This window comes from Macrosteles quadrilineatus, unplaced genomic scaffold (genome assembly GCF_028750875.1).
Source record: "Macrosteles quadrilineatus isolate MER2022 unplaced genomic scaffold, UCM_ALF_1.0 Scaffold_2__2_contigs__length_208266976, whole genome shotgun sequence".
In the NCBI taxonomy this organism is placed as follows: domain Eukaryota; kingdom Metazoa; phylum Arthropoda; class Insecta; order Hemiptera; family Cicadellidae; genus Macrosteles; species Macrosteles quadrilineatus.
In genome coordinates this window covers 205,750,661-205,894,839 of record NW_026542595.1, presented here as the reverse complement: position 1 = coordinate 205,894,839, position 144,179 = coordinate 205,750,661, and the positions used below count along the sequence as shown (strand labels likewise).

General features: G+C 34.4%; 7 protein-coding genes across 8 annotated transcripts; 4 read left to right on the top strand and 3 right to left on the bottom strand.

Moving 5' to 3' along the window:
- The first annotated feature begins 50,030 nt into the window (after positions 1-50,030).
- On the top strand, positions 50,031-59,089 carry LOC128987457 (facilitated trehalose transporter Tret1-like). The gene is made up of 2 exons (XM_054408306.1): positions 50,031-50,209; positions 55,595-59,089. The coding sequence occupies exons 1-2, from the start codon at positions 50,134-50,136 to the stop codon at positions 56,998-57,000; spliced, it is 1,482 nt and encodes a 493-aa protein (XP_054264281.1). The 5' UTR covers positions 50,031-50,133; the 3' UTR covers positions 57,001-59,089.
- Positions 59,090-64,795: 5,706 nt separating this feature from the next.
- Positions 64,796-68,545, top strand: LOC128985670 (facilitated trehalose transporter Tret1-like). The gene is made up of 2 exons (XM_054405438.1): positions 64,796-64,915; positions 66,883-68,545. The coding sequence occupies exons 1-2, from the start codon at positions 64,837-64,839 to the stop codon at positions 68,268-68,270; spliced, it is 1,467 nt and encodes a 488-aa protein (XP_054261413.1). The 5' UTR covers positions 64,796-64,836; the 3' UTR covers positions 68,271-68,545.
- Positions 68,546-69,185: 640 nt separating this feature from the next.
- On the bottom strand, positions 69,186-80,745 carry LOC128985671 (TATA-box-binding protein-like). Its single transcript, XM_054405439.1, has 6 exons — positions 80,195-80,745; positions 79,239-79,372; positions 78,360-78,603; positions 71,203-71,306; positions 70,062-70,156; positions 69,186-69,505 (listed from the first exon to the last, which is right to left on the bottom strand). Exons 1-6 carry the CDS (start codon positions 80,432-80,434, stop codon positions 69,429-69,431), a joined length of 894 nt encoding a protein of 297 aa, XP_054261414.1. The 5' UTR covers positions 80,435-80,745; the 3' UTR covers positions 69,186-69,428.
- Positions 80,746-82,607: 1,862 nt separating this feature from the next.
- On the top strand, positions 82,608-94,477 carry LOC128986401 (zinc finger CCHC domain-containing protein 17-like). Its single transcript, XM_054406757.1, has 6 exons — positions 82,608-82,715; positions 84,994-85,152; positions 85,533-85,615; positions 86,327-86,456; positions 93,226-93,411; positions 94,344-94,477. The coding sequence occupies exons 1-6, from the start codon at positions 82,668-82,670 to the stop codon at positions 94,434-94,436; spliced, it is 699 nt and encodes a 232-aa protein (XP_054262732.1). The 5' UTR covers positions 82,608-82,667; the 3' UTR covers positions 94,437-94,477.
- A 1,899-nt stretch (positions 94,478-96,376) lies between these two features.
- Positions 96,377-115,070, bottom strand: LOC128987846 (E3 ubiquitin-protein ligase rnf8-like). 2 transcript variants are annotated; one of them, XM_054408888.1, is made up of 11 exons: positions 114,508-115,070; positions 107,478-107,591; positions 106,712-106,842; positions 105,156-105,560; positions 104,286-104,478; positions 103,073-103,192; positions 101,015-101,099; positions 100,193-100,251; positions 99,530-99,737; positions 97,709-97,964; positions 96,377-97,351 (listed from the first exon to the last, which is right to left on the bottom strand). In XM_054408888.1, the coding sequence occupies exons 1-11, from the start codon at positions 114,601-114,603 to the stop codon at positions 97,153-97,155; spliced, it is 1,866 nt and encodes a 621-aa protein (XP_054264863.1). In that variant the 5' UTR covers positions 114,604-115,070; the 3' UTR covers positions 96,377-97,152. The 2 variants fall into 2 exon arrangements, with proteins under 2 accessions (XP_054264863.1, XP_054264864.1); XM_054408889.1 differs by lacking the exon at positions 103,073-103,192.
- Positions 115,071-116,587: 1,517 nt separating this feature from the next.
- On the top strand, positions 116,588-128,745 carry LOC128987812 (39S ribosomal protein L4, mitochondrial-like). Its single transcript, XM_054408839.1, has 6 exons — positions 116,588-116,883; positions 120,498-120,748; positions 123,751-123,975; positions 125,455-125,564; positions 125,961-126,034; positions 128,564-128,745. The coding sequence occupies exons 1-6, from the start codon at positions 116,775-116,777 to the stop codon at positions 128,707-128,709; spliced, it is 915 nt and encodes a 304-aa protein (XP_054264814.1). The 5' UTR covers positions 116,588-116,774; the 3' UTR covers positions 128,710-128,745.
- Positions 128,746-128,810: 65 nt separating this feature from the next.
- Positions 128,811-137,127, bottom strand: LOC128987813 (tetratricopeptide repeat protein 8-like). The gene is made up of 9 exons (XM_054408840.1): positions 136,943-137,127; positions 135,557-135,755; positions 135,348-135,443; positions 135,083-135,237; positions 134,629-134,748; positions 134,288-134,437; positions 132,207-132,378; positions 130,436-130,642; positions 128,811-129,268 (listed from the first exon to the last, which is right to left on the bottom strand). Exons 1-9 carry the CDS (start codon positions 137,101-137,103, stop codon positions 129,152-129,154), a joined length of 1,377 nt encoding a protein of 458 aa, XP_054264815.1. The 5' UTR covers positions 137,104-137,127; the 3' UTR covers positions 128,811-129,151.
- Positions 137,128-144,179: the final 7,052 nt, after the last annotated feature.

The window sequence follows — 144,179 nt, the reverse complement described above, 5'->3', positions numbered from 1 at the left end:
AACTTTCGAACGCCTCAACCCATCAGTATGGGAATAAGTATACAATGTATATGATTTAAATCTCTACAATATCTGACCAAAAAAACAGTATGTCATCATGACTCATATCATGGTTGTATGTTGTATGTATAGTGCCCTATGGTCTGGCAGAGGCCTGACGTCACATGGAACTGTCACTGTAGGTGGTCTTTAGCTCTTTCCTGCTTTAAAACTCTCAATTCTTGGGTAAACTATAGGTTTTTTTTCTTATTACCTTGCTCCAACTAGTACTCTTTTGATGGTATGAGGTTTTAAACAGTTTATAGTTATTAATTAGAATATTATTCACGCCTGAATATTTATTATTTTCTGTTCAGTTGTGGCTCAGTAGTTGCGATGCTAACACCATGGCAAAAGAAGGTTTTAGCCATGTACCTAGTATGGAGGCGAAGAAAAAGAAATAATAATAGCTGATTTGGGTTCACACAATACTTAATAATCGGCACGAGTTTGGGGCATCCAGGGTGTTATTACTCCCATAGCCCTACGCCGGAAACTAGCTATTACAGCATGGCAGTTCATGAGATATTATTTAATTGTAATAAAAAAAAATATTACTCTTTCAGTTCTGGGTAAAATGCAGAGCAATGCTAAAGTGGTACGTCAACTTCGTATTACGTTGTCATGAAATAACAACTTAAAATTTAATGATTGACAAACCCTTTCCTAAAATTGACCAACGTTAAAATGTAATTACAATGCATAAGTAACAATATCGAATACATAATACTGGGGTTATTAAAGTGTACAGCTGGCTAATCATTCAAATAGACTTAATTTTAGTTGTAAAAGGTGTTAAAAAATTCGATTTCCCTTGTTAATTATAATGAATTGTTAATGTTGATTTATTATAAGTGAACAAGGAACACAAAAGGATATATAAGACAAAAGACCCTAATATATGGCATAAAAACACAAACAAGACATTGCAGTAGTGTACAGTGTGTGATAGTGGTACACCTACAATAACAATTGTTTTTATTAAAGTAAGATTTTTTTATGATTTTCTAAATATTAAACATTGTTAATTACTAACATTGGCATAAATATCAAACAAACTTTAAAACACTCATTTAAACTTTATGTTGACTTACAGGGTCGGCTACTCAAACATCTTTATTTTTTACAGTTGTTACAAACTGCATATTAGCGTCAAAACAATTATCTTATTAGAATATTTAATCACTAGGACCTCAAGTGCATCTTTTTCGTGTCGTAACACTTCGGCCCAAGTAACACTTCGGCCCAGTAACATTTCGGCCCAAAACCCTCAGATGTGGCCTACGGTTCAACTCTCTACCTGCCCACTAGTAACACTTCGTCCCAACAAAATATTTGGGGACATCGAAACTGCCACGACGTTTTACGATCATGCTCCATACTGAAACTGCCACGGTAATTAGTGAGGATTATAAGGGTGTTTTTGAGAGGGCTAGAAACACTGAAACTGCCACGGCGGATTCCTCAGATAGACAGGGAGAAACGGGAGACTTAAAATTCCCATTTCTGTCTTAACCTTTTAATTTCTTTCACAATAATACGTTAATTGGAAAAATAAGTGATTGATTTGCCCTTTCGTATTTATATTTTATGAGTTATTTTTATGTTAATTTAAGTTTTTAGTGTTGCGACTGTTAGAGTATTTCCTTTATAAGTATTTATTCCGTCTCTTCTTGAGAATATATTTACTTTAATGAATAATTATTTACCACTAAGAAACAAGTTTTATGTTCATTTACCACTTATATAACACTGCATTTTATATGATCTGTTCGACGCTTTTAATTACACTAGAGTTGATCAAATACTAATATAATACTGTAAAACTGTAATATTCAAAAATAGTTTTATTCGCCCAAGACGCTAGGTTGCAGAACTACAAATACTGTACCAACCTCCATGCCCTGCAGAGGGGTGGTCACGCGGAATCTCAGTGGAATGCCCTCCTATTAGCTTGACTCATGTAATATTTTTCAAGTTCGGTATTTCTCAACAGTTGTGTGCCATCCTTCAGAAAGTTAGTAGTAAGGGTGTTGGCGTGTTAGTTATACTTAGTTGATAGTCTTTCGATGGAGGATAAGATATTTGAAACGAAGAAAAGGGGTGCGGCGTTGTTAGTAGACGGCTACCGTTTGTTATACAAAGTGTGGTGTTAGTAAGTGGTTTTGCTAGAGAAAAAATCTGTGAGGATATCAAGCAAAATGCTTCACAGATTAAATATAACAACGAGTAACGGTAACTGAAACGAATTTAACGCGTATATAAAAAGGTACAGTTTTTATCATGCCGCAACTCATAAAATTGTCAACAAGGGATTTTGATGTATATTTTTACTTGGGGTCTCTCAGGGTGAAAAATATAAATGGCAACAATTCTTCAGTCACTGTAGTGGGTTGAGTTTAGATAGAGACCTCTAGCTTTTGTCGATATATTTTTTCTTCGATATATATTTCTTCGTCTAATGGCCTATTATTATGAGGTGTCACTCGATGGGGTCACCAAAATAACCCATTTTGGGTTTAAGAACAAAATTTGAATACAACAAAAAGTTCACTTGCGTGCCATAGAGACGTGTACAAAATTTTGTTTTCTTGGCGTAACCCATTAAAAAGTTAACTGGTGATGTCCATACTTTTGCCCAGCCCTGTATATGTGAATAAACAAAATTTATAATTGAGGTATATTACTAAATAAATATATTCAAAAACATACATCGAGTCTCATTTCATTCTAATTAAACATGAGAAAATGGGAAGCAAATTCGTGATGATTTCCCACCAGGCGTAACATCCGTGACAAGTTTCTGTGATCATAGAAACGACCGAGATTATTACTTGCGATCACGGAAACGCCTAAAAATGGAGAATCGTCGTAAGAAACTTTAACGAACATCCGTGATCGTATGCTACGATCGTGGCAAAATCCGTGATAATTTCTCGCGATAAAACGCAGATAACTGTGATGGTAAACTACGACCGCAATGATGATGACCGGTGATGATTTCACAATTGCGGCAACATTCGTATTCATCTCCAGCGATTATTTTAACACATGTAACTATTTTTCGCGATTGACGAAAAAATTAATGATCATCTTGCACTTGCGGCTAAGTGAGTGATGATTTATCGATATTTCGGCAATATCCGTGGTAATTTCTACAGTAGTTCCTCGCAATGACGTTTTTCGATTACGCAAAACGTGTAAGCTCTGTGTTTTCGGGTGGATTTTACGGCAAATATTTGACCATTTTTATTTCCCGGTTTCTTACTAAATTCAATTACAACTCATGGACTTTTTCCTGATAGTTAAAATTCACGTGCTCTTGTAATAATAATAGAGATCGATGGCTATTCCCGGTTTCTAGGTTGGCAGAATTAGGTGACCCTGAATTATCACTACAAGTAGCCTAGGCTAATTAAGATTTATTTTTTATCAAACGTGTCAAAAATGTATACTTATCAATTATGAAGTTTTTATCTGGTATTATTAATGTAAACCTGCACATTATTCGTCTTATGTATACAAGTATAATTGTATCTGTATATTTCTTGGCCTAGTCTTGTATTTTATTTGTATTTCGTACTAAACAAAATCTGGCCACACTCGAACTAAATTCTGTGTATTCTAGTCATCACAAAGGATCTCATACTCCGACGCCAATTCCTAAGACAATTGGAACGCAGTGCGCGCAGTATTTCCAACTCATTGCTGAAAAGCATGTTTTCATGCTATTCCCGGCTCATTTCTAAATACATTACTCCACCGCAGCCCGCAGCAAACCTGCACACTAAGTGAATTTCAATTTGTTTGATTGGATTCTTACTAAAATTGTCCATAAACAAGACATATACTTGTATTCCCCATTTAAATAACATTTGATTTAACAAATACCTAGGGTTTACTGCTACGGCGAGGTTAAAAAGTGTTTTTTTTTGCAAAATATTAATAGTATAGGATGAAATCAATAAATTCGCCAACAATTGTGTTTTATTTATACTTCAGGACACGTATCCTGTTGTGCTATTATTTGCATTAGATTATGTTTCTTCTTGTGCAATTTTGACGATGCCTACCTACACCTTGGTATATTTATAAACTTAAAACTTCAAATCTAATGATAAAATATGTGTTAATCGAGTTATTTAACGCCAGTAATTCACCATAACGGGTTAAGAGCATTCATATAATACATTTAGTAAGAAATATTTTACATTCCATTGCAATCTTAATCCTTTAGAACATATTATTCAATTATTTCTGACTTCATCGGTGGTTTAATGACTTTTTCTATTGATACTTGATTTAAATAAGTCCAATGTCAGTATGGCCTCTTTTAAGTAGCGACATGAAAAGCATTTAATTATGAGCAAAGTAAAGTGTTGTGTTTCAAAATCGTCACTGTGATGAGTGAGGGATATTCTCATTCCCGTTTCTCCCTGCACGTTGCCAAACCAACCTCACCTACCTGAGGAATCCGCCGTGGCAGTTTCAGTGTTTCTAGCATTCTCAAAAACACCCTTATAATCCTCACTAATTGGCGTGGCAGTTTCGGTATGGATTATGATCATAAAACGTCGTGGCAGTTTCGGTACAGCCAAATATTTGACAGGTTAGGTTAGGTTAGGTTAGGTTAAGTAATATTCCACCGATTCTCCGTCATGTGAGGTCAGAGGATGCAAGGGGTGACGGTTGGGCGACATTCCACCAGAGGGTGGTTGCAAAGTATACAGGTCATGTACCTCTTACTACCTGAACTGCGTTCCTCAACCCTTGTCAATTTTTCGTCGGGCCGAAATGTTACTCCATTAGCTTATTTAATCATCTGTAAAAGCGAGTGGGACGAAGTGTTACTGTTTTTCTAAGAAATTTGAGTTTGGCCGAAATGTTACTGGGCCGAAGTGTTACTACATCCTCTTTTTGACCCGAGGTCAAGTTTTACGACCTAGGCAAAGCCGAGGTCGGTAAATGAGCGAGAGTTGAAAATTGCCCGTGTGGTGAACTATATTTTTCGTCATATGCATCATTAATTAACAAACTAAACTAGAAAACGAATAAGGTTTTGTGTATAGATAACCTATCAAAATGAGCTTTTTTTCAATTCTGCTATAGCAAATAAGCAGCTGTTTAGCAATGGATTCAATCATTTCATCTATTACGATTGGTACATTATACCATACAAGTAAACTCCTCATATCTATATATTAATTACGTTATTACGTAAGCCGCGGTCTTTACCTCAAAATTGTGGGTGACTGGGAAGTCGTAGAAGGACGGGAGAGGGCTCAAATTAAAGGACTCGATCCCGTGATGGCGGGAAAAATAGTTAATTTCCCCAAATTTCAACACAAAATTATATATAACGTAACATTGTCTCCATAAGAATAGCATTAGAAACCACACACAGCTGAGTTTTGTTTACTTTAATGTACGGTAGTTGATCACAAATAAAATTAGAGTTTTGTCTGTACACTGTTCAGAATTATTTATTTTCGGTTATTTTTGCGTTTATACATTAAAAAGCTTTTAGTGTTTTATCTCAATTTCTGTCTGTCTGTCACGGCCCAGAAGGTATTTTACGTAGTGTTTGCATGTAAAGATGAACGAGAGGTCTTCTCCTGAAATACGAATACGAAATACGATAGACATTAAAATAGTCTTTTTGTATTGACTGAATTGGCGAGAGTGTATTTAGCCAAATATGCATCGCTACTTATGAAATAACCTGACACCTCGAGCAAGCTTGGTCTCCTGATACTTGTGTTTTAATCAAACATTGTCACATTTTACATTACTAAACAGAAACAAATGACCTTGTCAGATAATGAACATCAACATCAAGTGAAGACAACTCAAAATCACTATTTACAACTTAATTATCGTTGTTGTCCCATCTTATTTTTTACAGTCATGTTACATTTAATTTATAATTTATGTCATACCGTACTGTATAAGTTTTGCGTTATCTGTCTGGATTCCGAAACGTTAGTTCATGCTACCAAAATTTTAACACATTTAAATTAAAATTTTTTTAGCAAACCGTCATAAAATACTTACGCTTGACATTGTTTACGTTGCGATGCTTATTTTACCTGTACTCTAATTAAAATTTAATTAGAGATTAGATTTTAATCATATTAAATGTCATAATTAAATTCTGTACTTTAAAATCTATTGATTGGGCCCAATGTTTTTAAAAGCCATCTGTTTCGAATATGGGTAAGTTTAGTAGTGTTGTGTGTTGCCTTTGTGGATATTATGATTTAGTGTCCCGAAAAGGGCGGCAACAATGTGATCAAACTAAACAGCCGCACATTGGGGCTGTAAACTAGAAAGTGCCTCTTCCTAGAAATGCCTAACAAACAAGGAAACTCCTAGTCTTCAGAACCAGTCCCATCCCCTAATGGAAATCAAACGGCATAGGCGGGGTTTTTAGTTTTTTTTTTTTTTTTTTTTTTTTGTAGTTGTTTTATGGACGATTTTATCATTCTAGTATTCTTATGACCTTACCTTCTTGTCGCATTATAGTTTTGTTTTAGTTTATTTCGTAGAAAACCCCAAGTAAAATAAAGTTGTATATACAGTACAGTATAACAATTTGTAAACCAGTTTTACACAAATTCTGGAACTGTTCCAGTGTTATAGTGTGATTAGTCTCTATTCGTTATATTGTTTTATGTTAACTTTTTGGAGGGAGTTTTTTTAGAATAATCATAGAAAAACCAATCCAAAAATATATATATAAATATGTATATGTATATTTATGTATAAATATATATATATCTATATATATATACATTTGAACGGATGGTGTTTTTGGTCTCTAGGGACCTCAAAACGAAAAAGTAAATCGGTCCTGGGTCCAGGTCTTACCATGAGTACTACGGTAATAGCTTATTCCCTATAGGGGAAATTCGCTAAAATGATATTAATTGCGTTAGTTGCCAAATATAGTTGATCATTCAATGAATAAAATATTTCCCATACTGTACGTAATCGGAGTTTTTATTAATATGTTAATCTGGTATATCTTCCTTTGAAAGAACCTTTAAATAGTATTAAAATAGTATTGGTGGGAGAAATTAATTGGTTGTGGGGTTACTGTTAAAACTGGAATTCCTTGACATGGGGGATGTCAGTTAATTGTCTCAGCCTTATCAATTTCATAAAGATGTCAATATAATCTCTCTACGGAATGTTAGGTGTAGTGGAATATACTTGAAGTGAAGTTAGCTTTTATTCTTGAACTGTTAGGGATCTCCTCATTTATATGGGTGTGTGGCTTCATTGGCAACAAATAATGGAAATTACATAGAAATTTGGCATTTCCAAAAAGCAAAAAATAAATTGGCTGTTACGTAATTTTTTGACGTTTACATGCATTGTTAATCAACGTATCTTATAAAGGATGATGTGATCTAGTTTAAAAGGAATATGACCTTTCTGTTATGACAGTAGCTGCTTAAATAGTATTTACTAATTGGGCCATTTTTACAGCCAAAATGTCGTGTTATTTTCAATAATGTTACCAACCAGTGAGCCACGGTCCGTAATATAGGCCACTGCAAATAATTTGTTAAGACAGGTACCATTTTTAGGCAAGGTTTTTTTCTTTGGATGTTATTAGACACGGTAAGAGTACAATAAAATTCTTCTCTGTAGATGAATTATCTGTTGGAGAAATATTAGCCGAATTATAATGTCACAATGCGAGTTTGAGTATTTTGTAACTATATAGGTAAGTTACATAGATTTTTTAGGCTGCTGCTCAGTGCACTTTAATAATATACATTTTAGAGATAAATTAAATGGTTTTTGTTGCTGAGTAGCGCTAGTAAACATGCACAACCCTTTTCGTCTAATAACATTCAATGGCTCTCAAAGAGTTCAAGTTCTTATTTGTATACGTATCTATATTATGTTTTCACTAAGCTGAATGAATACGTAACCTCTCTGAAAAGTCTGTAGTATATTGCAGTTTTCCAGCTTAATGACTTTCTAAATCATGCACATATTTCTACATAAATATTGTAAAATGTTTATCCAGTTGCTGTAAACTACTATTAATTTAACAAAATATGGACACGGCTCGAATGGGTACCGTGCCCTTCTGCACTTGTAGTATTTAGAACCTAGTGTCCCTTAATTGTTAGTCCCTAGTATTAACCACAATTATGGTTCAATTCGATTCGTTACAAATCATTCAAATAAAATGCAATTAAAAACTACTTTCGGCCAGAAATTTGGTTGGAATGTGGAATATTTTAGCTATTGTATAAAATTATAGGTTAACTAGTGTACATGTTGCTCGAAATCGAGCAATTGCAAAGAAGTACAGGAGTTACAAACAGTATAAACAAATGACTTGTTAAAAAACTAATAACAGTCATAATTTCCGATGATTTTAAAAGAGTCAACTAAAAGATTATTAACTAATGGAAATACTCACAATTTACATAACAGTCCTATTCCAGTTTAAAGGGTTATTTTTTAACTATCAAACTGCCCATGGACGGGAAATGGTAAGCTTACAATTTAAGTCAACATAAAAAGTCTGTCAGCTTTTATAATGTACTGTACCTAAGTTATTTAGCCAATTTGTAGACAATAAGGTGTAGGCTACTTTAAACTCTACAGAACTCTCATGCTTCCATGGGGAGCAATTAATTATTAATATTTAATTCCTGACAACAGCTGGAGTTTCAAAACAATGTTTGTTTCCCATGTTAATCTTATGGAGAAATACGAAACTTTAAAGGGTCCCAGGGCCTCACTCTCTAATTATTTACCTAAAAAGAAAGTTTCCTGCACAACTTCACGTTACGCTCTTTCCAATGACACCAAAAACATGTCAATCGGTTCAGTAGTTTCGGATGAGTAATTGTCACAAAAATCCTGCTTGCGTATTAAATAAGTATAGATATAGATAGATGTGACTGTGGACCCAATTTTGTACTAAACACACGCTGTTGTTTGATCTCGAGTAGCCGACCCAGTGTTAGCATCAAGAGGCCAAAAACTAGGAACGTAGCGCCAGCCACGTCCCTTTCACTTTCAGCAATTTTACAACCCTCGCCAACCCTACACATCCAAAGACAGAGAGAGAGAGAGAGAAAGAGGGAGAGAGAGACAGTAAAACAGCTGTCGAAGTCGATCGGGTCGACCTAGCCTCGGTCGTCAACTCGCTTTCTTTTTCTTCGCCTACAAGCGTTTGAATAGGGGCGCGGGAAAACTACTTGTGTGATGCGGCACGCGTAATACCGGAAAAGGCCTTCGGGTAGTTCTAGAGCGCCGCCAGAATTGGGTCGCTGGAGTCGCGTTTTAGTTGCCACTTTACTATTGAAGACTCTTAAGTGGAAAAAGAGTTTATGACGAAATATACCCCCACCGCAACAAACCTGCAGACTAAGCAAATTTCTATTTGCCTGATTGGATTTACACTAAAATGACTTCTTGAAAATATCACAGTTATTCCATATTTAAATAGAATAAGTTTAACAAGTACTTAGGTTTGCTGCAACAGGGAGGGTAAAAGTGTGTTTTTTGTGTAAAATAATAACATTTTATAAATAAATAAATGATTTTTTTCTAATTTGATGCAAATATTTTCATAAACACGAAAACTACTACAGTTTACTTATTCCCTGGTGTGAGTGAGGGTATACATTCAACTCTAGAAAATACGCTGGTCAACGAACGACAAAGAGCCGCCGATGTCTAGAGTTTCCTTGGATGGGTGGCTGACCGACCGGTGGTCATAGGGTGACGACACAAAGGGGGTGGTAGGCGGGTATCCGTGTCGGCCAGTGAGTCAGTGTTACCGGTGTTACTTCAAAGATGAATTATTGCCCTCGGGGAATCCCGAGGTAGGCGCGGCGCCGCCAGCTCGACACTTGTTTCGGTCACTGGTCTTGGTTGATTGTTTCGTTTTCGTTTTACTATCTTTTGATACTTTTACATAAACGATATAGCCATGATATATTACTAATGAAAATTCAATAAGTACATTGCACACTAGGATAGTTCATGTAAACAGTTGTTACTTAAATAGTTTGGAACTCTGGCCACGTCTATATTCTTCATTAGAGTGAACTTAACTGCAGGCTATTCAATAGACTGTGAAAAAAAAACTGTGAATGATTTTATGTACTTGGGGTTTGATATTTTTTTTTATTATTATAGCAAAAGCTACCAATCTTTGTCATCCGCGTCATAATTCTTGAGCTGACTACTTCTGCAATGATATACCTTACGTCACAAAACTGCATTAACCCTAGATCCAGTACCTCTGCTCCAACTAGTATTATAACATTGCCGTCCAGGAATCTTTGAACATATAGTTTGACAATAAGTGCATGGATAGTACAGCCGTTTCAACAAGGATTTATTTACTATATGTTCTTAAAACTGAAATTAATTAGAAAACTATTAAAATAAATTAAATTAATTAATTTGATGTGAATTTAGCTTTAGTTAACAACACTCATACCAGTTCATAAACATAAACCAAATATTTTTTTTTTACTAGAAACGATTTGCAGGGTCGTCCAGATGAACTTGGAAATAGTACCATAGATAAAAGGAGTAGACATACTCTGTCATACATACATGTCTATACTCCTTTTATCCTTATATTAGTTCATTAGAAAATCTGAATATACAGTAGTGCCGTGCATTTGAAGTACTTACTCAGAACACAGACTTACTTGAGGACAGTTACACAATAAAACGCAAAGATCTACGGAAGTAAAGACTACATTATTTAGTAAAAAAAAGAACAAGGATGCGTCAGTTAGGGCCAGTTAGACAATTGAAGTACACAGAATTGAATCACCATAGTATTGTCCATGCAACAACGTGAGAGGATAAAACATGTACTTCTTCAATTATAATTACATGTTTCTGTGTAAAACCGAAGACGTCTACAGACATACTAAGAAAAACTTCTCCCCGGTAACACAGGCAATGGGAATTCCTTCTAGACAAGGTTTTCAATAGGCCTACAACAAAATCATAAAACAAAAGATGTTTCTCAGGCTAAGTAGCACACTGTGCACTTCAGCAAATAAATAGTTTACCGAGATAACTATTGCTTACCAAGACAGCAGTGTCATTTAAGGAGAAATAGTACAAACTAATGTCACCAAAAGTCTAAATTCATTCTTTATTTTATTTTTTTAAGAGAGGGAAAAATAGACAACAAAGCTTTAAATAACCGGTATTATCAATTTGTATTTATCTCTCAATTGAATAAATGTAACGGTAGTTACCTCACCACTGTTCACAATATTTGACCCTCCTATTACATAAATATGTTAGTTAATTTAATATACAAACTCGTGTACATGTTGCTCAAATTCGAGCAATTTCAAAGTATTACAGAATTTATTTCAAAACGAAAAAAAGTAATATTCAATGAGTTTAAAAGAGTCAACTCAAAGATCACCAGTGTGTAACTGCTGGAGATACTCACGATGTATATACAGTAATCAACATTTCCTGTAAATATTTTATCATATTTCATAAATTGGTATTGCATTTTAATGTTTCTACAAATGTTTCCTGACTTATAGCTGCATAAGGTTGTCCATGTTTATCTTATTTATTGATAAACCTATGCATGGCACCACCCTTGTCCAGCAGTAAGTTTACAAATTTCAGTAATTTTTTAATAAAGATAAACACTTTTTTGATCATATTAAGGACTTCCTGTTGTCTGTAACAATTTTATTTGTTCAATCGGCGTATTTTTATTTATTTAGTTAAATAAAACATTTATTTCATTGAAGTAAACTAATATAGGCCTATTTATATTCACTGTACTGTGTATAACAAAATATCGATTGAGAAACAAACAATTACACGTAATAAAAACCTCACTAGTCCGCTGCATTGTGATAGCTGAAAATCGTCGGAATGAAAACCGCCGCTACAAGATACAGAAGTTGGTACGCCTGCAGGGCCCTCCACAGCTGCGCGCGCCGCTGGCACTGCCGCTCAACACATCCCCACCTAAAAGACGAGCAAGTGGTAAGTCGGTCAGGAGGATTGACGACAAGTTGGTTTCTCGTGTATAATAATTTAGATTTACAGGCCGGTCAACTGGACTGACGATGAAATAACTTGTCGACGTACTGGTTTTCAGTAATTATCTATTTAATTAAAAAAGACGGTCTAGTGGCAAGACGACCAAGTATCTTGTCGGTCAACTGGTGGCCCCCCGATCTCCGAAAGAATGCAATGATAATAAAGTTTTACTATTTTTATTCCTTAAGTCCCAACCATTCTTATTAAGAATTTCTATACGAATTCGTTTTTCCCTTTAGGAAATCCAAAAACTTGGAGTCAATTCCACCTACCTGCATCAACGAAATACAATTGCTATCTAGTATTTAGCATGTATTTTGTGTAAAGACTAAGTATTAAATAACTGTCTTAGTAGCAGAGCTATTGTAGTAAAACTAGTTTGAAGGCCTCAGTGTTTTCTAGATGACATTTGTTCAATATACTAATAGCCAAAGACGCTATACACATTAATTGGTGCCGTTAGAAAGTAACAACGGTAGAATCTGCACCATTCTCTTAAAACAAACTTAAATTTGCCAATGACGAAATGGAAAAGCATAAAAAAAGTCTATGGCAACAATAGTTTCGTCAATGGTAAATTTCAAATTCATCCGTTGTAATACAAGATTTATACACACAGATTTTTTTTCATGAACCACCTCCAAAACCCTTTCTCAAATTCAAGTACTCTTCTGAATAACACGAGATATCGGGCGCTGTTAAGGTGCGATATTTCAACCCCAAACGTCCGCCTCAGCTCCCTTAAATCATCAGTTGACTGATAAATGCGAACCTGGAGGATAAGTGTCTGGAGAGTATCCAGCTCTGGACGTCCCTCTGGAGAGTATCCAGACACTTGGATACATCGCAGGTCGTACAGCGGAGTACCTCTATAAGGGATGGTAGTGTTCACATATAGCTGGCAATTTATCATTTAGCAGTTTATTTTATCTTGTGTTCATCTAGGTCATAGGCATTTCTTTATCTTTTCTACAAGAAACCGGTCAAATTCTGAATTTTTGACAATATAACAAACTTTTGTTATATTAGCAAAGACAAAAAAAGAAAATGGAGCAGAATATATCTCGCTTGGAATCGAACCGGCGAGCTTCATATTTGAGGGCGAGCAATATAACCCAGAGAATAACATTCAGTTAAAAATTGTGTTTAAATAAGAGCAATAGAATCGTGCATTTAGAACGAAATCGGGTCAAACATGTAATTACAGTCGATACCGCTCCATTTTCGTCGGTGGTGAAATTGTTTGCATTCATAATTTGAAACGTTTTTGGAAAGGAATTTTAGTTGGTAAATCACGGAGGCTTTATGACTCCTACTGTAATTAAAGTTTCAGATTAAAAGTATGCTTTTTCACTAATTTAAACCACTTTCAACTAAGTAACCATGATTAAAGGTTCACTATCCCTCGCAAAATCTGGGAAATATAGTGATTTTGTAGTCATTCTCTCTTCAGACCGTTAATCAAAATAAATTTGTCCTTAAAGGTAAAAATAGTAAATAAATGTATGTAGCCGTGATATACTACATACATATTTCATTCGAAATAAACGGTTGTAGATTTGTGTACGATTGACTTCTTTACTTCTCTCCTATTTAGTTTTCTCTATGGCTATTTATCTTTTTCCCCTCCGACTCCTAAGCCAACTACAAATTTAACAACAAAACTTACGGTACAACTATTTGGCATTTCTAAGCAAACAAATTGTATAAAATCAACAAACAAACTCCAATTTGTTAGACACACTATGCCTTCAAATCCCACCAAGGTCAACTAAATTTTGAAGGAGTCGTTACCAATAAGGCAACAACAATCTTGAGACGGTATTTTCAAAACCGGTCAAAAAACGTCTTGTGTTGTACTGTGTCCGGTATGCAGATCCACTAATTGTCCCAATTTGCTCCCACAATGCATTTAAATCGCCTGTTTTTCCTAGCAGATTCCGGATGCTGTACGCAGGCCAAATATTATCAGCCTGTTTTCTCATGATTACTCAATTTAATTCACAAATTTCTGACGATATTATTGAAAACCTCTATGGTAATGAAGGTTTTCAGTGTTTTAGTTTCCTCTGTTTCTAAATTGGCCTCAGTCACAAAGGAAACGCGTTATGGTAACCTATGTTGGTTATTAAAATAAATAGAAACTGACATCAGTGTTTTGGCTTAAATTATTATTTTAGTTATCAAAATGATCAACTCAAAGTATTGTTTATAAAGGGGTTTTATGAAGTAGTTGATGAGTTCCTACCTTAAAAATATATACAGTCGTTGGTGTTCAGCCCCATGCAACTTTCAAAACTTATTCTAATTTACGTAAGGCTTGATATGACGTGCTATCCTACAAATACACTTGTCTAGTTCCAAAAACAATGTACCTTACCAACAACATTCAACAAGATTTAATGCATTTCCATATCGATTAGTATTGAACTATTTTCAATAGAGTGCAGAAGCTTGAGATGAAATAAAAAACTATTTTTAAAATCTTGTAGGCTTGGTAAAAATATCGCCAGTAAATTCAATGTGATAATATTGCAACCCAATCGTATGAAGCCCATTAATTAGGCATGCGCATCTAGTAAACCAGCAAGATAAGACTTTTATGTGAACATTATTCCTAATAAGGAGACCCTTAAAAAAAGAACAAACATAACTAAGTGGAATGGCGCATATATTTATTTCCTTTCAAACTCACTCCGTAATAAAAAAAAACTCTACAACCAAAACAAGAAACTATGTTCCAAACTATACATCGCATTACGTATATGCTCTACGGTTTATACTCCCACTACTTAAAGTTGGCAGCCCTGCCGCAGCTTTTATCAGCGTCATCGACGGATGATTGAGTACGACTGAGGATTCAATTGCAGCTGAGGAGGCTATATTTCACCCGCGATAAGCGGCTACCAGTGTTTTTTTGGCGGGAAAGTGATTCCATTTCCCGCGGGAGTCGTCGAGATAGCCCACCCGGACACCGATAGATAGAGTGCCTCGCCTTCGACATCATCATTCTTGTTGCGTTTCCAGTGTTCCCCAGCTTTCGGCTCACCCTAAAACACTGTTGCTCAACACAATAAAAACTCTCACGATAATTTTTGTTCTACCAATACGTGTGGTAGTTGGAATAAATGTTTTATTTTATAATTTTCGCTCGTAGTTACCAAGTGTTTGTGCTTTTGACCATTGACAATCTTTACAACAACCACCATAGAGATGTTTTCCTAGCCTCGTGTTTAGCTAACCCTTCGGCGCCAGTGGGTCGGGTTCGCCATATTTCATATCCACACATATTTAAGGGGGTTTTACCTGCGTTTCCTTAAACGCGTATATGACTCCTTCATCACAGATGGCACTGACGTAAACACAAAAACCTCGAAAAGGGTGGATTTTCGGTTGATATTGTGTGACGAAAATCCTTTTCATTATAAGCAACACATTAGATGTAAAGATACATCCATCCCAGGCGCTGTGTCAGTTTTTGTACCAAGACCATCTGTCAAGTGCACAAGAACTCCCCCCCCCCAATCTCCTACTTTCACCCCCCAACAAACCCTTCAACACCAACCACTCTACATACCCGGATCTGCCTTGTTCACACTTTTTCCTTCGTTTCTTCTGGCGATATTCAAATCTCCAGTAATATATTTGGAGTTGAGAGAAGATCACGTTGTCATGTATATTTTTGTTTCGTAATTGTATTTTGTATAATGAAATTTGGTTCAGTAAGAGTTTTTCTAATATAAAAAATCTTAATCGGTTTGATAACCGTGAGTTACTAGCAATAGATGTACTGTATTTAATAATTTTACTTTGCACAAATTACAAATCTTTGGGCTTTCATTATACTGTTAACATCGGCAACACATATATATGCATGTTATGTTGTTTTGAGCCAGTGAGCTATTATTTAAGTCATACATTAATCAATCCGAGCCTAACATAACCACAAAGAGGGACATTATTGTTTTGTTCTTAATTTGTCCACGAATATACAATTCTTTAATGATTTTCACAAACTTCTATAACCACTCTCTACCCCAGCAGCACTCTTCCATACTCTACTAAGATAGGCCTACTTTATCCTTTATCGATTGAATCAGTAGATTAAATAGTTTTATGAAATCAATTTAACTTTAAGAGCGAAAATCTACAACTTAAGAAAAAAAATCATGCTATGTTAGACATGTTGATTTATTCATACTTTTCTATTATGATAGAATGTGTACTGTTACTGAATACTTGGATATTCATAGCTATCTTCAGGGTTGTTCATGCCGTCAGAGGATTTACAATTTGGGATATGAACAGCAAAATTACATAAAAAGTATAACGTCATCTCTTAGAATTTTAATATTGAAATGATTACGCTCGATACTAATCAAATAAATGTTTATTGGTGATATGTAAAAACAGGCCAAGACAGCTTCTTATTTTTTTAACTATAGCTTCAAGCTCTTAAAAAGACACAAATTTGCACATCCGCATAATCTTTTATTGTGTACTGCAGAATATACAATTACTACAAGGCTTTCCTTCATGTATTGTAACTAACTTGGTTAAAACATTAAGGTTCAAAATGAGCGTTTTTGTTTCAAAACGTATTTTGGAGAAAAATTCCGCTTTGGTGGAAAACACTATGATTTCATCCATTACATTCTTTAAACCCTGTTTCATGGCTAGTCGGCTCAGTTGGTGTTGCAGACTGAACTCGTTCTCATGTCTGTACTGTGATACAAAGTCAGCGATGTCGTGGGTTCGTGTCCTGGTGATGACTCGATTCCTTTAAATTCATCAGTTTGGTTGATTGTTGTACTAAACGGTCTCGTCCTTTTATTTCCTTGGTTCTTTCCAACCTGGTGCCAATGTAGATAGTCAAATACAATGTTCAAACCAAAGAGTCCAAAACGTGATTATCAGTCTTAACTGATTCACTCATAGCCACAATCACTACAAACTTATGCACCCATAACTCCATATCCACCCTTATCACCCCGTAACTCTCTTATCATTCGCAATGACAGAGTAAGACGTCAAGTCACCCCGATTACAACATTACTGTGTCTACCACATTGTGTGAAATGATTGATCGTACATTTTCACCAAATGATTGATTCGGGCTTAATTGCGTTGCGAACCCCTAAAAAAGCTCCCGCCAAAACGTCGAGTCACTGCGCGCCAATATGGTCGTGTCACCCCTGCCGCTACCGACATTGTTTCATCCATTAAACACTTCTTTACAAACTCGCTTTCCATTTTAATTCGAAATATCACCTCGGTCCGAGCGCAGTGGACATTGATACATGAGCTTTAAGATAAATCGAGCCCCCTCTCCTCTTGTTCACACCCCCCATCCCCCCAGCACTGGAGATGGTGCGTTTTGAACATAGAATACGCGTGTTCAATTTTCTAGATGACGTTTCAAGATTGGCGTTTTTTAATTGATGTAGTCGTCTTTGTTTAGTTGGTTTTCCACCACGGGTGATTGAGTATGGTTGTTGGACGTGGAATATTTGAGGAAATTTTGATTATTTTAAGGGGGTTACATTCAAATTTTAAAGCAACGCGTTAAGAGCTTTTATAGGGGTGAATACTGCCGTTTGACAATTGCGTTTTCTACTTAATGTCATTACAAATACAACTCAGGATATTACTGTAGATAGGTTTGGATGAGCACCCGGGTTTTCAGGACCTGAAGAAAGTATTATTTAAAAACAAAATATGTAATGTTATATTTATGACCACAAGGGTTTAACGATCCTCAGAGAAATTTACAGGTTTATATACAAAACCCGTTTCATGAATAATGTACAAAAGTATTATAATTATTATATCTTATTTTGAGCACGGGGAAAAGAATTTTTTGTTGTCCAATTAATGGACTAATTAATTGAAATAATAAAACAAATTATTGTTTTAACTTCCATCTTTAAAAACATAAAGATCAGAAAAAATTTGAAGATCCTTGTTATAATTAATTACTTTTTCAAGATCAACTTCTAAGTAATTTTCAACCAAAAATAACTATTGTTCAGTTAAGCAGGTAAATATTATTTTTACAGGGTAACAAATTATTTTTTCTACAGTCACCTGACAAAGTGGCCTTCCTTGCACTGATTATAGGACAGAAAGCTGCTAATTGCTGCATTTACTGCAGTTTTTTTGTTTGTCGCATTTTTTTTGCCGCACTCCAGTATCCCAACCAAACTACACAAAACTATGTGCTTTTATCAGACACGTAATACCTGTACTCTTGAAATATTGCAGCACTTAAAGATATTACGACTATGATCAGCTGGTGCAATGTTTCCAATTTCGTTCAATGTTTGGATTTAACCGGTTGTACAGTGTTTTAAAGACTAATTATTTATATGCTTTATATTAATGTAGGAAAAATATAATGTGTAACACGAGTACAAACTGCTTTTGCTGCACTCAAGAAACTTTCCACACTCGCCTACGGCTCGTGCGTTAACATATATTTCTCTCATGTTCAGCAAAGTGCCACTTCGCCCACACAAATAATTATTTCACAATTATTCTTAAAAATAATACAAGTTCCTAACAAACTTTATTTTAATTTTAAATATGGTCTCTCTTGAAGATTTAGATTCCAAATTAGTAGAATGACAAACTAAAACGACAATTAATTATTAGTTTTACGCCACATAATCAGCGGCAGTTCCGTAACAAAAATAACTCTAAATAAAATGACTTGGAAATGTTGTGGCACAAACAACCAAAATCAAAATTCGTACTAAGAACTTAGTCGCTAATTCACTGTAGTAAATCTGTGCTCTACATAATCAGTGGCAGTTTACTTCGCAATCAAAGTAAATCTCTAAACACTCCTTTAAACACTGAGGAATCACTTTAGAAACAAAACAAAATCCCTTTGCAGTTTAAACGAGGAAAGTCTGAAGAGAGATTGGGAAAGATTACAACATCGACGTAAGACTTTGACTGCAGTTTGATTGAGGCGGTGAACGATAATGCCGAAATAATGGATCGGTTTTACTGTTTTAAATGTATCTACAATGACAAACCTAAAACTGACTAGGGGAAATAATATTCCCCTTGTCTTGCGCTTAAATACTTGTAGATTGCTATTACAAAGTTAATCTACTTAAGATCTTTTATATACTAAAAAAAATAATTTATTGTGTATGAGTTTAACGCTTCTGTCACCAGATCCAAACAAAATTAAAACAATGAGTTAAAAACAACCTTTATTTTTAACGCATTATTAACAACATCATTGAATCTTAGCTTAAATCACTATTTCACTTTATTAAGCGAATTCTAATGTAAATGTACATGAAATATGAGTATCGATTGAGTGAGATGCTTCATACTTGGTTACTGACTAAACCATCAGATTATGAAAAGACCAGGTAAAGGACAGTTGGGTCTAGTTTCAATTTTCAACCCGTCAGAAGGTTACTTTTACATTTAGATTGAACCAGAGAACTTCTAGTTATAAAGCGAGCTATATAACCACTCAGTTACACAGCGTAACAGCCATTTCAAGGAATTCAGGTAAGTATATACGTTGAAACGCTTCTAAGAAATATATTACTTTTTGAGATTTTTTCTCGAGGAAGGAACATTTTATTCCCAGAACATTTTTGATGTTCATAAGATATGTCTAAGATCTACTTGCACATGCTAAAATCGTCAAAAGAGCTGTTTAAATCTTACACGACTGACTCGTACATTTTCCAAAATAAATGTTGAATTCCCCTCGTTCAACACTTCATTAGATAGTTAGACTTTAAATTTAGAGTAGGCTCCCAAAAACTCGTCTTTAGCGAAAGGCAGCTAAGTTTATTCTATTCTTTTTACTTGAGACTATATTGATTATAATTTTAAATACAAAATCCCTCATTTTATTATTTAATTCAGTAGGTGGAACTCATGGGAATCCATGTGGGGATGGATCTCGGATCACTCATCTGACTATAGGGGTAAAACAGGGTCAACAAGTCACGTTGTAAATGATTTGTCTTAACGTTAATTTTACCAAGTGGATAATCGCAACTTCCCATTCTAGAGCATGGTGGGGTTGTATACTGTATGAAACTGCTTGGAGTCAAAGCTTACTTTCAGAGTGCATCGTTTAAAACGACAAGACCAACATTTCTGTAAATATTTACTTCCTCAAATGTAGAAATGTTCCTCAAAGACCTATTGACAAATCTTCCATCTGCACCGAAAAATACTGCCACGAAACTTACAAAATCACTTTCTGCAACTTTTATTTCCACAGCTACCAAGATTTATGCTGGCCGAAGTCACCCTCAAGCAATTACAGCTAACCTCTATTTGTTCTTGGCCACCATTTGCATAGAGACCGTTCTCTGTTTGTTCTGGTCCTCGCAGGGAAGGGAAGGCATGAAAAATGTCAGTAGCGCGGTCTGGCGGTCCGGCCTTGAGATAACGTTATCATAAGGGTGCAGGGGTGTGACCTTGCATCTGCTTACTACATCTTCACACCTTCACGTCGAGTCGCTCTTCAGTTCAACCCTTGTTGCTCGTTATAGAACTAATAGTGCTCAAAGAGGCAATTGTTTATATAGTCATGAATACAACGCTTGCTTTGTTCTGCTAGGCAATAGTTTTAAAGACAACTCTTCCTTTGTTCTACGAAGTTGTTGTTATTGTTTATTTGTTTACAATTCTTTAAAGACCACGATATTTCCATTCTATTAGGTAATTAATTTTTTTCATACAATAATTTTATTGTTTACAATTGCCTGAAGACTAACAAATGATTTGTTCTACGAGATAATTGACTTGTATATTTCTTTCATTGTAATGTGGTTTTACTTGGTAATGCTTTATACAGTCATCTCTTTGTTTAAAGGTTTTTTAAGACAACAAGTTTCCCAGTTTTGGCCTTAGTAGTCATTAATTTGATAAAATCCCTTTAACACGACTAATCTTCCAATTAATCTACAAGGCAATTATCTTTTATAGTAATTCCTTTGTATTTGATTCTTGTGAGGCAAAAGGATTCCCTATGTTTAACGTGGTAGTGGTTTTCAAAGCCGTTTTAATGTGTATAAGTATTTTATCTGTATATAAGTCTATAAGTGGAAGATGAGTGGAAATTTACGACTGGTCTATTTCTTGAACTAATGCAATGAAGTCATGTAAACAATCCAGTGGTGCTGCAATAACTTAGTAGAGTACAATTGGTCAGTCGCGAACCAGCAATCTGGCTTACTAGTCAATACACTACCGTGTTTTGTAACACTCTGTAATTCTGACTCAACATTTTAATAAATGAATCTGCAGGTATTTAATCGATGTATCTATCCTTCCTTGCTCCATGCACATAAACAAGTTATCTTCTCGAAAAAAGAATATAATTTAATTTCATTACCTCGATATAAACATCTGGGATTCAATTAGTGAGTCTGATAATCTTTAGCATAGACTAACCAACACAAGTACACTTCTCATCCCAATGTACATTTTGAAGCTCGGTTTCCGTTTATAGTTCATGTTGGTGACACTTACCGCTAGTACGGAATTTTGTTTCTATTATTTTAGCTAATTTCATGAATTGTGGTTTAGACCTACTGTTTGGTTATATAACTAGAGGACGAGTTATTGTTTATGATTAGATCGTTTTATTTAGTTAGACGTGGTTTTAAATGACTGAAATATCAAGAAACAAATTTTAAACAAAACACGACCTCTGCAGTGCACCGGAACTTAATAATAAAATTGTCTTCAGCTGTTTCATTAGAATGAACAATGTTTTATCTATGTCTTTAGTGTTGTTTTTATGAAAACCAAATTTTCAATTATCCAAAACAAGTGTTACAGTTAGGTTTTCAGTAATTCTTCATTCAAACACAAAAACTCTCCTCCACAGCGGTACAATCTCCAGACAAATCATAGCTGTATACTGTGAGGATATTATACTGACACGTGGGAAAAGCCAGGCGTATAATACACAAGGCAGAGTTAAATAATGACGAGCGAAGACTGACATTTAAATCAAACCGAGCAGAGAACCATATTGATTCTCTCCAAGAGAGATATGATAAGAAAGGGGGGTGAGATGATATCATAAAACAGCAATCTAGGTGGTAGCACTAGGCCTGCGTGACTCCCTCTCCCCTCCCCAAACCCCCTCTCCTCTCTCTCCTCTCCTTGATCGCACTTCGTATAATGCTCCTGGTTTTATTTACACGGCCTGTACTTGACTTCAATAGGAATTGTATCCGACCACACCGGGGTAAAATTTCGTTTAGCGTTAAATTTAACTTGTAATTTGTGTCATTACTGTAAAGATGGAATTGCACGATCAGAATTGAGTGGATTGAATCCTCAGTTGTTAAATTTTATACAGCAAATATGAAAGTTTATTTTAGTCATACAATCCACAAATCAATATAATTCAATTTGCATAAATACCAATGAATGTTTACTCTTGTCGATTAATCAGGTTTCAACAAATATTAATGTGCCAATAGGTTTTCTGAATACAGATATAAAGAAATGTTTAACTGTGGAGTGATGCCCTTAGTGAAAGCTATACAGAATATTTTTAGTCTTTATTAATAGTTTTAAAAAATGCATGTGTATTCACAATCTTGAACCTAACTAAAAAGCCCATAAACATTTTTCACATATAAGCTTTCTATATCGTTATGATTTAGTTCGATTTGTGGTTATATTTTTATTATTGACTTTTGGATACTGAAGTAGACATATATCTACCAACTGTAGCCTACTTTTTCTTTAAAAGATCAGTGTAATGAGCCACAAACAGTGTTCTACTGTCCAAAATGAAATTTTGCACCTAAGGTTACTGCGATAGTTGGTTGATAAAAAAGAAGCTATATCTTACAACAAGCTGTCTAAGTTATTCTTCAATAGCCTACAACAGAAATTAAAGTCTAGTTAACAGTCGAAGGTTTTTGCAAATTTTAAACATCCACACTCTTTTAACCTCCGCCAAAATATAATTTCCAACAGCCACACGGCCTGGTGGTAGCGGGTGGAACCTTGGAGCATCTTGCCTCCCGTTGAATCAATACCGTTGCCTCAAATACAGTAATACTAAGCCCAGCCTGGCTTTATACTTACTGCCTCCGCACTCTAGCTTGCCATTACACCCAGTCTTGCCCCCCTCCCCCCCCCCCACAGAAGCATTCAAAACCCCCGCGAGGAGACACTTTACTGGCTTTATGTATTCTCCGGACAAAAACTCCCGCAAATACGTTGAAACATTTGAAAAACGTGCGAGAACTTTTGTGGGGTTCGATCGATTTTGTGAGGGAAAATAAGTTTTTTTATTTTGTGTGTACGTTATTCCTGAAAAGAAGGATGAAAAGTATTTTTAGAATAGTTATAGTATATTTAGTTGTATTACTAGAACGAATGTAAACTTTTTTATGTTGAGAGTAAAATTGTGTCATCAACTCTGTACAAGTTGTTTATCCATCCAAACCCTAAGTAGCGTAAACGTGGTCATGTGCACAGCCAAAATATTTATATATGAATTGAGTCAAATTCATACAACAAAATTGAGTCAACAACAAAATTACATGTTTTGTATTTAAATACTGTACAAAATCTCACACATTTTATTACTAAGAATAGTGTGATGCATGAATGTTATTTATTTTTTTATACGCCATGACTATGAAAATGTTTACTGATAGAAGTCCACATAAAAGAAAAATAGCTTTAAACAGGTGATTGTAGTAGAGATAATTTATTGAGCGTTGAACTTATTAATGAAATCCATTGAAATATCGCTTAATAATAGGCTACCTAGTTCTAGAAATATGATAAGTATAGAGTAATTTAATAATTAGACCTAAATTTTAAGTTTGGGATTAGCTAAAATATACGTATATTTTTTTCATTGATTAAATTTGTACGATTTTAGTATCTTATTTCACATAAGTAAAAACACTCTATATAATTAAGAAAAGCAGGAAATTGCTAAAACTATGTTTTTAGGATTTTAAATAGTGACAATTTACAAAATACCTTACCAAGATCCCTGTCAGTTTGTACAAAAAATATATAAAATCGCGTTTCAGTGTTTCGCCGAGTAGGACTGTATATGAAAACGAGGTTAGCGCCTTCACTGCCGCAACGCAATATGGGTACAGACTCCCCGCCGTGCATTGCTTGTGTATTTTCACACTGCATTTAATAGTAAAAGGTGTCTTTTATACAGCCATATAATACAATTTTTTTCATTTCCACGTCCATAAATCCACGTTTACTTCATACGACACTATTTAGTATAAATATTAATGCTATTTAAAATCGAAATAAGCTATACTGAGGTGTGTTATGAGTATTGTTGGGACAACCAATAAGAGAAGGATATTAACCTCCAAATTGCTAGCTCTGTAATTGATATGAATATGTTTGTTTTGTATACTTATTTTATAAATTAATTTATTAAAGTGTTCTAAAGTAAATAAGTAACAATTGTTTGTAGTTCTAATGCCATTGACAGTGTCATGTTCAGTGATCTTTACTGTTTACATAAAAATATGTCTGCTGTTATTTCCTCTAGAAAGCCTATTTCATCGGAAAAAATAAAGACTATCTTCCAAAATATGGGTCCAAAGAGAGATTAATATTTTCTTCATAATTTATTTATTGTCAAATGGTTGCATCACAAGATTAATTGAACACTACAACTATATAAGTTGTAGTAAGCTGTATAATCACCTAGTAAGCTGATAATATCGTTTCAAGTTCTCATTCATACAAAGTGCATTTAAACGGAAAATATTATCGAGGCTCTCGAATAAATAAATATATTCACGTAAATCAATGTTCAAACATGACTCGTTACTTTGTTGATACTTTTTAGTACACCGGTAACACTAAATTGGACAATCCAATGAACATACGTTTCTTTGAAAAACTTCTTGAAGCAAAAGCTATTTATTTATTACGTCAACACAATGAATTGTCCACACAATTGTTTCCATCTACAATCTTTCTCACAATCAAATCCGGATAAATCATACTCTTTTAAATCCGCCCAGCCAACCAGAGTGCAGGAATCCGTCTGGTAACCAATGAAAATGTAGAAACAGACGCAACCGTCAGCAGTGCCAATCCAACAAACAGTCGTACAAAATGGCGGTCGCGTCGACTCCCTTTCCAATTCCGTTACGTTTGCCCCCCTCCCCCCCAGCTCGGCGCCCCCGCAGACGTATTTCGAATGTATTTGCCGGATCTCTTTGTGATTCTCCTCCAATGGCAAGCGACCTTTTATTCGCACCCTAACTTGCCCAAGTCTCCTCGAGCTTAAATCAATACGGATACAGTTTTGCGAACACTGAGAATACATTGCGAAGTAGTATTTATTATGTTTATTGCCTTTTTGGCTGTAAGGTTGGGTCTCTAAGTATGTTAAAAGATATTTTGAGTTTGGTACACTATTAAATAAATAGCCTACATGAATGATCACTTCTAAATTATTTCCGTATTCAATTATAATTCATTAGTCATAAGTCAAAAATTCTTTCATGTCTGTTAAAAGGGGTTCCTTCAATGAACAAATGCAACATTCACGTGTATACAAAACATTGACATACAGTTTAGCAAAGTATTCCAGTTATGTAAGTTACTAGATACAGACAGGCCACATGCTGATACCTGATAGAAGTTTAACAGTCTAACTAATGTAAACTAAGACCCTGTGATCGTCCTGCTCAGTTGTTTTGAACTTTACTTCACTCAACTAGTATGATTCTTTCCTTTGTTTAATAAAAGTCTACGATCAAGTCTATTAACGATTCATGTTGTCGTTTTTACCCTTACACTAAAAAATAAAAGTGAATAGTTAAAAATTGTTATTGAACGATGGATATACATTGCACGCTGTAGACGTTTAATGGAGCAAAATGCAAAAAAATCCACAATGACATGAATAAAATTAGAATACAAATAAACATGATGGAATAACGTTTACTATTTAGGGCTGAAGTTAAGTTAATAAGTTAAAAGTGTTATTTAACGTATTTTCTGTGCTTTCAGTTAGTATAAATATTTAAAATTCAATTTAACCTCACTTTGAAAACTCCACGAAAACAGTCATACAAATAAATTACATACGATAAGAATCTATTCATACACAAGCCCCATATCATATGTACGCTGATTAATCCACAATTAGTGATTTTAAATATATTTTTGACAAAACCCACCTCTCTTTTCCGATCTGCAGGAATTCACAGAACAGTGGCTTACAATTAAAAATTCCCACACTTTAATAAATCCCATGAAAGAAAAGTGACAAACGTAGAGAGTCGTGCCCCCCCCCCCACGGATGGGGTACGAGGCGCTGGATCGATTGAGACCTGGCAGGAGGGGACGGGGGCACAGGGGGGCCAGGGGGGTTTGCTCAGACTTTCGTATGACGGGCATTGATTTTGTGTTGGTTCGAGTTATTGTCCGTAGCTCTGAAATCTACCGCGCGCCTCCTTGTGCCGCGGCTAAAAACAGACGAAAATCTCCAAACGAATGTTTTATAATAAAATGTTCTGTGAATATATTTCAGATTATATATTCAAGTTACAATTATTTGAGAGAGAGTTTACAAAAGCTATATTCTTGTAAACATGTTGAACTGTGTATTTATTTATTTAATTATTTTATTATTATTTAATCATTTATATCATTTAATTCATATAGGTATATATATTTATTAAATTATTTATTTATTTCATTACAACAATTTGATTAATATATTTTTAAATTTTTTTTTAAGACGGTTTTATCAATTTAAAACTTGATTGCAGCTTTTAAATAGTGCATTTTAGGAGGGGTTTCATGTGAATGTTCTTGGAGAAGTATATTGCGTAGACGAATTCATTAATTTTTAGACTTAGTTAATGGATTTGGACAAATTCATTTGGAAACACATATTTTATATCAACCGTCTATGAATATGAAAGTGGTTTTTAATTACTATTGGCTGCAAAGTATTTTGTTTTGGAAGATAGGGCAGTGTTATGTACATTTTTGTATTCTATTTAGATAAATTAGTACAAATTTAATTTTTTTTACTTTTGAGTGAAAAATAGAATAATTTTAGAATTTTTAATTTAGTTTTAATTTTTAGAATAATTACTTTATTTCCAAATTTTAGCATTGTGCACATGAAGTGTGTTGAAGGGATTTTTGTGATTATAATCTAAACCCGTACTCTATGCATATTAAAGTTAAAATTTTAAGTTGAATAGGAAGACTTTAAGGTGGCAAAAAGTTGATCTGTTTGACTGAATCGAACAGTTTATGTGAAATTGTTTACGTCAAAAATGTATATCATATAACGATCAAATTCAATAATATGTTACCAGATACCTGATGAGAATAATAATGAGACATATTTATGTGCCCCTGTAATTCGCGAAAAGCGAGAAAAAGCACAGATAAACCTAACCTAAAAGAAAATATTCTTTCCCTAAAATGTTTACGAGTAACTATTAATTATTTTACCAAACAATTAGTGACACATCCATAAAACCTTTTTTTGTGTTTATTACAAATTGTCTGGTTCATCACTATACGGATGATAAACTATTAATTAATCTTAAAAAATTGTTGAATATCGGAATCGTTTCTGCTACTGTATTGTAAAAAGTTAGAAAATGTAGCTAAGCAAGGACGCATTAAATGCTCATGTTTGACATTACATTTTTTATAAGAGCACATTACTATTGCATTTATTATTGACCTTGTTTGTTAGATCATTAATTTGGACACCCACCCTAATAAGCAAGAAGTTTGTAAATATTAGTTTAAAATAATTTGTAAATCTATATAATTAATACGCTACATGAAACCTTGTCGGTTTAACTCCTCCGCCATGTCTTAACCGATTTTATCCATAATACGTCTCATTGGAAAGAGCGTGTCGCGTAGATTTGCAAACTGGCCTTACATTTTTGAAAAAGTCCCTTCATTTTCATTTATTCATATCAACGGATACACCATTTACTAATATATGTGTTTTAAGCACATGAGCTCTGCCCCAGTGGCTTTGAAAGTTCCCATGTTATCATTATGAAGAACATAATTGTTTACATTTTGATCAGCTGTATAATTTAATTGCTGTTATTTATTTTTCAATTCAAAGTCTTTTAAACTCATCGGAAATTATTTTACTACTTTACTTCTCTGCAACTGCTCGATTTCGAGCAACGTGTTTACTAGTAGTATGTTAATATGCCACTGACGCAGTCTATCCGACATTGTCGGTCAAGGATTAAGGACACAAGTATCAAGTAATAAAAAGAAGTTTCCAGTATAGTTCCAAATAGTTCTAACATTTCCCTCCATATGAATGTTGTTATAGGGGATGTTTTATAGGTAAGGATTGTATCCCCCCCCCAAGTAACTGGCCTATTTAAGGAACGCTAGGTTACCGATGCGTAAGTATTCTCACAAGGGCAAGTCTTTAATGAAAAATCGATACACTTTTACCCAGTTCGGCGCGCACAAACAACTTCCAACAGTGGCGGGAGGAGAGAGTCTGTGCGTAACCGTCCAACTCATCATTTGGCGATACCAATATTTTTATACCCTAAGCTTATGTTTACATCCAAGCTGTAACCTACGTGTCTGACTACCATTTTTAATACAACACGTTTTGAGAAGTCAATTAGTTATTTGGATAAAAATTATAAAGTGAAAAAGGGTTATTTGATCTAGTTACATAGGAAAATATTTTCATCGTAGAGGTGGTAATAGGTGATCAAAATTTTTATTATTTTACCTATTGCAAAAAAAAAAATCTTAAGGGCCGTTTCTGGCTAGTATTACAAAGAAACATTGTTTCCCAACTCTAACGTAAATTAATTTAATGACGGAGTGAATTAACAATATGTTTCAGTGTTGTGTGATTTATCCATAGACTCTTTTCTTAGCTACCTACATAATAATGCAAAGACATTTTAGCCTCCCATGTTTAAAATATCGCTTTTAGATTCAAGTATCAAGTAAGTAAGTAAGGCCATGTTGGATTGCATGATGATATTTGAAAAAATTGTATACACCGTATGTAATTAAAGTATAGTAGGTATTTTTCACGGTAAGCAACAACTAGTTTTTAACCCTCAGCATATATAGTAATATAATAAGCAAAATAATAAAAACCAGAGTAATATAAATAAATCTATTGACATTAAATTCCAAATCACTGGTCCCTCTACTTGAAAAACATCACTTGACATTACTACAGGTATTTATAACCCATTATTCGTTCAAAACATATTAATTTTAATATCCGTAAAACTAATAGTTGAGAGAAACCTAAACACGTCACTTTACGTTTCACTTACAAGGAAAGGTATTTTATCGCACACGTGCATTACGTGATTATTGGATCTGCAGTATATTACATCAAAGCATAACCTTCCTCACCAATACAGCTGTTTGAGCTGCATCATACGATCATTTAATTACATGTTAATAAGGCAAGTGAATCTATCAATTACTACGATACATAGACAATAATACAAGTCAGTAAAACGGCGTATTTACATTGTTGTATTATATATTTTCAACTATATTATTTATGATGACAATTTGTTTGTTATTTGTAGTTTGTAATTATTGTAGCCTGTAAAAAAAAAAAAAAATTGGATCACTTAGTGGACATTTTCCTCCATATAGAACAGTAGGGTTTTGTAAACCTCGGTAAAAAATTTGTGTTATGCGTGTTTCTTACTTTCTCCCCTATAGTATGTATGGAGAGAGTAGGTTTAATAAAAAATTTCGAGTTTGAATTTGGGTAGTTTATCAGTTTTGGGTAAAAAAATGTTTTTCGAAGTGATGTATGTGTGTGTGCGTCTGTGTGTATATGTGGATGTGTACAGATGTACAGACCACACCTGGGGCCGATTTTGACGAAATTTGGTATGTTGGTGCTATCTCATGGTGTATCCTTTCTTTTCAATATTCTTTGAAATTTTTATTTTAATGGCGATTTTCTCATAAAACCAATAAAATAAAGGAAAATAGAATTTTCACATAAACGGCCCGAACGATTTTGAAATAAATTTACTATGTTAACTCTAAACAAAACGTTAAACTCCCATTGCTGTAAAATTTTGATTCAAAAGTAATCGTAATGTATTTGATTTACCCATAAAAACATCAAATAAAGGAAAATTCAAGTTTTTTGAAAATACAACCTGGCCCATATTAATTGAAATTTGAATGTTATGGTCCTTATGAATCCAAACAAAATGGCGCAACCTCCACTGTAGTAAAAAGTACGGTTCATTGAAACGTTTGAGATTTTCCCCATAAAATATAAGTTACTTCGACCTCTTACCCATTGTAAAGGTTGTTGACAAGCAAACGGGTGAAAGTTTATGTCAGATTGCTGATACCGTTTTTTTTTATTGGACCATATCCATTTTTATGGTGTAAACATAAATTTATTTATTTCAACAAGAAGATTATTTCTTTGCTTGGGAACCTATCATTTAGACACACAGAGTTACGTGGTATTCCAACTATTGGGTAACACCTATCACATATATAACCCATTCTTGTTTGGTTGAATTTGAACCCTCTGGCCCTGACAAAAATTCTGTCCAACAACTCACCTAGCAACAAGTGTGCCAGTTTCATCATATTTTTGCATGAGTGTAAAAAGAATTAATTTTACTCGTCCGTTGTTTTTGGTAGCCTTCGAGCCACAGTTTGATGCTAATTATTACATTATAAAATGTGTGATTGGTTAAATCAGTAACGCCAGCGTGGCTATACCATACTGTAGTTTCTCGCTCAGCGGTAACGATCTGAAGCAGTAGCAGTTAGTAGGAGTGGAAGTAGAGAAGTAGCGAAGTGGCATTCCATTATAGCGGGTGGCTCGGGGGTGTTAGTCCGACTGTATGTCTGTGTCTGTTCCTCTTTCTCTCTTTTCGCAACTCAGCCAATAGCAGCCTCGCTTTCACAAACGGACAAATTACAATTGTGTCTTTGCCCTTCCTTCCTCCTCCGCCATTTTGTATTCGAATGTAATTTGAGATTTATCACCTAGCCTGTAAGCCCCCTTTCTCAGACAATAGTTGTCGGCCATTACGGTATTAGATTAAGATAATCGCGTTATTAAATTCCTCTATTGGTTGGATTTCTGAAAATGTGTGGATTTTATCTTGGCTATAATATCTACTTGGAATTATCAGAAACTTGAAATTAAATAGTTTGAAACTTGGAAGACAATACTTTTACTCCTATCGAGCAAATAGTTTAACTATGTATCTTGTGTATTTCAGAAATGGCTAGAAATATTTGAATTCAATTTCGTGTTTAGAAAAGTATCGGTTTTGAATAGTGAATGTTGAATAAACTCTTTTAAAAGGTCAAAACTCAACATAAGACCTTAGAAGAGACCTTGTTGGACACATAATTAAAAACGAATATGTTTCAGTTGATTCATAGCAGCTAACCAGTTTAAATACAAATGTAGAAAGCACAAGAAGAAATCACATGTTTACTAAAAATGAACTTGAAGCATTCAACCCCTTTACAAATCTTCAAAACGACTGTTTTATTATTTTTTTTTATTTAGAGATGTCAAAGAACACAACACAATGCATCTAAAACCAAAACGATTCTAAATAAACATTTAACCTTAATACAAGAAGGCATTTTAAAACGTTTTTATTAGCTCGCTTTCTTGTCCGGTACAAATTTTGCAGTCGATATTAAACCTACTTCCCGATGAACTAGAGACTTGAGACTTGAAACATACGGTAGCTCACAAATGGATGACAATGCAATATAAAATAATTGTATTTCATATTTCTCTTGGGCTACGCCCCATGGGCTTCCAAAGTTTCAATGTTTACATTTTGGAATAATGTAAATAGTCTAAAATATCAATTTATTGAAGTCAGCTGTAAATACTTCAATTTGACTGTTCAAAGAGCAGAGGTAAAGAAGTACAGGTTCTGTTCCCGAGAGATTCTAAATATTAAACAAATTTAAAATATAAAATAGATTTAACATATTTGCACATTAAAGGCTAAAAAATAAAAAAATAATTAATAAATAAAAACACTTTTTCAAAAATACCACGTTTTTAAACGCACAAAAAAATTGAAAATAATATATAAATATGTGGAGAGCACAAATAATTGTCAGATTTGAAACGTAAAACATGAGGGAAAAACTTTTGGACACCCCCTATTAACTTTAACCATACGTTTAACACGTTTTTTTTATTTATTTATTCTCTCAACGGTAACACCATTTTTACATTGGAATATACATTAAATAGGATTTATCACTTTATAAACATAGCATAACTGGTAATAAATATGAGCAATAATAAGAATAAATTAGAAAGCAGACATGAAATGCAAAAGACATAACCAGTATAAAGACAAACAAAAATACATTAATAGGCTGAATCAATTCAAGTGTAAGACAAACAAAAAACATAGCAAAATTAGGTACAGGCTACTAAAATAGTGCAATAAATAAGAATGAAAATGAGAAGCAGGCATAAGATGCAAAAGACATAATAATATGGCGCATAGATAACAACAACAGGTAAAATTTAAAGTGCAAAAACATAACAACAACAATATTTAACAAATATGCAACCAAGACATAACAACAACGAGAAAAAAGGAAACAACAATTGCAATATCGATAGGCTAACAAAATAAATAGTAAGATATAACAACAACAAAATAAATATATATATATGTACAAAACAACAGCCATAAATTAATTTAACAAACGCAAACACAACAGGAAACTTATTTAATAAACAAACAGGAAACACCATTTGGACACAAATGTGGCCCTTTAAAGGCACCACCAAAGAAAAACTGAACTTTACTGAAGCCCTTAGGCAGCCACTAGTTTAAAAAGGCACTGGCACATCTTTTAAAAACAGGAGCTGAAGTGCTGAAGAAGTCCACATGAGCAGCCGCCACAGCGCCCTCACGCAGTAGCCGAGACAAACCGCTGTTGTACGCATATGATGTGGGCTGGAATCTGCGCTGGAAGATTGCTCTGGAGCGAGTGCCTCTCGGGACAATAAGGTCAATGTTGAAAAGCAGATCGGGGCTGTCCAGAAGACCATTAACCAGCTTGTACAACACCACAAGATCAGCCAGTCTACGTCTTATGTGAAGAGGTTGGATACCAAAGATCTTCTGAAGTTCTTCAATTGGTACATCAGTATATGCATAACCAATCCGGATACCCAACATCCGAATGAAGCGAGCTTGGATTCGAGACAGCAAATCAATATGACCCAGCTGATGAGGCGACCATATCACAGAGCCATACTCCAGTATAGGACGGACCAAGGTCTTGTACAGCAACACAAGTGACCGAGGATCTTGAAAGTTCCTAGTAGACCTGAAGACAAATCCCAGAAGTGCATGCGCCCTTGATGTGATGTGGACAATGTGGTCAAAGGGGCTGAGTGCAGGCGTCAATAATATTCCAAGGTCCTTTACTTTATCCATAGATGGAAGAGTGCTCCCATTGATGTAGTATTCCGACTTGAGGATGTTCAGTCCTCTCTTGAAAGTCATAACCTGGCACTTAGATACATTTAAGTCCATGGAGTTGTTTTTGCACCACCCAACGACATTACCTATGGATCTCTGAAGGTTTTCTTGATCAGACACTGAGTGGATTTCCGAGAAAATCTTTATGTCGTCAGCAAACATGAGGTAGTTGGTGGTCAAGACCGTTCCAATATCGTTGATGAACAGATCAAAAAGTAGGGGTCCGATGTGAGAACCTTGGGGGACACCAGAGATTACAGGGAATGGTTTGGAAGTAGCTCCTTCACACTTAACGATGAGATATCTCTCCTTCAAATAGCTCTCCACCCACCTGAGCAACGAACCACCAACACCATAGGCAGCCAGTTTAGCTACCAGATTATATGTTACACCAAGAAAAGCAAACTCTGCACACCTCTATGGCATCAAAGTACACTTTTGTTTTGGTATTCCAATTTTGTTAGATATCCCAAAGTGGGGGTATTTCGGGGGCAGCTCAAAATTTTAATAGTAAAGCCCTATCAAGTGACACCGTCAGCGTCAGCCGTCAGTTTTAAAAGAATATAGGGAATACCTGTACAAAATTATTATTAAAGGTGGCAGTTATTATTAAAAGTATGTCGCCTGTATGGCATAACCTTTTGTAAGTCGGTTGTACCATTGACTTTGGATATTGAAGAAGCAAACCTCTCGTAGAATGTTAGTACATTCTATGTACATTGCAGTCAAGGTTTACCTCATTTTGCGCCAAAAATTATATACTCGTTAACCCTAATTTTTTTCAAATAGATTTTATTGAAAACTAGCTGTAACCCGCGGGCTTTGCCCCGTTTAACTTCTTAATTTTCAAGATTATCTCGTTCGCATGGCTCAATCACGTCCTGGTTGAAGTTTGTTCGCTACGCTCACTCACCTTTAGGTTGGAGCTCGTTCGCTGCGCTCACTTGCCTTCAGGTTAGCTCGTTCGCTACGCTAACTCGCCTCCAGGTTGAAGTTCGTTCGCTACGCTCACTCACCTTTTGGTTGCAAATTAGCTGTTGTCATAAATGTAAAAGAAATAATAGTGCTGCACCCTGTTGGTAATCCTTGTAACTTTAATGCTATTGAACATCATAGAACAGAACCAACTTGTTTAATTGAAACAGCTGTTAAGATTCAATACCATTTCTCACAAGGTTAACATGGGAAACTCCAGAGCCACTGGGGCGGAGCCCAAAAGGATTTTTGAAATAAGAATATGCCTATATGTTAATTGGGAATGTGAGCTATCATCATGCCAAATTTCAGCCCAATCCGACCAGTATTTTTCGCGTTCACTTGTCACAAACATACATCCATAAATCCAAACTTTCTCATTTATAATATTAGTAGGATAAAATCAAGCAAATGGTAATTCATTTAGTCTGCAGGTTTGCTGCGGCGGGTATATAATTTTCCTTATTGTCGCTAACATTTCCCTTGATTGATCTAACAGCATTTAACTGTTCACGTTTATGTCACTTAACTTTAACATGTGTTGCTGTTAACAGTCAAGTCATGTGACAGTTTGACAACACATTCATATTCAGATGAACTTTAAGTTGATGTTTCGCACAGTTAACTCCTTCCTTCATTGTAGACTAGTCTTTCATAATCTGAAAACTGTTATTTTTCGTTACTATTTTGTCACGTGTATACAACTTTAAAGCATTACTGACAACATGATGGGTGTTTTTTTTAAGGTACCTAATCTTTAAGCGAATTTCCCCCATAGGGAACACGATATTACAGTAGGTCTCGTGGTAAGACCTCTAGACCTAGGACCGATATACTTTTTATGTTGCTGTCCTCAGAGGCCAAAAACACCATCCGTTCGAATTCGTGTGTCCGTAAGCATGATAAGCAAAAATTGTCTGATTATGACGAAATTTGGCATAAAGGACCTGCTTTTATTCGAACGAGTTCGCGAACAAGCATGATCCGGCCATGGGAACGGGATTTTATGGGTTTAATTGGTGTATCTTAACTTTGACCCTCATAACAAAAAACATTTGCTTGTTTCTGGATAATTTAGATCAAACTGGCAAATTAATTATTTAATACGAAGCTTTTAATATTTAACTAAAACCGCAGGTTTGCTGCGACGGGGGTATTTTGCAATAATCTTGGTTCTTCGCAAATACTTTGTTGTAGGCCTATATCATGTTCCTCAAAGTGACAAAACTACATTTTAAAACTTAAAGTATTTTATGATTGTAAAAAAGTTTCACTAGAACTGGTTTTGTAAAATTTAAATAGATTAATTAAGTAGTGTCCACTTTTTGGTTTAAGATTAAACAAATTTAATTGCTTTAGATATTGACGGTTTCGTGTAGTTAGATTAATAAAGCATGGCTTTTTTCGTACAAATTTGACAAAAGCTAGATTCTAAATAGAGGGAAAAGCAGTCAATTCGTCCTTTATTACATTAGTTCCAGCCAACTTATTATAGAAGGAACCGACAAAAAGGCATTTCTTTTGGGTTCATATCTTGAACAGCATCAGAATCTTATTCCCTCCACACATTATTTTATTGAATAAAAAAACTACAATACAAGTTACTGGTGTTTTTATGTCAAGGGTAGGCTAAGTATTTCTATGTGTTAAACACTTTATTTAGATATTATAATTCCTGATAGTTTGTAGTTTTTATTCGCTATAGGAATGTATATTTGGTTTAGTTAGTAGAATACGACATTATATTGTTTAAAATTCCCCTTATTTAAGTTATTAAATAATGCCATTCGTTAAACCTTTAATTATTCTACTCAAAATCAAATTCTTCCAGTAGATTCCTTGATGTTTATTTTACGTTTTGAGTCTTTCCTAGCCGTTCAGTGTAACTGATTAAATTTTGATAATTTCTTCAAATTTAAAATATTATCAGGACTACCGATGGTAAAATTGAAAACATCAAACATTCTTTTAAGTGACCTAAAGTACACAATTAGCTCAGATCATTTAACCTAAATAAAACAGTACGTATATTATTCGAACAATATTCGTTGCACAAACTGCTAGAAGTTTTCAAACATTTCACTAAAATAATAAATAACAATACACATGAAATTATAATGCTAAAATGTCTCTAAGCTATAAAAATAACCTGAACGTACCTTTAACAACAATCCAACCCATGCCAGGCAAGTTCAAGTTTCAACCATCGATGTATATGATGGTTTCAACAAGCAAGTTTTGACGAGTGTTTCAATATGACGCAATCAAAGTTATGTTGTTTCACTTTTAAAGACCTTCACTTACACAAAGTATGATCAGTAAACAAGAACAACTATTATGTACTAACTTACTAACCAGTTCATATGTGGAATATTTCAAAACAACACGTAGTGAGAAATATACGCGTAGAAACTAAAATGCGAAGTCTAGTTTCTTAACATAACCAACAATGAGTTGGAACAGCTGATTATAAAGCGCGCTGCCAACCTAACAACACAAATAAACAAACGCAACTTGATAACTCGTATTTTGTGTTAAGATTAATTTGCTTCTTGTAAACACTATGCAAGCCATTGAAATTAGGTCCGTGAAGTTGGCGTACCCATATTAGCGTATCCACTTTTGATCATACCAATCGTTAGTTCATCGTTAGTTCTCGATAGTTCCCAAATTTTTTCGTTAGTTCTCAAAAAATAAAAAAGTTATAGCCGATTATAAGTGGGTACGCTAACTTCACACTTCCGGGTTCTAGCACGCGCCGTTTTCTGAGGAGAAATGTTTACATCTATATACCAATCGTTAGTTCTTCGTTAGTCCTCAATAGTTCCCAAATTTTTTCGTTAGTTTCTCAAAAAATAAAAAAGTTATGAGGCATACAAAGTGGGTACGCTAACTTCACAATTGTACAATTTCCAGCGGGAACAGTTTTTTTACTATAAATGCCTATATCTATATACCAATCGTTAGTTCTTCGTTAGTTCTCGATAGTTCTCCAAAATTAACGTTAGTTCTCAAAAAATAAAAAAGTTACGAAGCATAAAAAGTGGGTACGCCAACTTCACAGTTATAGAATTTCCAGCGGGCACAGTTTTTTTACTATAAATGCCTATATCTATATACCAATCGTTAGTTCTTCGTTAGTTCTCGATAGTTCTCCAATATTTACGTTAGTTCTCAAAAAATAAAAAAGTTAAGAGGCATACAAAGTGGGTACGCCAACTTCACAATTATAGAATTTCCAGAGGGCACAGTTTTTTTACTATAAATACCTATATCTATATACCAATCGTTAGTTCTTCGTTAGTTCTCGATAGTTCTCCAATATTTACGTTAGTTCTAAAAAAATAAAAAAGTTAAGAGGCATACAAAGTGGGTACGCTAACTTCACAATTGTACAATTTCCAGCGGGAACAGTTTTTTTACTATAAATGCCTATATCTATATACCAATCGTTAGTTCTTCGTTAGTTCTCGATAGTTCTCCAAAATTAACGTTAGTTCTCAAAAAATAAAAAAGTTACGAAGCATAAAAAGTGGGTACGCCAAATTCACAGTTATAGAATTTCCAGCGGGCACAGTTTTTTTTACTATAAATGCCTATATCTATATACCAATCGTTAGTTCTTCGTTAGTTCTCGATAGTTCTCCAATATTTACGTTAGTTCTCAAAAAATAAAAAAGTTACGAGGCATACAAAGTGGGAACGCTAACTTCACAACTATACAATTTCCAGCGGGCACCGTTTTCTGACTATAAATGCTTATATCTATAGGTACACCAATCGTTAGTTCTTCGTTAGTTCTCGATAGTTCTCCAATATTTACGTTAGTTCTCAAAAAATAAAAAAGCTACGAGGCATACAACGTGGGTACGCTAACTTCACAATTATAGAATATCCAGCGGGCACTGTTTTATGACTATAAATGCTTATATCTATATGCCAATCGTTAGTTCTTCGTTAGTTCTCGATAGTTCTCCAATATTTGCGTTAGTTCTCAAAAAATGAAAAAGTTACGAAGCATAAAAAGTGGGTAAGCCAACTTCACAATTATAGAATTTCCAGCGGGAACAGTTTTTTTAAAATAAAAATGCTTACATCTATATACCAATCGTTAGTTCTTTGTTAGTTCTCGATAGTTCTCCAATATTTACGTTAGTTCTAAAAAAAAATAAAAAAGTTACGAGGCATACATAGTGAGTACGCTGACTTCAAAATTATAAAATTTCCAGCGGGCACCGTTTTCCGACTAAAAACGCTTAAATCTATATACCAATTTTTAGTTCCATGCATTGTAATTTGATTCATCTTCACACAATGAAAATCAAAGTAACACTGACATTAGAATAACTATCACGTTATGATTCTCTCGAAGAGAAAGGATTGCTTATCAGTTCCAGGATAGCGCTTATCTGTGATATCCGCAATAGTAGTTGCAGGTGTCACTCGGTTAGATTATTTTTTAGGAGTGATAATTTTGATTACGTTATCAAAATGATTAACAGTTGAATATGTTCAGTTAATTAGAACATCCAAAAAAGACAACGCTTCCAAAAATTGGTTTTAGATAAGCAATGAAATCATATTTATACCTACTTAGTTGTGTGAAAAAGTGCATTTTATAAAAAGTCCATCATGGAAACAAAATAAACTATCCATCAAAATGAAAACCAGAGTCTGCTAAGTAAAATGGTATAAAGTAATTTATAAGCAGTGATTATTTGAATTGGATTAAGCAGATAAAATATGTACGATCAAAGAACTTCTGTTTGGTTAATTAAACTAATCGTTTGTATTGTTTGTATTTGTTTGTGTTCGGTATTAGTATTATAAAATTACATCATTAAACGTAACACGTTACGAGTGACAGTTGCACGGATCGAGACTGGAAGGTCATACGGACTTGAACAAACTGGAGACTGGAGTAGTGGATGGAATAAATGTGTACAACACATTACTAGCATGGCGTATTGGGTATGGCGGGGTCGAGACAATATTTATTTAGTTGTATAGTAGCCTAGTATACTGTAAGCATTTTTCGTTGAATGAAGGTGCGCGCTGGAAATCAGAAGCATTAAATAAGTTTATTTATTGATTATTGGCTATACGAATATTTATTTAATTTTTTTAGAACTAACAAAATAAATTAGTGAGCCCATCTTACGATTAATATTAAGATATAGGCACTTTTAGTCAGACAAGGGTGCACGCTAGGAATGATTTGGGTTTGAGGTTGGCATAACCACGTTTAAGACCTTATTGCCTTTTTATTTTTTAAGAACTAGTAATAATATTGGGGAACTAACACGACATAACGAAGAACTAAAAATTGGTAAATAGATATAAGCGTTTTTAGTCAGAAAACGGTGCCCGCAGGAAATTTTATAAATTTGAAGTCAGCGTACTCACTTTGTACGCCTCGTAACTTTTTTATTTTTTTGAGAACTAACGTAAATATTACAGAACTATCGAGAACTAACGAAGACCTAACGATTGGTATATAGATATAGGTATTTATAGTAAAAAAACTGTGCCCGCTGGAAATTCTATAATTGTGAAGTGTGCGTACCCACTTTGTATGCCTCTTAACTTTTTTATTTTTTGAGAACTAACGTAAATATTGGAGAACTATCGAGAACTAACGAAGAACTAACGATTGGTATATAGATATAGGCATTTATATTAAAAAAACTGTGCCCGCTGGAAATTCTATAACTGTGAAGTTTTCGTACCCACTTTTTATGCTTCGTAACATTTTTATTTTTTGAGAACTAACGTTAATTTTGGAGAACTATCGAGAACTAACGAAGAACTAACGATTGGTATATAGATATAGGCATTTATAGTAAAAAAACTGTTCCCGCTGGAAATTGTACAATTGTGAAGTTAGCGTACCCACTTTGTATGCCTCTTAACTTTTTTATTTTTTGAGAACTAACGTTAATATTGGAGAACTATCGAGAACTAACGAAGAACTAACGATTGGTATATAGATATAGGCATTTATAGTAAAAAAACTGTGCCCGCTGGAAATTCTATAACTGTGAAGTTGGCGTACCCACTTTTTATGCTTCGTAACTTTTTTATTTTTTGAGAACTAACGTTAATTTTGGAGAACTATCGAGAACTAACGAAGAACTAACGATTGGTATATAGATATAGGTATTTATAGTAAAAAAACTGTGCCCGCTGGAAATTCTATAATTGTGAAGTGTGCGTACCCACTTTGTATGCCTCTTAACTTTTTTATTTTTTGAGAACTAACGTAAATATTGGAGAACTATCGAGAACTAACGAAGAACTAACGATTGGTATATAGATATAGGCATTTATATTAAAAAAACTGTGCCCGCTGGAAATTCTATAACTGTGAAGTTGGCGTACTCACTTTTTATGCTTCGTAACTTTTTTATTTTTTGAGAACTAACGTTAATTTTGGAGAACTATCGAGAACTAACGAAGAACTAACGATTGGTATATAGATATAGGCATTTATAGTAAAAAAACTGTTCCCGCTGGAAATTGTACAATTGTGAAGTTAGCGTACCCACTTTGTATGCCTCTTAACTTTTTTATTTTTTGAGAACTAACGTTAATATTGGAGAACTATCGAGAACTAACGAAGAACTAACGATTGGTATATAGATATAGGCATTTATAGTAAAAAAACTGTGCCCGCTGCAAATTCTATAACTGTGAAGTTGGCGTACCCACTTTTTATGCTTCGTAACTTTTTTATTTTTTGAGAACTAACGTTAATTTTGGAGAACTATCGAGAACTAACGAAGAACTAACGATTGGTATATAGATATAGGCATTTATAGTAAAAAACTGTTCCCGCTGGAAATTGTACAATTGTGAAGTTAGCGTACCCACTTTTTATGCTTCGTAACTTTTTTATTTTTTGAGAACTAACGTTAATTTTGGAGAACTATCGAGAACTAACGAAGAACTAACGATTGGTATATAGATGTAAACATTTCTTCTCAGAAAATGGCGCGTGCTAGAACCCGGAAGAGTGAAGTTAGCGTACCCACTTATAATCGGCTATAACTTTTTTATTTTTTGAGAACTAACGAAAAAATTTGGGAACTGTCGAGAACTAACGATGAACTAACGATTGGTATGATCAAAAGTGGATACGCTAATATGGGTACGCCAACTTCACGGACCTATTGAAATTGCCTAAAGTTTTTTTGAAGTAGGACTACCGTGAAATAATATAATTTTATAACATTTAAAATCACAGTGTAGCAATAAATTAATTAGGTATATTTTACAAACTCATTTATAGATTTGTCTTATTAAAACGTTTTTATTAGCTCGCTTTCTTGTCCGGTACAAATTTTGCAACCAATTTTATACTAACTTCCCGATGAGCTAGAGACTTGAAACTTGAAACATAGCTCACAAATGGTAGACAATGCAATATTATATCATTTAATTTTATACTTCCCTTGGGCTACGCTCCATAGGCTTGTTTTTATTAATTCGCTTTCTTGCAAATTTTTATTCTTCCCGATGAGCTAGAGACTTGAAACTTGACACATAGCTCACAAATGGATGACAATGCAATAGTATATAATTTAATTTTCATATTTCCCTTGGACTTCGCCCCATGGGCTTGTTTTTATTAGCTTGCTTTCCTACAAATTTTGATATCAATTTTCTAATGTAATTTATTAGATTTCCCTCATGCCTCTGTCTTAATCTGATAAAGATGCTTGAAATAGATTTAACATCCACACACATTTAAAACTAAAAAGTAGAAAATAATAATTCATAAATAAAAAACTTAAAAAAAAACATTTTTAAACGCACTAAAAAGAAGAAAATAATGTATAAATATGTGGAGAGTATAAATACTTGTAAGATTTAAAACAAAAAACGTGGGGTGCATGCAATTGATAATAATACATTAGTTCAATAGGTGAAGGTAATTGTACTAGGTGAAGTTATTTTCTACTTTTTAGTGCGTTTAAAAACGTTTTGTTTTAAAAAAGTTTTTTATTTATAAATTATTTTTAGATCAGCTTAAAAGAATTTTCAGGTTTGTTTATGTTTGGAAAAGTGTGTTTGATGTTCACAATCAATCTTTGGACAATCAAGAATCGAACAATAGTAACAATCGATCGAATTGGCTTAACTAATAAGAAAGTTGTTGCCTAACTTTAGAACATTTTCGGCTACATACAGTGTAAGTAAGTTGTTGATTTACATCTGGTATCACGGAAAACCATTCGTTGTATAATGTAAACTCGATAAGGGAACAATTTAGCCAACATCAAAGCACTGAAACGTACCAGGCCATGAAACACAAATTAGTACAGGATTTAAATTTTACAATTGGATGCAAAATCAACTTCAAGTATTCAAAGAAAAATATTTTGTTCATGATGTACAGACTAAACTTTGAGCTTGCATTGCCAGTGTAATTTTTAACCCAGTACCATGATATTTTTTTATTTCCAGAATAGCGTGCAAATTTGTTAAACCATTTAGCTAATAGTTGTATACCATGTTAAGTGATTTTGTGTTAGTAAAAAATAGGTTACTATTCTCTGAAAACTGCAATTTTTTATAACACGTTCTCTAATTAAATAAATGCACATCCAAATTTATTGTTCAACTTAGTTTTGCAGCGATATATAGTCGTCCAGAGTAATTTGGAAATACTCTTCTCAGAAACTGATATTATTATTATGTATTCTCTAATAAACTAAATTGTAAATTTAAATTTATTTTTTCTCCAAATCTGTATAGTTTTTTAGACTAGTATACAAGTTGCACTAAGCACCAGTTTGTTAAATAAATTTATCTTTTATTTAAGAAAAAGTTGTATGAACCATTGATTGGTAAAACATTGGTTTTATAGTTTGAATTTCTGTGACGTGCCCACTATGTTGCTATAAATGCAGACTTATTGAGTAATTTATAAATTATTTTTAGGTGAGTGTCTCAATTTTGAGGTGTCCAACTTAAGGTATTTAGGCAAATTAAATATTTTGATAAGCAGAGTCTATCTAGTAATACAGTATATCATTTGAAGTTTTTTTTTATACTAGAAAAAAGGCAATAGTTGAACAGAGATATAATTTGAGATTTTTTGTAATCCAATAAAATTGAAATGTTGCTATTTTACTGGGTAAAGAAGATAGTTCTGTTGTTTTTGTTTTATTCCACAAGGGTCTTTAATATACATTTGACACTAAATTAAATTGCGGATTCCTCTAGTTGTCATAAATTTCTCAGAAGAAGGTTAAACTTCTAATGGACATGTGTATCTTTTTATAACGGATACATGTTTTGAAGTTCCAATATATGCAGCGTGGATTAAGTACCTATCCATTATTGCCTAGGAGTATAAAAATAATACCTACACTAAAAATAGTGTATTCTTTGAATATACTATTTAGGTAGTTGAAGAGGACTATTCCAATCACCTGACTAACTAGATTAGGCATGATTCTATTCACGGTCGAATAAAAAAACATACAGGGGATTAGTGCTTATCACCTTAATCACTTCACTAGTAATTTGTGTAATTTTATTTCAAGGTAAATTGTAAACATAATGAGAACGTTGAATGTAGTGAGTTAATCCACCGACTCAATACAACTGGTGGATTGCTGAATGTTGGGCTTCTTTATTTGTAAAATTAATTTCAATTTCAACAAGCACATGTACAATTTTAACAGTATTTATGTTTAATATTGCCTAAGTTAAATTGTTGAACTCTAATCTTAAAATTTTCTACAAGGTTTTAGTCTGATTGTATAAAAAGTGTTTTACTTATTTCAGTTTGTGATAGAACTAAATTAGGATAGTGCTTTAAGATGTTTAGGCATATAACAGAGCATACATTCGTAACCATAAACTGAAAATTTAAAAAAAATAAACGAATCAGAGGTTAACTTTATGAAAAATCGCTAGTTAGTAAGTTTGTCTCGATATAGAAGTTCTTTTTATACTTTCACTTTTCACTTTTTAAAATATTAGGGAAGTTGCGCATTTAGTCTGTGTACAGTTCTGCGAAACAAAACAATGAGGAGGGTTTAGTATTTGGCCGTCAAGAGCAGCACTAAGCGAGATGAGTCGGTAATGCAGTACACCGCTGTTACGGTATTACCACATAGGTAGCAGCACTGAGATAATGCACTACGAGCAGTCGAGCATAGATGAAGTCACATGACTGAGTTATTATCAGTTTTTCATTTGCACCTAGGGGATTTTGTCAATACAAAATTACAATTACCGTATTAAAATAAATTTGTTTTGCAAATTAAAAAAAGATTTTCTGTGGAAGATTGTGTTACTTGCATGGCCTGTAATGAGGTCTATTCGTTCTGCAAGTCATTTTTTAAGCTCATTGAACACATTCAATGTAAAATATAAAATAAACAAAACAATATTAGTTTCGAAAAGCTCTCTTTAGTTTTTATCATGTAACCCAGAGTTTGCATATTGCGTTTGCAATCAATTTCCTTGATTGAGAATGCTCTATATCTATAAATACTTTCGCTGGATTTTGTATACAAATTTTGTTACAACATCCAAAAAGAATCAGACATCTTTTGTATCAAAGCATAAGAAAAGATATAAAATAAGCATTATTGAGCTCTCTTCAGGGGTAAAAATTAGTCTACCTACTCTAAAAGTAGCATTTTGCTCAATGATTCTAATTTTATCAAAACCATTAATAAGTTAAAACTTGTTACGTCGAATTTCAATACCTTTGGAAATAATCATGCGAAAACTATTGGTATGTAATCAAGAAGTGTGATTTATTGCTTCGTACTGAACTTAATGTTTCTTCAAGTAAAATTAAAACTTGTGCTTAAACTCTCTAAAAATAGGCTACTCCAGGGCGGATTTAAAAATAGAGAACGATGAATAGTTTATGGGTAGTTTCTATGAAATGGATTTACGCTGGTAAACTATCAAGGAATAGGAATAGGTAAAAATCAATGCTAACACAAAAGTCCACTTTACTTACCCAAAGTGTAAGCAGCAGTTTGAGCAGAAACAGCCCAACAGTGTTTTCAGCGGTCTATAAGAACATCGAATATATAAATGACTATGTTTAGTTAAAAAAAATCATAAAATACCTAGAAAAGGGAAGGTAGTTTTGTTCATCCGTTTGTAAAAAAACTTGCGCTTTTTCGGTCCTGCACCTGCAATATCAAGTAAATAACGAGCTTAGAATGAATTACATAGTAGATGATTAACAGAATGAGATAAGCTAATTCTTAACCTGAAACGAAAACAAATTTAACAGATTTCTCTACTATTAGTGTGGAGTGTCACCGCTAGGGGCGTTCATTATGACGGGTGTAAAATCGTCAAAACACTGGAATCGTCCAACAATCCACGCATGCGATTAAATACGTTACGTTGGAAATAGAAACTAAAGAATGGCACGCCTTCAACATGACATTGGTGGACTTAAAAACTGCCATTTTACCTGAGTTTGAAAAGTAATTAGAATTGCATAGCATAATATGGTGTGGAGAAACATGGAAAATTAAATGGTTTACTGATTCCCATCCAATGTAAAAATTTGGTGCGAAAATTAGATGAAGGACCATATCACCAGCGGGTACTAGAGTGTATTGGTTGAATATTAATTAAAATCCATGCCAACAGCTGATTTAGTTATCACTTGACACAGAATATTGTAATTATAGTTGATGGGCCATCTCAACAGATTGCACCACGTTTTTTGCTTCAAATTTTACTTTCTCCCCATATACCTTAGTGTTGTTTAAGTTAAAATTTTCGAGTTTGAGTTTTGAGTGGATATATCCGTTTTGGGCCCCCCTGAACACAAAAAGTGGTTTTCGAAATGATGTTTGTGTGTGTCTGTATGTGTGGAATTGTACAGAGGTACAGACCACACCCGTAGACCAATTTTGACGAAATTTGGTATGAAGCTTAATTCATCCACGGTATCTTCAGGTGTTTTTTTTTAAATTTTGATTTTCAATGCTGATTTTCCCATAAAAACCAATAAAATATCCGAAAAATCTAATTTTCTCTTAAAGGGCCCGAGCGATTTAATAAAGATTTAGTGTGTAGTAGCCCTTCAAATTCTGAACAAAATGGTAGAATGTCCATACTGTATCTGTAAAAATTATGGTTTAAAAGTTATTGTAAATTATGTCATTTCCCATCAAACCCCCATAAAAATCGTATTTTAGAAAGAAAACCTGGTTTGGATTAAGTTAGTATGTTATAGTCCTATAAATTCTGAACAAAATTGTACAAATATCATTTCCGTAAAAATTACTTTTAAAAAGTTATCGTAGCTTATGTTATTTCTCCATAAAACCACATAAAACAAAACTCGGATATTATGATAAAGCCTGTTTTGATTAAATTAATGTGTTATGGTCTTTATAATAAAAAATAGTGCAACTTATGACATTTTCCCTATAAAATATCATAGTTACTCCCATCGCTTACCCATTATAAAGGTTGTTCACAACACAAGCTAAAGGGAGAAAGTATGTGTCAGATTGCTGATACCGTTTATTTTACATTGGATGAGAAGGTTAGTCTAATCGCTGTGTCAATGTATGATCAATGGAGGTGGCATATATTTTAAACCATTCTGTTTGCATGAAAAAGTCCGCCCAAAATAATGGGAATAAAACAAAGCCTCCTATTTGTACGGTAATACTTTTTCACTATTGCGTTGGCTGCGCATGAGCCTATGAGCCATTTTAAACATTTTGTCTATTTTATATATGTAGTTGTATATGGGAGTCAGGGAGTCATGGACTTGACAGGAACAATTGTTAACTTTCATCTCTTTCATAATTCTTGGGAACTTGTTACGATTTTTTCAATCAATCGTCAAGTTACTCAGTAGAACTGTTAGGTGAAAGTTATCGGACTGGTTCACAAGTCTGGTATTTTTGTGTCGGCCTTGTAGGGTTCACTTCCACCTTAATGTTACACAACATTCGCAATAGATGAGCAAAACAACTACTAAAGTATTGCGGAAGTAATGTTGACTTGTAAAAGTAACACAGCGACTATCACATCTCTGATCTGAGTTCCCTTAGTCATGGAAGACCTACAATAACAAAGAAAGCCGTATTTTGTCATCTCACTTTTGGGTATAGTAGTTCATAGTAGAATAAAGACCTCTTTAATTAGGGTTGCACGTTAGTTCACCGTTCGTCGGACCATTTCTTAAATTTACTGGATGTAAAGACATATAATGTTAAGCATTCGGCAAAGCAACTAGGAAACTGGCGGGTTACACACCGGTATCGCGGATATGATGTCGCCGATATTTTTCGTTCCCGCGACATGCCCCTCGAAAACCAACCTATGTTATCTTATGGAGCTTTACACACCAGTGTCGCAGACACGTTGCCCGCGACTCGTGTCGCAGACGCGTGTCTCGAGCGAACCAACCGGTCGGTGTTTGGACAGACATGTCTCGTGTCTCTTGGGCCCGCGCATGCGCAGAACACGTTTCTAGTAGTTTTGGCGCTTTTTTACTCACTTTATTGCCTTATAGTGTGGAATGTAGTATTGTGATATTATAATACTTCAATTGACACCATAAGGAAATTACGTAAGTGCTGTAATACAATTAATTACAATGTATTTTGGAAAAATTACCATGAAGTTATCTTTAATGTTTTTGTAGAAAGAACAACAGCAACAACATATCATCTTCTTCTGACGATGACATTATTTAAACTGATGAATGTTGTGATTCCTTCACTTTCATGTCGCCAGCACGTGCCTCTTCCCATGGTTGCATTTTATTACATGTCGCAGACATCATGTCCGCGGCATACGAAATATCGGCGACATCATATCCGCGATACCGGTGTGTAACCCGCCAAACGTTTTGTTTCACATCAACACAACCGAACCATTTGACCTCTTGCCTCATCTTAATTGATTGTTGTATCTCGGAATGGAGTCTAATTCTCCGCTGACGTTTAAGTATCTTTTCCTAATCTTCCAAAAATGTGATTTAAAAAATTTGGTATTTTTAGCTACATTTTTCTCGACTTCTTTGGACACATTTACAACTACTTCAAAATACCGATAACTCCTGTTAGAAAAGGGAAGGCATGTATGTGTTTTGTAGAGTTTTTATGAGGAAAGTCATTTTTATCTTACTCGCTAACAATAAGTCATTCATGGGTAATTTTCACTTCTGAGTGATATAATTTTTACATACCAAAAGGCTCACGATCTGAAACTGTAATAAAAAAATAATTTATTCATGGGAATTACGAAGTACACTGACTACATTTTAATTCTGGGCTAGATACAACTGTCCTTAAAGAGATCCTTAATTAATTAATAAAAAAATCCTATTCCATGTAAAAAATTGTAGGCATATGGTAATCATAAATCTAACTTACCCTAAAATTAATTTGCGGACTTTTGTCATCAAACTGAGAAATATTATGAATTTCAATCGACTCTGTCTCGTGAAATCGTCGGCTATTTCTTTGAACAATTTATGTTAAACTATCCACATGAACCAAAAGCACGTGATAAAAGACTTTTGCAGTTAATTTCAAACACTAACAATTCCAAACAGTGAACTTAAAACGAAGAAAAGCCCAACATTTTTGTTGGTAATAGTTATCTTATTTAAACTTTTGTACAGATAGTGAATAGTAGTTTACTGTCAGTTGTTTTCAGCTTGAGCCGTGTTTTGTAGTCCTTTTTCCATTACACCAACATTATCTATATTGTTTTAAACTAATTGTTCAATTCGATTGTTATTAATACTGTAGTGAGATGTGAAATAGCATAAACTGGTAAAATACGATCTATTATTGTAGAAAACACTCACACACCCCGTTATTTCGTATGAAGATTTCTTAGTAATGAAAGCCTCATAACAGAACAATGTGAGTAATATGTTTCTTGCTTTCAACAAAATACAGTAGTTATAGTTGGACAGTGTATTACACTCTTCATTTTAAAATTGTCCACATTTTACCTGTTTATCGTGTTTTCGTTCATTTTGTATATTGTAAATTGTCTCTCTTTGTAAAATATGAACCCTGTGGATTTCATATAACCGTTTTATTTTGCATTTGACTTTTAATTGTTTTAAGGCTGGTTTAACAAGATGTAACAAAACAATCTAAATCTAAATACGCCTACGCTGTCTTGCCACCATAGGTTTGACACTTGGAGTATGTTTATTTATTCAAATCTACGAAGTTATTCAATTGGTTTACAAAAACCGCAAGTGTAAACAAAGCCGTGATTTCCATATTCGCGTATCAGCTGTCGACCTTGAACCATATGTTATCTTCTGTTGTAAGTCGCTGCGGGGCGGAGAGGGGGGAAATGTTAGTGTTGTGTTACTCAGTACCGCTCGGTCCTCCCTAGGATAAGGGTGCAGGTTGTGTAGTGTTCTTCCTTAACCTAGGTCAACAATAGGCGGTATCATTGTTGAGTGTTTCCGGTCAAGAGGAAGAAATAGACAGCCCAAATGACGACCTCCGACTCCAAAACTGCTGCTTTTCGGAGAACCGCCAAGTTCAGACAGTACATGGCAGCTTTTATAGGTAATTCCTTAAAATATTATCATAAATTACTAGTGCTTTAAGTTTATTTTTGCGATAAAACTTTGATATATATGTATAGATTCAAGTGCTTTTCTCCACCAACTTCTCAATGTACAGGTACTATTTGCACTTACATGTCTGATAGTTGGAGATAAATAATCTGATGTCACAACAATGAATGATAACAATGTAGCAAACAGCTGATCATGTTGCCGGTGATGTGTGTTGCTGATCATGTGTGTGTATGTTTTGGGGTGTTTTAGCTCTTAGAATATGTAAAATAAGTGAGGATTGCAGTGCTTTTATGCATGAAAATTTCAAGTGCTAAATATTTAAATTTCAGTACAAGGAGTCTTACTCAAAAAAGTCCAGTAAAACAGCTGGTCCTAGAACAATGTTTAAGTTAAATTAAAGTTATGTATTCATACCATGGTTTAAAACGTCAAAATTTAGTACAGGTACATTAAAGAAAGTAAACACGTAAAAATCAATAAATCTTTGATGAAATTGAAAAACTGACCCTCTTTAATTTAAGTTACCATAAAATTGATAGTTTATTATGTACTATCATTACTAACATTGTACACAAATATTTATTTGAAATCTTATAAAATAATCAACATGGGAAACTGTTGCTTGGTTTTGCTTGAGGTTTGGACTAGAACAGTTTTCAATCTGCAAACAGGTTGAGGTTGAAAATAAACAGCACAAACTTGAACTGGTTTAACCAGGTACAAAACCGAATCCAGAAACCCAGTGAGCATTCTGGTACTGATTGTTGTGTCTGATAACCAACCTAAGGCTGTAAATTTTTATTACCCTTATCTTGATGCTAGATCATTTTCTGACACTAAATTATACCATGTACAACTTAAGGTTTGTACTCCTTTGTTCAATTCCATGACAACATTTTTATTCCTTTCTCTTTAGTATTTTTTCAAATGTAGGTAGTTAACCACAGTATGATATAGAATGTTTACAATTTCAATTAGGTACATTTTTAGAATATTAAAAAATACAATAAACCTCCAGTAAGTTTACTATACAAGATCATATTTTGAAGAAAAGCTAAATATCGCTGATCATCATATTATGATGAGGGATTTCTCAGCCCTAACAGTATCTTTTAAACTTTATGATAGTTGTAAATACCCTCATAAAAAAAAATAAAAATGAATTTTAATAATTTTGAATTCTGGTATTGAAGACATTAATCATCCAAACCAAATAAAAGTATAACCAAAAATATTAAACCTATTTAGTAAGATATTTGAAATTATTTAGAACCACCTACTTTGTCATAATTACTGGCCATTCAACCCACTTTCTAAATGAAACACCTAGTGTATTTCTAAATTTATATCAGACTGCAAGGAAGCCAAATACAATTTTATTTGAGAATGGTACAAAAGCATTAAGTATTATATTTTTCCATCACCATAGTTCACTTTTTCCTATATGGAAACGTCCTTTACACTAACCTCTTTTCTGCAACACTTAAATATGCTGAACAATAAAAAATTACTATACAGATTCAAAGACATAACACAGCATTATCACTTAGATAAAATCCATTGGTGATGTGGGCACCAAGTCCCAGGATCCAACCAATAGACCAGCTTGCCCCCTGTCCCCCCCAGCTTATACCAAACACACACACATAAATTAGCATACACATAGATTTTTGATTAACCAAAACTGGAATCAGCTGTCCTGGTTTAAACAGTTAACAGTTCACCTTCTGAGTAACAAAGCTACATAAGGCATCCCATTTCATTCTAAACTCAAATATTATTCATGTTTGAGCTAAAATACACCTAGTCTTTCACATATTACTGGGTGATAAAATTGTGGCATTTTTTAGTGTTTGGGAAAGAGCTTAGTAACATTTCCAACTTTATATTTGAGTAAAACATACTGTGTTTGGGCAAATGTTGGCTGAATCAGTTCTATAAACTATGTTTGTGTAAACAAGAATTGGATGATTGTACTAAATAGCCAAAGTACTGATGAAACTGTATTGAGAAATGCATTCAACTCTGCAAGGCCAGGACCCCTGCTGTTTGCTGACCTGTGTGCCTACCTTTGTAACTAGACTACTAGGCTGAAGTTATGCAAGCATGATGTTCAGAAGGTCACCGGTTCGATCCTCACAAGTCATAAGCATTTGATGGTTCAAAACTGGGTCCAGGTGTCCTTTATCACAGCTTTTAAAAATGGTCCTGACTTAAGGACCACTAACCAGCTGATCTTAGTCAGTAACACAACAATCTTGGAGGCTAGCTAATATCTTTCAAATTTCCCCTTAAAATACACTCAAGTCAGATAATCTAATGATGAACTGTTGGTAAAGATCTTTACTGCGATCAATTATTTTTACAACAAAGATGAGTCAAAAATCTTTTTATTACTAAAATAAGCCAGTTGTTTTTTGGGGGATAATTTTATCTTTTTATAATCATGTTTAAGTCGCTCTGAATTTGAAAATTTGAATAATCCAAACAGGACTCGGGAAAAATAATTTAAAACTACTCACAACACTACTTTGGTTTATTATTGAATTTATCCGAGATTACAGCACGACAGGTTTAATTACAGTGTACTTACCACCACATAAAGTCCATTTATTGCATTCTTTAACAAGAAGTCCTTTGAACCCAAATCTAAAATAGTTGAATAAAATTAGCAAAAACATTCATTATAAACAGTAGCTACATTCATATTATTTTTTAAAGTTTAAAATATTTTACTCTTTTACAAAACATACAGGCTTTTATGCATTACAGTATGTACTACATTTATTTGTAAGTTTAAAGTTAATCTAGTATTTATTTTTAAATCCAGCATATGACATTTTTAAATAGATATGAAAAATTTAAACAATCTTTAACTGTTTAGTGTAAAGTCATCATAGCCTAAACTGGTATTCCTATTCCTGGGATTGTGAAACTTTGAATCAGTTGAGCACAACAAATGACTTCTATCAAGATTGAAAACTGGTTTCTGTAACTGCTACTTATGACCTTTGAAATTATACCACAGAGTGACCATGGACTTTTAATGACTGCTTCAGCTTTGAATGGGTTTGAAAAATATCCTTTATTGAAATAAAATAGAGAAGTAATAACACAGCATTGTTCTGGTCAGTTTAAATTATTATAAACCTTTGCTGAAATTAAGGTTTAAAAGTTGAATGTTAATTTTTTTATTGGTCCAATAACACTTTTATCACTTTGTTAAAATATTTCATTGAGATTTAGATCCGTGCTAATACTCAGAGAGCAGCTCTTGCGATGGTTAGAGCAGGACTTTGGTCTAGAAAGATTAGGTTCTAATCCTGCCAATTACTAATAAATCACTGTGTCGTATTTTGGTACTATCATTGACTTAGATCATTATCATTGACTCAATCATTCCCACTTAGATTGACTTATAATTTTACTATGATTGATCAATAACTGACATTTCAATGTAATACCTACAACAATGTCAGTTGGGTGACTCTTGAAAAGAATTTTAAATAGACTGTCCCAACTGACTTCCAGAAAAATAATTTGATTTTTATTAATCTAGAAACTTTAATGTATATTTTCAATTCCTACTAACCATTTTGTGTAGAACAAGATCTGTCCCACCCACTGTAGCTATGTTTAACTACACATGCATGATGTATAATTCATTGAGTAGCTTTAACATTGACATTCCACCTCCATTATTGTGACTAGAATACTATTGTATTATTAAGATCAATCTGTAATTTGAGAAGTCACTAACATCCTCAAATACCTAATTAAATAATTGTTTTTTGTCTATAGTAAAAAAATTAAGTTGTATTTATATATACTGGCATTGACTATTGGATACTTTAAATACTTTTCTTTGAAATGGCGATCATTCCAACAAGTAGGTATTTTAAGCCAAATATGAATGGAGATAAGTGTAGGATGTCATCAACCTCCTCAAATGTCACAAACTTGTTGATCTAAGAAAAAAAAGTTAAAATTAAACAATAAGATCTGGTAATACAACTTAAAAATGTTCTTTAAAATTGTCTGTAAAAATTCACCCAATTTCCCTGCTTAAAAGATAATTTTAACAGGTATTGTGATGGATAATGAAAATATTGTATAACAATTCAATCCTTAAATACCAGACAAACGCAGGCCATACTCACCGTAAATAGGATAGAATTTTTTGATATTATAATAGACATATATGTTTAGACATATCAATGAACACAATTAATTTATGACATTAATAGAGCTTTCATCTCAGGTTTTTGTTGCCCTTCAAAGTGTTTGTTCTGTCTATTCCTGAAACGCACAAACGATTAGCTTTACCTACATTATTGTGTAAAACAGTTACAGGGAAATTAATACAAATTAATTAAAGTGATAAGGTAACTTTATACTTTATGCTTAACATGAATGTATTAACATTGTATTTAAGTGACTTTATGGTCTACAAAAGAGTTTAACTCGATTTTAGAACAGGATCAGAAAACATGTTAAATATTAACCAAGTTATCAATCCAACCCAAGGTCATACACTGAACAAACTTAAGATAAGACTTATTGTTGCTAAACTTATCATGGTTGATTGTTAGTTTACCTAATTTAGATCCAGAACTAACCTAAATTGCTAAATTTTAAATTTAGTTAAGTATAATTAAACTAGTTGCTGTACTCGTGCTGAAATGTGATTAAATACAACCATTTATAAAGAGTTGTGCCATTAGGTTGATGGTAAAGAATTTATCATCATACATTCATTACTATGCCTTATGCAGTCAATAAATTGTCAGGCTTACAATTTCTCAAAAGTTTGTGTTTCTTATATGATAACTCATACAGAGACTTCCACTACATAAAGATTGTTCTTCAGGTTCATCATCATATCCATCACATTCCATACTAATATTTTCAATGTCAAGTATGAACCCCCCTCAGACATACTTTTATTTAGCATCTCAATAAAAACATCTTAAAATTTCAGATAGTTTGGATCAGTCATTCAGCTCAGTATATAAAGCACAAAACACAATGTAAACAAACATCACTCATTAACAACCTTGTGCCATCTGACAGTTTTTCACAATCTAAATAGCAAAATGATTATAATATTTGAAACAGTTGTGGCAATTATTATTGCCAATGACAAAAAAATCACAAAATAATCCAGTGTATTGTTTATTTTCGTATTAATGAATATCAATTTGTTTTTTTGGACGGATATATCCGTTTGCCACCCGGAAATTGACGAATATCCGTCCATAACCGAGGAAGGGTTAAGAAAGACCATAATTATTAAATACTTCTTGGGCACCTGCACATCTTCCTTTGAAACTTGAACATGTAATGATTACTACTTATTTTTCTGTTGCAGCCAACTTGTCAGCGTTCTCTATTGGCACGATGCTGGGCTGGACCTCACCCATGCAGCCTCTCCTGTCGTCTGCTCACCCTCCGATTGGCTCCGAGCCTCTGTCTGCAGAGTTTATCTCATGGCTGGGCTCCATCAACTTCATCGGAGCCTTGTGTGGAACACTGTTCTGGGGCATTCTCTCAGACCGCCTGGGGCGCAAACACACTGCGATCATTGTAGCTGTGCCCTTCATCATAGCTTGGCTACTAAAGATCGTCGCACAGAACGGATGGTGGCTGTTAGTTGCAAGGATAATCATCGGAATCGGTTGTAGCGGAGTTATCATCAACACCCCCATCTACGTCGCCGAGATGGCCGAAGACAAAATAAGAGGGTCTCTCGGTTCTTACTTGATGATTTTTCTAAACGCTGGGTGTGTGTTTTCATACATCATAGGGTCACTGACTTCTTACCACGGATTGGCAGCGATTTGTTTGTGTGTGCCGATAATCTTCCTGGTAACTTTTCCTAACCTACCGGAAAGTCCGGTTTACCTTTGGACTCACGGTAAGAAAACCGAGGCAGAAAACTCACTATTGTGGTTCAGGGGCGGAAACACTCTTCAAACTATGAAAGAAATAGAGAACTTACAACAAAAAACAGGAAAGGCTTTTGAAAAGCCTTGTTTTAGAGATTTGTTTGATTCTAAGGGAGTGAAAAAAGCTTTGTTCATTGGTATCAGCTTTGTCGTTGGACAGCAGTTTTGTGGAATTTTGGCAATATTGACTTACACTGTAAAAATATTCCAAGACTCAGGATCTTCTTTGTCGGCTCACAACTCCATGATCATTGTAGGAATCCTCCAGTTGTCTTCAGCTTTCACATCCTCCTTGCTTGTGGACCGTGCTGGAAGAAGAGTGCTCTTGATTATGTCCTATTTTGCAATGGCTGTTTCACTTACAGTGTTGGGGTGCTACTTGTATTTTCAAGATGATTCCTGGAACCCTTTGCTCAAATGGATCCCTATCACCTGCCTCTCTGTGAATGTAGTGTTCTACTCCATAGGCGTCGGGCCTGTTCCTTTTGTAGTTATATCGGAAATCTTTCCTCCTAACATTCGAGGTTTTGCTATGTCAAAAATTCAAATGCTCGGAACTACCTTGTCTTTTGCATCTGTGAAGACCTTTCCGACTTTGACCAATCTTTTAGGCTCTCATGGATGTTTTCTTTTCTACGCCAGTTTTTGCTTGATTCTTACTTTATTCACATTCTTATATGTACCTGAAACCAAGGGCAAAAGCCTGCAAGCCATATTAAAGCAGCTCAATGGGGAAGAATTAACGAAAGCAGAAGAAAGTGAATACACAGAGTTATATGGGACTCAACAGTCTACCATCGTAAAGAAACAAAATGCAGCAACTGCCTAGTAATTTACGGAAAAATATCTTAAATAGGTACATAGCTGTACTTGTACTGCACAGAATACACTATACAATACTTCAAAGGTGCTGCAAGGACTGTGTGTGGTGTAGAAAATGTTATTAATTAAGAACTGGTTAAACAATAAGGCCGAATTACTTGCATTTAATATATTATATTGTTTAATATTTTAAAGTTTTTTGTTGAGTTTCCTTAAGAGAAGCTATTAGAAAAATTTTTTTCATTAGGAATGTTTCTGAAACGTATGCTATAAGTAATTAGGGGTTATATTCAGTGCTGTGTAAAAATTGCTTATAGACCTACAAAAATTGAGGAAATACAGACCTGAGTACAATCATAGACGAATAGAATGAATATAGACAGCAGTGCTGCGGTTAGCATATGTTCCGGCGCCCACCGCTAGGAGTGTCGTGTAGTTACGGCGCACACCGCTGCAGAGTCTGCTGGTAGCATACGGCCCCTGCGCTTCTTGCCTGCAGCAGTGTGTGCCGTAACTACACAGTACTCCTAGCAGTGGGCGCCGGAAGCTTCCTTAGACAGTCTATATTTATTCTACTTGTCTATGGTACAATGGAAAAACCCAATATATACATAAATAGTATGTAGTTTGTTTGCCTTTATAACAACAGCTGATCAATTGTATCAATTGTGTTAAAACATTGTTATAAAAATAATAATAGCATAGACAAATAGAATAAATATAGACCGTCAAAGGAAGGTTCCGCGATGTGCCGCTAGCAGTGTCGTGTAGTTACAGTGCACACCCCTGCAGGTGAGGAGCCTTATGCTACCAGCAGACGCTGCAGCGGTGTGCGCCGTAACTATACACGGCACACCTAGCAGTGGACGCCAGAACATATGCTAACCACAGCAATTCTGTCGGTCTATATTTATCCTATTTGTCCATGATAATAGGTAACAACATGGATTGCATAGAGTTTGCATTTTTTCTATATTGTAGAATTGTAACTGCCATGTAAACAGTTTCTCATTCTCTAATAGTTGTACTGCCACAATCATGGTGCTATATTATCTTCATTTTAGTCTTCACAATTAAAGCCAAGAATTTTTATCTTTAATAAAACTGTGGTGAGAAAATACTGAAATTTTGGTGATAAATGTTTGGTAATTCAACTCCTAGGCTGTGTAAAAGATTTCTCTAAACTCCTAACTTCGTTAAAACACCAATAAAAGGTCAAGTTTGTCTATATGTTTTTCCTTTATTACTTTTTGTTTAACACAACACCGAATGATATTATACTTTTAGTTTAGGAAATGTAATTAACTATAATGCTAAAAATTATTGTTAGTTGATGACTGTGATAGTAAGTTAACTTTCTTTATAAGCTTAAGTTGGAGATAGTTTGGTCCAAATCAAATTGTAACATTACAGGTCCAAGATAGTGTTTTTCAGTATAGTGGTATGAGTAGGATACATTTGTAGAAAACACTATAAAACAAGATAAGCTTTTGAAAAATTATAAGATTTTTACAAGAAAATGTTGATGATATCGAACTGTTAGTACACATCGTGAGTATTTTCATAATCTTTGAGTCTACTCTTTTAAAAGTCATAGGAAATTATGACCGTTACTGTATTCGTTTTAAAATAACGCCTGTAATACTTCTTAATTGCTCGAATTCACACAACAGATACACTAGTATGTATAAAAATAAGTCTCACTTTACAAAAGATTTTTAAAATTGTACTGTGTTGTATGCAACCCTCAATGTTATCCCCTAAAGTATACCTTCACTTGATCGGGGATAGACTCAAATACATAAATAATGTTAATAATTATAGATTTCATTTTATTTTGTTGTACACTATTTTGTTATTGATAAAATTGAGGACTTGTGTTTGTTTGGTACCACTGTGTTATCATTATTTTCAAAATTGATAACTAGCTGCCACTAAATATAGGTATGCCAACGGAGACGATTGTTTGAACTTTACTTTTATATATTATATTCTAGGTTAAGTCTTATTTTTTTATATGAAATCCCCCAGAGTATTATTAACGATCAAATACAAGGTCGTTTGTTGTGTTTGAACTTATTTTTTAAGTTGATTGTAGTAGACTTAATTTCTAAATTAAAACTAAGTTATTGTTTACTTATATTTAAGTTTTTATTTTCTATTTGTTATCATTAAAAATTGCTTGAGTTCAACTTCTTTAATTTTTAGAAACTAAATTTTACTTTTATTTTAGGCTAAGCAACATAAATTGGTAACGTGATGTAAAAAAAAAAAAATACAGTACAATAGTATACACCACAAGGAAAGGAAATATGTGTTTTGGGTGTAAAGCAAATCCATGTTAGAGATTTTGATTTTAGCGAACTTCCCATATAGGGAATAAGCTATTACCGTAGTACTCACGGTAAGACCTGGACGCGGGACCGATTTTTTTTTTCGTTTTGAGGTCCCTAGAGGTCAAAAACACCATCCGTTCAAATTCATATATATATATATGTGTCCGTTAGCGCGATAACTCGAGCAAAAATGATCCGATTTTGATGAAATTTGGTACAAACGTGTAAACCTACGTTTATTCGAACGAGTTCGCGAACCAGCATGATCGGACCATGGGAACGGGGGTTTATGGGGGCTTTTATGGGGTAAAAATGGGTTTTTCCCATTTTTGACCCAAAAAACATAGAATTTTGCAATTTCTTTCGAAACTATTTTGTAGAGCTTAAAAAAACAAATAATTTAGTATATTGAAGCGTTATAATGCGCCTAATGGTTAAGGAGAAAATTCCAAAAAATTGTAAATTTAAAATTCCCATGTTATTCTTATGGAGAATAAGTAAACTGTTGTAGTTTGCTTGTTTATAAACATATTTTGCCCAAATTTGGAAAATGTTTTTATTTCTTACTAACTATTAACATTTTACATAAAAAACACTTTTACCCTCCCTGTTGCAGCAAACCTAAGTATGTTTTAAACTGATTCTATTTAAATAGGGAATAAATGTGATATTTTTAAGGAGACATTTTAGTGTAAATCCATTCAGAGAAATGGAAATTCGCTTAGTCTGCAGGTTTGCTGCGGCGGGGGTATTATTCAAGTACCATTAAAAACTCCCCAGGTGCCGCATACAATACTTTTCCCTTGGATTCCAGCATAACAATAAAGGGATGACCCGGTACAGGTACAGTACATAAGGGTGAACTGTGCTGTAGTGGCAGGTACCAAAATGCAAACCCCTTGTATGGAAGTCTGTTGTGCTATTTGTGATTGAGCCCTCAATTTACCAAAGTTAATTTAAACTTTTTATACATTCTTGCATTGATATGGTCATGGGTATTGGATATGGAGTGTTAAAGCTCTGTAGAGTGGCTGGATATAGCATAATGCTCGTTGCTCTACAGACAATTTAAGCCACAAGACACAAGGTTCTTTAATCCTGGTAGATACCAATCTTCCTGTTTCACCCACATAACACCTTTCACAGGTACAGGTATCGGTCACTTCCTGAGCAACAATATTCCAGAATGGCCGCCAGAACCCTAACTTACGGAACGTTCTACAAGACTCCATATACCTTTGCCACTCTCACCCCAATACAACCTAAGACGACGTGCACGACCTTCTTCAGTTGAATAGTAATTGGCCCCGATGCAAAGTAACTTGCATCTCCATTTAATTATTTCCTATTTAAGATACTGCACTTTAAATCGGTTTGCGGCAACCATCTTAGATAATGAGGGGCTACAATAATTATGGTTTATTGTTTAAACAATTTTACCATTAGGAATAGTGGGGGTAGCTCCATATTTTCAAATGGGAAGTATATAGTCTACTTTGTTATCATTTTACAGGTCTTAATGGAACTAAACAACAAAAATTTAAAGAAAATAATAACCCCGCCACATAAAACCAGCAGACTAAATGAATTTCCATTTACCTTATTGGATTTTCAATAAAATCTTTTACTTTAATACTTTACTTTGATATTGTGAATGACACAATTCCTTTAAAAATATTTAAGTGCTAAAGTAACTATACATTCTAGTTATATCTAGATCAAATTGGGGTCAGTTGACCATATTCAGTTATAGTTGAATTGAATTGAAAATAAGCAGGAGCGATGCTAGTGGGACATCATCAAGTATCAAGTAAGTATCAAGTAATAACTTTATTCATTAATCGGTATGCACATTGAATGGCGTCAAAATACTTAAACCTACTTAAACTTAAAACATAATATCAGCTGTACAGTTCATCAAAATTATACAGTACTTTTTGTGTTAAATATATTTTAAGCTGGGTTTAAAATTTTTTTACAATCATCAATTGTTTACAATCATCAAATTTCCTCAAACACTCTGGAAGCCCTTCCAAAAATGTTCTTCCAGCACATGACGGTTTTTTGTTATAAAATTCCAATCTATGGGCACCAACAGCAATTTTGTTTCTATGCCAGGTGCCATATTCATGGTTATCCCCTAGTTTAGGTAACATTCTTTCAGACAAAAGATTTTTAGTTAATTCAAGAAGGTTGTTAGTCTTATGAATTTTGTTTTGAGAAGAGGATTTAGAGTTCAGCTACTTACCTGAGAAAGATCCAGGGGCTAGTAGATTTCTATTCTTTCCTCTGAAATAAAAGATATAGCAAACAAAACATGCATTTGTCATTTAATTAAAAGTGCATACAATCTAGAAAGTGAATTTAACTCATTGTTATCAAAATTTTTTAGTTTGTTTTAACTTCATCTTGTGTCAATAGGATTTTGATAAGATTGTTGTCACAGTTAAGCTGAACACCTGTCTCTTGATTATATAATAACTAGATTGTACCTGCGACTTTTCCTGTGAGGCTTTAACCATAAATATCATGCAATAACATAAGAAACAATCACAAAAGAAAGATATTATCGTTATTTATTGCCTACCGCACAGTTGTAAAATTGATCTTAGCATTAAAAACTCAACAGAGTTTGAATTGAAATTAAACTAGGAAAGCACTTTGCAAAGGGGGTGAAACGCTGTTCTATCTTCCAAGTAAACATTGGGCCTTCCTTACACTCAACCTTGGTGAGGACCTCTGCACGTAAAGATTTTGCATCACTAGAAAAGGTACACGGACCTTAACTTTTTAACACAGGTGATGGCACTCCTGATAGCTCCTTGGGAGAATATTAAATTGGGTGTTCCACGAGGGTCTATCTTAGGACCTTTGCTCTTTTTACTATATATAAATGATTTACACAGAATTGTTTCATAAAAATTATCCTATGTGCAGACGACACAACTGCAATTATCAAAGCTAGGTCCCATAGGGACTCGGAGCATTAAATTAATTCAACTTTCTTTGATTTGGCAAGCTGGATTGAAGTTAATGGACTGAAACCAACTATTTTATTTTTTTTTACTGCAGTCAAAAGAAGGTTAAAATTCAGAAATCAGCGTTAAGGACCAGTTGATATTGGTGGCAGTGCAAAATTCCTTGATTTGGTACAGGATATTAATTTTTCATGAAGTATCTCTATTGATAATATTAATTAAATTCAACCTGTTACCAATGCTAGTACTACGTAATTATATTGACCGTAAAACTAGAATTAATATTTATTATCCATTCTATTTTTTCAATTATCAACTGTTGGGATTGAGTTCTGGGGATTACATGTGGTTCAGTTGCAGGTCTTTAAAGTACAGAAATCTTGTACAATACAATAATATTGTCATATTTTAGGACATCTATATATATAATACGCTAAGCCGATTTTTGTAAACAGAACTCCTCCCTCATTTTTGGACCGATTTTGATGATTAAAGTGTCAAATGAATGGCCCTGATCTGTAGTTTTGCAAAGTCTTTTTAGTTTTTTGAAATCTTTATTAGTTTGGGCAGGATCTTCCATCAAAGTTGGATTTTCTCCCATAAGATTAACATGGGGGAATCTAAATATTTAATTGGAAACATTGTCTCCATTAATTTGAGAGAACGACTGGGCGTAGAAACTTGGTAGAGGTGTCCAAGGAAAGGTCTCGGTCTCTAGATGAGTTACCAAAAGAGAAACTAAGTGAATCCCGTTAGGGCTCTGCCCCAGAAGCCCTTAAAGATCCCTCCACAGATTTGTTTACATTTTGTCCATGTGGATAATACTTTTTAATGAAACAGCTGTTAATTTTTGAATTGTATTTTAAACAACACACATTTATTGGGAGTTACTGAATTGTCCAAAAGAAGTATTTGCAATGTTATTTTCTGATTTTAAAATTGATTTTCATCTGTATCATGTCATATTTTGCAATATAACGTTCCATTACGAAATCAGTGGAAAATCCTTCACTCCTCCTACTGTGGAAAATCACAGTAACTCTTATTTAACAATAATTATTTCTTATTGAACTATCTTTTATCTATTATTGTACGGGTTGGTGTCTGCCTTTTTCACCACTTTTGGCTATATTTTATCATATTATTCTAGACAGATCATCATAGGTTCGTGAGATTATTGTCATACATGTTTTCAATCATTGGAAAAATCGTCGATTGTGTAATACAATACAAAATAATACAAGGGCAGAAGTGTCTTTTAGCTTTAACATTAACCCCACAACCGATTTCTCAAAACTATACTAGAGGGTAATTCATTGGCACAGAAGTACGATATCCCTATAACCAATTTCTTAAAACTATACTAGAGGGTAATTTATTGGCACAGAAGTACGATATGAACTGATGCGACGTGACGAAGGAAAAATCAAACTTACACTGTGACGGATGGACCTCCCTTTCAAGTTAGAACGTGTCTCCTCAACAAGCAGATATTTCCTCTCAAATAAAATCATAGATTAATCTTTATTACACTGATGAAATCGGGAAAGTTTTTAACTAATAAAAAAGATCCACCAATACGATTTTAATACTATTTAAAGGTTCTTCCAAAGTATGGGAAATATTTTATTCGTTGAATGATCAACCATATTTGGTAACTAACGCAATTAATATCATCATTATTTTTACACTTATCACTCTTTAAACAATGCTAAATGCTCAAAATATGTATAATTTCACTTAATTTATCGCAGTTAGATGAATTAGCGTAAGCCTTGAAAGTAACCGTCGATTTCGACGGGTTTCACCTAGTATTATAAATAAATGGAGAATTGATGAAAATCATAACTAAAAACTGTTCTATTTTATAAATATTCAAGACCTTGGTACAATCTAACTATGAATTTCTTTTTAAATAACAATTTCGACCACAGATATATCACAAGGCTTAAAAATAATTTTTAGTTACCAATCCATCATCTGTATCTCATTGAAAAAACACCAATGTACATGGGCAAAAATCTGTACAGTAAGTTGTAGCTTTAAAAGATATAGCCATTACAAGAGGTTAACTGTAAGAAAGGACCATGAGTTCCTAAGTTCGCCTCAATAAAGAAGGATTTTCATTCATTCATTCAATGACATTTAAAAAGAATTATTTGTCAAAATTGTTACCTTATAGAAAAAAAAACGACTACTATTATATTAATGAATATTTATTGTTAACTACTTTTAAAATCAGAATAAGCATTTTATTTTTAATAATAGGATCTAAGATTGACCAACAATGTATTTACAATTTGACAATGCTACCTGTTTTATAGCTAAGCTAGTAACGTTACTGTGTCAACAAAGTTTGATTTGATTGGATCAACGTGAGCGTAAAGTTTGACAAGCCACAAGCATACACACACTATCAGCAAAGACAAGAGTTATCTAGGAGTTACTTCAAGGGGAGATCTATTTGTTGAATCCCGTCAGTCGTAACTTATATCTCCTACATACCACATCTCACCTTACGACTCTACGATGTCCATTGAAGTTCTTAATTCAAATTCAACCTGCAGACGGACGGCCAAATTCAGACAATACCTGGCAGCAATCCTAGGTAGGTTATAGTTACTGAGCAAAAGGTTTGCGAATAGTTTGTTTAGGGTTTTAGTTTTTGGAGGAAAGAGTTTTTGGCTTAGCTTTAAGGAATAAAGAATGAAAACATTTTATAAGCACTTCCTTTTTGCCTCATTGTAGAGGAGAAAATATAAAATTATTATAACTAACCTTGATGAATATATTATACACCGTAACTAAAAAGTTAATTATAATTAACTTTTTGTGTGCTGTCAACTGCCTGGAACTCTTCCAGGCCAAGTTAAGCTTCCTGAGAATTTTAACAGTTTCTCAAGCTACACAAACCTACAATCTAAATCATGTCAGTCTAAATTTTTAAGTTGTTCTGATTCCTTTTGCATCTAAAATTTTAGCTCATGAAAATTGAAAGAAGTCATGTGGTAAAACAGATGTTTATTTTTGGAGACAGTATATGTGGCTAAAAATTAACAAGGGTTAGTACCACCACAACAACCAACCACACAGCATAATGACTAGCTTTTGGCCTGTCCTACGCACAGGGCCACAGAGTCTGTTAAAGCCGTATTTAATTCAAAGCAGCTAGATTATATATTATGAAATTTGCATTTTTCAAGAGCTTTAATCCAATAAGCTCATGCTAAATTTTTTATGGTGTAGGCGAAGGTGAATTCCTATTAAATTTCATACACATTTTCATGGACACTTCAGGAAAAACTGCATCCCAGTAACATTTTTTTAATGAGTGATATACACATACACTCAACACAAGACAACACACACAACACACAAGACTCAACACAAGAGGGAATTTTCCCTCTTTTAATGAGTGATGAGTGAGTTACAGCCCCGTGACGATTCCTGAGAAAAATACTATGATCATCTATTATTATCATTGTTAATAATTATTATCTCTCAAAATGTGAAAATTATAAAGATGGTTGATCAATTTCTCAACATTACGTTATCTTCATCAATTGAAGCTGTCAATCTTTGGAAAGTACAGTATCTCAAGTTTACTAAATTTTTTGCTTGAATTAGAACACTTAATGTGTTATTATCAAATATACAAAAGCTTTCCTACAACCATTTCAGTATCAACACACAATAACTTTAGCAAAGTACACAAACCTTGAGAGGTATGAGAACATATTAATTCCTTTCTGGTATCTTTTTTAAGAAAAAATAATATAAGTATATTACAATTTATAAAATCATATTTTAACCAGGTCCACTTTTATAAACCTATTAATGCTCTAAAATATAAACCTATCCATCCTGCTGGTGGTTAAGGGGCGTTTGCCAGGTACCCCCTATTCACCACCCGCTCGCACTATGAAAACCGGGGGTCGCTGCTTTTGGGTTTGCCCAAGGCTCCACTGACCCTTAACACGGCCCTGATTTTAACCCACATATTTTACATTTTGATACGTTTTGTCACTTAAATAATATAAGATTCTTGCTGTATTAAAGTTTCCCATTCCAAAAACTCTTGAAAAAAGCCTTACACAACGCTCTGCACATAAGATAGAAAATTACCTACTAACCCACAAATAGTGAACAAAATTGTTTTCCTACAGTCAACCGACAAAGTTGACTTCCTTGTACTGTTTATAGTACAGAAAGTTGCTAATTGCTGCATATTTATACTTTTTTATTTTTATTTTTTTTTTTTGAAAGATTAATTATTTATATGCTTTATAGTGACTGTAGGAAAAATATAATGTGTAACACGAGTGCAAAAGGCCTTTGCTGCACTCAAGATCATTCCGCACGAGCCGTAAACGTTGCTCTCGTGTGCAGCAAAGTGCCACTTTGCTCACTAGTTAGACAAATAACTGTTGAAGTTAAGTTAATAGGCTTTATGTGAGTAAATGTTAACTTATTTCCTACCTAAAATGCTTGACGAGTTTTCTTATGTAAATCGTTCAAAGATAAATTCAAGCTAAGAAAACAAAACTTCTACTTATTTATGTTTTTGTATTTCAGTTAGTTTGTTGGGGCTATGCCTCGGTTCTACAGTGGGGTGGACTTCTCCAATGCAGCCCCTGCTGACGTCTGACAATCCTCCCTTTGGCACGGAACCATTAACCATGGACACCGTATCCTGGCTAGGATCAATCAACTATTTTGGAGCCATCGCTGGAACTTTCTTCTGGGGAAGAGTAGCGGATCGTTTGGGTAGAAAAACAGCCGCAAGTCTAGTGGCTGTCCCGTTTATTGTCGGATGGACCTTGATCTTGGTAGCGCAACAAGTCTGGTGGTTAGTGGTGGCGAGATTTGTTATCGGAATCGGTGCTACAGGAACAATCGTTGCTGTTCCGTTTTTCATTTCTGAAATGGCCGAAGACAAAGTTAGAGGATTTTTTGGTTCTTTTTTATCCATGTTTGTCTTTGGTGGAATACTCTACTCGTACATCATAGGTGCTTACTTGAAGTATCACGGACTGGCTATCCTTGGGCTCGCTGTACCTGTGGTATTCGCTGTAACGTTCATCTGGCTGCCAGAAACTCCGGTTTTTCTATGGAAGAACGGTGAAGAGGAGAAAGCGGAAAAGTCATTGTTGTGGTATCGTGGAGGAGATAAAGTTATGACTGACAAAGAACTTTGGAGACTAAAGGATTTGACCAAAGAGCAAATCAAAAGACCTAATCTCAAGTCGTTGGTCGCGACAAAAGGAACGAGGAAGGCTTTGATAATCGGCATTGCTCTTTGGGTGTCCAAGATAGGCAGCGGGATGTTTCCCATTTTGAGTTTTGCTGTCAATATATTTGAGATGTGCGACACCTCCTTAACTCCATACCAAGCTGCCATTATGATGGCCACAATGCAACTCATATCTGGAATATTCTGTTCAGCACTTGTAGAGCGACTTGGAAGAAAGATGCTCGTTGTAGGCTCTCTAATGACAATAGCCATCACACTAACTGTGTTGGGAGCTTACTTGACGTTCATAGAAGAATTCCAGGCATATCCCATCTTGAAGTGGGTCCCCGTAGTTTGTCTCTGTCTTCACGTAATCGCGTTGGGTGTCGGTATAGGTCCAATGGCTTTTGTCGTTTCCGCTGAAATTTTCCCTCCAGAAATCAGGGGTTTGGCCATGTCCAAGCTTCAACTACTCTTCAGCACTCTTGCTTTTGCGACAATAAAGATGTTTCCGTGGATGAAATTCTACTTAAAACCTCAAGGCTGTTTCTGGTTTTATGGGTTATCTAGTTTCATCTTTTCACTTTTCTTCTGCTTTTACTTGCCTGAGACAAAAGGTAGGACTCAAAATGCAATCTTAAGGCTACTCAATGGTGAAGACCCAAATGAAGATGTGAGTGTGGAAGAAATGAAACAATTGAACAAGGAGGGTAAGGTTATAAAGAGTTGATAAATATTGTAAACGGGTTTAAGTTGATCTCTAACCAAACACGTTATGTGATAAAAAATAATGATTGAACTAAAACGCATTAAATAATATGAATCTATTCTAGTTTGAAAATTTGTTAGATATCAATTAACCATACAAGAGGGAAAATACTACAATGTATACACAGTATTAGATTGTAAATTTTGTACATTTGGATTACGTAATTGTTAAGTTTATACTTGTTTATGTTATTATTTAACCCGTACTTTATTAAATAGAGAAGTATGATCTTTCGATATATTGTTTAGTTCCAAGTGTTCATAAACTTGTACATATCTTAGAGTTTGATCACAAAAACTCTTTTAAATGATCAATGTTTCTGATTTATTCTCGTAATTTAAGTTTTTCAACCTAACCTAGAAAAGTAGAATCCAGCAATATAGAACATGGACCTTTTTGCCTTTAAATTTTGAATCAGTACCTTACGGCCGGGGTCACACACGGCGGTTTTGTCCGCCACATATTATTTGCCGTCGCCGCCCATGAACAATCCTTTGTGTACACACACAACGGTAAAATCTACATTGCCGGAGATTTTCACGAGCTGCAGGAGTAGGGCTCACTTGTGAATGCGTATTACATGGCTTCATGATGCATCATAGTAAGGTTGTTGTACAAAGTTAAAATTTGGTGGTTGGGCAAGTGGGCCTACTTGAAATTGTGAGGGGAGATGATGTCATATATATACATACATACAAATTTTAACAAATAGTGTTTTTGGCCTCTAGGGAAATCAAACTGAAAAAGTATATTGGCGTCGACCCCAGGCCTAGGTCTTACCGTGCCACCTACGGTAATAGCTACTTCCCTATAGGGAAATTCGCTAACAAACTGAATTGTGTTGACCACTATTGTGAATAAAAAATAATAAAATAATGCAATAGATACAAAACATTAACTTTTATTTACAAGTTTGTCTCAGTAGAAAAATATCACACTTAAAATGGAAATGAGAAATCAATTTGTTACAAAAACAAAAGTCAATAGGAAATATTTCTCATTTTAGCCACTCGATGAACTGGTCCAATAAAGACCAGAAGTGAAATATTTTAAATTCCACAATACAAACACTAATATATTACAACTTGAGTCCCGCTCTAGAGATTTTTTAAAAATAATTCACTGCTTCTTGAAACTCTTCAGTATAGGGTATATATTGTCGAATGCTTCGTATATTTCTTGCCGGACTTTAGCACCTGCAAGAAAAAGTTTTAAATGCATAAACCTTTCAGAAACTGTTATTTTCTCTCCATTTAATGAAGAAATCTACTAGCGTTTTTAACAAAGAGTAAAATTGAAAGGTTTCAAAGCAATTCCACTATACTCCATAGAACATAGGCCTACAATATTAATTTTAAAAGAAACACTATGGCTTTTAACAATTATTAATAGGAATACTGAATATTTACGGTTGAAAAGTTATTGTAACTTTATGTGATTTTCCCATTTTTTTAAATCAGATAAAAAAAAACTCTCAAATGATTTTGATTTAAGTTAAGTATTTTATGATTCTTATAATCCTAAACAGAATGTTACAGCTACCATTGTTGTAAATATTACAGTCCAAGAGTTATTCCAACTTTTGTGATTTCACCCATAAAATACTATGCTTTCATCCAAGGCTTTTAGGTTATAAAATCCAAAACCCTAGCATTCCTAGGGTTTCATTTGGTTTCAGAATATAAGCATGTTTTTAACTTGTATTTTTAGAAGATATTTTACGTTTCAACACAACTATACAAATAGGCCTACCTGTTAGAACAACTTTGCCCGAAACAAAGATCAGCAGTACTATCCTAGGCTTCACCATTCGGTATATGAGACCTGGGAATAATTCTGGTTCGTAGCTGAAATACAAAACAGGCTTTTAAAATTTTTTCTTACAAGGAAGCTGAATTGGCATCTAACCTCACATCCTTTCGTATATTCATTAAGGTTATACTATACTGAAAACTGCAATGCTTTGTGAGGAAGTTTTTGGAGAGTTCTTGCTCATTACCAGAAAAAAAGGACTGAACGTCCTAAACTCCTATTTATTTTTCAAACCTAAACACGACACATTAAAAAATAGGTAGTAAAATAATAAACCTATTGGCAAAAGTTTTATGATTTTCACATCTTATTAGAAAGAATGTATATATTTTTATCAAAAGAATAGTTGTTATTTTAGTAGGTAAGAAGAGCTTTTTTACCAGAATAACGTTGGTTAGTTGAGTCTTGTGTTTTGAGAAATGTAGTTATTTTATCATTATTATCATTATTATTTAAGATGGGGACGCCATCTATGTGCGTATTAACTAAGACCCAAACATGAGTGAAGAATGGAGTGTGATGCCTTGTATGGCTTTTTACTGAATAAGATCAGCTGTTTCATTAGTCAGGACCATAAAAGCCCCAATAAACAGCTGGGTCCAGTTTCAAACCATCAAAAAGCTACACACTTTTGCCAGGATCGAACCGGCGACCTTTTGATTACCAGGTGAGCACTATAACCACTCAGCTATGTTGGTCACTAACACTAAATACATTACTTTTTACAGTCTTTAAATTTAGTAACCAGGATAAAAACAGCATTTTTTTATGAACAATATTTATCAAACCAGACTACAATTTCGCCTCCCTGACTCTTTTAGTCAACTGTTTAATGTTTATCAAATGGCCTTTATGTTGATTTTTATGTGCATGTTTGTTTTATAAATTGTTGTCATCAAAAGTTAGCAATGAATAAAAAAAAAAAAAACTGAAAAACTATGATTCTGCATTGACTAGGTACAATACATAATGTTATCAGATTGTGACATGAATTCATGATATTAAATGGTACCTATAGGCCTTATATTGCCATACCATAATGTTATAATAGAAATTAGTTATCATCCAAATAATGACATACCTGCTAAACTGCCCATGAGTCAAGACCAAACCTTCCAATCTAATAGGGAACTTCACGTCACAACTTCCAACCATGTTTTGTATTTTGAAGTCAAGGAATTTTGCCTGAAATAACAAAGATTAAATTAATTTCTCCACAAACTTATATGTTTCATTTTTCATAATTCTTTCAACAAATCCTAAATGTATATATATATATATACTAGCTGTACCCGCGGGCTTTGCCCCGCTTAACTTCATAAGTATTCGCATGGCTCAATCACGTCCTGGTTGAAGTTCGTTCGCTACGCTCACTCACCTTCAAGTTGGAAATCGTTCGCTGCGCTCACTTGTTTTCAGGTTAGCTCGTTCGCTACGCTTACTTGCCTCCAGGTTGATGTTCGTTCGCTACGCTCACTCACCTTTTGGTTGCAAATTAGCTGTTGTCATACATTTAAAAAAGTCATCCCTTTTATTGTTTATAATACAGTACTTTTATAAAGGTTTTTATGTTTTAATATTTAACATTGGAGAATTTAAACGTTGTTAAGTGCACAGGTGTGCTGCGATTGGGGTTTAATACATTTGGACTTATTCAAAAGTAAAATAGTTTTCTGTGCTGCAATCTGTAGAAACACTGTGGCACTATTTCAAATCTATATAAATAAAATTAGAGTTTTGTCTGTACATTGCTTAGAATAATGAACTTTTTGGTTATTTTTACATTTCATAGGTCAGAGAAACCGAATCAAACCTTATCTCAATTTCTGTCTGTCTGTCTGTCTGTCTGTCTGTCTGTCTATCTGTCATTCTCTTGGTAACGCTAAAATACGCACTTTATTACAACTACTCCTCAATAACTATAGCACTGTCCCGCCTGAAACTTATTTTCCAAATACTATACATATATGAGATGGTTTTAGACGTATTTCATCGAATATGAGACAGTTAGATATTTAACAGTAAACCCTTGAAAATCAAGTTTTTGTCGATTTTTGACGTGGAATTTCTGGAAGCCCATGTTAACCTTATGAGAAATGAAATTATTGAATCTTAACAGCTGTTTCAATTAAACAAGTTGGTTCTGTTCTGTGATGTTCAATAGCATTAAAGTTACAAGGATTACCAACAGGGTGCAGCACTAGCACTATTATTTCTTTTACATTTATGACAACAGCTAATTTGCAACCTGGAGGCGAGTGAGCGTAGCGAACGAGCTAACCTGAAGGCAAGTGAGCGTAGCGAACGAGCTAACCTGAAGGAAAGTGAGCGCAGCGAACGAGCTCCAACATACAGGTGAGTGAGCGTAGCGAACGAACTTCAACCAGGACGTGATTGAGCCATGCAAACGAGATCAGATAGTAAAAATAAAAGTAAGCCTACCGTTATAGGATCGACCGGCAGACACAGAGGTAATTTAACCTTTTATTGATTGTCATACCGATCCGGAACAACAAAAAACAACATAAAATGAAGCTATGTATAATAGTTTGGCCAGCATATCTTAAAATATGCAAACCAACTGCTGTTCGTTATATAAGAAGGTTTCAACTGAATATTATAAGATCCCCGTGCGTAGAACGGGTACACAGCTAGTCATGACTAATGCTAATACAGAATGTTGTAGTTATTCAAACGTACAAAACAGTTGGTGAAAGTAAACATCTGCTTTTAAATTATATTTATTTGTAAACATTCTAGATCAAAAAGTCTGACATTGGCCCACTTAAAACCCTCTGGGGCAGAGCCCTTTTGACGGATCTGCACCAAACTTCACTCGAACCATCCTTGAAAGATGCTTAATAATGCCTGAAAGTTTCATTACAATCTGTCAAGCGGTTTCGGAGTCCATAATGTATATACACATATATATACATGCATAGTTCCTCTTTTATAGATATAGATTAAATTATAGTAGTAAACAAAGCACAACTGAGCACCCTGAAATAATCAATATATTTTTCATATAAGTTACATGTTTTGGACATGAGTCCATTTTCAAACTTCAAATCTATATATTACTAGCTGTAACCCGCGGGCTTTGCCCCGTTTAACTTCTTAATTTTCAAGATGATCTTGTTTGCATGGCTCAATCACGTCCTGGTTGAAGTTCGTTCGCTACGCTCACTCACCTTTAGGTTGGAGCTCGTTCGCTACGCTCACTCACCTTTAGGTTGGAGCTAGTTCGCTGCGCTCACTTACCTTCAGGTTAGCTCGTTCGCTACGCTCACTTGCCTTCAGGTTAGCTCGTTCGCTACGCTAACTTGCCTCCAGGTTGAAGTTCGTTCGCTACGCTCACTCACCTTTTGGTTGCAGCATCATAGAACAGAACCAACTTGTTTAATTGAAACAGCTGTTAAGATTCATTAATTCCATTTCTCATAAGGTTAACATGCGAAACTCCAGAGCCACTGGGGCGGAGCCGATTTAACATGACACTCTTTTATTTAATTTTTCTATAGGGAAGTAGCTATTACCGTAGGTAGCACTTAGTTCCGGGACCGATATACTTTTCCATTTTGATGTCCCTAGAGGCCAAAAACACTATTTGTTCAAATGTTTAAATATATGTATAAGTTTAGCCAATATATTATATTTACGTCCATGAACGTGATAACTTGAGTAATTTTTGTTTGATTTTGATTAAATTTGGCATGAAAGTGTAAGGCCTTCATGAGTTCGCGAACCAGCATGATCAGACCATGGGAACCCGAGGTTTTATGGGTTAAAAATAGTTTTTTTCTCAATTTTAACCCTAAAACATAAATCTTTATCTTTAAAATATTTTAAAGATTATAAAAAACAAATAAGTATCTTAAAATGTTTTGTACGGTTTTTGGCTACAGGCTATTCAAAAAATCGTAAATTTAAAATTCCCATGTGATTCTCATGGAGAAGTTAACTGTTGTAGTTTGGTAGTTTTTGGATATATTATGATGAAACTTAGCAAATTTATTTTTTTTTTATAAAAACAAGTTGGTTCTGTTCTATGATGTTTAATAGCATCAAAGTTACAAGGATTACCAACAGGGTGCAGCACTATTATTTTTTTTTTTTATGACAACAGCTAATTTCCAACCAAAAGGTGAGTGAGCGTAGCGAACGAACTCCAACCTGGAGGTGAGTTAGCGTAGCGAACGAGCTAACCTGAAGGCAAGTGAGCGCAGCGAACGAGCTCCAACCTAAAGGTGAGTGAGCGTAGCAAACGAATTTCAACCAGGACGTGAATGAGCCATGCGAATACTTATGAAGTTAAATGGGGCAAATCCCGCGGGTACAGCTAGTTTTATATAAAGCTGTTAATATTTTTGGTAAAAAACACACTTCATTGCCCTCCCTGTAGCAGCATACCTACACGAAGGTAGTTTTAGTTACTTGTTAAACCTAAAGCTATTTAAATAAATTTAATTGAAAGTCCTATTAGATTATTGGATATTCGCTTAGTCTGCAGGTTTTCTGTGGTGGGGGAAAATATATACTGTATATATTTTCTTATACTCCAAATAATCTAGGTACTCCATTTTGATAGCAATTGGTCAATGACACTGAACTGATCTCAATCACAACGCAAAAAAAGAAAACGATTATGACTGTGAGCTATTTGCAGTTTTTTATGTTTTGTTTATTACCTATCTCTTCACTCTTTACTAGGGGGAGTGGTGGGGGGTATGTATGCGGTCGCTAATTTTTTCCTAGCTAATAAAATATTTATAATTAAGGTACAGGTGCTTATAACCAAACTCTCAGTTGAAATAAATTATATTTAGGGTCCATATTTTTATTGCAGTTAACAGTAAAAACAAAAACCAAATAATCTTTTGTTAAATTACTTCCTGCAAGATTTTTGCTTTATTTTGAACAAAAACCTTAAAAATAACCCCGCCGCAGCAAACCTGCATACTAAGCGAATTTCCATTTGACTGATTGGATTTACACTGAAATGTCTACTTAAAAAGATAACATTTATTCTTGATTTAAAACTGTTTTTTTTTTTTTTTTTTTTTTTTTGTAAAATGTGAATAGTTAGTAAGAAATAAAAACATTTTCCAAATTTGATCAAAATATGTTCACAAACAAGCAAACTACAACAGTTTACTATTTCTCCATAAGAATAACATGGGAATTTTAAATTTACAATTTTTTGGAATTTTCTCCGTAACTATTAGGCGCATAATAACGCTTCAATATACCAAATTATTTGTTTTTTTAAGCTCTACAAAATGGTTTGGAAAGAAATTGCAAAATTTTATGTTTTTTGTGTCAAAAATGGGAAAAACCTATTTTTACCCCATAAAACCCCCCGTAAACCCCAGTTCCCATGGTCCGATCATGCTGGATCGCGAACTCGTTCGAATAAACGTACGTTTACACGTTTGTACCAAATTTCATCAAAATCGGATCATTTTTGCTTGAGTTATCATGCTGACAGACACATATATATATATATATATATAAATAAATATATAAATATATAAATATATATATATATATATGAATTTGAACGGATGGTGTTTTTGGCCTCTAGGGACCTCAAAACGAAAAAAAAACGGTCCCGCGTCCAGGTCTTACCATGAGTACTACGGTAATAGCTTATTCCCTCTATGGGAAATTCGCTAAAAACTTTGATCAAATATACTTTTAGAGTACCGGTAATGAAATTGTTCGGAATTTAATAACGAATTCCAATATAACATCCTTTTATTTAATATCTAAACAATTAACTTGCTAATGAGGTAATAGTACTGGCATGATGTCGACTTAGACCTGCCCCTTGGCAGGACTAAAGTTGGAGACTAAACTCACTAATTTTTATGGGAAAAAAATATATATCTCTTAGTCCCGAAATTGGTCTTCCAAACCAACAATATTTAGGCACAAGATTATCCCTGCACAAGTTAGGCGCGCGTCTAACTGATCCTGAGCTCACAAACCCATTTTTGAGGCGGCAGCTTTAAATACCTTAAATACTGTGGATCAGATTTTTATACTTAAGGAATGCTTAGCAAAGTACTGGGAGTTCAACAAGGAATGCTATTGTTTATTTATAGACTTCAAAAAAGCGTATGATAGCCTATTCAGAGCAAAGATATGGGAGAAAATGGAAAAATTCGGAATACCAGATAAGCTTATTAAATTAGTAACCACATGTGTCTCAAACTCTCGTTGTAAAGTGAAGATAGATGGAGAAACCACAACTAAATTTAATGTGAATACGGGGGTGAGACAGGGGGATGGACTCTCCCCCCTCCTATTCAACATTGCTCTAGAGGAAGCCCTACAAACAATAAAAAATGCACACATAGGACTAAAACTAGGAACGAATATTAATATATTAGCTTTTGCAGATGACGTAGTACTGATGGCTGAAAGAAAAGAAGATCTTAGGGTTTTAACGGAGATACTAATAAATGAAACTGAGTATGTAGGGCTAAAAATAAATGATGCAAAAACCAAATTCATGATAGTAACAAGAGGAGAAGCTGGAAATAATGAAGAGTTTTTTCAAGTCAACAACCATGAATTCCAAAGAGTAAATAATTTCACCTATCTAGGCGTTCTACTATCTGACAAAAATACGGAAGACATGGAAATTCAGAATAGGATAAATTTAGCAAATAAGAGTTGGTACGCATGCAGTAAACTAATGAAATCAAAACTTTTAACGAGAAAGACAAAAATTAGAATCTACAAAACTATAGTAAGACCTGTACTTTTATATGGAGGGGAAAATTGGATCCTGAGCAAGAACTCAGAAAAGAAAATAATAACTTTTGAGAACAATGTTTTGAGAACTATATATGGGCCAGTATGTGAAGATGGAGTATGGAGAATCCGCCACAACCGGGAGCTAAGAGAATTATTTCAAGACCCTGATATCATTGGAGAAGTTAAGAGTAGAAGATTAAGGTGGGTTGGCCATATCCTAAGGAGAAAGGAGGAGAGTCTACTGAAGATAGCACTCAGAGGAAATCCGAGGGGAAGAAGACCAATAGGTAGACCGAAAGCCAGGTGGTGGGGTCAAGTACGAAAAGATTTGGAAAGGATGAGGCTTGTAGAGGAAGATGCATGGGACCGAGACTATTGGCGACAGCGTGTTGGCGAGGCCAAGTACCAGCTAGGGTACAAGTGGCCATGGCAGTCAAGTCAGTCAAGCTTTAAATACCGGAAATATCCGGTTTTAGTCGCGGACTAGCACTAATACCGAGCTCCCAAACCGCCTCTAATAGGCTACCTTAGTACATATAAAATAAATATATTTGCCATAAACAAGCAAACTAGAACATTTTACAATAGGCCTACCTATTCTCCGTAAGAATAACTTGGGAATTTTAAATTTTACAATTTTTGAGTTTTCTCCGTTACCTATAAATAACCGTAGGCCTACAAAAACACTTTGATATGCTAAATTATTTGTTAGGCTCTTTAAAAGGTCTAGAGAGAAATTGGAAAATTTTGTGTTTTGAGGGTCAAAAATTAGAAAAGCCAATTTTCATCCCATAAGGCTAACTTTAAACCCTGTTCCTATGGTCCGATCATGCTGGTTCCCAAACTCATTCAAGTTTACCTCGCATTACACCTTTAAATCAAATTTCATCAAAATCGGACAAAAAATACTAAAAGTTGTCTTGTTTACGTAGACATATTAAACTATATATATATATATATATAGGGCCTATATATACATACAAATATAACAATTTGAACTACTATAATGGTGTTTTTGGCCTCTGGAGACATAAAAATGAAAAATTAAATCGATCCCGGGCTTAGGTCTTACCGTGCCAACTACAGTAACATCTTATTCAGTAATTAATTATTCACATTGAAGCATTGTAAGGATTAAAGAGACTAAAGAGAAAACTCCAAAAAGGGTTATTAAAAATCCCCACGTTATTCTAATAGAGAAATAAATTAAAAGTAGTTAGGTTAGCTTGTTTATAGTTTGTATTAGTCCAAATGTATTGATTTTGTACCATAATACTGACATTTCACAACAAAAAACACTGTGTTCTTCCTGGTACATATATGTAAGATTACTCGTTAAACCAAACTTAATATTTTTGAAATCGGGAATACGTTTGACAGTTAACACTGCGACAGGAGTGTTATTAAAAGTGGTTGAGGTGCTTCTTTACTAAACATCATTGGTTTTGATGATAAAATATGATTAGTTCTTACCGGGAACCCTAGTTTCTGGATAATCCTGGCGTATTTCCTTGCAGCCAGCCTAGAGTCCTCTTCACTTTTGGCTCCCGTACACACCATCTTGCCACTGCTGAAGATCAAAGCCGTCGTCCGTGGCTCACGTATCCTCATGATTACAGCCGCAAACCGCTTTGGGTTGTACTCCGCATTCCTGGCATGCAACGCTATCTTCTTCAGGTCCAGCTTACAGCCCAGATTCACAGTCGAGACAATGTTTCTACAAAGTCAATCTCAAATTAGGTCTAACATGTAAAAATATTTCCAACTATGGACTGTAAATAGGCTTAGGCCTATCTGATTTACTTCCAATGGCTACTTGATTTAAAAAAAGTTTTTCCGGAGACAAAATAACCACGACAATGAAAAGTAGGCCTAGTTGAGCTGAGTGAGCAGAGAGAAGCCCTTTGAGATCGGATCTTATGCAAACTTTGAAATTGAGTCACGCAATGACCGCTGAACATATTGAAGCCAAACTTAATAGGGTTATTCCGGCAAACAATGAGCATGTTAACAACAAACAAATTTAAATTTGAAAATCCCTGTTAAAAACTAAGTTAACATAAAATGTTTTACAATCGGTACCGGTAGCTTTAAGGGTTGCTATGGTGGTTATGCGATAACAACATGGATTTAAACAAAGAATTATAACACAAGTTAGCTTATGCTTATAGCAAACAAATATAACTATTAGGCCTATTGAATTCTGAATTCTAATTCTTAAATCTAACTTAAATAATACAAAAATGTAGGTAGCCTAATAGAATAGGCCTATAAGAAGGTTAACTTATAAAGTTGGAGGATTTTTTAAAGAGGAATAATGAACACTTATTAATTCCCAAGTGTTTTACTTACTGCAGTTGAGGTACTATGCTCGGATCAGCAGAGGATGGTGTCATAGGAGTCATTGGGCCAGGAGTGGCTGGGTTCAGTGTAGTCAGGTGTCCAGACGACCCATGTTGATGAACCATTGGCGACATCATGTGTTGCTAAAAATTATAAAAATAGCCTAAGTTAACATCTTGATACTTAGAAAACGGAATGAAAAAAATGAGTTCAAAATTGAATCCTTACTTAAGGTTCATATTCAAGCTCAGTAAGTTAGCTTACCTATCTAAGTTAATCAGCTAACTTAGGTACCGGTACGGTATTCAGTTACTTCTAGTTGTGTCATTAGATCTTAGGCCTACACTGATATATTATTTTTTACAAGAAGTTGCGGCTGCACTTTACTTTAGGTCCTACACTCATTCGAATGCAAATATCAATCGATATATCGTTTGGATAGTTAGGTAAGGTTAACTCAACCTAACTAACCAAACGATATATTGAATGAAACAATCGAATAATCAATATTTTAACCCTTTGAGTGCCAACGTCCGGGGAACCGGACGTTTTTAAAACGAGCCAAAAGTGCCGACGTCCGGCCGACCGGACGTTTGTAGAAAGAGCCAAAAGTGCCAACGTCCGGCTGACCGGACGTTTCGTAATGATCGAACAGTTGTCATAACAACCGAATGGATACTCGGATTCTTTTAACCCAAAATATATTAACATTGAGTCGAAAGTTACTAGATGCGATACATCGATTTTCGTTGGTCGAAATATCAAAAATTCGATTTTTACGAAATTTTAACCTAAAAATCGCCAGATCGCGCTCGGCATTTTTAGCGCGACCTTCGGGAAAAATCATCAGCATTTTTTGAGCGTTACTTTTATTTCTCGCCTGGCACTCTAAGGGTTAGGCCTAATTCGTTTGTTTGTGTAGGACCTAAAGTAAAGTGCAGCCGAAATGGCTTTATAAATCTTACCGGAGTCTGTGGCTGCATCATACTTTGAGGAGTTGTGAATCCCATAGACGGTGCATAAGTATGCATGGGCCTCTGTTGAGCAGGGGATATATTTTGTTGTTGAATAGGTAACAGAGGAGGCATCTGCATTTGCTGTTGTTGTTGAGCCATGGGTAATATCTGTTGATCTTCCTCTGGTTGATGAAGAGGGGTGCCAATGCTTGGGATGCTAAATCCCGGGCTAGGAAGCATTTGATCCATTTTCTTGTTTATATTAGTTATATAACAAATTAAATGGCAAAAATTTTAGAAAAGTGTGATGAGTTTATAATATGTATATATTTGCTGTTAAAAAATAGCAATTGTGTCTAGCTTAAAAACTATGTGAAAGGTAAACGTTGGCTAAAATAGGCCTAGTGTTAAACCACAATGCAAACGTTGGTATGGCATTGTTCTGAATTGGTAGCAGCTTAGCCTAAGGTAGAACAATCATTAACAAATCATTATACTATAACACACAAATAAAAAGTCTTAAATTCAGTAATTCACCAAAATAAGCCAAAATTTAACTATTTTACAGGTTATAATAACCAACAATGATATGGATGCACGGTTAACGGAGCGGAACGGTACGAACTACGAACGAAACTGAAACGAAACGAAACGAAAGAAAACGGGATCGGACTCGGAAAAGGTAGACTCTTCCTCGTTACGCACCAACTAGAGCTAAAAATACCCCCGCCACAGCAAACCTGCCGTCTAAGCGAATTTCCATTTGGCTGAATTGATTTTTCAATTGATCTATTTAAATAACATTAGGTTTCACGAGTACCTAGGTTTGATGTTACAAGGAAACTAATAAAGTGTGTGTTTTAAGTAAAATAATTATTGCTTAGTATAAAATGAATACATTTGCCAAGTTTGATCAAAAGATATCTATAAACAAGCAAACTACAACATTTTACAACATTCTCCGTAAGAATAACATGGGAATTTTAAATGTACCATTTTTTTTAGTTTTCTCCGTAACCAATAACCGTACAAAAACACTTTGATATACTGAATTGTTTGTTTTTAAAGCTCTTTAAGAAGGTTTAGAGAAAAATTGGGAAATTTTGTTTTTTGAGGGTCAAAAGTGAGAAAAACCAATTTTTACCCCATAAAACCCTGTTCCCATGGTCCGATCATGCTGGATCGCGAACTCATTCAAGTTTATCCCGCCTTACACCTTCAAACCAAATTTCATCAAAATCGGATCAAAATTACTCGAGTTATTGTGTTCACGGACACATATATATATATGTCCAAAATGAAAAAGTAAATCGGTCCCGGGCCTAAGTCCTACCATGAGACCTACGGTAATAGCTACTTCCCTATAGGGAAATTCGCTAACATTGCCTGTTGTGGTGCAAAGAGAGTGAACATGAGCTTGAGGTAAGGAGTGATGTACATGAGCACAACACAAGGAAAAAAGACTGCCTAGACCCCCCTAGATTTAGGCTGGCAAAGAATGTTAAGTCCTTCAGGTACAGCTCCTTTAAGATCGTTCAATAGTCTGCCAGAAGACCTCAAGAACTGCAGTCTCTCAATCTTCAAAAACAGGATTAAGAAACTTTTTATAGAGCAGGCATTTTACTCTGTGGAGGAATTCTTCGAATTCATGGAAAGTAAGAAACAAAACCAGCCACTTCACCAAGCCAAGTAAAAGTTTTTATTTTTTTTTGCATGTGTGTGCGTTTTGAGTTTTTTAACGACAAGGCCCATTCCAGTCTACTGGTCAACGGCTGCTTTCTTCAAGGTATCAAGGCTATTACCACAGAAAACGTAGTAGTACGTTTTCTGTGCTATTACTGAAGTGAGAATCTCCGTATATTGCATCAAATGTGAACTAAAACAACGTGATATGTAAATAATAGAACACGTCATTACAGACCACAGAGTGCCCCTAGCCTAGAATAGGATGAGGACTTTACGCAAAAATAAAGAAAGCTAGTTGGAAATCACCCACAACCAATTGTCCAAACGCTCCTAATGGGAAAAATGCAAGCTATGCATTTAACAACAACCATTGCATTGTGCATTTTTATGCACAATTTTTAAAAGAAAGAAAAGTCCAAGTTTAAAATAATATGAAACTTGAGCTTAAAATTATTTAACAATACAATCAAACTAAAAAAACATCTAACCACACCAAATTTAAGCTATGATCCTCGGTAAACCCAATTTATTAGAAAATCAAAAATCATTTCCTAACTAGCAGGAAAAAGCCCGTGGAAAATGTCGTGGGGTCCCAGTTTATCGACATCCCAAAAGATCGACCCTGAAATAGTCCCATAATGTACAGTCATGTTTTAAGTTGAAATAACGTGGCTACATGGTAGATCAACCACGCCGGATTTTTTTATAAGCAAACTGGAAAGGAAGAAGAAAACGGCTACAATTGTGTTTGTTTGTAATTTTTGTAAAAAATAAACAAAAACACTAAACTGTCAAAATGAATGGAGACAGCTCAGACTTATTAAATTCCATATTTCTTGGAGAGGTAGGGACCTATTTATTACAACAATTTTATTTTTGGTTCCTTACTTCTATCGCATGTGCATGATCCTTTACTGTGCAATAGAGCCTACATCTGTGACTAAAAAACTCAAATTGGTAAAATAATAACTTAGGCCTAGATCAAAGCCTCACTAGAAAAAAGTTTTTTCTAGTGGGGCCCAAAACTGTTTTGAGCTTGGTAACCGAATTAACTATAATAGGCTATTTGACTCCTTACTTTGATTATAACTCTAACATCAATGCATTAGTTAAATGTTCAAAAGTAGGCTAACTAAAATAGGCCTAATCAATGTCAAAAAATTTAGCCTAAGTTAGGTTTAACTTGGTAAGTAGGCCTAAGTTACCCATGTAAGTTAGTTTCATAGTTATTATTTTTTTTAAATAATTATGGGCTGCACTTTACTTTAGGTCCTACACTCATTCAAATGAAAATATAGATTATTCGATTGTTTCATTCGATATATCGTTTGGTTAGTTAGGTTAGGTTTTTACCTTACCTAAGTTTAACTAACCAATCGATATATCGTTCAATATTTTAGTTCGAATGAGTGTAGGACCTAAAGTAAAGTGCAGCCTAATTATGTTTGAAGCACTTAGGCCCTAATTCATTCTTATACTAATTCAACTTATAAATAATTTATGAAACAGTACTTTATTAGGCCTATTCAAAGTACTAAGTAGGCCACACTACAGGAATTGAACTACACCAACTAACACTACCATTTACACAGTGTTTCAGCGCTCAAGTTACAGATGTCACACTGACAAGGATGAAAACACAATGAACAAAGTAGCCTAAACAACACTGGCAGGGACTGACAAAGTTTGGTACTTTCGTGTTAAGGGGAACATTCATTATTATCGATGATTCTTTTTTATATTTTTGTTTTCCTTTACGTTCCATATTCCATCTGTTTTATATTCTGTTATCTGTTTCCATATTCCATATCTACAAACGCATTTAAATTACAGACAAAGAGACATATCAATTATCAATTATTTAAGATGGGGACGCCACTATGTGCGTATTTTAACCCAAATATGAGTGATGGATGAGTAGCGCGATCTTGTAGCCTTGTTAGTGACTAAGGCCGACATGTTCCTTAGACACAGCTGTTAATTAATAGCCCATACAGCTAATGGCAACTAAGGGAGCTACAGTTTATAGTGGAATCCGAACCACATTTTTTTTCCTTGTAATTTACGAATTGGTCTATTTATCAGGATAGTACTGTGGATTGTCGTAGTACTCACTAGTGCGGACGTTAATCCACACGAGGGAGCATCGCATCCACAGTGCATCCCTAAAAATATCCACAATTCGTGACCTCCTAGTAGCTGGATTACAGGACGACGCCACCCGTCGCAAAAATGTCTAAGTTATACTTAGTTCAATAACCGAGTTATTGAGTTATAACTCGTATTAGAGAATAAGATTAAGAACTAATCTTGTTTAGGCAAAAATAATAGTAATAGGTATATTGGATTAAGAAATTAAACTATTCTAAAAACTAACCTAACATAACTGAAAAACTAACCAAACTTACTGTAGGCTAAGTTACCGTTTCAAAATTAAGTTTTGATAACAGAAAAGTCATATGGGAAAATAGGCTATCAAACGGAATTTTGAAATGTTACAGCAAGTTTGGTTAGTTTAGAACAGTTTTATTTCAATATAATTTTTTTTTTTATTGTTTGTTGACACTGAACAGTAAGTTATTTATTTATCGTAGTTGTCAGCTGATAAGTTTCAATTTGTTAACATCAATACATCGAATACAAAAATAAAATATTGATATGAAATCATCAATAATAATGAATAACCTAAATTTTCATGTTTTGACAGGTGTACATCCGTGACAGTGGAATAAGTGGCCGTGGTGGGGGCGGGGTGGGTGAGAGCTGTTGCGTAGCAACCACAGAGCAGGAGCGAGTGTGGTGTAGGGTAGGCGGTGTAGCTGGCGATTGGGGTCGGCCCTTGGCCGTAGGGCTATCACGCATGCAAATACAACCACCAAAATTTTTTACTTCTTAATTTTTCTGTGCTCCCCCAAAAAAGCCAATTGCCTGGGGGCCTAGGCACGTGCCTACCATACTTCTTTCTTTGGAAAATCAGCCCTGGATTGTCCGTTAAATATAGATTATTACGTCTACCATGGGCTATTTAACTGTTAATTAATAATTTTAAATCTTAGATCTGTTTCCTGAGCCAAGTGAGTGTTCTGTAGTGACCAAGTTATGTTTTCATGTTTTTATTTTAGGTCGCAAGTGTCCAGAACTATGGAGCATTCATTTCTATTCCAGGAAGCAAAAATCAAGGATTGGTTCATAAGAGTCAGGTTTCAAAAGGTGTTGTCGATGATGCAACCGAAGTACTTCAGAAGGGAGAAAGAGTCTGGTGTAAAGTTATCAAAATATTGGTAAGTGATCGAAACAATTGTGATTTAATTCACGCCAGAGTTATTTGCATTTTTTGTCGTAAAACCTAAATTTTTTATGTTTGATTAAATATAAGTACCATTTAGCTTAATATAGTTATAGGCCGAGGTCACTGCTTGATATTAAATGGTGATGTTTGATCTTGATAAAATTTATTTAAGAAAAAGCAATCTTGATAATTGGACAGCCTCTGGTTGGCCGGATTATTGAGTGACAACTTTCCTATTCCTCGGTAGGTAACTTGGATGACTTTCATAACTAAGTTAATAAATTTTACGGTAGCCTGATAAATCATGGTAAATCCTCCATGTAGATAATTAACTTCTATTTGAATCGGTTTTGATCCATGTTTGGTGCTTAGGAGGATGGAAAGATTGCCTTATCCATGAAGGTTGTTGATCAAGGAAGTGGTCGAGATTTGGATCCTAATGGAGTTCAATTCCAGTAAGTTATAATTTTCAAATTAACTCTTTGAAAATCTAGTTTTTGTAGTATCTTATCCATATTATATATAAGTAGTCTAGACAACGTTAAATCTGTTTTTATAAATAAACTGGGTTTTTCTCTTGTTTACTATCTGATTTTGGTTAAATATTCAACTGAATGAATAGCTATAATAAAATTACAATTCACACACCCAGTCCGTTAATTAAGAAATTTGGTCACCTTCACTGGATCTTTGAAAGCAAACTCTAGAAATAAATCAAACATTAAGGGAGCAAACCCTAAATGAAACTATCTATCTAGTTGCCATTTGTCCCTACTCTAGATCTTAAACTTATAAAATTACACCTTAATCATGAAAATCGGTTAAGAAGAATGGGCGGAAAAGGGATGTTACAGAGGAAACCTTTATTGCAATTGCAATATTCCAACGCAAATCGGGTGTAAACTCTAAGTATAAAATAAGGCATATTAATAGACAATAGACAAAGCTTTATTGTACACAACGTCTGAACACAAAAATTGCAAAAGTAATTCCCAAGCTTGTACATGGTCATTTTATAGCTAAGTTCCTTAATCTAAATTATCCCCTAACAAAAGTGATCTCTAATAGTTAATAATAGTTAATATATAATAGTTAATATAATATAGTTAGTATAATAGCTAATAGTTAATAGTGATCTCTAAGTTATAGTGGTCTCTTGCTTTAAGCCAGGATGAACAAAGGCGCAAGAGCATGCCAGCTGGCGGTGGACGAAGGGCCATTACCTTAGAGGCAGTTCTCAAAACAACATGCACAAAATGTGGAGTCAACGGTCACTTGTCCAAAGACTGTTTCCAAGTAAGAGTTACTGGTACATCACATTTTTAATTAGATTTTATGGCCAAGTTGAAATACCATCAGTTATTATGCCTATTGATTCTTAAAGATTATTGCCACCAAAACTGAGGATTAAAAATTATATAATAATAATAAGTATTATCATAGTTAAAGGTTAACGTACCTTATTCATATTCATGCATATGGGAAGTCCTCAAAATTGGGGACAGTTAGGGGCAGTTCTTGAGCTCGGGATTTCATTGTCCATGGTTAATCACTGACTAACGTAACCGACAGCTAAAGAATAACTTCCCAAGACAGTAAACACTGGTAAAAGCTGATATTATTTATAGTCAATCGCAATACAACTGTAGCGTAATGGCAGGGATTTGCAGGAAAAGTTTTGTGATGTGTCTGATGATGACAGCATAGCTTGCAAAAGGCCTCATAAAAATGAAAACGTATGAATGTTGGTGCAGTTTTTACATTTTATTGAAACCAATGTTTACAGTTCTTGAAGGAAATTTTTGTTTAGATGTTGGCAACAGGGGCTTGAACACTGCTTTCTTAACTGCAAAGGACTTCCAGAGTCTAATGACTGTAAGGTGCCAAATTTTAAGGGGGGTAAAAACGTACTACGAATAAATGAACATCAGAACTTACCCGATTTTTAACCACAATAGCCTACTCCGAGGCCTATGTGTTGGCCATAGCTTGGGCTATGGGCCAAAGAACGTAGGCCTATTTTTATTCACAGTGAAGTACACAAACACATCCACAACTACATATTTATTCATAATAGCACTTCGTTTTTTTTTTTTTTTTTTTATTTACACAATACGTTCTTTATAAAGTACATTTCATACATAAGAACAGGTGTTTCGTCATAGTGATGTATTATATAGTAAAATTAATAGTTAAAATAATTAAAATAAACTCATGTAGGATATCAGAGAATTTTTATCTACATTATAGGGTTCTCCAAAAATTCGTCAAGTGAATAGTAGGCTTTCTCAATTATTTTATCTTTTATTTTATCTTTGAATTGAGTAGCATTTAAATTTTTAAGATACAGGGGTAATTCATTGTACAATCTAAGTCCCATATATTGAGGGCTGTTCCTAAAAGTCGTCGATTTGTGATGTGGTAATCTGAAATTATATTTATTCCTTGTATTATAATTATGTGTAAATTTGACTGCATCTGAAAAATTTTCCTTAGTGTTATGTATCCAATTTAGAATTTCATTTATGTATAATCCAAAAATGGTGTGAATTCTAAGATTTTTAAACAGGTTTTTACATGATTTTCTCCTTCTTGATTTGGTTAAGATTCTAATAATTTTTTTCTGTAAAATTAGTAGGGATTTGACTTCTGTTGACACTCCCCACAGTATGATTCCATACCTCAAGATGGATTCAACGTATCCATAGTAAACTGTGATACATGTATCCTGAGGTACACAGTTTATCAGGTGAAAGAAAGCAAAAGAAATAGATCTTAGTTTGCCTTTCATCTTATCTATGTGAATCTTCCAATTAATATGAGTATCAAGCAATACACCCAAAAATCTATGAGATTCTACTAAATTTGGAATTTTATCAAGAATTACATTGTTTTTTAAAGAAAATTTAATTATATGAGTTTTGTCAATATTCAGCTTTAAACCATTATCTGTAAACCAATTTTTCATACAATCCAAAGTGTTTTCTATTGATACAATTAAGTTATTTACTGAATCCTCTCTTATGATTGCTGTTGTATCATCAGCAAATAAGATTAAATCTCTGCCAATAGCTTTTGGAAGGTCATTAATAAAGATCAGGAAAAACAGAGGGCCCAATATTGACCCTTGAGGTACACCATAATTAGATAAATTCCAGTTTGACATATGTTTCACACCGTTTTTGGTCACTATTGTTCTATACTTTCTGTTCTGTAAATAAGAGTCTAATAAAGAAAAACTTTTACCCTTTATACCGTAGTCTTTTAATTTAGAAAGCAAAATTGAATGATCCACACAGTCAAAGGCCTTAGACAGGTCACAGAAAACACCAGCAGTAGTTTCAGACCTGTCCAAAGCCCCTGTAACATCATTGATAAATTCAATCAGTGCACTGTTGGTGCTGAATGTCTTTCTAAACCCAAACTGTTTTTCATAAAACAAATCATTGCTGTTAAAATAGTTTACTAGCCGGAAATTGATAACTTTTTCAAATATCTTTGAAAAATTACTTAAAACAGATATTGGGCGGTAGTTATTTATATCGGTTCTAGCCCCTTTTTTGTATATCGGAGTAATATGAGAGTATTTCAATTTTTCCGGGAAAATACCACATTCAAAACATTTATTAATTATATCTGAGAGGGGTTCAGCAATTTTATTTGCTACTGCTTTGATGAGTGAAATGGGAACTTCATCCCAACCCACCGATGTCTTATTTTTCAAAGAAAATATTATTTTTAAAATTTCATTTTTGTTGGTTGGTTCAAAGTTGTACAGTGAACACCCCTTTATATCCACAGATATTTTCATATTTGGATGGACACCCTTTACAATAGGATTTGGCAAGTTTAAGCTATTAACAACATTTAAAAAAAAAGAATTAAAAGTTTTGGCAACAACATTTTGGTCTTCAATTAATTCATTATTAGAGACTTTTAATGAAATATGATTGCCACAACTATCCTCTTTTCTAATGCCTAATTCTTTATTTACAACTTTCCACATAGCTTTTGGTTTATTTAATGCATTATTTATATATTTGCTGTTAGACCTTTTTTTAGAACTATTTACAACTTTACGAAATATCTTTTTATAAGACTTTACATAGTTAAGAAAAATTGGGTCTGTACTGGTTTTGGCTTGCCAATGCAACTCACGCTTTCTTTTGCTAGAAACCTTGATACCTGTTGTTACCCAATCCAATATAACAGTTTTTATCTTAGATTTCTTTTTTACAGCCTTTAGTGGGAAATAATGATTCAACTGCCCTATAAAATAACTCAAAAAATGGTTGTAACTATCATTAACATTACAATTATCCAAACATAATTGACTTTTGTCCATTTCAAAAGTTTTTACATATTCGTTCATAGCATTTTCACTAAAAGTTCTTTTATAAAAAACCTTTTTGTTGTTGTCATTTATCAATTTGTTAGGTAGATTTATAAACAGTGCATTATGGTCAGATACACAAAGACCAATATTATATTTACAGATAACCTTGAGTTTTGTTTGAGTCGCAATGTTATCAATGCAAGTGCGAGAGTTACCTGATATTCTTGTTGGTTCATTGAAGTTTAGATTAAATCCATTACATTCAATAATATCATAGAATTTTGAAATTAAGTTGTTACTTTTGAGAATATCTATATTGAAATCAGAGGCCAGTATGATAGATTTAGTTTTGTTTTCATTTTTTAATTGATTCATTAAAAGTTCTAGTTTAGTGAGGAAAAGCTTTCTTATGTTATATTCTGGAACTGTATAAATTGATACCACTAGTAAATTCATTTCCACAATTTCAACAAATGAACCTTCAAAAATGAAATCCTCATTTAATACTTCCAGGTCTGCTCTTGTTTTAAAGTTAAATTCTTTATGCACTAATATACAAGAACCTCCTCTTTTTTTATTATTTTTTCTTATAAACACATTTCCCAAATTAAAATTATCAAAGGTGTTAAAAATATTAAATGAGTCCTCATTGATCCAATGCTCATTTAGTGCAAAAATCTTAATTTTACGTCCAAACTGTGATAGAAACATATTTAAATCAGCCACTTTACCTGGATTTAAGCCTTGAATGTTCATATGCATAAACATATCATGAACTGATCTCTGAAGTTTCAATAAAGAATTCTCATTGTTAAAAGTACTTTCTACCCTACTACAAAAAATATTATTTACAATAGATGTCTGAAAACAGTGAGTTGTATTACTATTTACATTGGATCCAATAATTGGCTGATTTTTGAGTTTAAAGATGAGGGCACCTCATTCTGATTTTGACCAACATCAGCACTCACAACAGAAGCCATAGCACAGACACTTGCATCTGGGTAAGGTAAAACATTGCACTGCTCTGCTACATTCATCACTTTCACTGATGAGCTTGATCTTGATTCCTCACAGCTGGACTCTAGATGATCTGGAGCAACTCCATGGTTAAGGAGATTCTGTTGTAGGGCTGGGCTGGAACAATTCTTTCCTTCTTGTAGATTTTTCTTCAGGGTTGAGAGGTGTACATCCGTAGTCTCCTGGGAAAGCAAACATGAGGGTTGAGTGGCATCACTGTACTCTGCAGCAATAGATGATTGCAGCTTCTCGAAGAAGTCAGAGTGGGAAAGCCCCCTCCACAGTCTTCTCCTTGCAGCTGGCTGTTCATGCGATATGATGTAGACTGTTGCCTTTGTACTTTGTTGAAAATGTACAATATTCTTCACAAAGTGTTCTATTTCTATACAGTCACGAACACATCCCATTGCCGAACAGATGAGGGTCTTCAGATTTTTGTTTTTAAAATCTTCCTTTAGTTGTTCAAAGGCCTCATCATAATCTTGACTTGATGGTTTCCCATTATAATCATTTTTGGTAACTAGACTGTAGATATTGGCGGGTAGATATTATCGTTTCACATAATAAAGTTAAACCGGCCGATTTTACAGATATTTAACGCCGACGACGACATAACCCCAAACTGGTGTTTATTTGTTGACAGACGACAGACGAAACTAGACCAGCTCAACAAGTGAATTTGCGATCAGCTGTTGTCTAGTAGTACTTGAGTTCGCCGCTTGAGCGCGTAAGCCTCGAGCGGGCAGGAACGAAGGATTTTACTCCAAGACAGGATTATTCGTTCATACGCCGTCTTCGAAGTAACTTCGTCGTTACACCTACGCTCGCACGATAATTGACACGACTGTACGATTTTGTTACGAAGGTTAGCTAGAATACTTAGTTAGGACCGTTTCACGTTTTACGTTATTTTCATTTCACGCAATTCTTAATCTATTATTCATATTCGCTTTATTAAAGTCCCGATTCGAATTGTCTAAATTTAATAACTTAACTTGAGCCTTGACCCGCCAGTTCCTGCCTGCCAGTGACTAGCGGTGGATATCTTTCGGTTCGGTTAAATTAATTTGCTACGAAATTACGTTTATTCTGTTCGTTTAACGATTAGTTATTACTTAAATTATTCTAGTCAATTCGTCGTTTAATACCCCGAGACTTGTCGTCTGAGTTCTAAACCCCGTCTTTGGCGGGTGAAAGAATCAAGTCTTGGGAGCAGGCTGATTTGAACAATCAGCTACGTAAATTAATGCTAAATTTATTTTAAATCATCTCACGTTAAATTCTCCGTCCAATTATATTAATTAGGCCCGACGACTCTGCAGGAATTGCTTTTTACATTATATTCGATTTAATATTCTTTACCCACGTCTTCCGAAATTAGTTTAAAGTTTAATACGAGTATTTAAATCACATTGGCTTAAGATTGAATACTCGTCGGCCCTACAGAGTCATTCCAAAGGTTGGTTAGGCAAAATTTAACAAAACACTTTAACGAAGGTAAGGATGATATATAGCTCCAACTGAGCGTCTGCAGGATTTCCTGAACGTTTCCTGAGCTCTGAGCCTTCGATTAAATTTTAAATAAATTGATCAGTCAAAGCCGTGACAACTTCGTATCGACCCCTGGATTTTTCTCGGCTCCTTCTGAGCACTCCGGGGAAGAAATTTGAGTGTGGCCGGTTCTAGGGGTAGGCCTAGCCTGATTTGGTGAATACTAGTTTATTCCCCCCCTAGAATTTTGCGTCACATGACTCGATGTCAAGAAAGGGGACAGTGGCCTCGAAGTATTCAGTGTTACCTTTTGTGTTACTTAAGTGAAGTGGAGCCTACAATTTTTAAGCCTACTTGTCCTGTCCTTTACATTACTAATCTGATTTTCATATTTCTGGAGTGTTATTTCTTTTACTTGGGATGGTTTTATATTTGACCTTTAGTTGATTGTTAAGTTAAATCTTATATGGTTGACAGGGTTTTAAAATGTTTTAATATGGCCTTAAAGGTAGTGAAATTGTTCAGAGTTTAAGAGACCATAACTTGGAATTATTTGTATGAATAAAAATAAACAAACTAATGAGATGGTCCGTTGTTCCATTGTCCAAGATTATCTAATTCACACTTAAACCCAATGGGGAAGTAATTAATGCGCTGCCTGTAGCACCCTCTGTTGGCAATTAATTGTTATGGAAAGAAAACCTTAAAAAATAAATTAATAATTCTTTCACCATTTTGTTTACAGTAAAATTGTCTACAAAAAAGTGGTAATTGGATAGTGAAAGTCTAAAACGAAATAATTAAACTATAAAGATTTAAATTGATTTACAAATTCCAAGATTGATCCAGACACCACATGACACTACTATTATAAAGTTAGATTGAATACCTACGTAGAAAACAAGTTGTTTACTCTTATAAGTACAGTAGAAACCCAGTTAACCAAAATAAAAGCAGGAGAATCGTTTCGGGAAACAAATTTTTTGGTAATCCGTCATATGCTAAAAATAGTCTTTGTATTACCACTGGTGTATAGGAAAAAAGAATTTAAAACAATGTCTATATAATACAGTGTTTTGTTTCAGCTACAGAAATGTAACAATGGGTTAGAAAATACTTTATAAGTAGTTTTGTTATGTACGTTTGTTTAAAAAAATGATTAAATCTTTCATTCAAGGAGGCAAGCATGTCTTGGTTGTAACATGTCTGTTGTTACAGAGTCCTACTGGGAAGGTGTACGAGCTAATACCAGAAGATGAACCCACTGTACCTACAGTTGATAACCTGCCTCCAGACAAAGAAAAACTTAAGAAAGCACCAAAGAGGAAAAAAGAGAAGAAACACAAAAAAGAAAAGAAGAAAAAGAGGAAAAAAGAAAGACACGCTACCTCTTCAGAATCTGAGGTTGATATTTATTTACTAATTTACCAGGTCTAAATGGAAGGTCGTACTTTTTAGTATCAAAGATGTTTAGCAATACAAAAGAAAGCTAAATGCTTTTACCTACTGACTTTTCTTAGGATCGAACCGGTGGACTTTTATTGTTAGGTGAGCACTTTAACCACTTAGCTACCCAGCCAGTTAAATAAAAATAACACTGAGCTATGTGCTTACAGTAGCAAATGCTGACTTTTACTCATGTTGCAAAATTGGAAAATGCTATTTTTATAAATGTACATCTATTGTTAACACCCTTCTTTATAAAACTAACTTCACAGGTTTCTGAACAAAACCAATTTTTTAAACTTCTGCCTAAGTTCTAATTTTAACGAGGTAAAAGATGTGGTTTCCTTTCTGGCATTGGAGTTGGTATATGACTTTCTAAATTAATAAACCCACTAATTTAATTTCGTGTAATTGTTCAAACACCTGTCTGGAAAAAATTTTAATGCTAATGTAATTAGATGATTCGTACTATATTTACTCTGAACAATGTTTAAATTAAAAAGTAGGCTATACAAAATATGACAACTGTCATAACATCACTGGGTGCCCTTATGAGCTTTCCTATCGACAAATAATCTGCAAAGTTTGTATAAGCTCTTAAATTGCTTATATCTGCTTGTAAAACTTCTTTACATTCTTCACTATCAATTTTCTTCTGAATTTTCCACCAAACAAGCAATGAAACACTTGGCGGAAGCAGGCACAATGCTTGGCACTAGGGTAAGTCATTCCTTTACCCCCACTCCTGGTGGAAAGAGAGTATTATACATCGATGAGAAAAATTAGCTGAGCAGTTGCACTTGTTTTATTTGTAACAACGGGCCTAGGACATGCACTTGCATAACATGAAGTGATGGCAAGAGGTTCTAATCAATGGTTCGTTGTTTTAGGATGATAGTGATTCAAGTGGTAGAAGAGATAGAAAAAAACACAAGAAAAGAGACCGTTCACGATCAAGGTCACCAAAGAAGAGAAAAAAGTAGATTGTAACTGGTAAATAGCTTAACACAATAAAATATCACTGGCAAACTCAGTAGTTCTTTAGTTACAACCATTGGTAAACATCTCTAATCCAATTGACTCATTGGAGTGGTACAATGATATTATTAACCATATTTTTACCAGTTTGGCGGGTTGGCCACCATTTAAATTTTAGCTTTAACCCTATATTGTCTTTGATAATCTAGATTTGAGGGTATGGTACTTTCCTGTTAAAGGGAACATTCATTATTATCGATGATTTTTTTGATATATCGATATTTTTGTTTTCCGATCCATTACAAATTGACAACAACTAACTACTGATCTTGTTTAGGTGGATTAAGAAATGAAACTGTTCTAAGCTAACCTAAAATAACCAACCAAACTTGTTGTAGGCTACTATTTAAAAATTCCTTTTTCCTACAGTTACCTAACAATGTACATGTTCTCTCACTGATTTGAGATAGCAAAGTGGCCAATTCGCTCATCAGTGAGACAATGTTAACATTGTCTCACTCTAATTACTTTGTCTCACTCCAGATTTGCAACGTGAAGGCACGAAATAGTGAGCGCGTAACATACAGGCAACGTCGTATGTGCGCGAAATACGTTGGCAGCACTGGCTGTAAATCAGCTGGTCAGCTGTTGTACTGTTGTATTTGTCCCTTCACATTAAATGTTATATTAAAAGTTCGCTTCTGTGTAAAAATAGGTTATGTTTCTTCATAAATTTATTTGTTTTATGGTAACTGTAGGAAAAGTATAATGTGCAACTCGAGTTCAAAGTAAAATTGCCTCCCTCGAGAAACCATCCCTCACTCGCCTACGGCTCGCGAGTAAGGATTTCTCTCGAGTGAGTCAATTGCTCACTTTTCTCACTAGTTGCACAAATAACTATTGATAACAGAAAAGGCAAGTTAAACACGGAATTTTTAAATGTCACACAGCAAGTTTGGTTAGTTATGTTAGGTTATTTTTTTTAGAACAGTTTCATTTTATTATTGTTTGTTGATAGGTACTGAACAATATTTATCGTAGTTGTCAGCTGATATATTTTAATTGGTTAATATCGATATATAAAGAAAAAATCATCGATAATAATGAATGTTCCCTTTAATCCCTTTAACAGGAAAGTACCGAGGGTATAGATAGTGTCAATAGGGGTTTGCGATTGTGTATGCACACTAGAACAATCCCCAACCATATCTTTTGATACTTTTTATATATAATCAATCAAACAAATAATTTCCATTGAATTAATTTCATACCACTACCTAGTATTGTGCCTCTCAGTGTTGTTGAGTTCCTTAATCCTTTCTCGTCTCCTCATACTCACCATCTTAATCGACACAAGCTACATTATCAGACTTGAGTTAACAGGAAAGAAGTTTCCAGTAGACTTATTTACAATTTATTGGAAGAGTCAAACATTGTTCTTGCAGAGCAATTTTCGGATTGAGAAGTATACAGGGAGTCCATAAAAAATGTTTCAGGACTTTCCAAAAATGCATATTTACCCAGTTATCCGTCATTTTGTTTTTATAAAAAAATATTTGTATCTGTGAAGTTTTTCATTAGATGATGATGAAATTTGGCAACCATGTTAATAACATACACAAGAACTATTATAGAAAAAATAATAAAGTTTTTCCGATTGTAAATTTAAAAATGGCGGCCGTTTTTGGTATTGTTTGATAGGGAATAAAAAAAAGTACTCTTGATATTTTTTTCATAAAATTACCCGTTTTTGAGTTATTTAAGTTATAAATAACTTAACGGCCGCCATTTTGAAATTTACCACTCCGTATTACGGAGTGTACAAAAAATAGCAATTTTAATTTGAGTAGATGGTTTTATCTAAAAATTACCGTAATTATTGATTGGTAGTTTAATGCAGTTAACGGGTTTTCCAAGGAAAAGGAAATACACGGTGTCTTTTTTTATCACTTTATTTACACATATTATTTATATACTTTATCTTACAAAATGTATCAATAATTGAATGGGCCTACCGTATCTATTTTAATTAAAACTACACATTTAATCTAACAAAATATTTTCTCCGTTTCAATTTGAAGCCATTAACACATAAAAAATGCACAAAGTAAAAATCCCACTATTAGAAGTAAAATATAAGACTAATGGGTGCACGTCCATTCAGTCACCAATCTCAATTTGCACTGTAACCAAGTCTTGATGGGTTGCATCAGAAGTGCTGGTTGAGGGGCGACAAACTGTTATTTAGAAATTATGGTAAAATATAGCAAGTGAAAAAAAAGAAATTACAGGTGCATAAAACGGTTTTGCTACCCAACACAATGGTATTCAACCATGCCACAAGGTATAAGCTTGAGATTGAAAGGAATAATAATGTAGGAGGTGAGATAACTGAATGTAATCAAGACTATCAGAAGAATCAAAACAAAATAGAAGACATAATAAGTACAGAAATTTAATTCTAATAATCAGAAGATTTACATTGGTTTAATTCTAACACATGGAACTGTTAAAAAATATTTTCTCTTCATTACAAAAATATAAAACAATAACATACTACTTTAAATTTGCAATTAAGTTAGAATCTCTTATTGAAATTGACATCTTTAAAAAATCAAATGTCTAATTGGCAGAAAAACATAATAATCAGGTAAGGTCTATCACTTTGGAGTCCAGACCAGTAAGATCTATAGGTTCACTGGTCGGGGGAGCCGAGGCCAGCTACAAGTCCGTCAGGTCAATGGTGGTGTTAGCCTCGCCGGAGGTAATAGTGTGCACTCTTGTGGCGGCTGGCGTAGGAATTTGAACCATTGGAATGTTGGTGAGATCGACCGCAGCGATGGTGACGGGAGAGAATCTGCCTGAGTCTGCCAAGAGTGGCAGATTCCGTCCTCTCAACCATCCCGCTTGAAATGGATCCCTGTCGGGTGATAAAGAACAATTTTTAGTAAAAGTGAATTGAATTGAAGGAATTGAAACAACTTGTTGGTTTTAGGGGCGTTTTTACATCCAAAATACTGAATTTATACAACAACTGATTGTTTTAAGGGTGATTTCACATATAAAATACTAAATTGAAAAAAACTCATTGTTTTAGGGGTCATTTCACACATAAAATACTAAATCGGAACCTAAATTTATTGTTTTATAGGTGATTTCACAGAATTGGAAGTCCTGCAAAGATCCAAATGGCAATGCCACTCTTCTAAACACAGGATAAAACGCAACGTATGCATATTATTTAGTAAATAATACAACAACTTAATCGTCAACTTACCCTTCTGATTCTTGAGGTGTATCTTCAGCTGGTCGAGCAATTTCCATGCGGAGCCTGCGGTGGCGGCGCCCAGCAGGATTGTTATTCGTAGCAGGGTTAAATGGATTGGGGATTTGATTGAGGTTCAATGCATTGGGCATTTCAGCAGGGTTAAATCGGTTAAATGGATTGTGTATTTCAGCAGGGTAAAATTGATTGGGGATTTCAGGCTCACTGCGCCTTTTCTTTGAAGATTTCTTTTTTTGTGGTGTCTTACCTGTAAATTAAACTCAATCATTAGTTAATTTCTTTTACACATTACACAATTCAAATCATAAACATTTACATTTATTTATAAAGCCATACGGCTAAACTGCAATAAAATAACCACCATAAACTGTAATAAAAAGAAACATAAAATAAATAAAAATTCGTAAATTTTAAAATTACACAACATTATTTAAATAGGCTACCATTGAACATTCATAAATCAAACTCAAAATTTAACCCTTCCCAAGCGTTGGCCAATGACGCGATATACGCCAACGACGCTATTCAGTTGCGAGCGTTGGCCGTATACGCACCTCAATGTGAAGGTCACAAGCACCATTTAGGTATTTTAAAGATGTTTCTCGGCCGTCAACCTTAGGCCATTGATCAATATTATTGCTGCGATAACTATTTATTTTTCGTGCTAAATTTCTGATTGGTGGGTTGGCTGACATCACTGATCTCGTAACATCAGTTGTTTACAAAGTCGGCCCGGCCGGCTGAGTCATGTTATGGATTTGTTTTGACCAGACAGTCTGTATAGATGTTCTTGAGTGAAGTAAACATAGTAAAATAACTTTAACCCTTTGAGGTCTAATTTTTTCCCTTTTTTCGGCGAGTATAGGTCGCCGGAAAATGGGGGGCGGCGATCTATACTCACCATTCGACCGCAAAGGGTTAATGGAATATATTCAGTGGATTAGAAATGTGTCATGATGTTTATTGAAAATTACATTTATATTGAATTTTAACCTGAAAGTTAATATAGGCATTTTTCTGATGCTCAGGTCGATTTAGCCGATTTTAAAATTCAACTTTATACTTGAGCAGAATATAAAACAAAATTCAAACAGTCATACTTACAAAGGAGCAGTTTTTGAAACCCTTAAGGCTATTTTGTAAATCGCTGTATATAATTTGTAATTATCATGTAAGGCAAAATAATATCTACCAATGTCAATAAAGTATATTATCTGCACTTAAGCGCCTGCCCAGAACCGTCCGAAATATACTGTAGTAGGCCTATTATTCCTGACACCTGTAAATCCTAGCTACTTACTAGGCTACTATTATTACGTGGTATTAACCGAGTGGAAAGTTTGTGCGAATGTAAATAATATGGCTTGAAATGCATCCAAAGTTTGAACCAAAAGAGGAGCATACTTAGTTGAAGCTGGTATATTTTAAGAACAAAAACTCGGGGAAGTTAATTGGTTCTACAAACCCATAATAATCATGCAGTGGCTCAGTGTTTTCTAAATTAAATATATGTACTGTGTATGGATACATTTTTAAAATTATAATATCTCTAAAACTGAAATAAAAATCCACTTCTGATCTTGAGAGTCACATAATGTATGTCACACATTATGACTTTATTAATTAATTTGGAATCACTACAATACTTACATGTCATCAAATCTACCCAACAATCCAAAGACATAAAATAGTTCTATTTAAATAATAATTTTAAGAAGGACCCCATCTTAAATTTTTCCATCCAGCTACCAAAATAGCTTCTTAAAATTAAGTTATTTGTGTAATTAATAAGTAATAAAACAATGTAATTACGTTTCTTTCGTTCTGTAATCAGTGCTTCTCGTCGAGACTGGGCTTCTTCCGACATCAATCGAATGTTTCTCTGTATCACTGAGTCCATGTTGAAGATCCTCACTGTGGTAACAATGTTTGCTCGGCACATCGGACAAATCTTCTTCTTCTTGCTCCACTCAGTGATGCACTGCTTGCAGAACATGTGTCCGCAGTTTAGTGCAGTAGGCTAAAACATGACATATTTCATTACAATTCTTAGGGTTGTATTTTAAAGGAAATCCTAGTATTTATTATCCACACCAAATTTCAAATGCGGTTGATTTAATCGATCTTTCCTAGAATCTAGATATTTGAATTCCCATCCTTGCCACAATTGCACGTTTATACGATAGTGGTTTTGGCCTCTGGGGACCTCAAAACAAAAAATGTAATCAGTCCTCAGTTCAGGTCTTACCATGAGACCTACAGTATTAGCTTATTCTTTAAATGGGAAATGTGCTTTAATAGTCTAAATAAATACCTAAATAGTAACTACCCAATGCTATTTTTAGCCATATTTCTGCTACTATCATAATAATGGCTGATTAAGATGGGGCTCAGGAATCCAGCACTGCCAAATTCATTTAATTAACAATATTCATAAACAGTATAATAGTGCCATGTTCCTAGAGCAAAACTTACTTCTATATAAAGCTCAGCACAAATACTGCACATGAGGTCATCTTCCAAGCCATCAATTTCTGAAACAGAATTAAACTGAGTCAACACAGGCTATGACATTGTTTCAGACATATATTTCTAATTTAAGAAATCTTCTACTTCTAAAATCTTTCTCAAAGTACCGATTCTTAATGAATTTATTGTTTGTGATTACCTGTACAACGATCGATTCAATCTGATTTCTAGCTTAAAAATATTTGTTAGAAGGGGTGTGCTGCTGGTTCTGTCATGGGGATGATTTTATTAATCCTTTTTCACATATTAAGATAAATTAATTGGAAAAAATTAACTCTAGATTAATTGGAAACAACAAAATCAAAATTATGACATATGCAGAGGACACAACCCTTGTACTATCAAATAAGTCACCACAAACACTACTTGCAGATATACTATCATCAACTACAACTGACAAGGCACTCCAATACTCACTTCAAAATTATTTGGCTATAAATCATAATTCTAAAACAACACCGATAATTTTTGCAGAAAACAGGAATAGATTCCTAAAACTCCAGATATTTTAGTTGAAACAAATAAAAAACTGCGTGGTTTGAGGATTCCTCATAAGGATTCTCATTGAAGTTCCGCCTAGGGGCCAAATTTGCAAGTTGCATAATTGGAAGGAATTCACTAACCCGCTCTAGAACCAGGTTAGCGGGTTCTAGAATCAGCCAATTCCGAAACCAACAAGTGAGTTACGCACAACGACTGAATTTGGAGATAGGGAATTTAAAATGGTTTGTGAGTTCTGGAAGCTAATTCCACATACTGAAAAATTACCTCTTTTAACCTTCTCCTCCTGCTCTTCTTTTTCTTTCAACTTCATTTCAAGCTCCTTGACCTGACCCGCTTGGTTCTCCTTTTCCTGGAAAGAAATATTAAACAAATTTATATTAAAATATAGTGTAGGCTATTTATAAAGATAAAATGTGCATTATTACTGTTTTTAGATGTAAATTTTACTTCTGGTAGCCAGGTTAACAAACTTATTGTATAATATGTACATCTACCACTGTTTGGTAAGTACATATATTTCTGTTGTTGGTCACTTAAGATTATTGCATTTTGCACGGTTGCCCTGCCCCTAAAACACTAGTAGACTATTTAAGTAATAATTTATTTAGGCTTTAGTGGTGACTGAGTTTACCAAAGCCTCAAACTGATGAGTGTTGCAGTAGTTCTACAAACAGGTTCGATACCTGTACATGTGCAATCTATGTAAAGCTTGTTAAAAAGTGGGTCCCAAATAAATGGGCTTGGATGTAATGGTATTAGTGAGTTTAAAAGGGATTGAACACAGCACCTTTTTTGTTTCTTTTTACTTTGGTATTAAGGAGGAGATAAATTTATCTTTTTTTTAGTTAACTAGGTATTGGACATATTGTGTTGGAAGACACATAAAACCTACATAGCCCAACATAAAAAAGTAGGTAATTATTTAAAAAATAAGCAGATACTATTTCTTCTAAGGGGAAAAAATTAGTACTTCCTAGTTCCTTATTTTGTATGCATTTGTGAATTTTAAAAATATCTATTCATTTGGAGAACATCTTGTGATGGCTTTGATTTCAATAGCTTAAGTCCAAGGTATGCAAGTGAGAGAGAGTCTACTGTAAATTAATAAAATATAATATAAACTAAGTGTTGGAAATCATATAATTGAAAAAAAAAACAAGAAAAGGATATGGAAGAAGAATAATAAAAAAGAAGCAATGAATAAAAGAAAAAAGAAGCAAGGTGTTGTGTTATTGGCCAAACCAAAGGCAAAAGCAGAGGAATTAATATTAATGTAGTTGTACCAATTCAGTTATTAAAGTAGGATGGATTTTATTGACATCTGAAAAGCATGGTAAAAAGATTGACGCTAACCCAAACAAAAATAAAAGTTGTAATAATAAATCACATGCAAGAATAACAAAGTATACAATCAATGTACATTTTAGTAATTAAATTGGCTAAGAACAGTGACAGGAAAGAAGGGTGGTTTTATTGTATCTAAAAACTATAGGCTAAATATACAACAATTTATCAATCGTCAGATATTTACTAATGGTAATGGTCTACAAGTAGTTACTATACAGACTAAGTTACTACATAAATTATAATAACTTGTTCTACTCATCAAAAAGGAACAAACGTAAGCCCTGGTCTGACCTTAACCATTTAGCTGTAATGGCATAATTTGTCATTTTAAAGAAATAACAAGTTGGTTTGTTAATTTAACTTTAGAAACTAAACTCACCTATTAAGAACGTAAAAACTTATATAATTTGAAAGAATGTTAAATTTACTACAAAATAAACACACTAAAGTAACAACTATGTTCCCCCAGTTATTAAAGCCACAACTGTAAGTGGTTATACAATGATTTGAAAATGGATTTAAATGTAAAATTAATTGTTATCAAAATTTCTTTTTAGACGATAGAAAAACACCTTTATTTATCATTTCTTTAAGAAGTACATTACATTAAAACCCCTTATACCCAACCACCAGTTGGCTTGGGGTTGAGTTTGGTTTTTAACGTCAAATTAACACTACCAAAATCTTGTTATTTTATTAAAATCAGAAATTATGCCATAACAGCTTAAAAGTCATGGTCAGACCAGGGTTTACGTCCATATCTTTGTTCCTTTTTGATGACTAGAATAAGCTGTTAAAATTCATGTATTCAGTAGTGACTCACCCTGTAAGTCTGGTGTGTAGGAATGGTAAAAAAAAAACACTAAAAGACATTTAAACTACTCAATAGAGAATAAGAAATATATTATTATAATTTTTAAGAATCTTCCAAAAATTATTCAACAATGGAGAAAAAAATCACAAAACACTACATACATTTGGGGTAAGAGAGGATATTTCAGCCCACTTCGACTTGATTGAATCAACAAAATGTTGGGTTGGGGAAAGGATTTCTACAGGACATGGCCCAGTTGGTAGGATGAACTGGGAATAATTCTGGAACACAGAAGGCGAGAGGGAAAAAAATAATTTGACAACTTGTTTCACAAAAATCTGTTAGATGCGGTACTCAATTTAATTCTCAAACCTCCTCCCCCTTTTCCCTTTGTATTTTAGTACATTCGGATTACTTAACTACACTATAGTGGTTGGAATATGGTCAAATGTCACAAGTAGAAATATATATATCGATACCTGAATTTATCGACTCTCTATATACCAATAATATTAATTACTTTACCAAATTTCCTATGCGGGTTTGTTATATTACATTAACTCATCTATTTAAATGTCTTTACACACATTAACTTTGGGATAAACGGGTGTTTTTTGAAGTAATGAAAAAATTATAACTAGGCCTAGTCAATTATAATTCAAACCCTTCTAAACACGTTAATAAAATCCCACCAGTGTTTTACATCACCCTGGTCACATGTAGGCCTACTGAAGCTGAAGGTTATTTGAAAATTTAGCCATGAAAAAATTAAAGTGATGGATTGTTAATTTCCAGTTAAATTAATGTCCAACATTTATTGCCATGACTTTTTGAAAACTCGTCATATCAGAGTCGGATTTGCAGTATTTATTTCCTTTTTTAAATCTCTTTAAAATTATGTGCTACTTGATAGGGGTTGCCATTTAAAAAATTTAAGTCACCCCCAGCCACCCCTATTTGGGAGGTTGGGTGAATTTCAAAATACCACCAAAGTACTTTATATTATCCTAGTTTAACGTGTATCGAAGCTTGTTTGAATATATGCAGCCGTTCAAAATTTACCAGGGGGGGAGTATTATGGGACACCATAGAAATGGTTGTTCGTCGCACATCCAACTTGGATTTCAAGCTGGTGACAGCCTAGGAGAGCAGTGAATTGTTATCTAATATTGAAAGAAAAATTTGGTTTAGTTTGTTTAGGTACCTTAAAAACAATGTGTTAAAAAGCTTCCCATCAAGAAACTCATTTGAAAAAACTATGTTACCATTAAGTATCATAATCTTTATGTTTAAAGTGTGTAAACAAATAGATAGGTACTCTCAAATACATAGTCTATAATTTACTTTATATAGATTAAATACTACTGTACTTACATTTGTTAATTCAATAATTTTGGACTCCAATGTAGTTTCAACTTCAGCTTTTGCTTCAAATAAGCGTTGTTGCTCCAGTTCACTTTCTATGAGAACATTTTTTGCTTCTTCTAATTTACTCTGCAACTCTTCAAACTGTTGGTTCTGTGCATGTTCCATTTTATTTTTTAATTCTTCAATTTCAGCTTTACACCTAAAAAGAGGATTGAAGCATTGTAGGGAAAAATATGTTTGAGGTTGTACAATTACTTTGACAAGAAAACAAGGCTATAGACTGAGGTAGACTTAATAGAACAATATCCGTTCGTTACCAAGCATATCCTTGATAGGAGTGGACACCCCACTTCACAAGAAAGTTGTAACTGATAGTTTTAAAATCAAAATTAAAATAATCAACACACTTGCTCTGACACATTTTTAAAGCTTTTTTGTATGCCTATAGGAAAACAAGAAACGCTTGTCTGCACTCTGTGGCACAAGCGTGACCAACATTGTGAAATCTTGTTTTTTACTTAAATCGTTATGGGAAATGTTTGCAGTAATCCCTCTGAAAATAACATGACCATATTTGGATGTAATGATCAAATGAAAAAAAGATCAACTGACACTATACTTAAAAAAAAATAGAGACAATGAAAGACTTGAACAGTTGGTACAAATATAAAAATAAGAATATTCTTGTAATTAAGGTTGATATGAATAGCTCTTCCTGCTGTATCTCAATCCAAAATCAACTGACAACGAACAGTAAATCAAATTGTACTTAATAACCTAAAAAAATGAATTGTAAATAGTATTTGTAACACTAACCAATTAAAAAGATTACTTTTTTATTAGATGGTTAATAACGATATGTAGGAGAATACTCACTTCTTCTCTAGTTCCTCTCTTTCTATTTGGTGCCTGTTTTCCATTTCAATTCTAGTTTGCTGCAATTCCTCAACCTTTTTCGTAACATCTGCAAATTTGTGTTCATACTCCTTTACGACTCTTTCCTTTTCTTCCATAGCTTCTTTCAACTTAGCTTCTGCTATATCAGCTTGTTCCTTATTACTAGCTGATTCTATTGACGCCTCTAATCGTTTCTGTTCAATTGTCTTTTCATGTTCTTTTAATTTTTGCAATTCTTCCTGCAATCTGTCCATCTCTAAACTGACAAGACCAAATTCTTTTTCCATTTTTTCTTTCTCAAGACATTGACTCTCGTTTAAGTCATTTAGTTGATCTGTTAATTCTGAAACACTCATTCCTCTTGGAGGACTTTGAATTCCAAGGCTGAAACAACAAGATTTTCCATTAGTTCGCCTAAATCATCCTATATGACTAAAAATTGTTTAACTTATATTGGAGATATTGGCAATTAATAATTAAATTTATACCTAATTTAAATGTTCAAAAAGGCCAATAATAAACTAGCAGTTACCTGGCGCGCGTTGCAGCGCTTAACAACTATTATTTTCTATCCCTTTTATTGTTTATACTAGGTTTCCATCGTCAGGCTTTGTTTAAACTAGGCTAATACAAAAATAATTGTAAAAAATTTATTGACTTTTTGTACTAGTTTAAACACAGCCTGATGATGGAAACCTAGTTTATGCAAGCGCTTGTGAATCAAACTATTTATTATTTGGCCTTTTTGAACATTTAAATTTAGTTATACATTTTATTAAAATGTTTAAGTTCATATATATTACGTTCAAATGTTTTCCAAACTGTAAACATTGGAGAAAGGAGCATTTGCACTTAAAATACACAAGCAAAAAAAAAAAAAAAAAAATAGAAAGTCTAAAACTATGTTGATAGAGCTAAGGTGTATAAGAATTATTGTAGCTTCTACTCCATGATCTGAAAGCAAAACTAGTTATTTTATGCTCTTACGACTGCACTAAAAAGTACCACTATATGAAATAAAGCACTCTGTGGCACAAGCGTGACCAACATTGTGAAATCTTCAGTAATCCCTCTGAAAATAACATGACCATATTTGGATGTCCTTTGTATTCAACAATGTAGTGTTTGTGTAGGGGTCTGCCGTGCACGGAAAAAGTCGGTATGGTACGGTTCTGGCCTAATTACCACAGCATTTTGCTTCGTACAAACGGTTCAGTACAGCCTATAGTAATTAATTACTTTCAATTCACTATTGTAGTCAAAAAGTAGTTTTTCCAAGCTAAACAGTAAAACTAATGAGATGAACTAGATTGCGCAATGGGAATGGATTTACGTAGTTGTCACACTCACACAATGTGAGCAGATGGCAAGCAGATGAGATGTCCCAAGCAGGTAGAGTTGTTGAAATGTTAATGGGTTATCACAGGATTATTAAATATGAAATCATTCCCAGTATTATGTAGTATGTTATATCATTATATTCCCTTGTTCCTGGTCATTGACAACCATAAATAAATCAAACCACCCATACTTACCGTTTTTTGTTGATTACAAAAGCGAAGGTATACATATCCAAATCTGATAATCTGATCAGATCATGGTGCTTGAGTTCATTAACCGTATTCTTTATTAATCTTTGGCCATTGAGATATGTTCCAGTTGAACTCTGAAAAATAAATCTGTGAAAGCAATGTTTCGAATAAATAGTTTTTGACATTATTAATTAAAGTTTTGTCATAGAAAAGTGATGCCTAGTAACATCTAGTCTTGTTTAAACTAACCAAAACTTTATTATTGCAACAGCCACACGACTGATTATTGCTGTGCTTGTTTTCACACTACCCTCTCTATGGTCATTTGCACTGTCAGGTACCACTCACTATTCCCAACCAATTTATTCCTTATTAATAAAGACTAAGTCCCGTTTGGTTTGGCTTGACCCTTAGTTATGGTAGGCTAATCTTGATTAGTGAATTGGTTATCTCAAAATTGTAAATAGATTTGTTAAGAGCGTTGGTAGCAAATAAATAAATAAATGAATTAAGCGAGGCACGGATACAAAGAAACTACGAAATGAAATCAGCATCAACAATAATTTTTTTTAGAGTAGGCTATTGAACTAAAAAATCATAACTGGACAAAAAATCCATAATTTCTTCACTTGAGTTCACCAGTAATTCCATATCATAGTAGGCCTACTTTACTTAATAGTATCAAAACAGGTAAATGAATCAGACCACTCTAAAACATTTGAATTTAGGTAGGCCAACAGATTAAGTAGCAATACTATTTTAAACTTACCTTATCACATATGGTAAATTTGTTGTCTTCAGTTTTCTGTATAACACAGTGTACTCTGGAAATGTGATTGTCTGGGATACTTAAAAAAGCACTTGGACTTCTCCCTATTATCCCCTGAAAACAAACCAAGGTAAATACTTACTTACTTGATACTTATGGTGGTTTCATGTGTACCCCAAATGTCCAACTGCCTTTTACCGCTTGGAAATTTTTTTTCAAACCCTTATTATGCAATAAAGATTATCCAGAAGTGTAATAATTTTGATTCCGTTGAAAAGAGGAGATTCTAAACTTTCATTTTCATATATAAACAAACTTCGTAGTCAGTAACAGATCAATATAACTGCTATTATAATTAGAACAAAATTTAGTGCTCGAAACATTCTTGAGACGCAATCAGCAAAATCTTGTAAAACACATTTTCTTGAAAAAAATCGTGAAGTCTTTATTTTGGCCCAAACAGTAAAGCGGATGGCCCATAGGGAGTAAGTTGAAAGTCATAAAGGTAAGCATAAGTTATTTGAACATCATATTAAAGGTCTTGTTGAACTAAAAACAATGTAGCAAACCGTAAGTTACCTCAATGGCCAATCAAGTCAAAAATGACAGCCGTCCAAAGATAAGAATTGTGAATCGAAATCGATTAGTAAGATAGTCTTATTTAATCCGGTAGGCCTAAGTTAATAGGTAGGCTAAACTTACTTACCGTACATATTATACCAACCACACCGATAACTTAACCCTAGGACTGCTTTGATGGTTTGGATGAATGTAACTGCCATTTTTGCGTATTCGCAAGAGTTCTTTTTAAACATTTTCAGTGTCTAAATTACTTTTGACAACCTAGTCATATACATACTCATTTTGTTGAGAAAATGAAGGAGATTTTGAATAAACAAACAAATAAAAATCTAAATTTTTTTACTACAGTTGAAAAACTAAAATTTGCGTAATATTCTTTACAAAAATTTCAAAAGTAGAGTCGTGGTATTTTCCTACAAAATTATGAACGAAAAATCCAAGATATACTAAATGTAGACATTTTATTTCCCTACGTGGAAATATGTTTGGCTTTTAAATAAAAAAGATCAATCCATCTAAAGAAATAAATATACAAGGTTGGAAAATATCGATAAATGTACACACTAATTATTTTAAACGCATAAAAAATATCAAATATCACTGTAATAAGCCAAGACTGCTACATTAGTAAATGTTTTTGATATAGTTATATGATATAATACACTTTAGTGCACGCTAATAACTGTTTTATATGAGTTGAAAAAGAAAACATTATTTTTGTCGTAAAATAAAATAAGTTATTCAAAGCTGTATGTATTTTTTATACTTTATTATATAACAATAAATTGTGTAAATATTCATATAGGCCTACAGGGTGAGTTTTAATTGTCCCCCCCCCAAACTTTTTCTACATTTATGTCAAATATCAATCCCAGACCACTTCCAAACATTGTTGGGTTACACTTGGTTATGAGGGATGTAATTTTTTCGGCCGCCATCTTGGATCCGCCATTTTGAAATGTCATAGGCCTAAATTATTTTAAATATGAAGGGGGTGTTGTGACCCATCATTTCGAATTACTTTTTTAAGCTTAACTCAATGCCACAATCCATATTTTGTTATCAAGTTTTCTTTATGAAATGATGCATTTTTTGTAAAAAAAATGTCAATAGGCCTACCTATTTCAAAATCAAAATATGAAAATGAAAAACAGATTGTGGAATTGATTTTGGCTTAAAAAAGTAATTTGAAATGATGGGTCACAACACCCCCTTTATATTTAAAATAATTGCAAAATATACTAAATATTTCAAAATGGCGGATCCAAGATGGCGGCCAAAAAAATTACATCCCTCATAACCAAATGAAAATAGGTCAACAATGACTGGTGGTGTATACTTATCTTTATCTAGCACTATTTTGAGATTATGGCCTTAGTTTGTAAATGCACAACTTTAAAATGGGCTAAAAATAAAGCTATAAAAACCCCTCATAACTTTGGAATGGATCTAGAGTTTTAAAAACGGTTTGTGGCATTGTAATCATGGTAAAAATCTAGTTCGAAATAATGAGTTACAGCCCCGCCTTTACATTTGAAAAAATATTTTGCATCCAATATGGCGAACCCAAGATGACGGTCGGAAATGACCACCTTGTCAAAATGAAGTAATTCCTACCCAACAATGTTTGGAAGTGGTCTGGGATTGATATTTAAAAAAAGTAGAAAAAAGTTGGGGGGGGGGGACAATTACAAGATTATATACCGGTACCTATGTATATAGAAATAATGAATAATAAAGGTTCCATAAGCATTTTAGACGAGAGACGCACTGTTCAGCAAGTAGCCGGTCAAGGTCAATTGACAAGGCGCTTGTCTTGAGTGTTTTTATCACTAAAAGCAAGCGACATTTCATAATCACACATTTTACCACAAATAGGCTACTTATCATTTACCCATAATTTACTAGTAAATCTTTGTGTTTTATTGTTACAAATGTGTTGTTTTGTTTAATGAGTGGATGTGATAGGAATTATTATTATCTATGTTACTACGGGTCATATTACCATTAGGCTACCCATAATAACATGGATAAAAATTATATCACATCACTCAAGAAAACAAACAAAACAACACATTTGTAAAAATATTCACAAATAAAATATGTATTACAGCTCGCACGCAAGACTCACGAGACGTGAACGCCGCACAACAGTAATGGCGACTGTCACCAAAGAAACAGCTAATTTAATTTATGCTAGGTGCCAACATCAACTGTGTACAGTATTTCAAATTGTTTCAAATTTTATTTCTGGTTACAGATCAATATAAATTACATCACGCTAACACAGTCCTTTATTGATTTATTAGTTAGGGCCTATTGCCTAAATTAAATTTTTTGTCATTTCAAATGTATTATGATTTCTAAATATTGTTTCACAAATTGTCTGATATTATGATCATGTGATTCTTGAGGAAAATAATCTCCAGAACAAAATCTTACGATTGGTACCAACTACAACCAGTTTCATGCAAGATTATCGGCGCTACGATTTATTGAACATGAGTTATGAATTGACGCGGCAGACTCAAAATCTTCTCGTGCCTAAATTTGTTATTCAAATTGTAGGTAACAACATAAAATGTATCTGTTAATGCTATAAGATTTGTTTAGGCCTATATGAAAATGAAAGTTTGGAATCTTATCTTTCAGATGGTATCAAAATTATTTGGTTTTTTAGCGAATTTCCCTATAGGGAAGTAGCTATTACCGTAGGTCTCATGGTAAGACCTAAGCCTGGGACTGATTTACTTTTTCATTTTGATGTCCCCAGAGGCCAAAAACACCATTTGTTCAAATTTTTATATATCTATATATATATATATATATGTGTGTGTGTCCATACGCACGATAACTTGAGTAATTTTTGTCCGATTTTGATAAAATTTGGTTTAAAGGTGTAAGGTGGGATAAACTTGAATGAGTTCGCGAACCAGCACGATCGGACTATGGGAACGGGGGTTTATGGGGGGTTTTATGGGGTAAAAATAGGTTTTTCTCATTTTTGACCCTAAAAACACAAAATTTCACAATTTCTTTTTAAACCATTTTGTAGAGCTTAAAAAAACAAATAATTAAGTATATTGAAGCGTTATTATGCGCCTAATTGTTACGGAGAAAATTAAAAAAAATTGTAATTATAAAATTACCATGTTATTCTTATGGAGAATAAGTCAACTGTTGTAGTTTGCTTGTTTATGAACATATTTTGATCAAATTTGGAAAATACATTAATTTCTTACTAAACCACAGTACCTTTTAATATTTTACATTAAAAAAACTTTTTTACCCTCCCTGTTGCAGCAAACCTAAGTACTCATTAAACTAATTCTGTTTAAATAGGGAATAAATGTGATATTTTTAAGGAGACATTTTAGTTTAAATCCAATCAGGCAGATGGAAATTCGCTAAGTCTGCAGGTTTGCTGCGGCGGGGGTATTGGTATCATTTTAAATGAGTTATAACATATAACACTAGGCCTAGGGCCTACTAGTGTTATAGGCCCTATAGTCAATGGTTATAAACTGTTTAAAAGAAAGTGACACTATCTGACGATTTTTGTCATGTCAGAGGATACGCGTCCGGTAACTGGACGTGGATTACGTTTAGGCGTCCCGCAGTTACTGTCATAACCTAACCTAACTACCAAACCAAACTTGCTGATAATGAAAATACCCCCGCCGCAGCAAACCAGCCGACTAGTAGAATTTCCATATGTCTGAATTGATTTTCAATTAAATCTTATTTAAACATTAGGTTTAACGAGTAACTAGGTTTGCTGATACAAGGGAACTAATAGAGTGTGTTTTTTAGTAAAATATTAATAGCTTAGTATAAAATAAATATCTCTATATAACCTAACCTAACTACCTAACCAAACTTGCTGATAATGAAAACACCCCCGCCGCAGCAAACCTGCAGACTAAGCGAATTGCAACTTGTCTGATTACATTATTACTCAAATATTTCCAGGAATAAGACATATTTAAGTTCTATAGGGCCTATTCCCAATTTTAAATAACATTAGATTTAACGAGTGCTTAGGTTTGCTGCAACGGGGAAGGTAAAAAAGTGTTTTTGACCATACGTCAATAGTAAGTAGGGAGGATGAAATAAATAAATTTTCCAAATTTTATCAACATATACCGTAGGCCTATCCATAGCCTAAACAAGTCAACTAAAACAGTTCTCATTTTCTCCATCAAGAATAAGATGGGAATTTTTAATTACACTATTTTTGAATTTTCTCCGTGAAACCGTTGGGCAATTAATTAATCGTTAGGCATATACAACAGCGCTTCAATATACTAAATTATTTTTTTTTAAGCTCTACAAAACTGTTTAAAAAGAAATTGCAATTTTTTTTGTAGGCCTAGTTAGGTCAAAAATGGGAAAACAAATCTTTACCCTATAAAACCCCGTTCCCATGGTCCGATTATGCTGGTTCGCGAACTCGATTAAATAAACGTAGGTTTACACGTTTTTACCAAATTTCATCAAAATCGGATGGTTATTTTTGTTCGAGCTATCGCGCTAACGGACACATCCTAAATAAATATATACCTACCTATATATATGTGAATTTGAACAGACGGTGTTTTTGGCCTCTAGGGACCTCAAAACAAAAAATATATTGGTCCCGGGTCCAGGTCTTATCATGAGTACTACGGTAATAGCTTATTCCCTATATGGGAAATTCACTAAAGGCGGGGACACACTTGTCATACATCCTTCCGATCCTACTACGATCCGATTTGCGGGATTCCAGAAGGATCGGTGCGGGATCGGAGGGGTTGAACACACATGTCATACACGCTTCCGACCCATGTCCGATTTCCTCCGCCGGGCCGATCAACACTCGCCAGTCTGATTTGTAAACTACATGCAGAAGGTGATAAACATGTTCAAAAACTTTGGACTTCGGGATTTAGCCATGATGGCGGTTTGTCTAGATGAAGAGAAAAAAAAGTCAGACATCTCTGGAGTCTGGAGGGCAGTGGAAAACGGAGAATTTGGGTCCATTCTGCATAGAAGGAAAGTTAGGTGGAAGGGCCCATCTTATATATTAAACACTTTTTCTCTCTCAAGTTCGTTTGGCTCTTCTACCCGTCCGATTTTCATGATTGAGGTCTCGAATGGAAGGTATGCACGGACAGATTTCACATCAAGCATCGGCATATATTGATCTTAAACCATTATTCTTAAACCTTAAGAATAAAGGTGATTTTTAAGAAACAACCCGTCCTGCATCCGACAAACGAATAGACTGCAGTGTCGGTGCGTGATCGGAGCCAAAATCGGAGTAGTATCGGAGTATGACGTGACGCGTGTTGGAGAGGTGTAAACACCCACGTTCAAAGTTATGTACCATTCCCCTCTCCGACTGTCGTACCACAGTATGATCGGAGTCGGATCGGAATGGTGTATGACAAGTGTGTCCCCGCCTTAAAACAAGCAAACTACACATTTTACAATATTGGTTCTCCATAAGAATAACATGGGAATTTTAAATTTAGGTTTTTTTGAATTTTCACCATTACCAATAAGTAATTGTGTAAAATACACAATGATATACCGGTACTTTAAATTATTTGTTTTTTAAGCTCTAACTTATAAGCTTAAAAATGTCAAAAAAGGGTCAAAAAAAGAGAAAAACCAATTTTTACACCTGATCATGCTTGTTCGCAAACTAATTCAAGTTCATCCCACCTTACACCTTTACCTTAAAACAAATTTCATTAAAATTGGACAAAAATTACTCAAGCTAAGTTATCATATATATTTTATATATATGCCTAACTTATATATATATAAACATATTTGAACAAATGGCGTAGTAAGTTAGGCCTCTGGGGACATAAAAATGAATAAGTAAGTTAAATCGGTCCCGGGCTTAGGTCTTACCATGCCACCTACTGTATAGCTAACTTACTTCCCTATAGGGAAATTCGCTAAAATCGAATAAGTTAAAGGTTAAATTCTGTTCAGAAAATAAAATTATAAGTAAATGCCTCAAATTCTCACAAAAGATGTATGCCTAGGCCTACCAGTACAGTTAAGAAGAAATGGCTTTCTAAGCAAAATCTTTGACAAAAAATTAGTGTCACCAAACTTAGGCCTAACAAATAAGCCTAACTTAACTTATAATAGGTATTCATAGGCCTACATAACAAAATCATCTGATAGCTAAATAAGACACACACATATCCTAGAAATTACTTGGTAAAGCCTATTGTAGGTCCTCTGTAGAACTGGTCCCATAATTTACACTAAGTATTTAGACCAAGATAAATCTAACAAGGCCATGTCATCAAGTAGGCCTTGGCATAGCTTAATCAAATCAGTTCAACATGCTAAGCTAAAAGGCTATACCTCTATTGAATGTAGGTCTAGTTAGGGATTTAAGTACTACAGGCCTAGTCTAAATTAAGTTAACCAAAGAACTTACTTCATTTTGGCATAAGTAATGTTTTCCTTGTTTTTTGCTGGTAAGAACTGCTAAAGCAGCCGAGGCAGAGAAAGATTGATTGCTAGTAGAACTCATTTTCAATGGGTCGACTTATTTGCTGATACCCTAGTTGGGAATTCAAAAAATCACGATGAGTAAAACTAAGCCTTGGCCTAGCCCTAGCCTAGTAGGTAGGCCGTTGCCTAAGAAGAATTAGTCTCTTAGTGAAGTCCTTGGAGGAAATCGGACAGGCTACAACCAAATCAAATCAAATGATTCCTAAGCAAAAGTTCCGAAACATTCAAGTTAACACCATGCACTTTGTAAAATTAGGCCTAAATTTACAATAATTTAATGTTGGTCTAAAATGAAATCACTGCGGTATTGACTAAGACCAACAATCAAACAAATTCTGCAAAATGAACATTTAATGGAAAAAAATTAAAGAAAGGCTAGAATGATAACGATTAAAATGATATTCTTAACTTTTTTACTGGCCTAATCCCTAATTAATTAATTTGTTTTGTTTTGAGGTTTCGATTCGATCAGGATCCGACTTCTGACTCCGAGTCCGACGACGTTCGACGGTTGCAGCTGGAGCTGTGGAGAAGAAGAAGTGAAGAAGCAGAAGAAGATAGAAGAGTGAGACAAAGATGGACGCTGAATTTTTATTCCAGGATTAGTTTTGCATTGCATATTATGTAATCTTTGGTTTTGCCAAAGATGTCCTTGAGGAGTATGTTTTATCTATGGTTTTATCTATGGTACGGCTTGGTGCCATCGGCCTCGGTGGTATAGTGGATGCCGGGCTGGAAAACTGAAGGAGTCGGGTTCAAATCTCGGTGGGGCTCACGGGAGGGACGATGGCTAACATAGTGTCAGCGTTAGCCGCTAGAACCGCTTAGTTGGAAAATTTAAATTAAGTTAATTTTACAATTTTTAGTTATAAAATTAACTTTTTAATTATAAAATGAAACTGTCATAACCTAACCTAACCAACCAAACTTGCTGATATATCAGCTTGCTATATAAAATCACAGAAAATTAAACCAACTTTTACAAATCCCACTTACAACACACGAACAAAGCGAAAGGGCACACATGCAGTCCAACATAAACTCACAAAATTTGAACACAAACCAGATTACATGGGAATGAAATTGTACCAGGCCCTACCGAAAGAAATACTTGAAATTCAGAGGTTAAATTCAAAAGACAGTTACCTAGACGGTGACAAAAATTAGTATTAAGTTGGTTATTCTTTGTATTAACCCTGACCTGTCCAATTCCTTAAGGCAAAGGACTACGGACGGAGAGATCATGTATCATGTATGTATGTATAATATAAAAAATCTAAAAGATAAAAATGAAATGAATGTTTACTTATAATTTTTAATCATACAATCAATTTTAAAATTTAGTATTATAAAATTAAACTGTCATAACCTAACCTAACCAACCAAACTTGCTGATAATATAAAAAGATATAAGATAAAAATCAAATAAAGCAAAATCTTAGACAAAAAGTTTGTGTCCCCCACGGGTTTCGAACTCGAGACCTCCTGAACACTAGTCCGATGCGCTATCTACTAAGCTACGAACGCCGCTGGGATCACAATGAGCGCGTTCTGGCACAGAAAACGTACTACTAGTAGTACGTTTTCTGTGGTTCTGGGAACATATACCGCACCGGTGCACCGGTACATGTTCCCAGAACGCGCCCACTGTCTCGTTACGGTAATCGTGTTGCCTCATGAGAAGACATTAGCCACTACAGATATGACGTCACCACACCTTTAGCCATCGCCCCTCCCGTATGCCCATTCCGTTCAAATCTTGCTATTTTATTTTCATTTTTGTCTTGGATGAGGAATGGACAAGGAATGGATCTGGAAAGTTTGAACGTCCTGGAATCGTGACGTTGAGCTTACGTCATGGAACGTCCTTTGAGCCTTGCGGGAACTCAACCCGTCTGCCTGCACTGCAGTCAGTTCCAGTTGTCAGTTCAGTTGAGTTCTCTCTCACTCCCTCAGTTCAGTTCCAGTCCAGTCCAGTTGTTTGTTTGTGTGACTGGTGTTGAGTGAATATAACATAACCCCAAAAGACCATCCAGCCCAAAATCACCCCAGAAAAGAAAATATAATTCTAACTTGTACAGAAACAAAAATAAATCTTTTCAACATTACCGGTTGAACTTGTCTTCCCTGGTGTAATGTGAACAAGAAGTTGTAATATCCAGTGGAAGGCCTATTTAACAAACATTTGCAATGATGAACAACTTTTTAATTTCCTTGAGATTGTGTGCAAGAAAAAAGCCTCACTCTAACTTATTCATCAGGGGATTATCTTCACATAGTGATTCTACTATTATAGAAGGTGAGATGTCACTTTATAGACAGTGGTCACAACATGTTTTGGAGTTTTATACAACATGGTAGGCCTGCCCTAGATCAAAAATAGGGTTACAGTAGGTCTATAGTAATACCAGAAACAAAAGAACCCTGGGCCGTTTCGAGCCGCGCAGGTTTGAATGGTACGGCCCACCTACCTGCGCGAACCACGTGATCTTTTCGTTTCTGCGCAGGTTGTTTTGTTCGTGGTATGTCTATAGTTGCTCAACTAGGCTATGCTTTACATTGATTGAAACTATCGATTAATTTAGTTAACCCCTTTTCCGCAGGAAAAAATGTCATTTTCTGAATCAGCATTGAATTTCAAATAGAATCTTATTAACTTAATGTCTAACAATTTATGTGGTTGCTTTGGTTTTAAGGGCACAAGACAAAAAACGGCTGCACTTTACTTTAGGTCCTACACTCATTCGAATGAAAATATCGATCGATATATTGATTAATCGATTGCTTCATTCGATATATCGTTTGGTTAGTTAGGTAAGGTTAACCTAACCTAACTAACCAAAGGATAACTTATATCCAGTATTGACCACATTTTTGTCCGTTTCCAAGATATGAGACGAGTCAAATCTGCTGTCATACACTCTCATATCACTGACCATTACAGCACTGCTCTTACAATCACTAACACCATTCATACACCTACAGGAACTGAAACTCAGTCACAGAACCAATTTCGCACCTACATTGATCACGCTACATTAACTGAACATATTACAAAAACAGACTGGAGTCCAATCATGAGCAATCACGAGGTTAATCAGTGCACATCATGTTTTTGTTCGACACTGAGTAACTGCATCAAAGCCTCAACTAAAACAATCAAACATCACTCTACAAGATTTAAAAAAATAAAGCCTTGGATTACCGTAGATCTCATAAAATTAATTCGAAAACGAGACAAGCTAAGTAAAAAGATCAAAACCCAACCGTTTAATTTATTACTACTAGATAGATTCAGGGCCCTTTAAATCAAAACATAAAAATTGCAAAGAAAAATTATTATAGGGGTAAAATTTCAGAATCTAACAGGGATCCAAAATTATTTTGGGGCATAGTTAGTGAAATATCAGGCAGGAATTGCACTAAGGACCATTTCCCATTTGAAAAAGTTTTACCTGGTTCTTCGAATAATGCGAACATTAAGATTAAAATAGCAAACGATTTCAATAACTTTTTTACATCAGTAGGTTCTAAATTGGCCAACTCAATAAATTCAGCTGGGGCTCCAGTCGTAAACGACACTGACTTCTCACTTGACACAAATTTTACATTCAACACGGTCACACACGCTGACATAGAACGTTACGTCCAGGGTCTGCGCGGAGGGTCTGCACCTGGCCATGATGGTATCTCGGCCTTTGTTCTTAAAGAAAACATCCACTCTCTATGTGCTCCTCTTCTGCACATTGTCAATATTAGCCTGACATCTGGTACATTCCCAAACGAGCTGAAATTGGCCAAGATCATTCCATTGCACAAATCTAATGATTTCACAGACATGAATAACTATCGTCCGATTTCTTTGTTAAGCGTAATTGCTAAGCTTTTAGAGAAAATTGCCAAAGACCAACTTGTTTTTTACCTCCACCAGTGCAATATTTTAAGTGAAAATCAGTATGGTTTCAGGAGTGACAAAAACATATCTGATGCTTTATTTGATATTAATAAATACATTAACGAGGCAATTTATGGCAACAAACGAAGCATGTTAATTTTCTTAGACTTGTAAAAAGCTTTTGACTCAGTGGACAGAAGTAGATTGTTGCGTAAACTTGAGCTTGTCGGGGTGCGTGGCACCTCGCTCGCTTGGTTCAGCAGCTACCTCTCTGATAGGCTACAAACTGTTGCACTTGGTGAAGTGGCAAGCGATGTTTTGCCAGTGGAGTATGGTGTAGTCCAGGGTTCGACCCTTGGTCCTGTTTTATTCCTCATTTATATTAATAATATTTCTAAAATTCAAACAGAAGGAAAATTAACATTATTTGCTGATGATACTCTAATATTTGTAACCGGAGCATCCTGGGAGGAGGTTAAAAACAAGGCAGAATCAGACCTCTGTTTACTAAAAAAATGGCTTGATCAAAATGTATTGTCCCTTAATATATCTAAAACAAAATTTATGCCAATTTCATTACGCAAGATAACCGAATACAAACTTGATAACCTAACTATTCATGTCTGTGGAAATCATTTCAATAACTCTTGTTTTTGTAGCAAAATTGAAAAAGTTGATTCATACAAATATCTTGGTATTGTTTTTGATTCAAAGATGAAATGGTCGGAACATGTTGAATACCTAAAAAATAAATTAGCCTACGTAAATATATTTATGCATTTAGGCAACTTAGTGATATTCTCGAAGAGCAAGAAATTAAAATAGCATACTATGCATATGTTCAATCATTGTTGTCTTTTGGAATTATTGCTTTTGGTGGTGCCTACAAAACTATCTTGCAACCTGTTTTTGTAGTGCAGAAAACAATACTTAAAGTTGCTTTTAAAAAACACTTTAGATATTCAACTGACGATCTTTTTGTAGAATCGGGAGTTTTGACAGTCAGGCAGTTATTTTTAAAATTTATTTTAGTTCACATGTACAAAAACTTTGATAATATTTTTGTAAAAATTACTCATCCCCACAATACGCGCTTTTCTCGAAATGTTGGTGTAAGTGTTCCACAAACTTTCAAATCATTTTCAAATACGAATTGCTTTCACTTAACCCAAATCATTTATCGTAACATGTGTAACAGATATCAAAATGTCAACATTCTAAATTCACCCTCTCTCTCTCTATTTAAGAAGCATGTTGTGGGGTGGCTTGTTGGACTGAGTACAGAGGACACCGAGGCCGTTATCACGCTGGGCGGAACTGACCGTTGACCCTACACAATCACTGATACACCACTTTCACTGACTGACTAATACACTACACTCCACCTCTCCTCTTCAATCTTCACCAGATATTATAAATTACCTCTGTTTGCACATAGAGTTTTTTTTTACCGTCAATTTATTCCAGAACACTAAAAATTCAGCTTCAAGCAAGACAAATAAAAAAAAGGTTTAAATTATACGATTTTTTTCTCCTATATATTTTTTACTTCCCATTTAAATTAATCTTTTCGCAACTCGAGTCTACGCACAGGCCCTGCCTATGTAGACTTTTTCCTTTCTTATAGAATGTATTTTTTTTAAACACTTTTATTTACTTATTTCTACAGTATATAATTTTTGTTTTGTTATCTAGTTAGTAATATTTTGCTGTTTCATATTTAAGAAAAGAAAAAAATACAATGTACTTGTCTGTAAATAATTAATGGGAAATAAAATATTATTTCATTTCATTTCATTTCATTTCATTTCATTATCGAATGAAACAATCGAATAATCGATATATTCATTTGAATGAGTGTAGGACCTAAGGTAAAGTGCAGCCCAAAAAACCACCATTTAAGAGCTAACCTGTAATCTATTTAAACTCTGAACAGACTACCATGGTACACCATGCACTTTAGCTTGAATATTAGTGTAGGGCCTAATATCTAGGCCTAATTTGTAAGTTTGTTTCAGTTAATAATGAGATCAATACTGAATCAACACCGGTAGCACCATCACCAGAAAGAAGCCCAATCATATTTTCAAGACAACTTCAATACTTACCAAAGGCAGTCAAACCAAGATCGGCATGGGTTGAAAATATAGACACCTTAGAAGAACAGAAAATTGGTCTGGTCGATTTACATCCAGAAGTTTGGGGCATGATGCCTCGAATCGATATTATAGCACAAAATGTTCACTGGCAGAAAGAATATAGATTTGTGGTAAGGAATGAGTAACAACCTTTACTAGAATGTATACTATGGGGAAATGTCTGAATTGATTTCATTGCTCATAGTAGGCTATGACTTTTCTCGTTTAGCTCCTGATCATTGGGCGTTAACCTTTCATCTGGTTACAACCCAGGCACATTTATTTTTGTGAAAAAATATGTGAAATCGCCAGCCAGTAGTTTTAAGAGTATTAAGTATCTCAGGTGCATTTTTCTAGGAACCGTTTTTTTGCCCTCACCTGCCTTGCAAAACCCCTATTAATCAGGTGAAGTCGCATAGCAAGGAGCTCGGCTCCATGAATCACAGCTGGCACGGTGGATTTTCAGGGAATAGGCTATTTAGTTCAACTAGTGTCCCTGTTGCTCGAATTCGAGCAATTGCTAAGTATTACAGGCGTTATTTTAAAACGAATTTCAACCAAGTCAGCAAGTTTGTAGCAAACTGTTAAATTAGCAAACTTATTGACTGTTTACAATTAACATATGCTCTTCTTCTCACTTTTCATTTCTGACAACAGCTGGAGTTTCATAAGAATTTTTGTTTCCAATGTTAATCTTATGGAGAAATACGAAACTTTAAAGGGCTCCATGGCCTCACTCTCTCATTATTTCCCTAAAAAGAAAGTTTCCTGCACAACTTCACGTTACCCTCTTTCCAATGACACCAAAAACATGTCAATCGGTTCAGTAGTTTTGGAGGAGTAATTGTCACAAAAAACCTGCTTGCGTATTAAATAAGTATAGATGCCCCAAAGCAGAACTACGGGTGACAGTGTGTCATTGTCGCAGAAAAACAAGGAGGGCTACAGAGTCCAGCCTGCCCAATTAATTATTAATAAATTTTTTTTTTTATGATTATTTTTTTTATCAAGCCACATGGCCATTTCTCACACTTAACATATTGTATAAGTTTCTGTAGATTGTTGACAACTTTATTTTCTGCCAAAAAATTCTCCATTCTACAAACAGTATCGCTACAAAGTGTCATGCGTACATAAGCAAAAGCTGCGAAGTCAATATTCTGTAGGCCTACATTGATCGTGAGGAAGAGCGCATAATAACCAAATTTCCAAAGCAATTCAATATACAGTAAAAGTAGGCGTTTTCAAACCGATACGATCCTTTGAAAACTTATTAATTTCCAAATAGCCTATTCATTAAAACTATCACTCACAAGGTTTATTTACACACAACTTGGACCGCGTAAGCCCGCAGAAAATTTTTGGATTTTCCACGACTGTTGCAGAAAGTTTAAAAACCTCCTGCTTTGGGGGTTCCATGAGTCACATTGGTGTTGTTTTTTTTTTCCAAATATTTTTTAATTAATATGTGAAGTAAGAACGTTTGTTGATTTAATGTACAATTTTATTGTTAGGCCTATACATATAAATAAATATTTGTATTAACTTAGTTATATGAAGGTATAAAATAAAAATTACATTGTTTTGTCTTATGTTTCAATACCCGAGAAGAAAAAAAACTCGGTGTGTCACTGATTTAAAATCGGTCGTGTTTTAAAATCAAAGACACCATCCCATGAAGAGTTAAGGGAACCTGGCTGATAAAACAGCTGACTTTTCAAAACAACTACTGAGTAACAAAGCTACACAGATCATCTCAATCCATTGTACGATCATATTTGTGTCTAAATAAGCACACCCCTAGCAAATCAAAATGATGATCCCTTCTCTTCATCTCAATTAATAATGATTGGTTATTTTTGTCACTAACCAGATAACACTACAGTTTACGTTCGTTACTGGCACGGTAGGGACTGTGGCGTTGCTGGATTATAGAAATTACAAAGTGACCATTCGCATGTCAAAATGACCTCACAACCCGTTCCAGTTCCAGTATTACAAAATAATGCAAAGGGAGTAGTTACTTTTTTCCACAATTCTATTGGCTCTCGAACACCATTACCGCAACAATAAAGTAAATAACCATTGGCTTCGGTGGACTAGTGGATAGCGTACCAGGCTGGTAAACTGAAGGAGATTTAGCTTAGAATGCGATTAAATCTTTTGTTAAAATTTGAGGCAATTATAATTTTATTTTACGAACAGAACAGGTTTTTTGATTAGTAAACCTTAATTAGATTTTTCCATCATCAGCAACTTTGGTTAGGTTATGACAGTTTAAATTTATAATTAACAATATAAAATTGAATTTGAGGCATTTACCTATAAATTTATTTTATGAACATTAGCCTACTACTATTTTTTCGATTAGTAAACCTTCATTCGATTTTTTCATCATCAGCAAGTTTGGTTTTCTTAATTTTATAATTAAGTATGACGTCATGGATCTATGAACCACGTTATATGACGTTTAGAACAGCCTCATTTCATAATAAATATTTAAGTTAAAGTTGCTGGCATAAAACGTGAAGTTTATTCCATCCATTTCGGCTAATGAGGCTTAGAGGTACTACCGTTCCTAATACTAGGTTTTCTTTGTGTGCAACCTGTTCCTAAACAGTTATAAAAGTAACTGGATTTGGAACAGACGTGCGAATTGCCTCTGCCTAGAAATTAACTTCTTAATGAACATTTTCTAAAACATACGTTATTTAAAAAACTAGTAGAAATAGTGCTAATTTTAGAGTGCCAAAAGGGAATAGTTGACTGGTTGGTCATTATTTTGTGTTTCAATTCAATTTATTTATACATACACTGACAAGGGGCATTTTAACAGTACACTAGGGACCACAAGAATCTGCAGTTGGCGGCAGGCTAATAAAAAGACTGGACTACCATGACGTTGCAACAATGATTTCCGTAGGGAATGAATCCGTTCATTCCCTACTTTTCGACACTAATTAAAATATACTAAACAATATTTTCAAATCAGCTGGTATTATTAGATTTGGCAACAACGCACTGTCCTCATTGGCTCTTCGAGCCGGCACAATCTCAGCCCTAGGTGTGAAATATACTATTATAAAAGTTTGTAAAATAGTTCAGCTAAGGTTACATATAATTGATGTTTCAGGACTACAATTGGGCACCAACTAGAGAGGAGAGACCGGGTGGTGGACGCAAGCCATGGCCTCAGAAGGGCCTAGGTCGTGCTCGTCACGGCAGCATACGATCCCCACTGTTTCTGAAGGGAGGGGAGGCCCACGGTCCTCGTGGTCCGACCTCTCACTTTTACATGCTTCCATACTTCAGCAGAGTCATGGGCCTCACATCCACACTCTCAATAAAGCTGAGTCAGGTAATGGGACAAGTCAAGCCAAGTGGCAGAATATTAGTTAGGCTAGTTCCACCACAGGAAATACCATAATGTATAAACAGAAAATGAAAACAAATGAAAGAAATTCCAATCACATTATTTTATTTACAATGTGGGGTGAAAATAGAGAAGTCCGCACAATACATATTTTTAGTTGAGTTTTCAACCACTGGACTACCTATAGTATAAGTGAATGTATAGGGAGAAGGGTGGGTTTTTATGAATGAGCGTATTTCTAACTACCTATACTATTGGTAGGCATATTGGTACATCCATATTTAAATCTAAAGGCCACATTCCATGCATCAATTTCAATATAAAAATGGTTTATTTTACCTTTTTGCGTCGAACGATCCGTGTGAAGTTAGTACAACTACAGCTGTTTCATACCACTAGGGTACATCATCAGGTTGTTGGCAGAACGTTAGATAGAACAGCATTCATTCATAATGAACTTGTCGAAATAAATATGTCTATATAACGCAAACCCCTAAACATTCAGGTCCTGTTAAAACAAATTTTAATGCACATAGGCCTACAGTAAAATAAAACTTAGTCATGCACATTAGCAAAATTAAATTTACTGATTCCAGGTGTAATTCACAAAGCATTATTCATTCTCTCAAATTTTACTGAAGCAATCCATAATGTATATTAGGTGGGCCTTTCGCACCAAGCTCTGCCCCTAGTTTTTCGTGAGTTGCATCACCAGAGCTGACAAAAAAGGTTTACTACAACGTTTTTGATACTCAAGGTTGAAATTGATGTCATGATGGGTTAGCCTCTGGATCGTAAATTGCAATATATTTTATCTAACGTTCTGCCAACAACCTGATGATGTACCCTAGTGGTATGAAACAGCTGTAGTTGTACTAACTACACACGGATCGTTCGACGCAAAAAGGTAAAATAAACCATTTTTATATTGCAATTTACGATCCAGAGGCTAACCCATCATGACATCAATTTCAACCTTGAGTATCAAAAACGTTGTAGTAAACCTTTTTTGTCAGCTCTGGCGATGCAACTCACGAAAAACTAGGGGCAGAGCTTGGTGCGAAAGGCCCACCTAATATACATTATGGATTGCTTCAGTAAAATTTGAGAGAATGAATAATGCTTTGTGAATTACACCTGGAATCAGTAAATTTAATTTTGCTAATGTGCATGACTAAGTTTTATTTTACTGTAGGCCTATGTGCATTAAAATTTGTTTTAACAGGACCTGAATGTTTAGGGGTTTGCTTGCTAGCATAATTATATTTATAGCTTAATGACAAACAACATTTGGGTCCGGAAACAATCTCGCATTGAACTGACTGTCAACGAGCAACTTTGAAATTTATAGGTTTGGACTTTGAATCATTAGGCTACTTGGACAATTCAAGAATCATAAGTAAATATAGGCTTAATTAAATTACTATTCCATGGAGTTAAAAGGAAGTTATTTTAACTTTCCAGGATGATCTACACATTGTGGACTCCCTGGAGATACCAACTGATGAACCTCGATACCTTGAAGACCTCATCAGCACTCGTGGTTGGGGAATATCTGTCCTCTTTGTTGATGTGTAAGTTAAAATACTTAATCGTTAACCTAGATGTCACGTTACCTGATATCTGAGTAAACAGGTATCAGGTTCCAGGTGTTTGGGGGTACAGAAGGAAGTCTCGGATAAAATTTTAAGAAAGAAGCATAGAGCTGTCTAAATGTAAAATGTATCCTTTAAAAATGTTTCCTATATAATTAGTTTATTTCTCATAAATATATACCTACTACAAAGATATATTTTGGGCCCATTGAGCTATCTAGTGTACTATTTTCCAACTGAGTCTATATCAGTTGTGGCCTTGCTTGGGACGTGCTAAAATAATACTTCATACAGTTCAAGGTAGCATAACTTATTGTGTGGTCAATTGAAGAACCAACTTTAATTGTTTGTTTAACATAATACATCTACTTACAGGCCAGATCTGATGCCCAAAAATATTTCTTTGGCGTGTGAAGGATTCAAGCACATGAATCTAATGCCCGCATATGGTGAGTCTATGGCAAATTAAATTCCATTTTAATTTTCTCAGTATGGTGCTGAAGTAGAACGCTTCAAGAATTTTAAATGAATCATTCTGATTCATAGGGAGGGGAGATGTTTCCCCTCTATGAATCATAGTAGGAGAATTATTTCAATAGAAAAATTATGTTATTTTGTTAATTATTTAATTAATTTGCTGTGGTACTTATAATAGAACTAGCTGACCCGGCGAACTTCGTATCGTTTCCCCTAAGACAGACCGATGGAAAGAAAGTACCGTTACGTTTAATTTTCTCGTTCGCATCGCTCAATCACGTCCTGGTTGAAGTTCGTTCGCTACGCTCACTCACCTTTGGGTTGGAGCTCGTTCGCTACGCTCACTCACCTTTGGGTTGGAGCTCGTTCGCTACGCTCACTCATCTTTGGTTTGGAGCTCGTTCGCTGCGCTCACTTGCCTTCAGGTTAGCTCGTTCGCTACGCTCACTCGCCTCCAGGTTGAAGTTCCCTTTAGGTTGGAGCTCGTTCGCTGCGCTCACTTGCCTTCAGGTTAGCTCGTTCGCTACGCTAACTCGCCTCCAGGTTGAAGTTCGTTCGCTACGCTCACTCACCTTTTGGTTGCAAATTAGCTGTTGTCATAAATGTAAAAGAAATAATAGTGCTGCACCGGTTGGTAATCCTTGTAACATTAATGCTATTGAACATCATAGAACAGAACCAACTTGTTTAATTGAAACAGCTGTTAAGATTCATTAATTCCATTTCTCATAAAGTTAACATGGGAAACTCCAGAGCCACTGGGGCGGAGCCCTTTTAAGAATTTCGAAACGGGAAATAGTTTACGTCCGATTCGCATACCTACAGAATTTACACACCAAATTTCATAACGATCGGTGAAGTCGTTCCGGAGGAGTTTGCAGACAAACACTGTGACACGAGAATTTTATATATTAGATTGATCCAAACAAAATTATAAATTTTGTAGCAACCACTAAATATCTCACTTGATACCTTAGGATTGAATAAAATCAATACTGTACAAATTAAATAGTTAACATTCAAGAAGCCTTGAATTAAATTTAAATATTGATTTTTGTAATTTAAATAACTATTGTGTAATTTTATTCCAATAATCTTAAATAAAACTCATAATTATATATAGGCCTAAACAGTGACTTGATAGACTTTATGTCAATATATCCTCTGTCCAAGCTTCAAGGTGAGGATAATAGATAAAATTTGAGTAATGTGCTGTGAAACTGGCATCGAAACATCACACAGTTTGAAGCCTATTACTGCACACCACAACATAGTCTCTAGCAACCCCAAGCATCAGCAGTTCTTAAACTTTTTGGACTGGCGTCCCACCGTCTTGGACATTTTTCCTGCAAGCCTTTTTAGAACAATATTAAAAGTATAAAGTTATTTTATTCTAATTAATTTTGTTAAACTATTATGTACACTGGGAAACCCACACATAAGATAATTATGAGGGTAATTTTTTTGAAAATAGAATATCTAATTCTAAACACTAATGTTTGAGAAACTTTAAATAGCTTAAAATATATTTTTAATCTTCTATTTACAAGAGAATATCTGTTTTGATGTTCAATTTTCTTTGGATTCCAGCGAAATAGGGGTCTAAATCCTGTACTACAAATTATAAATGTAGCCTACTTTGGGCCAGGCTCAAAATAAAAAATATCCAATATCTAGAACTTCAAAAGATAATAATAAATTGAAGAATCTGTCATCATAGCTAACACTTCCTTTGTGAACTCTTTGAAAACAAATCTAAAAATTCAAAACTGTAATGTCTGATACCCCTTATAAATCAAACACTGTCAGAAGTGTTTGACAGGAGATAAATTTAACAATTTATTCAACCTTCCCATTAATTTCATTACAAAAACTTGAGTTAAGAAACCTAGGTTTTAAAGTCGTTCCATATGTTTACAAATTAGTTGGTAAATTCAGAGCAATTCTATCACAAATCCATTCTAACTATATTCCGTAAATTGCAGAACTAACGTGATCATCTCAACAATCAAGGTGACGTCATAATCGTCTTCTGTGTTCCTGTGTTCGTATTAACGTAATGATAATTATCTACAAGTCGTAAAAATTCATCAAAAAATAAATGGGCTAGGTTGGCCCTTTGCATATTGCAGCAATATTGAAACATTGTAGTCTTGGAAAATTTGAAGATATTTTCATCGATTGCAATATAAAAACGTTATTCACGTCCAAAAAGTCCCAAAACTATTGAAATCTACAATAATGCTCGGTAGGGTACAGTACTAATTCTGGTGATCAGCAGACCATATGAGTCCCAACTAAAAACATTTTTAATGTTGTGTCAGTGACCGACAGTATGGGGAACAGCTGGTATAGATTATTCATTGCCTTATTCCCTACTACCTTCCCTCATTTAACACCAATTCCTTTTCCTCATTAGCTGGTTGGCACTAATTGATTTAGACTTGCTGACTACCTACAACTGTATTGGATGCAAAAGTATAGCTTTAATATATGTTTAGGCTTGAACGTGTACAGTATGCTGAAACATGAGACACTAGTTCTGACGACAGCAGCCGTCGACCACATCGAGGAAAAACTCCTGTTCGCTCTTCACCGAACGGATTACAAGGATAAAATGAAGAAATTCAAGATAAATCAAGTGTAAAGTTATCTTGTAAATAATTAGCATTAGTTTTCAAAATGCTTGTTTATTTTAATTCCTAACTGTATTACATATGTTTTCAAGCTTTACTAACAATATTCCAGGATTCACAGTATATTACTGTAACAGAAAAATTATTACTTTAGAAAACTTTGAAAGCCTCCTTTCAAATTAGTTTACTGGGTTTAAGATATCCAATTGCAGAACGTTATTCATACTTGGCAGCTCGATTTCTTGTCACATTGTTTTCGGCTCCTAACGAAACTTGTAGAAGGGTGGGAATCAGCTGGAATAGTAGTGGATGAAGTGAAAAAACCAAGGAGCTGGTATCAGATTTGAAATAGCTAGCTTAGCCACAAGAGCTCGTTCGTGATCTCAATCAACGAACAAGCCTCATATTTACAGATGGCCAACGGCATCTTGATCCAGAGCTACTACATCGAGTTTAGATGTTGTTAAAATGCTTCTTTAGGTCATTGAGCAAGTCAGCTGAACTTTTGTGACCTGGGTAAGCCTGAAGTGCTTTCTGCACAGCCACATAACTGGATTGGAGGTCACCAACCTGCAAATACCAAATACAAAGGTTTTATCATAGACTTGCCAACTCATAAGCACAGCAGACTTCTTATCCCATTGTAAAATAAGAAGCTTGTTTTGGGTTGATTTTATGATTTATACATTTATATAACTAGGAGACGAGGTATTATTTATGATTAGAACCATAGGGATAACAAATCTACCATGGAAATATATGTTTGTTTTATCTATGGTTAAAATTTAGCTTTAATAGTGACTGTCTTAAAAATGGTATATTGATATAACAAATTCACCACGGATTGAGATTGTGAATATGGTTGATTATGCATTACTCATACCAAAGTGATGTGTACTTTAATCGATTTGAGGTTTAAAATGTCTACAATTATTCTTGGTACAACAGTTAATTATCAGAAAAATTATTTGCTGAAAGCTCATTGACTAGCTCCCCGCTAGTATTTTGTGATTTTTATTTTCTCGGCTGACCTATTATATTCTGCAGACGTCAAATATCAATTGCTCAGGCTTGTTTACTTGGTTGGTCTAGTTCACACACCACAATGAGTTTTGTTTTAAATTTCAGTTGTCAGCTTATATCACTCACACCGCAATTTATGGCTTATGGGCTTTAGAATAAATCTACAATATAGAATATACTAAGCTTTTTTATTATTTTTTTATTATTGTGGTTTAGCGGCCTCTTTTAACCTTGCATTTGCCCGTCCACACAGACTAAGCGCCCGTGCGTGGATCGTTAACAGCAAAGCAAGGAGTGAGCCGGTACAGTACAAAGGTGAACTGTACTGATAAAATGTTATCGGTAGTGACCAGGATCCGAACCCACGACATCGCTGCCTTGGGCCCGAAGTCCGCGACGCTACCGACTGAGCCACCGACTCACTAGCTGGACTAGACTATAGTTTGTGATGAGATGTCGCCGGGGAGTTATTAGACTGTCTCACTCTGTAAAAGATTTATTTAACTCATTAACTGAATAAACAACTCTCATTCTCCTCTAGACTTGTTTACCACCAAATAAAACAGTGTAGTAAACATAACCTGTTATGGTTTCAACTTGGGTTAGCTGGCTAACCCAAAACCTTGGTTAGGGTCCTAGACTATACAAAAGTCGGAGTTTAACATCCTTAAAAATAGGCACATTATAAGTATAAGAGCAACATAAGTAACAAACCCCATTGTCAATAAGAGCGCCATTGTAGAAAGGTTCGTAGAGGTAGGGGGCGAGAGCACCTGCCGCCTGGAACATAGCCCTCGCCTGGGACGTGTTGCCCCGCCTGTATTCCAACACACCGAGGTTGTTGTAGGTGGGGGCGTGACTAGAGTCTACAGACAACACTAGTCGCAGACACTGAGAGGCCAGCTTCAAGTCTCCCAAGGCCTTGGTACAACAGTCATGATGTATGTTAATTTTTACCTCAAACCTAAAAGTCAAATTTGAAATCACAGCTACTTAAGTTTTATGATACGTCGCTTGAGTAAAGCTCATGACCTAAATAATTTTATGGCCCTTGTTGCCAGCAGTCATGAGCCAATTCCTCCGTATAAAGCTGATAATGTAACTAAAATAATTTAAACACTATTCAGTATTCACGCCTTAACCCTCCCAGTGTTACTTGACGAAAATTCGACAAGCAGCACACTTTGTGTAGTGTTACTTGTCGATTTTTCGACACGCAGACATCGTTTACGGCGAAGGCTCTATGACTGACTGAATCGGATTGAACTGGATCGAGTTAGGTATCGTTCTTTCCGTAATATTCTAAGCTTTCTCCAGAGGTCTGTCTCTAAGCGCTATTCATTTTAGTTCCGAAAATATTGTAGCAGACAGCTGACGTGCGTGTATTTGTAAACAGCTAGGTTCCCCCGGACCGATGACTGATGTGTTTTATTACGTTTATCATTGTTTTAGTGTTAAAAATCAAAAGTAGTGATATACGTGGTGCATTATAAGAAGATTTAAGTGGTTTTGAAGTGCTGGTTGATGATCCTGAAGAAGTAGGTAGTGATATTGATGTAAATTATCAGCCAGATTCCTAGCTATGGTTAGGCTATGCATTCTTAGCTAAACGCTATGTACTGAAATCAGTTTTTTGCCCATAACTTATTTATTTGCAAATATACTTCCTTATATTATTATATATTTGTAATCCTCATAAAACTTAGAACAAAGTGGCTATTTTCAAATATTTATAGGCCTATAATTTATACAATTTCATTGAGCGCAAACTTATTTTTTTTTTTTTAATTTTCGAAATTATATTTTTTTTTACCTAAAAATTTTTTTTTTTTTTTTAATGTTCCTTATGTTTTATATATAATATTGAAGCCCATGATTTTCCAAACAAAATGGTATATAGAACATTAGAATTAACATTGTTTTAAGCTTCTCAGATCCGTTTTAATAAAACCTTGCAAATGCGCCAAAAATAGGTGGACATTAAGGCCTAAACTATGGACACTTGGAGGGTTAAACGGTTATCTTGCATAGACAATATTTAGTAAAAACACAGTAGCTTTCAGACTATGAAATGTTTGGATAAGTGTTTTTTTTTTCAAATACAAGCTAAGATTTTAATATTTCAGCTTTTTATATTTCTTGGTAGATTTTTTAGAACAGAAATTAATCACTACATAATGTTGCATAGCCTAATTGTTTAAGTGTATTATGCATTAGAGCATTTCAGGCTGTTTAATATTTCTCAAATAAATAAAATATACATATGTAGGAAGATAAGTAATGAAATAGATAGGTTAAACTACCAACTACCCCTCAAACCAAGAGCTCCTATCCTCTCAAACTATATCCAATACATTCATGCCAAATTCAAATGAAGTAAATATAAATTACTGTATCGTATATTCCAAAGGTGAGAAAACTCACACATGAAAATAGTCACACAATAAAATAATTTAAATACTGTCCCAATACAAAAGTTACTCACAATTGCAATATTAGCAATATTGTACCAAACGTCTGCTGCCGTTTCATCTATGGCGAGACTGAGAGCTCGCTCAAAACAGCTGACAGTCATATCATACTGCTGGGAGTAGAAGCAACACAAACCAAGATTGTTGAACAACTCGGTGTTGTACAGACCCATCTGAAGCAGCCTCCTGACAGAAATGAAATTGTGTAGTTACACAAATGAAAAATCGCCTGTTAAATGTGTCAAGTTCTTTGACTATAAATGATAGAACTAGAAATACAATTCTTATGTCCCTAGCTGTAGCCAGATTTGACAAAATTGACCTATTGGATTTGATCCACGGACAGTATATTGATGTCACTTGATTTCTCTTTGTTGGTACAAATTTCTAATCACATTGAAAGGATAACTTATTGTAAACGTAAACTATGGATTTCTTTATGTTACTTTATATACTACAGTACGGTACCAAAAATTAAGGTAGAAAATCAAAATTTGACAGCTGTGCACTCTGTGAGAGTGAACAAGGTTCATTCAACCAGGTTCTATTGCAATATTCAATTCAAAACTGGCTACAGCCTACAGCTGGTCTATATAGATGAATTCCACTTCGGTATCCAAAACTCCCCAGTCCAATAATTGTCAGATGGAGAACAAGGAATCCCTTAAAACATTGCTATTCACACTCTAAAAGATGGGTGTTTGAGCTATTTTTACTTTGGAAAATACCAACAATTAACTTTTAAAATGTAATTTATAGTTAGTAGAAATTATAGTTGTTATTTATTACTGTTAGCTTGTTAAAAATATTTATTTCATACTACTGTATCGTTATAATTGCACTCATACAAATCTCCTTTCATGATGCATTTAATTATTTTACACCTTATCTCTAAGAATAGTAAGAATATTATGAAATGGTGTAAGTTTGCTGTAGTGAGGAATAAATTATTTAGGTTGGTGGCCTCTTTTAACCTTGCATTTGCCCGTCCACATAGACTACAGATCTGTGCGTGGAACAAATCCAGCGAAGCAAGGAGTGAGCCGGCACAGTACAAAGGTGAACTGTACTAATAAAAGTATGTGGCAGTGACCAGGATCCGAACCCACGACACCACTGCCTTGGGCCCGAAGTCCGCGACGCTACCAACTGAGCCACTGACTCACCTAAATAGCTTTTGCAACTCCAAATTTCTAGCGTTATCATAAATTAAAATTTTTAGAACCTGACTTATATCTGAAGTTTTGACTTTTATAAAGGAAAGATTTCAAATTTTCTTTCAATCTTAAACATTTAAGTACAAACTTGTTTTGATATTCCTTAGACTTATCCAAAATCACATTGTACAATGTCATCAAACTTAAAGCACTTAAGGTACCCCTTGTGACATATCAAATGAAAGAGCATGAAAAAAGAAAATTTTTGGTGAAAAAATATTTAAGTTATAAGTTTTAGAAAATATTTAAGCAGTTTAAGTTATACGTGACCGCTTTCAGCATGCGCTGCAACTAACCTCCAGCGGTCACGTATAACTAAAACTGCCATATCTCAGTTAATACTCGTCCGATCTTAAAGATAAAGGTGTCGATCGATTTGTAATAAAATTGCCTTAAAATGTTAATCTTATAAAACTTTTGTAAAATCAACGGTTTTCGAGTAATTTAAGAAACAAAATTTTAAACAGCCGCCATTTTGTTTTATGAATTTGAAAAATCGTCATAATTTTTTTGTAGCTTTGTCTAGTTGTCATAAATGTTTGTGCAAAGTTTCAACTTCGTATGTTTAACCAATTTTCAGAAAAAAATTAATAAGTGAAAAAAACAAAATGGCGGCTATCTGAGTAACTAAGGATTTCTGGACAATTTAAACATGATATTTAGATATGTTTCTTACCCAGGAACAATGCCCTAAAATATTGGTAGAGAGTTCCGGGACACCCTGTATATCACTTAATATTTAAAATATTTAATCCAGACTTAGGTTTAATAAATTTTTTGGTATTTAAAAACTATTGTGGTTGCATTGGCATTGTTTTCTTTTGGTTTGAAAAATGGTTGCTAAATCATATCCTACATAGCTGAGCTGACTATGTTACCTGTAAAATCTCAGGGCAACTTCGGGTTGGTCGCCGTAAAAGTGGTTCACTGCGATGCAAGCAATTGCTTCTATGTTAGTGGCATCTTTTTGAAGAATCTCCTTGTAGTACTTCACTGAAGCTGGAATATTGTTGAGACCCTCTAGGACTCTAGGAAGTAAAATAACTTATGAACGTTTTCAAAATTCAGTTAGTTCTCTGTAATTTATTTCAAAACTCGTGGGCGAATCAGTCAGTTCAGGTGATACAAACAATGATTCTCATGTGTAACCGTTTTAGATTCGTCAATGTTAGACAACACTCACTCGCCTACTTGGCAACTCTACATTAAAATTGCTTACCTTGCAATTTCCGTCATCAACGTGACCTCATTGGGAAATATTTCCAAACCAGATCGACAAATATCTACTGCGCTGAGAGGCTGGTCTAAACGGATGTAAACTCTTGCGATGCGCAGGAATCTGCAATCAGTCGGAACAATACTGCACCATACTATTTGAAAAATTGTAATATATCTGTCAACAATATTTCCTACCGTGAGATTAACCAAATGTGTTCAAACTAAAATGTTTGAATTTCTATGAAAAAAATATACTGAGGAAACTATGATGGCTTTTGAAAGAACAAACTCCTTTTTGACAGGAATGGGAGTAAGAGTAATGCATGATCAATAAAGACTTTTTTATATAGAAAGAGTAAATTTTAAGTAGGGAGGACATTGTAGAACCAAAGTTACATAGATTCCTCATCTAGTATACATAGTGCCTTAAAGAATAAAGTGATTGCAGCGCTCACCCTTCAATCGTAGGTTGTTGTTTAAGGGCAGAACGAAGTTGCTGTTCTGAATCTCGCAAGAGTCCGAGCAGAAAATAACATTTAGCTAACTGTACTTTCCACCACCAGTCCTTAAACTGAGCTGCTTTGGTGGCTTCAACAGCTAGGTCCAAAGCCTAGGGAATAAAGAATTGGGTAAGGGCCATCAGTACAGTATCAGATTTCATTAGAAAATTGAAACTAAATTGGTGAGTTAAATGGAATTTGAATTTTGAGCATAACTTACGTTGCGGACATCATTTTCATGATAGAAAATGTATTGAAACAGAGGTTTGGCTAGCTTTTCGTCGGCAGCATACTTTGGCAGATTCAGTCTAGCGACCTGTAAACCATAAAGACGTTAATTGTAAAAAAAAATGTATTGAAAATAAAATTCTGTTGAAGGATCAAAATTACATCAAGTACAACTAAAATGGAACACAAAAAAATTATCACCTGAATAAAAGGACCGTCTGGCTGACTCATCATGGAGGCAGTGCCAAGCCGGACAGTTCGAGCGTTTTGTGAAGTGGATGGTCGCGCAGACCGAGCGGTACGAGGGGTTCTCAACGCAGCTTCTAAACTGGTAGCTCGACCACTCTGAGTGTTTGGCCGGACGACTCCACTCACTGGCCGACCTGTCTCTCCTCGGGGCCTATTAAAAAAAAATCATTGTTTTTCCTTCAAAGATTATATTCAGAATATTCCAAAATTCAATCTTATAGCCGCTGTATTACTGATGAATGTTAAAAATAGGGTATACCTGATATTGAATGAGGGTATGGTACACTAGACTCAATTACTGTTGGATTACTCAATACTGTTGGGTTCATATACCTCTTGAAAGTATATGAACTGAATATATAGGCCCTAACCTATATCCCTGAAGATCCCTGAATCCGTCTCGTTGAATAAGTTCGAGATAGAAGAGTGCTCTGTTGTGAAATTTTTAGGTATAACTGTGGATAAAATGTTGTCATGGTCCAATCATGTATCACAGCTTTGTTGCAAGTTGAACCGCATCTGCCATGCACTTAGGACGTTGCAACCTCTTCTTGACTGGGAAATGTTAGTTGCAGTCTACTATGGTTGTTTTTTCTCAGTCATGACTTATGGTATTGAAGTCTGGGGTGGTTCTTCCCATGCTGATAAGGTCTTTACCGTACAAAAAAGGGCAGTGCGTATCCCCAATTGCTTACCACCACTCTATTCATGCAGAGGAGTCTTCCGGGAGAACAACATTTTAACTTTGCCTTCTATATTCATCTACAGAGCAATAATGTCTGCAGTAAATCATCTGAAGGATATTCCATCGGTTGGTCAATGTCATAGATACCCCACTAGGCATGGAGAAGATCTTCGTACTCCATGTCATCGTCTGACCCTTTCTGAAAGGAATGCAAATTTTTCGGGCCCATTTTTCTTTAATAGGCTTCCTGAACAAGTAAAGCAGTGCAGTTCAAGGTTGGGTTCTAGAGGTTTTGGGAAACTACTAAAAAATTATTTGGTGGAAGGTGAGTTTTATAGCAGGTACCGAAGAATTCCTGTCTGCCTGATCTCATTCAACATGGCATTTTTATTTGACTTATTTGTTTAAATATTTAGAATAAAATAGATTTAACTAATTATTTTTTGTTTTGATTTAAATGCTACTAGACCATATAACTTAGGCTAATGTATTTGACGATTGAGATGTGCATTGTATAATTTGTACCCAATTAATGAATAAAATACTGTATGTCTATGTCTATGTCTATACCTATACCCTGGTCCTACGTGCCATATAAAGTAAGTTAGGTCTACCATAACAAAAGGTATAAGATGTGATGTTAGTTGCCTGACCGAAAGCCCTGTCCAGTGGTCTGGGGGTTGGCAGCAGTGCGCAGTGAAGTGCCAGGTCGAGGAGCTTGAGCTAGTGTGTCCATGTCAAAAGCGGTCTCAGCAATACCTTCTTCCTCAGCTTCAATATCATCAACCATGATCTGAGCAGTCAAAGCCTTCATTTTCAATGCCCAAATAGCCTGTAATAGAAAATGACAAAATCAAGTCTTATTATCGATCATCACACTGTGTTGAGCTTACTAGCCTAATATGATAATCGCTACTTAATAAATTTTATTCCAAATTATCTCTTACCTGGTCTCTTGGGTTGAGTTCTAGAAGCTCTGTACATTTTGTACAGCAATCTTCAAATTTCTGCCTACGGAAAAGACTGAGTGCTTCATAAAATGGATCCATGTGAATAATTAGGTAGACTATGAACTGATAATAATGATAAATCTATCTAGCCTTGAATATCGAATTGGCCCATTTTGGATATTTGAATAAGTTATGTACGGTAACTTATGTATCTATAACTTGGCTTTAATCGAGAACCAAAAATAAAAATGATATTTAATAAAAACTATTAAACAAAAGTTGGAACTAAGATTTTAAAAAACAAAACAAACTTATTGTAAATGTAAACCTAAAATATCTATTTCTGTTTAGGCCTAGGCCTAGATTGTCATTAAACATTTATGTTTCACAAGTTTTCACTTTCAATGATTAACCTATCCCAAGTGAATATGATACCGATTTACAACATCAACAATAATGTTTAATTTTCACCGATATTTTCGTTTTAACCATCAAATATCCTAATAAAACATCACTGGACTGGACACTAGACCTAGGACCTTAGGATAGTTTGACAGTTGACACATCTTTGTTTACATACCCAATACTGAAAACGCTTTCAGTTGCTAGGCAACAAGGCAAAGGCAAACAAATTACATATTTTGGCTTATTGCATTGGATAACTGATAGATCATGTTTTTTTATACTACCACCTACAGCTAATTTTTATTTTCCAATTAAGAAATCTTGACTGATGAATTTGGCCGAAACATTTATTAAAGATTATAAACTAATTATAGCGCTAGTTATGATTATAGTCATATCGAAATTAATAGATTGACTACTTTGTCTAAACCATTATGTGTGACACCATCTCATAAGCTATGGTTCCACAGACTGCGGAACTTCCGCCATGCGGTGCGTAATTTTCCACAGCGGGAAAATATGCAGCGTAAATCTGAAGGGATGGTTCAACTGACTGCGGAAATAACGTTGCGGAAATTCAGTTCTGTCCATACTATGTACTGTAAAATTTATATATTACTACTATAGATAAAACAATGAGTATGTTTTATCACAGATAAAACGTAGTATGTTTTATCTATGTTACTACCTAATACCATTGGCTATATAACACTACATAGTAGTGTTATATAGTCATATAATAGTAGTGCCCACAGTCACTGACCAAATCTCTACTATGACCAGCAGCGCTCCTCCTCCTGTAATGTAGTGGTGCTCATTGCAGATACTGGGGTGTCCTGCCACTCCCACCTGTAACATTACATAGAGGTCTTATAATAGCAAAGCAGTGACCACAGTCACTGACCGAAGTTCTAGGTATGACCAGCAGCGCTCCTCCTCCCGTAATATACCGGGGTGTGCGGGTGTGCTCACTGTAAATACTGGGGTGTCCTGCCTGGTCCTGCCACTCCCACCTGTAACATTACCATAGATTAAACATTATGACATTACATAGAGGTTATATAATAGTAGTGAATTGAACAATGTTTTACACTATTCCATAGTAGTGTTATATAGTCAATGCTAATACCCTATGTATTGCGTCATAACAATGCATTTTTCTTACTCTCACTTTACTTAGCTTTCTGCTGCACCAGGCTGAAGATAGCTGACGGTCCATCTGACGACCTGTATTTTTGCCCATTTGATTTATGACAGGCCGAGTGGTAACTGGACGGAATTCAAAATATAGTAGACCTCCATATGGATAGGATACATTTGGAAAAATGTAGTTTGCTATTTTATATTTTGATTAAATTAAACATTATTAATTTCATCGTTTAGACCACGTTGTATGTATGTATCTGTATAACTGATGTATGTTTTCGTGTTAAATATGTAAATTGTTTAGGACTACTTCACTTCTACATAATAATGCACATATTATTATTTATATTAGAAACTTATGGGAGAAAGTATGTGTCAGAATGCTGATACCGTTTATTATTTATATTAGAAATGATGAAAAACATTTGGTATTCAAAAGAATCCAGGTCCCAGGTAGGGTAGGGAGGAGAAATAGCAATGCGACCTAAGCCTAAGTGGAATGTAAAGATTCAAAACATCCAACTCGAGATGCATACCACTTAGCTGAACGCTGAACTCCCAAAACATATGAGTAAGAATTTACCTGGATAGGTGGATGGCCTTATTGAAATACACCCAGAACTGAAAATTAGCTTGAACTTAAATTAGAAATGTACAGCTCCCAACTAACTAAATTATTATTTATCATTCATAATTTTGGTATTTTTAGTTGATACGGGTATTGTTTTGGCTACCAGTAAATAAGTTAAAAAAAAATGTATTACAATTATTATTGTATGTAAATTACATTATGAGTATTATTACATTATGTGTGACATTATTATTATAACTTTCTGGAAAGTGTCAAGGGTTTTGATATCAAAACCCCTGCTCCTTTTATGGTCCAATCATGCTGGTTCGCCAACTCATAATGAAGTGTATCCCAACCTACATCTCAAAACCAAATGTTATCAAAGTCGGACAAAGATTACTCAAGTTATTGCGTTCACGTACGTGTATACACACATACAACAATTCAAACGAATTGTGGTTTTATGTCGAGTTCTTAACCGTGGCACGTACCGTAAGTAAGGTAATAGGCATTTGCCCTATGAACAAATGCACTAAATTATACCCTTAAAAAGGTCTAAAGACTTCAAAAACAGTATAGAGATTGACTGACAAATGGGTAATATTATTAACACATAAACCATTTTATTAGTAAAGGAATAACACATCAAACAACTATAAATCATTTCTATATGTGGAGAACCTTGGAAAACCCCGTGTGAACATTTCGTGTTAAGTGATAGACGGGTGGACAGTGCGCTAATAGAATAAATCGTACATTTTAATTACTTCTATAGCAACAACCTAGGTGGTGGCAGATGTTAGATGTAAAATATGTTATTAATAGTTATTGGAACTAGACCATGAAAGAATTAAAAATGATTTATATAGGTGGAGAGCCTTGGATAATCCCGTCTGAACACGACGTGTTAAGTGATACAACGATGAGCTAATTGAATAAGTCCGAAGTTTCGACGACTTCTACAACAACAACCTAGGTGGTGGCAGATCTAAGCTTAAAATATGTCTTAAATAGTTATTGGAACTAGACCATGAAACAATTAAAATTGATTTCTAGAGGTGGAGAGCCTTGGATAATCCCTTTTGAACATGGCGTGTAAAGTGATACAACGATTAGTTATTAAATAAACCTAAAGTTTCGACCACTTCTATAGCAACAACCTAGGTGGTGGCAGATCTATGGTTAAAATATGTCATTAATAGTTATTAAAACTAGACTATGAAACAATTAAAAATAATTTCCATTGGTGGAGAGCCTTGGATAATCGCGTCTGAACATGGCGTGTTAAGCGATACAACGATGAGCTAATTGAATAAATCATAAGTTTCGGCGACTTCTACAGTAACAACCTAGGTGGTGGCAGGTCTAAGCTTAAATTAGGATATTAATGGTTATTGAAACTAGACTTTGAAACAAATATAAAAGATTGCTATAGGTGGAGAGTCTTGGATAATCGCGTCTGAACATGGCGTGTTAAGTGATAGACGGTAAGCTTAACACTCAAGAGGTAAATTACTAGTTTCCCCGTCTCACATTGAGACGACTAAATAATCTATTTGATATCATCCTTCCGATTAAATTATGTTTCAAAAACTAAGAACTTATGAAATGTAATGTTAAAATTGTTATAGTCTTGACATTTTTGAAAGCGTATTTTAAACATGTTGTGATGGCATAACTCAGTGAGAACATTGCGTGTTAAGTCATAGACTGGTGGCGACGGTGCGCTAATAGAATAAATCGTAAGTTTTAACGACTTCTATTGCAATAACCTAGGTGGTGGCAGATGTTAGATGTAAAATATGTTATTAATAGTTATTGGAACTAGACCATTAAAAAATTAAAAATGATTTCTATAGGTGGAGAGCCTTGGATAATCCCGACTGAACATGGCGTGGTTAGCGATACAACGATGAGCTAATTGAATAAATCCTAAGAATGTCATGTTCTACGCTTGAATTGCATGTCTGCACAACTGCACACTAAAGAAATTAGCAACGTTTTTTTCACAGGATTTTAGAAACCATAACTTAGTGGCTCATTTCAGTACTAAAATTACAACATTATCAACACGTATTTTTTTTAAGATAACGTGTTTTGTAATAGATAATGAGCTGATGGGGAACTGTATTAAATAAGTAAAGATAATTGATTAAACTATACTCCTTTGTTATTTTATAACAGATACCACAACCATTTGTTATTAGAAATTAACAAATCATATACAACAGTTGTTGAGACGCATACGAATCGTCACTGTGGGAATTCCGGGAATTGACCCTCAATTCTAAATAAAAATAATGTCAGTATTTGCAAAAACAGGACGCCGATTCAATTTAACACTAAAAAAACCTCCACAGAAACTGTCGTTCATATCCGTCATGACAAATCTAACATGCGAGGCACCAGTCTCGCAATTCAACCATTCGTCATCAGAAAAATTGCACATAATTCCCGTACATTAACATTTTGGTCATGTTTGAATAAAAAACCCTATTGCCAGTGAAGCAGTGTGAAAGTCCTGTTTAACTACGAGAAGACAATTGAAAACGTATGATCATTACGGTAAATTGGTTTTATATGTAGAAAATCCCGCTCATTTGATCCAGTAGTTTTCACTTTATTTAAAAAGAATTTCACGTAAAGCGTAACTTTCACATCCATAATGTTATTTCCTTCTATCCCAGACTTTTACCCATTGACTTGGTCAGTACTGTAATCCACTAAATACAGGCTACTCACAGACATTCTATTTTATAACAAAATTGCAAAACACTGATAACAATTTCTATGTTATACTTAGTTTTCCTTGTCCCCGATGATTATTATATGAATTTATATGAGCTCTCTGCAATATTTCATATGATTAAGTAGTCTTAAACAAAAATGACTGTGGATGTTTTGACAGGTCATGGCCCTCTTGGCGTCCAAAAATGCAAACCGGGGATGCTTCACTAAAACATCCAGAGAGACCAGCCCTTCGTGGAAATGCCTTCGACACTTATAGCATTATTAAAGCATGACTAATAGGTGTGCGTCCTGCCCGTGTATTTTACGTAATAGGCTTATTTAAAGTGTTATTCGTAATGTCTTCGTTCCTTCCGTGTATGTGTGTTTGTGTATGTACTTTCAGTAGAAAACAATGACAGGATTTCATTATCCTACTGCAACGTTTTGACAATGGCCGATATAAGCCGAAACATGTAAACGACCCTAAAAAATGAGCTGTATGTCGGATTTATAAAGTTGTATAACCTATTTATCATATTGATTATAACAGCTCTGGATCTAGACTGGAAATTAATTTTAAAACATAACTGTTGAACTACTTTCGTGACTGCTATCTATATAATTAATACGCTACATGAAACTTTGTCGGTTGAACTCCTCCGCCATTTCTTAACCGATTTTATCCATTGGCGTCTCATTGGAAAGAGCGTGTCGCGTAGATTTGCAAACTGGCCTTATATTTTTGAAAAAGTCCCTTGGGCTCTGCCCCAGTGGCTTTGAAAGTTCCCATGTTATCCTTATGGAGAACTTAATTGTTTACATTTTGATCAGCTGTATAATTAAATTGCTGTTATTTATTTTTAAATTCAATGAAACGCATTGAGGACATTTATTTACTATTTGAGTTTGTGTAAACATAACCCCCAAGACGGATCGTGTTACTATCGTTGTATCTTAAATGTGTGTATTTATCGTCATTTTGTGTTGCTATGACGGATCGTGTTAGAATGATTGTAACTTAAATTTGTGCATTTACCGTTGTTTTGTGTAGCGATAATTTGTGTATTTGTTGTTTCTTTCTTTTAAATGCCTCCGACGCGACGACAACGAAACATAGACAGGAGGAGTAATCATGATAACGACCGCAGCTACAGAACAGTGGCGCGTAATGGGCTTAACCACAGCCACCTCTAATACAAGGCCGCGGCGAGCGAAACGTGGCAACGTCGCATTGGTGTCTTGACGCGCGGCCGTCTTACCATTACAGTAAATGGAGGAGTTGCGTACCGACACACTTATTCACGTTCTACTACCCTTAATCGTTAAGTTATGGCATTGAACTTGCTAGTTTTCCATTAATTTGGATTTTCAATTTTAAATCTTAAAGTGTCATACTAATATACATTTAAAGAAATAGCTTTAAACATGTGTTTAATATAACATTTACGCAGAAATAGTTTAAACATGAAAACTCTACACGTATAACACATTACATTCCGTAATACCTGTACATAAAGATTTAAATGTATAAGTGTGAATAACATGGCACTATATAATATATTGTTTGTAGTTCAGAACGATCATTTTTTTATTAAATTATGCTCTACTTCTTAGTAATAGTCCACAAAGTCCAGGGTTCAAAACACGCCAATCAACAACGCAATTTGCTTCAGTGATAATTTAGTTGCATGTTTCACTGAATAATGGATATCGTTATACTTTGCAATTTATGTTTGTATTGTTTTTTGAATTTTGAAAGGCTTAGTTCCAACTTAAGGGATAATGGAATTGAATTGAAAAGCTTTATGCCAATGTACAATGTGAGTTTTTTTAAAAAAGAAGCTTTGTGTTTAGGAATTGGCAAGTTAAATGAATTGCGCAATGTGTATTTATTTTTGGCAGAAAAGTCAAATTCAGGAAAGTTTTGTTTCAAAAAGGTCAAAGTTTCTAGAATGTAGATGGAGGGAAAAGTCAAGATTTTTGAATTGAAAAAGTACTCTCTGCAGGATTGACGCTTACGCAAGGAGAAAATAGTTCTCAAAATCTCTATGTTTAATCCTATTTAAGGTTTAAATTTCATCTCAAAAT

Excerpts from the sequence above, each read along its gene's own strand:
- LOC128987457 (XM_054408306.1), top strand. The coding sequence starts at position 50,134 with ATGACGACCTCCGACTCCAAAACTGCTGCTTTTCGGAGAACCGCCAAG. Across the intron at positions 50,210-55,594 it reads GTACATGGCAGCTTTTATAG|CCAACTTGTCAGCGTTCTCT; the intron begins GTAATTCCTTAA and ends TTTCTGTTGCAG.
- LOC128985670 (XM_054405438.1), top strand. The coding sequence starts at position 64,837 with ATGTCCATTGAAGTTCTTAATTCAAATTCAACCTGCAGACGGACGGCC. Across the intron at positions 64,916-66,882 it reads ATACCTGGCAGCAATCCTAG|TTAGTTTGTTGGGGCTATGC; the intron begins GTAGGTTATAGT and ends TTTGTATTTCAG.
- LOC128985671 (XM_054405439.1), bottom strand. The coding sequence starts at position 80,434 with ATGGATCAAATGCTTCCTAGCCCGGGATTTAGCATCCCAAGCATTGGC. Across the intron at positions 70,157-71,202 it reads ACTCATGGGCAGTTTAGCAG|CTACGAACCAGAATTATTCC; the intron begins GTATGTCATTAT and ends TTTGTATTTCAG. Across the intron at positions 69,506-70,061 it reads GGGCAAAGTTGTTCTAACAG|GTGCTAAAGTCCGGCAAGAA; the intron begins GTAGGCCTATTT and ends TTTTTCTTGCAG.
- LOC128986401 (XM_054406757.1), top strand. The coding sequence starts at position 82,668 with ATGAATGGAGACAGCTCAGACTTATTAAATTCCATATTTCTTGGAGAG. Across the intron at positions 85,153-85,532 it reads GTAAAGTTATCAAAATATTG|GAGGATGGAAAGATTGCCTT; the intron begins GTAAGTGATCGA and ends TTTGGTGCTTAG. Across the intron at positions 93,412-94,343 it reads CTACCTCTTCAGAATCTGAG|GATGATAGTGATTCAAGTGG; the intron begins GTTGATATTTAT and ends TCGTTGTTTTAG.
- LOC128987846 (XM_054408888.1), bottom strand. The coding sequence starts at position 114,603 with ATGAGTTCTACTAGCAATCAATCTTTCTCTGCCTCGGCTGCTTTAGCA. Across the intron at positions 105,561-106,711 it reads TTTGTAATCAACAAAAAACG|CCTTGGAATTCAAAGTCCTC; the intron begins GTAAGTATGGGT and ends TTGTTGTTTCAG. Across the intron at positions 101,100-103,072 it reads TATCCTCTCTTACCCCAAAT|GAAAAGGAGAACCAAGCGGG; the intron begins GTATGTAGTGTT and ends ATTTCTTTCCAG.
- LOC128987812 (XM_054408839.1), top strand. The coding sequence starts at position 116,775 with ATGATGAACAACTTTTTAATTTCCTTGAGATTGTGTGCAAGAAAAAAG. Across the intron at positions 116,884-120,497 it reads TGATTCTACTATTATAGAAG|TTAATAATGAGATCAATACT; the intron begins GTGAGATGTCAC and ends AGTTTGTTTCAG. Across the intron at positions 123,976-125,454 it reads TCTCAATAAAGCTGAGTCAG|GATGATCTACACATTGTGGA; the intron begins GTAATGGGACAA and ends TTAACTTTCCAG.
- LOC128987813 (XM_054408840.1), bottom strand. The coding sequence starts at position 137,103 with ATGAAGGCTTTGACTGCTCAGATCATGGTTGATGATATTGAAGCTGAG. Across the intron at positions 132,379-134,287 it reads GTTGCCCTGAGATTTTACAG|GAGGCTGCTTCAGATGGGTC; the intron begins GTAACATAGTCA and ends CATTTCTGTCAG. Across the intron at positions 130,643-132,206 it reads ATATTGCTAATATTGCAATT|GCCTTGGGAGACTTGAAGCT; the intron begins GTGAGTAACTTT and ends TGTTGTACCAAG.